The following is a 121896-nucleotide window of genomic DNA, read 5'->3' on the forward strand; positions in this document are numbered from 1 at the left end:
AGAGGTGGTGTGTGTCCTGAGCATGAAGCTTTGTATAAGACGGAATTAATCGTCTCCATCTGAGTAGGGGAAGCCGTCAGGAAGCAGGGAGCACCATGATACCATCCTGCCTTAGGGAGGCCACAGAGCATGCTGTCGACTACCAGCCAGGGTCCTGATCTGAGGATACCCAGAACCTGTTTCACAGGCTGAGTGAGCCACCTCCCTTTGATAAAGGTGTCCGACATCTTCGGCTGAAGCCAGGGACAGTGTGTGCTTGAAGTCCTGCACAGCGTGCAGAATGGTTCAAGGTTCCTGGCCCTGCTCCTCGGGATTCTAGGAGAACTAGCAGGTCACAATCTGTGCTTCTGCAGCAGAGAGGCCTAGTCTCAAGAGGAATGTGAAATGGCTTTCCCCTAGTTCCCATGAATGAGCCTGTCCAGAATGTGGCTCTAGGTCATCTCTATGAACACAGAGCCCTAGTTCCAGCTCAGCCCCATCCACACCAGCAGCCCCAGTGACTCATCAGCAGGCCTAAATCTCCACACTGTTAGAAACCATCCACTCTGAAAGAGACAGAAAATAATGGACGGGAGTAAGGGGCCTAATGCACATGCATATGGGAGTCCCAGAGGGACAGGAGAAAGACAGTAGAAAAAACTTAAATATGGCTGAGATAAAAGCATGCTTACAGACTCGAGAAGTCCAGCAAGCCTAAAGCAGAATCAACAATGAAATCACACCAAACCCTAGACGAGGGGAGTGTCCTTACAGCAGCCAGAGGAACAAGAACACTAGTTGGAGAATGGTGATTCCAGTGCTGGCGGACTTTGGGGAAACTGAGAGCAGAAAGAACACTTTAAACCCAGAATTCTGTGTCTACCGCACGTGTGATTTTTACTTGCAAATATTAAATACATCTTCGGATAAGAAAATGCTTTTGAAAATAGACACTGGATCTACAAAGTCAACCAGAAGCATTCCAGAGGCAACATGTATGTAATTAAATGTGAAGGGCTGTATTCTAAAAATGATGTGACTGTTTAACATAAAATAAAATAGAAGTTATAAGCCAGGCGGTGGTGGCTCACGCCTTTAATCCCAGCACTCGGGAGGCAGAGCCAGGCGGATCTCTGTGAGTTCGAGGCCAGCCTGGGGTACAGAGTGAGTTCCAGGAAAGGAGCAAAGCTACACAGAGAAACCCTGTCTCAAAAAACAAAAAAACAAAAAACAAAAAAAAGAAGTTATAAGTATTTCAAATTGATAGTGAACATTCAAAATCCTCTTATGTGTCATCTTACTTGGATAGTTTTAAAGAATAAAAATTCAAAACCAATTATTTTGGGCAAGGTGCTCCAGAGAAACCTGACCACTGGACAGATAGATGTATAGGTAGGTAGACTGATAGAAAATAGATATGCAGATATATAGGCAACTGATGATAGATAGAGAGACAGATAGATAGAGACAAACAGATAGATAGATGATAGATAGATAGATAGATAGATGATAAGTAGATAGACAATAGATAGATAAATAGATAGATGGACAAATAAATATATGATAGATAGACGATAGATAGGCAGGCAGGCAGATAGACAGACAGGCAGATGGATGGTAGATGGTTAGAGATGACAGGTAGATAGTTAGAGATAATAGATAGATAGGTAGATAGATAAATAAATAGATGATCGATAGATAGATGATAGAGATAGGTGAGACATACCAACAGGTAGAGAGTAGGCATAGGTGAAAGATAGGTGACAGACAGATGTTAGGTGATAGATTAAATAATAGAGAGGTAATGGATAAAAGATAAGTAGAGCAGATGGTAATTCAGTTCAAGTTCAAGGGGCTGAGGACCACAAGGGTTAATGTGCTCTGTGGTGTGGGTAGAGTGGATCTTCACTCAGCTCACTCATTCAATCGCTGCTCTCTTCCAGAAGCACCCTCACAGACACTCAAGGAATCCTGTGCGTTCTAGCTGTCTGTGTCGCATCACAGCCACAGTTGTAACCTCCTAGGAGTACATTTACACAAATGAGCAGAATTAAGGAATCCCTGGAAGTAAGACTAGAACTCAACAATTCTGATAACTGTACTTTGGTTATGAAAAAGTACGTCCGTGTTTGGATATGTAGCGATGAAATATTTAGCAACAAATTGGCATAGTGTGTTCAGTTACCAGCCTGATCTCTCTCTCTCTCTCTCTCTCTCTCTCTCTCTCTCTCTCTCTCTCTCTCTCTCTCTCTCTCACACACACACACACACACACACACACACACACACACACACACACACATGAGGTGGGTTGGGGGCGGACAAGTAAGCTATAAGAAGCCACCTCAGGAGCTCTTCCTGAACAGGATACTTTTGATTGGGCCTCGATGTCCTTTGTGCAACACTCTGTGAATCTGGAATCCCAGTCCCTGGCCTGTGTGAACAGCACCTGCCTCATCCCAGCCACTGCAGAATGGGGAAAGTGGGCTACACCCTCTGAGCCTTGGCTACACTAGGTCTCAAGCCAGGGTTGGCTTTAGGCTCTTTAGGGTGTAGTCTCACATATGATCACAATTAGCAACTACTTTTAATGTTTCATGTCCCTTTCTTGCTTCTTGTCAAATTGTCTCTCTACAGTTGTAGAAACTGGGAACAGCTGGTCAAGCCCTGATGCCATGCTTGTGGAGCTGGGTTACAGCTTAGGGTGAGATAGAAGGAGAGTGCAGGAAGATAATTATAAATATGGTGTAGAGGTGTTGCTTGCAGAACCTGAAGCTAGGACTCTTTCTGACTCTGTTGTGAGGAGTCCCTTCAACACAGACTCAGAGAGTGGAATAGTCATGGAGGGTTGGTTCCTGAGGCTGTGTGGTCCAAAGGCTGGAAGAGGCTATTCCCCTGCCGTCTCCCACCTGTGGCTTCAAGCCTAAATTTTTAGCGTCATTGGGAACCTGTTCCTACCAGCATCTGGTTTATATTTCTGTCCTCTTCCAGTCAGGTCCCCTTTTCATCAAAATCTTGAAATGAAGCCCAGATTAAGCCCTTGGCAGTTCTAAGTGTGAGATCACTGGAACGGGGAATTGTTCTATGCTGCAGGAGGTGGGTCTGAAGTTCTAGATCCCCCTATGTGTTATGACTTACTCAGAAAGGAGCTCAGGCAGGAGCAGCTTGCATTTAGGGTTGGTCCTCGGCGGAATGGCTGGTGTCTTTGTAAGAGGCATGTGAAACCCCAACAGACACACTGGAAAGATGGACTGAGGCATCAAGGGAGGGGCCACCTTTCCTGGAGCATTCCAATGGTGCAGCTCTGCTGATCTGTGATTTTGGCTTTAGGCACCTGGACTTGGGGGGAATAAATGTGTGCTGCTTTCAGCCCCCAACTCTGCCTTTGCTGCTGCAGCCCAGGAAACCAGAGCCCAGAGATTCCCATGGCTGCTTCCTCCTGACACTGGAGAGGCTATACAAGGAACTATGGGAGCTGTCCAACGCAGCTGGTTCAGGTGGTGCAGTGAGCTCCTCGGTCAGCCACCCCGGGGCCATGTCCATTCATCTATGAAAGCCTTCCTTGGGTCCACTGAAGGTGACAGAGCTGTCTCTCCCTACATGCACCCCACCAGACCAACAGAAAGGGATATACAATTAGCAGGCTTTGGGTGTCCCCTGGGAAGTGAAGATAAAATCCCAGATGTAAACCAGCTCCAGACTCAATCCTGGGTGTTAATGGGAATGGAATTTACCTTCATGAAATGAGTAGCCAGGCGCTCTCCTGCCTTCTGCTTCCAACCCGTCTGCATTTGTAAACATCTTTATTTTGTTTTCACATTGGACAGGGAGATCATTTACATTTTAATTTCAGTGGCTTGAGATACCAGCACTGTTCATCTTGCCCATTGTTTTCTTGGAAAAGATCAGGATCGCCTTGCCAAAAGGAAAAATAAGCTTAATAAATAATGAATACCGAACAAATTACTAATGCTTAAATTTTCATACTTCTATGAATATTTTAGCAAATAGTGAAAGGTTCTCCCATATCGCGATAATAAGGCTGCCAGGGAGACACTTTCTTCCCAAGACCCTCTTGATGTCATTGTTTAAAATGAACACAGGAACCACTTCCATTTTCCAGCTCGTTGGAGAGAAGATTCATATTCGCAGCATACCTCCAGGACCGCCCTAGGTACTTTCCAGAGGACTGCTGTCAGCTCCTCAGAAGGCCCTTTCCTGGCTCTGAGGTGATGTGCCAGGCACGTGTCTGTGACAGGGCCAACTCAAGTTACATTAACTAAGGAGGTGTGAGCACAGAGTATCTGCCTTGGTATGCATATATAAAGAAGTGGAAGCCTCACATGCACTGGAACACACATGTGCACACAAACACTCACACCTCCTCACTCATATTACATACTACATATTCACATGTACTCCACACTCATACCCCCTAAACCTACCTATGTTTATACACTCATATTCATGTACCCCAATGCACATACACTTACCCATACATATGTCACGTCCACATACTTACATATACTCATACACATGCTTATGCACACTAGTATCCAGCCACACCCTCACGTATGTACTTTCATACACTTGTATGCACCACCCGGCTACACAGCAAGCCGCAGAGTAAGAGTAAGATTTACAGAAGTAAGAGAACGAGAAAAGCCCAGAGGCAAAAGGTAGATGGGATAAAAGTTAAGTTCAGGAAAGCTAGCAAGAAATAAGCCAAGCTAAGGCTGGGCATTCGTAAGAATAAGCCTCCATGTGTGATTTATTTGGGAGCTGGGCGGTGGGCCCCCAAAAAAGAGTAAAACAACAACACCCCACCTCCCCCCACCTCTAACCTCCAGTTACGTTCTACCCATGCCCTCTTTATCTCACATAGCAGCCCTGTGGGAGGCCTAGATGGGCTGTGTAACTATTCCCTTAGGATACACATAGGCATCACGGCTACAGTCAGACTGTGCATTACCCAGTCCCTCCTGGGTTTGGGTCAAGACATGGCATCACCTGACCACATGATCACTAGGCAGGGAGATTCTGGCTCAGACTATTAACACTGTAACATAAGAAATATCTATTTCACTTGTCCTGGCCTGGAGAGGACACCGGCCCTTTCAGGAAGGGAGTCACCTTGATTTACTCTTCCAAGGAACCTAACTGATCCAGGCCTTGCCTGAGATGAGAGTCTGGGGCCACTGATGGGATCATCCCCTGGGAAGGGGACCTGTGTCTCGGTGAGTCTAGTGAGAAGCATCTTTCCAGAAGCAAGCCCCACAGAGAGCTTCATCTGGCGGGGCAGTAAGAGCATGCTGCCTGTCCACTGTGGGCATGTTGTCAAAGAGACCCAGGCCATGTGCATAGTATCCATCCACATCAGGACTCGTTAAGGGGATTTGGGTGACAGGAGCACACAGGGCATGAGGAGGCAGCACCAAGGCCCCAGAGCCTCGGCTGGCTTAGCTGGGAGCCCCAGTGACCAGTGTTGACAAAGGTGTTCTCAGAGGGTCACGGCAGCCCGGCTGCCACCTCCCGAGGCCTCCTGCACATCAGTGCTGCAGTCCTTGCCCATCCTGGCGTCACTGCTCCTAAGGTAGCACAGCCTCTCCCAGCAGCTGTCTGCTTATCCATTTCATCCTGCAGGGGATCCAGCAACGGCCCCAAGGCCAACCCAAGAGTCACTTGTCCATCCCGCCGTGCCCAGGTGCACCCTCCACACTCTAGAGTCCCAAAGGACGCATGATCGATCCCCACAGGATGTTCCCAGTCTTCATGGTAGCCACCACACACTTGACCATGATTCTTTGGAGGATCACCCTTAGTTCCATAGGAAGCCCCCTCTCCATGAGGTAGGTGACCCCTGATCTCACCACTTAAGCTTGGGTAGACCTCGGAGATAATATGATGGTGAGATACTTGTATATGAAGGATTGGATGATGTCAGCATACCTTTGCCAAATAACTAGAAGATTCAGAGGGGCAAGATTTCACTGAGGGCTGAGGATCCAGGGCGCACAAAGAAGGTGACTCTCCTCTGAAGAAACAAGCAGGCAAATGGTGTAGCTAACCAAGCTGCACAGCATACTTCACTGAAGGATTTAATTGCCCACTGCTGTTGGAACAGCTGTGCATTGCGAGTCCTAGTCCCAGGATGTCAGAGGCATGGCCAGGGCATCCCTTAGCCTAGGACATATAAGCTCCAAAGGCAGCCTTGCCTGTGCCTCCTCCAGGCTATGTATTCAAGTAGTACCCTGGGCCAGTCCTACAGGGACAGCTTGGCACCTTGCCCTCCTCCCCCTATGCCCAATTGAGGGCGCCTCCTCAAAAGAAGCCCCTGAGACCCCTTACATATTCTCTGGGTTTAAGGGGTTTGAGCACTACAGAATCCTTCCCATCACTCTCCAAGCGGCCCCGCTGAGGCTGATGGCAGCTAAGTGTCCAAGATCCACCGCCCCAAGCACAAAGGCTCAGCTTGGCCTTTGCTTGCTTGTCCCCAGACACTGAGGTTATGATCCATATCCCACTTTAGTCTCTTCCAGCTTGGGGAGTAGAATTGTGACATCTTCCTCTCAGATCAGTGCTTCCTGTCACAGCCAACTGGGCCTGCATTTAAACAGCTGTGTCCAGATGCTAGGAGAACAAGAGGTGCCCTCAGTTCCTAGGTTGTGAGTAAGGGTAGGGGTCCTGTGCCGGGGAGCCAAGAATGGCATAAAGCCCATGCCTCCCTGAATGGCCTGCAGAGGTGGATGGTAGTTAGTCAGGGTTCTTTCTTCCTGAAGGTTAGTCACCAAGAACACCCTGAGCATGGAGGTGACCCATGGAACCTCTGTAGTCAGAAGCTCTAGAGGCAAGGCCAGAGGCCCCAAAATACCCTAAGTCACTGGGTTCCATTATCTGAGCATCATTTGGCATTAACCCCCATCTCCCACTCATTCAGACCCCGCATATGCCTCATAAACCCAACAAAAATGTTTCCAATGCTAAAAAGACCCTGAAGGGATGACCCAGCTCCCTGCTCTAATGGAAGAGCCCCTTTGCTATTGTCTCAGAAAAGTCTCCCATGGCCACAACTGGATCCCACTCTTTCCCTGTAGCTTTCAGTCACTTTTGATAGTGGAGTCAAACCGTCAGGTTATGAGCACATTTATGTATGTTCCCTGCAGGAAGCAGGCTACAGTAAGGGGCCAGTAGCCAGAGAGGAGCACAGGGAACGGGAAACAGGGCTCCATTGGCATCACCCCCATTCCCCATGATGGGAGTTGGGTGCAGTCTTAAGTGACCTGCACAGACACTGACTAGCTCTCTCGCCTGGCTGCTTCCCCAGGGTTAAAGGGCTACCCTGACGATGACCCCCCACAGCTACAGATACACACACTTGTGCGTACGCACATAGATATGCACACACCTTTATGCATACACACCCAAGCATTCACACATACACACACTTGAGTCACATGAGACTGAAAAGCAGCAGCCCCACCTAGGAGAATCCAGGAAACCTCTAAGGAAACCCAGTCATGGCCTCTGAACCCAGCACAGCAGCACAGAAGCACAGAAACAGCACGCTTCAAAAGTGATGCTTGAGGAGAAATGGAGGAATGCGCCTATGTATCAGATCAAGCCTCAGAGTCCATGGAAGATCAGCAAACTGCATGGCCAGCAGGCAAATGGAACACCACACTGGGTCCTGGAGCAGGAGTCCCCACCTAAGGGGTGTCAGTCAATTCACACTTGAGTAGCTAGCATCCTAAAGGAAATGTCACGGAGTGTTTTCAGTTTTGTGTTTTCTATAGATATATTTTAACTAGACCAGATGACTCAGCATTTACATAAACATGCAAATATGGGCTTGAAAGATGCTAAGAACAGAGACAGGACAGGCTCAGCCTGGCAAAGCAGATGCAGAAACATATTGGAGATGGGAACAACAAAGCAGTGTGTGTGAGCCCCACACAGAGATGCAGGAAGAAATCAGACCAGAATACACGAGACAGAGTGTGTGAGTACCGCACAGAGACCCAGGAAGAAATCAGACCAGAATACACAAGACAGAGTGTGTGAGCCCCACACAGAGATGCAGGAAGAAATCAGACCAGAATACACAAGACAGAGTGTGTGAGCCCTGCACAGAGACCCAGGAAGGAAGCAAACCAGCGTGTATAAGCCCTGCACAAAGAGCAAGGAAGAAACAAGACCAGGATACACAAGACAGCGCGGATGAACCCTACACAGAAACCCAGGAAGAAATGAGATCACAATACATCAAGACAGCGTGTGTGAGCCCCATATAGAGACCTGAGAAGAAATCAGGGCCCACTACAGCATGATAGTGTGTCTTACACAGAGACCTGGGAAGAAACCAGAGCAGAACGCACCAGGACAGTGTGTGTGGAAGAGGGGCTCCTGGCTTACTCCTCACGTCCAAATCAACTGGTTTGTCAAAGACCTAAGAATCCCTGAACTACGGGAGGGCAGCAGGAGTTCCTTGGAAGGCTGAAACCAGGCATGTCTTCTTGGGGAGACAGAAACAGACAGATTAACTCAGCTACATTTAATTTTTAAAATTCTGGCTGACAAGAATCAAAGTAAGCAAAATCAAAGACCGTAACAACAAAGCAGGAAACATACTTTGAATTAGTATCACTAAGTGGTGATTTCCTTAGCTTTTGAAGTTCCTGACAGTCGTCTAAACTTGCCAGGAGCCTAAAAGAAAACCGGTAGACTACAGTGCCCAGCTGACAGCAAAGACAACATCCGACACGTACAGAAAGACACTGCGATTAGTGCAAACAGATGCAAGTTGGAACTCAGGCAGAAAACATGTTCCCCATCACACTGGTGATACTCAGTGAATTTGACAGCAACCTGTGTAGACTGGGTGTGAGGAAACAGCCACATTGTTCCTTGTCGGAGGAAACAGAAATCAGTTCATCATGGTGGCGGGGCCGGGGAGGGGAAGCAGTTAAGCCTTGTTGACAAAGTTTTAGATGCACAAGGGGGGGGGGGGGCTGTGACCTGTAACTCTGGTGCAAACTCTGACAGACAGACTGACAGATAGACAAGGTAACTAGAGGATTAAGGTGCACAAAAGGAAGCCAGGAAATGGGTGGAAGGAAAGCCCCGCCCACTCCTCTCACCCTGATGCACAGCAGACTGTCTTAAATAAGCCCCGCCCCTCACGGGCGTACTCCTCAGGGCCCCTTTCCTGAGTCTCCTGTTTCCACACTTTACACTTTACATCTGTTGAGATGCTTGCAGGCACTAGGGCCTCCCCAGCTGCTGTCTCATGCTTCTTTTCCTTCTCTGGAGACCCTTAAGTACTCACAAAAAATAAAATATGAACATCAAATAAAATTAGTATCCCGTTACTCTGTTGTTTGTTGGTTTCATTTTCATTTAGGAAAGAGGAAAAGTTCTTACTCCCTCAAAATAGATGGAGACCAGAGGTGGAAGGTAAGTCCCTGTTGCTGGAGACAACAGGCACTTCAGACACACGCCCTGGAGGCCCCTGAGCTGGAACTGAACTCAGTGCCTCCTCTGTGAGGACTACCAGAAGGCACCATGCAAGCTTCCAAAGGAGGGAAGCAACTAACAGTTCTACCCAGCTGTGACACCTAGGAACCACAATGACCAGCACGCCATGATAACCCTAAAGGCAGTGATGGTATGTACACTTTCATGCTAACCAATGGTGCTCTAATTGGACTTAGGACCTGATCAACAGGAGGGAAATCATGCCTGGTACTGGAAACCTAGTTAACTACCCAGGGCTAGGAAAGTCATGGATCTTAGACACGAACCCCTAACTACTACTTTACTACCTACTTTCTAAATACTTGTTCTTATCCCCACAGATAAGTGGAGTCCTTACCCCTCATCAAGAAGACTTCTCTTTGTAACAGACAGAGAGCACTACAGAAAACCACAGCCAATTGAAACGCAGAGTTGTGGGGTCCAGTTCCAAGAGATACATCTACAGAATAACTCCCACAGCTAAGGCTCAGGGCACATTGTGTAAGAGGATCAGAAAGAGCATAAGAGTCAGATCGGGGAGTTTGTTGTGGATTGTGTCTTGTAGTAGTGTCGGAAGCTACACTCATGGTCTCACAAACATGACTGTATACACAGGAGCTGAGCAAGGACAGCATCAACAGACGTGGTACTTGGACAAGGGTGGGGTGGGGTAGCTCATCAAACCTCAACTCTACACAAGAACTACAGGCAATTGAGGAATGCTGAGAACAGGAGAATGAGTCTTCTCCAGGAAGAGTCTACCACTTGGGTATCCAATACCAAGTGGTCAGCTCTGAAAACATATAAGTAACATCATAAAACTGAGCAGGTTGTATTTATGAATATATATGTGTGTATACATATATGCATGTAACAATAATTACTGGTGGGGGGAGGCCATGAATGTGATAAGAGCAAGGAGGGGTCAATGGGAGGGTCTGGAGGTAAGGAAGGGAAAGGGGAAATGATGTAATTATATTATAACTTTTAAAATAGGAGAAGTTAAAAATGGTTTGGAACAAGCAAACAAAAATAGATGAGAGATATGGAGACAACCTGAGGGTCTCTGTTGCAATTCTGCCCCAAGGGATGCATGCTTGCAAACATTTTGGGTTGCGTAACCCAGGTGGGAGGACAGCACTCGTGACAGCTAATTCCATTCAACATCCTGTTATGCGCATGGCAATTCCCCAAAGAGCTGTGTGGCCCAGAGTGTCTCCGTGCTGAGGCTAAGGAGCCCTGATCCGAAGTGATCATCACTGCAGTGGCTGTAGCTGCTCCATGGATCCTGGGTAAATGATGGTGAGGAAATGGATGGCACTTAGAGGAAGAAAGTGTGGAAAATGGGCTGCGGTGCATTGCCATTTCCGTGACCAAGAACAGAATGGATGTGCGCATGTCACCTGAGCCATCCTGTGACTGTGGGATGTAGAGATGAAGCAAGAAGCACCGAATGACAGTTGCACACTATCAAATGAAAACACAGGAAGCCAAGTAAAGTCTAAATGTCAGATAAATAATGAAGAAGCTTTTTAGCATTTCCATAAAATCTTCGCATATGCTTGCACAGTACTAAAATATCATCCGTTATGGGAGACCATGTTTAACGGGTGCCCCGTGTGTCACCTGGCTAACCTAGGAAAGGTAGTGGGCCCCACTGGAATGGAGGAGAGAGGAAAGTTTCTGTGGTCTGTTTGAGCATATTCCTTTGTGAAAGGTGTACAGATAAATCAGAGATGAAAGGGACAAGTTTGATCAATGAAGAAAGACCCAGGTTGAAATGCAGGAAGTGGCAGAAGCCATAGAGCATTTCCTGGAGATTCTGAGGAGTTTGCAGTGCTAGAGACACCCCAGGTATTCAGGATGCTGGGATGCCAGGTGTTGGGGGCCTGGGGATACTGAATATCAGGGATGTTGTGTGCTGAAATGGAGACATTTGTGGATACTGGAGACACTGAGATGTTGGAGATGTTGAAAACTGAGAAAGGGTTGCTGAGATCCTGGAAATATTGGGATGCTGGGGATATTTGGCATGCTGAAGAAGTTTAGGTGTTAGGGTTTCAGGGAAGCTGGGGTGTTGGTTTGCTAGGATGTTGTGATGCTTCACTCTGTGTTTACAAGGTGGGGGTATAGAGCCCTCCCATGGCCCACTAGGGAAGTGCAGGAACCCATCTGCCCAGGGAAGCAGTGTCCTTTCTGTTCTGCGGTTGTTCTTTGAGAAAGGTGAAGATGGAAGCTAAGTTGTCATCTCCTCCTGCTCTATGTTCCCCTGGCATTTCCTAAAGTCATCAAGCTCCTCCTCCTGGTGAGGAACCAGGCAGTAGAGCCTTGGTCTGAGGGGAGAGCCAAGCCTTTTGTACCTGTTCTCTGGCCAGTACCTAGGGTCTGGTCCCACACACATGCTCTGGTAATACCTGAAGGTAGAGGGACTATACCTTGGCTTCCTGGGCCAGCAGTAGGTCATATGCATATTCTCATAGTCACACTCATGAACACTTACATCGCATGCTGTATACATTCACATACTTGTGTTCATACACATTACTTGCTCTACATTCATATACAACTCACATATCTACAGTCACACATATCAACACAATCACACTCATGCACACATATAACTTGCAGTCATGTTCCCACACTCACACATGCACCTTGCACTCACTCACATATACATGTGCACTCAGCACACACAGGAAAAGACTTGGAGGACCCACTGACTGGCTGAGCATCCCCTCCATGCCCATCATGACCTCCATAAGACCTCCTCTGATGCAGGCCATGGATCCTACCTCCACATCTCCTGATATCCTCTGATCAGACTGTCCCCACTGAATGTCACTCCAGCCTTATGTTCTGTCCACACTTGATGTTTGAATTCTCACATCACCATCAAAGCAGACTCAATGTTTCTCAAAGTGAATACACAGCCATGAAAAGCTGCCATGGGCTGCTGACTACAGTGAATAGAGGGCACACTCCCCACAGCTGTTCCTTCCTAGGGTGGGAGCTGCAGACCAGCAGCCCACTGACTTCTTCCAGGGGACATCCAGCCAGTGATAGGCTCCAGCCCACCAGCAGAGGCGTGTGCAGGAGGTGGTAAGCTAGGTAAACCTTAGGCAGTTTGGATGGGCTATGTCAGGATATAAAGAGCCAATGCTCTGGGTCAGGGTGCCATCTTTGTGTCTCCCTGGGAGAGCCACTTGTCCCTGTAGATCCTCCCTCCCCAACTTTGGAAACCCCTTAGGTGACAGTGGCACCACATTCTTCTGAGAGTGGCCAGTGTCACCTCCTACCCTTTCTTGCCATTGCTAGGATTCCAGGTGCACTTTGGGTGTCCACCTTCTGGAGTTTTGCTCACCAGCTGGCATGGGCGGGAGTGTTTTTGTGTCTGTTCCCTCGGACGTATTGAGCTCTGGCAAAATACTGAACCTTCAAGGAGTCAGGGAGCCATAACCACGTTAGATGGATAGGTAGGGGCTCGTGGGGCTCACTCTTTATAACTGGCGCTCAAAGTAGAGTGCCTTGTGACACTGCCATAGCCCATGGCCCCCATGCTAACTCAACACTGCCCAAGGTGAGCTAGTTTATGGGATACCCAGTGGTGTCTAGAGAGGGTGGGAATGTCCCCTCAGTAGAGGAAAACTCACATTTCACACCAGGAATGCTGGTGACTGTCCTCCTGTTAGATACTGACCTCAGCACTGCCTGGGAGGGTGTTAAAGAGTTCCTGCTGTGGGAGAGTGCCAGTGACATCTGGGCATCTGAGAGCCAGAGAGAAGTGTGAGGAACAACTTGAATGAAAGCCTGCAAACCCCAATCCAAGTGGCCCCGCCTCAGAAGAGCCTGACACCAGGGTCTCTGCTGGCAGCCAGGAGTCCCTCTCTGTCTCCAGCACTTCTGCAGACAAAGGACAGTGGGTGGCATCTGTAAGAAGGGGAAGTGAGTTTCAGGGATAATATAAAGAACCCCACAATCTCACACTCTTGGAGTCAATGGCTGACCTGAGTGGTCCATGGAAAAACGAAACATGTCTGGAGAGAAAAAAGATTTTGTGTCACATTCTTCTTATTTATAGCTACTATATAACCAGGAAAATGAGTTTTAATATTTGATGTGCTTGGATTTGAAAACCGAGATCTACTACATAAAGTTTGAGCAATGCTTCCTTGGTGGGAGTAAATATCTTTGTATTTACTGCTGTATACACACTATGGAGACTCTTTATGAACCAACAAAGACCCACAACAGTGCTGTCTTAGGACTGGAGAGATAGTTAACTTAGAGGGACTTGAGGCTTCACCTCTAGGGTGGAACACTGCTCTGGGACCCTTGGGAAAATGTGACATTTAAGTTTCAAAATTATATCAGGCAAACCCAACTTTATTATACACCCACACACAGATGGTCCATGAGGTTTTCCCACCTCATGAAGGTGCAAAAGAGAGCCATATTCAACAGAACTCACACTTCAGTATTGAATTCCAATCTCCTCCCTGGCTGCCTATATGAAATACAAGCTCCAATGACTCAGGGCAGTAGCTGGAGCCATAACCCCGCCCCTCCCATAATCATGTATGTATCCTCCACTCTTCAGTGGCCACCCCACAACAGACCTTCACCTCAGCATGCCCAAGTTCTAGAAAGTAAGAAAGTACCTCAGAGATGCCCCAGCTTCCCAGTGCAAAACCCCTGTGGTAGACATCTTGCTCCTTGACCTGCCCAGGGCCCAGGGGGAGCTCCAGGCCCATCGCGCCTCCTCCCAGGTGGGGTCCCTGACTGGAGCTCTCAGGCTCTGGGCTTCCTTTGGTTCCTTCATGGAGGGAAAATGAACATAAACCAAGATCCCCCCAGCTACAAGACCAACTTCTGAGGTCTGGCGACCTTGTCCTACGTGTGTCCACCACCAAGAACATCACCACCCATCCTAGCTTACAGTAAGTCTGAATGTAACACCCCAGCCTCTCAGTGAGAAACCTTCACAGCTCACCGACATACACACACACACACACACACACACACACACACACACACACACACCAGATCCTGCAGGGTTGGGCCCACTGCTCCACATTGCCAGAACTCACTATGGTATTGCTGCCTGCCAAGGTTCATTTTTTATTTAACTTTTATTCTTCTCTCATACACTACATCCCTACTGCAGTTTCTCCTCCCCCTCTCCTCCCTGTCTCCCTCCCTGCTTCTCCCCCAGATCAACTCCTCCTCTGTTTCCCTTATTGCTAATGCAGCGGCCCATTGTGTAACTGACCATCCTTAGCGAGGCTTTTGTTGGCTATTTGGGTCATTTCCACCCTCAGGCCATCGTGAGTAAAGCAGCCACGAAACACTCTCTACAGGACTTCAAAGGAGAGAGGCATCCATCCCTTGGGGCAAGCACCTATGAGGAGAATTTCTGGGTCATGAGGCAAGTACATGCCTCAGTTTACTTGGAGCTAACAGTTTTCCAGAGTTTACATTCCCATCAACGGTGTGGCATATGCAGCTCTTTGTCCTCACCAGGCTTCCATCTCATCAGGCTTCTTGATTTTAGCTGCACTGATGGTTTGAATGTGGGAGACATCTCTCGGTTGTTTTTTGTTTGTTTGTTTGTTTTTTGATTACTGGCAGAGTCAGCACTCATTCAGTGCTTTCTGGATAGTCTCGGATCTCACAATTGTCACGTGTCTGTCCAAGCCTTTAGCATCTTAAACTTGTCTGTAATTTTTCTGTTGAACTCTTGGTCTTGTATCAGAGATTTTATTGTGAATATTTTCTCCCAACCTGTACTCTACCTTTTCATTTTCCTAACAACCTCTTTCAAAGATCAGAAGGCTTTACTTTTGAGGACAAATTTATCTGTTTCTCCCTTTGTGATTTTTCTGTTTATGCCTACTAAGGTCTCACGGGCTCATGTGCTGACTCATAGCCCCAGCAGGTGGCGCTATTTTGAGAGGTGGCTCTTTGCTAGAGGAAGTAGGTCACTGGAGGCGTGGCCTTGGGGATGCGGCTCCTTACTTAGCTCTTGGGTACATTTGTCCTTCTGCACTGCACTTCGTTCTAAATGCTCATTTGGGCTTTTAGAGCCAGGTTTGTCTTTGTCTATGCGCCTGCTCACCTGATGCTCCAGGGATCTCCATCGCTGCCCACCCACTATGGCTTCTCAGCTTCCGAAGTGCAGCCCCATCTGCAGCCTGGAGCTCAGCCCCAGCTAGGGCCTCCAGGACTACTGTGTCTTAGTGGGAGTCCTCTCCGAGAGTCATCCTCGCCCAAGGGCCCTAGAAGGCGTCTTTCCACCCTCCATGACCCCACGACTGCTCCAATTCCTTAGAATTGGAGCTTCTGGCCCAGACCGCAGCTACAGGCAGATCTGCCCAGTCTTCACTCCTCAGATCCCCAAAGGCTTAGTTAGATGTCACATGTAGACCTGCCACAGGTGGTACCTGGAGTTAGAAAGGGGGATTCTTTCTCAGGCTGGTGGTTTCCTTGTCCTCTGGTACCCAACAGCCCTCCTTCCTGCTCCTCTAGAAACCCCCTGTTAGATATTTGCGGACATGCGTCCAGCCCGCGCTCACCCAAAGCAGGGAGGTTCTGTGGAGTGCTCTTGTCTTTTCCCTGACTCAGCAAAGCGGGGGACACTGAAGAATGGGTGGATGGATGAGAGGTGAGCGCAGCCTGGCGAGGAAACTGAGGAAAGCCCGGCGTTGGTACCAATTCGACACTCAAGAGATCTTGACGTGGCTTCGCTTGGTGTCCGCCAGTCTCGCCCCGCCCCCTTCTTGCCTCCTTTTCTGCTCCCTTCCCCTCTGTACTACCGGCGTCACGCACCCCCTAAGTGTAGCCCCGCCCCGAGCTCCTGCGTCCTCAGTCTGGGTCCGTCTCTAGGCAACCGCTTACCGGTACAGCAGTGAAGCAGCTGTCTGACTGTGGGCCTCAGGCGCCATGGACCTGGTCATCACGCAGGAACTGGCCCGTGCCCAGAATCAACAAGGTGGGTCTCATCCTAGCTCTGCTGATGGGAACCCCCTCGCCCCAGTAGAGAGGCACAGAAGGCCTCCCATGATGCGGTGGCTACAGTTGTTGAGCCTGGCCTAACTGTAGAGTGGGGAGGGCTGTGGGCAGTCTGGCCAGGAATTCAGACTCCTGTTTCTGTGCCAGAGGAAGGCTCTCCTGGGGACTGAGTCTCTCTGATGCACCCACGCCGGGCCCCTCTGCTGATCCTCTGCCCCATAGACGCAGCTGCCCTGCAACGAGCTTATGAGCTGATCAAGTCAGCAAACCTGGGAAAGTCGGAGTTCGACCCCTCAGAGAGCTTCAGCCCGGACCTGTTCGTGCTGTGTGCAGAGCAGGCACTCAAGGTGGAGCCCCAAACCTGGCTGGCACTGGGACACAATGAACCTGCCCCCCCCTCACATTTTTATGTATAAATGGCACAGAGGAGGGAGGGGAGGACACTGATGAGTGTTGTGGGAATGGGAATGGCAAGCTAGTCTCACCAGCGACCTGAAGCCCCTTTATTCCGGGCATCTTCCCTCCTTTTCCTGGCTTCAATCTCCTACAGATGGGCGAGACTGAAATGAGTGATGACTGCATCCAGATGTACTTCAAAGTGAAGGGGCCAGTCACTCAGTTTCTGGGTCGAGCACACTTGTGCAGGGCCCAGCTTTGTGCCCCACAATCAGAGGAAAACCTGGTGAGAACATCCCCCTTCTTTTTTTTACCCCACCCCCAGGGATGGCAGTAAGGCAGGCCTTAAGAGTGGCTTTCCAGCAAGATGGAGTTGAGGAGCCAGAGGACATGTCCTCCACAGTGATGCAGAATGTTCACAGTTCCTGTTTGTGCTTTTCTCTCCACTCAGCACTTGCCAGTGCCTGGGATGAAGCCATCTGACCTCCCACCTCTGCGTGGCCGTGCTATGGCCTGTCTGTCTTTTCTCTACCACAGCCCTCCCTGAGCTGAGCAGAGGGGGGAGCTGGGAGAGTCTGGCACCCATGGGCACAGCCAGCCGTGGTTTCTCAAGAGTCTCCTGCTGTACCCCAACTGTGTAGAAGCTGGGGTGCCAAACAGTTTGCATTTGGTGACAGAAGTGGAGATGAGTGGTGATGGTCACTTGGGTGGCAAAGGTGCCTTCCTTACCTGTGCATCCATTGTGCTGTTCTAGGAGGAATTTGAAAATTGTGTGACTCAGTACATGAAGGCTATAAACTTCGCAAAAGGAGAGCCGAGGTAGGCATGCTGAGATGTCTGCTTCTACTTGACTGCGTAAGACTTTGGTACCCCAAAGTACCAAGGGATGCTATTGATTTATACTGTCAACCATCTCTTCCCCATTTTGTTTTGTGTTTGGAGTTAGGACACAGGCTTCTCTTGTTACCTGGGAGAATCAGCCATGTTCGTGCAGACTTCCCAAAAGCAGCATCCCTTGCTGTGCTCAGGACTTGTTGAGATTTGTAGATAGCTGTCAAAGTACTTTCTCTATGACCTCCTTCCCAACCCATCCCCCAGACCCCCTTGTTCCTGGCTTTTGGGGGTCAGTCTCTCTGAAGGGAGAAGGGCACACTCTGTGGTTCCTCCAGCTGGACTGTGGTCCTCTGCCCCTGCACCCTTTCCTGTCCCCTGCACCTCTTCCTGTCTCGGCAGCTGTGACTCTGTACAACTCTAGCCCAGCTTTCTATCTAGCATTTGTTTTTTTGTCCACCCCAAACTCAGATTCAATTATTGAAAAGTTAAGTTGGCATACACCAGCATTGGCACACATGCAGTGGGACCCAACGTTAGAAGGGGCTTCCATTCATTCTGCCCATGTCCACTGCTCATCTGTTGAAGGTCTTCTCAGGTCACACACTCATAGGTACAAGGGTCCAGGGTCTAGTCCCATAGACCTTCCCTACAGGGGTCAGGAGCCGACCCTGCACCAGAGAATTTAGCAGAGTGAATGTTTCCAAATACAGCCTTCAGCTCCTGGCCATGCTCCACTGCAAGGATCTTGGAAACAACTATAGATGGGCTGAGGGGTGACTGGGACTCACTGGTCTGGTTGCTGGCAACTTGGTTTCCCTTCCTCCTTCCTGGGTAATGAGCAACAATTGATAGGGGAATGTCTTCCTGTATGCTGTGAATATGTGTTGCTCTGACTGGTTGATAAATAAAGCAGTTTGACCTATGGCAAGGCAGCTTAGAAGCAGGCAGGAAATTCAAAGAGAGAGACAAGAAGAAGGCGGGGAGAGGGGAGTGAGCGGCCCAAGGAGCAACATGTAACGGCACACAGGTAAAGCCACAGAACATGTGGCGATACATAGATTGATAGTTATGGGCTAATTTAAGATGTAACAGCTAGCTAGCAAAAAGCTGGAGCCATAGGCCATGGCTATACAGTTTGTAATTAATATAAGCCTCTGTGTGTTTACGTGGGGGATGTGAATGGGAGAGATTTGTCCTGACCACCAGCAGGCCAGGACACAGGAAAATGTCTAGCTACAAACAATGTCCTGTCTGATGACCAATCAGTGGTAGAACATCAAGGCTGCCCACTCCAGACAGTGGCTTCCCAGTAAGAAGGTCCTGCAGCTCCCCATGTGACTCTCTCAGATGATGCCCTGCCACTCAGAGGGAGATGCCCGAGAAGAGTCTCTCCACACACCTTCAACATCTCCTCAAGGGTTTATGTCCAGACATGGAGTTTGTCCTTCAGCCCCTCACTTCCATCTGCAACACACTCTGTCTGGCCATCTTTTGTCCACTCGGCTCCTGGCTGATTCTTGGACTTCTTCCTGGTTACATTAGGATGCCACCTCCTCCAGGAAGCTTTCCATACTCTTTCCTTCCTTGCTTATGACTGTATTTTCATAGGGCATGGTTAGTTCATGGGATGACTAAATGAAAGGAACCTGCTCTAGACAGGTACCATGTCATCACCACTGTGAGACAGCCACTGCTCATGTGGAACAGGGCTGTCAGGGGATGGCTCTGCATCCTGGTGCTGATGCAGAGGTGCCTGTATCTGATGGTGATGGGACACACCTCCACTTCCCTCCTGAATGGGTCCAGGCATCAGGATCCCCCAGCCCTGTGACGCTAGCATTCTGACTTCCACTTCCTGCCTAGGTATTACTTCTTGGTGTTCAATGCTTCTGTTCTCTACTGGCACATGGTGCGACCATTCCTCAAGCCTGGATATCACCAGTATGTGATCCCCAGCCTCTCCCAAATCGTCAACGTATTAAATCAGACAGAAGAGGAGGACAAGGAGTGGCAGGCAGAACTGATGATGTGAGTGGGGGCAGTAGGCCTTAACAGCCCTAGGCCAGTCCTAAGCTTATTATGACTCAGGCTATATGTACCTCTCTTTCTCTTCCAAGGGAGGGGCTGGGTTCCTGAGTTGTCAGGATGTTCTTTCTAGCAATTGATGGATATTGCAACAGGCCGTAGAGATGCATCAGGATTCAAAGCAAAGGAAATGTGGCACAGTCCCGGCCCACACTTTTAAAGCCTTAGTGCAGTGGGGTTTTGTTGCTGCTGCTGTTGTTTCGGTTTGGGTGTTGGTAAGCACTTTGGCAAATAGCTTTGCCAATATGAGCATCACATCTGGGTTCCCAGGTGCCTGTGCGTGGGAGATCTGAGGTCACTGCTCTGAAGCCACAGACTATCAGCAAATGCCTGGTAACTGTGCCAGCTAGACAGAGAAGAGATCTTCCACAGGTTTTGTTAGATCTTGCCACAAGCAAGGGACCAGCTGATTTTGACAATGTAGATCCCAGCATCAAAGATGTCAGCTCAAGTCTAGACCAGTCTGCAGGCTTGGGGTACCTGTTTGTGGCCATTTGGGAACCTCTAAGAGAAAGTTGATGCAAATGAGATCTTCCTTCAAAGTGTCGTCTGGAAATGTTCTTGATAATTAAAATGGCAATAGTTCCCATGCTGTCTGCAGTAGCTTCTTCCAATCCTGGCCTTGCCATGGATCCTGGCGAGCGTCAGGCGCTTCCCTGGGAAACCTTTGAAAGTTTGTGAAACACAGAGTTTGCAAAAGCCTGAGAATCTGGCTCCTAGAGGTTTGCAGCCGAAGACAGTCAAGCAGGCTAATGTCTGCTGTTTGCTGTTGTCCAGGGAACTTCTTGAATGCTACCTGCAAGCCGGAAGAGACGAGGATGCTGCCAAGTTCTGCACGACGGCCGCACCATTCGTCAAAGCCAACGTGCCGCACAAGTACCGGCACATGTTCTCAGTCATGGTAAGAGGAGACTTCACAAGGCAAGGCAAGAGGCAGTGTTGTTCAGGGTCATTGTGCAGAGACTATGCACAAAACCACAATGAGCCTATTTGTTGAAGAATATAAAAACATACACATGAGAACAAAACAAGAAAAAATAATGAAAAGAGCAGGCAGTTCATCCTATATGAAAAAGCAAAGCCCTTTTATTACTATTGTTTAAACATTTCTTTTGTAACAGCATCAAATTTTTAAAAGATTAACAGAAAATTTGTGAAATATAAGTAATTACTATAGCACCATGTCCCCAAAGTGTCTACAACCTGTTAATTTTGATGTATAAGAATCAGCTTAAGGGGGTGGAGATTTAGCTCAGTGGTAGAGCGCTTGCCTAGCAAGCACAAGGCCCTGGGTTCAGTCCTCAGCTCTGAAACAAAATAAAAGAATCAGCTTAAATTATATATAAAATGTATAAAACTGAATTAGTAATCATTTGTCTTAATTACAAATATTAATTTTATAGGCAGAATAAAATAATATCTAGACACAAAATCTGAATAAATCTCTAGTTCATCATTTGAATGCAAAGTAACATTTGCTTGCATTCCCGGACAGGTTCGTCATGAACTAATGGATGACCGTCAGTTAAGGGAAGAGAAAAAGCATTCCACAAGTCTCTCCATCACTTACCACATCAATTCGCTAAAAGCGTAAGTAGTTTGGGAAGGTTGACCTTCTCAGGCTGAGATCAGGACACTGTCCCTTCCCTTGGGACACCCTTTGTCAGTGACAGGAAGTTTTAGGGCTTAGGGCTGGCTGTAGGAGCTACCCTAGGGGAGGTGGTACTAGAGTTTTGTGGGGAGGACCTAAAGTAACCCCCACTTACTATGTACATTACTGAGAAGCAAGGGGTAGTGAAGCCACCAACAGAGTAATCGGAGTCCCAGCAAGTAAAGAAAGTCCCCAACCAAGTCAGATGCTTCTCACAAGTCCTGCCAGATGAGGCTTGAGGGAGACCATGTGTGTTTCAGGCTAAGGAGAGTGAGATTACAGTATGTTTGGTCCTGAGGAGTGTGAGGAGATTACAGTATGCTTGGTCCTGAGGAGAAGTGAGGAGATTACAGTATGTTAGTCCTGAGGAGAGTGAGGAGATTACAGTATGTTTGGTCCTGAGGAGAAGTGAGGAGATTACAGTATGTTAGTCCTGAGGAGAGTGAGGAGATTACAGTATGTTTGGTCCTGAGGAGAAGTGAGGAGATTACAGTATGTTAGTCCTGAGGAGAGTGAGGAGATTACAGTATGTTTGGTCCTGAGGAGTGTGAGGAGATTACAGTATGCTTGGTCCTGAGGTGAGTGTGGAGACCAGAGCTTGTTTGAAGCTGAGGGAGACTGCTTATTTCAGAGTGTTTTTGACCTCCTGGCAATAATGCAGAGCTACAGAGAGACTGCTAAGGGCCAAAGTGCCCCAGGGCAGGGGGTCCTAGACCGTGCTGGCTCAGCAGACAGGCCCTTGCACACTTTCCTGGAGTTTCCCTATGGGGATATAAGAAAAGGAATAATATTACCTGCAAAGAAAAAGATAAAGAGGCATGACAATTTGCCTGGGAAATTGGGCACGAAGAGAGAAGAAGGGATGTTTTAAGACCTCCATTCTGTGAGAAGCATGGGTTCATTGATTTAAGAGTTTCCCCGAGAATAATTTTTTAACAATATGACAGGATGATTTGACAACATAGTGTTTAAATCAATTCTAGGAAATTGGATAAAAATAATTTGCCAGAAGACATCAACCAAATTCTGAAAAAAGCCTATAAACACTTAAGTCATTACAGTCACCATCGCTCCCCTGACATCAGAGAAGAAAAGTAAGTGTGAACCTTCCTTTGTGTGCATACACATATACCTACACGGCCACCGCACAGTATTCAGAAAGTACCAGAAAATGTGAAAAAATACAAAAACAAGAACTAGAACCATGCAAGCACCAGCCCCACACCAGGGGAGGATTTCCCACCCCCACCCCCACCCACAGCACGACATTGTCCTGACGTTTACACTGTCTGTGTACCGCAGTTGTGGTGCGGACCTTCATGTCTAAGCACACTCACTTTTAGCTCGTCACAGTGCCTCGAAACTTCTTAGCAGCTACACTTAGAAGAATGCATTGAGTCCTGCCCAGGAGCTCATCTTAATTCTGAGGTTTCTGGAATTTCTGAATACTGGTGGAGTTGGGAGGAGTTCTGGGCTGGCTCCTAGATGAAGAAGCAGATGGTGCTGATGCAGAGGTAAAGATCTGGAATGTTCTTTCACAGAGGTGGCGGGGGTTTGTTCCTCGCCTCAGTGGCTGTCTATCACACCCTCGTGAGCACTTTGCATCCGTTTGAGATGATGGGCTCATAATTGCTCCCACGCGTTGGCTTTTGATTTCCAAGTCTCTGATCACTAGTGGGGTGTTCACCTATGTTTGGGGCTTTCGGACTGCCTCCCCTGAGAATTTATCTTCTGAATTCTCAACGATTTTCTCACTAACTTCCGTTCTCTCCTAATGTAAGAGACCTTGGCTATGATAGTTGTGTTAGCCACAGGGCCTCTCCGTACGATAGCCACTGTCACCAGAGGCAGGGCACCGCCTGGCCTCGGGGATCATTTGGCCACCGACATGGGCTGAAGTGTGTCGATTTTGTATACAAGAGGCTGTACCATTAATGAGAGAGGTGTCAGCGTCAGACTGCAGACGTGATGCAGAAGCGGGCCTTTGTAGCTCCAAGTCCAGATGTGTCATACCAAATAAAGGTGGCCTCCGACTCCCAGGACAGATGTCCTTTAAGAAAAGGGAAATTCAGGCACAGAGACACACATGGGAACAGAGGGTACCAACAATTACTGGCCACAACCTGGGGAAGCGAGGAGGGATCCTCTACTGAATCTTCAAATGGAATGTGGCTTGGGGGAACACTTTTATTTGAAGTCTGGCCTGAGAACTGTGCGACAACCATGTCTGTTGTTTTCTGCTACTTGGTCTATAGTGCTGTGCTGTGGGAGCCCAGAAAGCTGGCTGAGAGCATGCGTTAGTTATCTGTGTCACAAGATGAAGCTTAACCCAGGGCACATTTGTGTCTCTCTGGTTGTGTCTGTGGGCAGGGTCCACTTACCAACAAGATGCCTCCCTTGGGTCTCTCTGGCAGCTAAGCAGGGAGAGAGTTTCCCTACTCACATTGCTGCTGGCACCATTAGTTCTTATGGCCCATGGGGTAACTCCAGAGGGGATGGCCTGCTTGCCTTATCAGAACAGCCAGGGAAAGCACCAGCTGTCTACAGGCAGGGCTAAGTGTGGTTCAGGGCTGGGGGAGACTCTGCTTGCACACAGGGGCTGTGTAGTGCTTGACACATACTCCTCAGGGGGAGGAGCATGCAGAGGGCCACACTTGGGGTCCTAAGGGCCCCAAAGTCTAAGTGAGAACCAGAGGCTCTCCACACCGGCTTTCAGACCCTCTTGTCAGGTTAATAACAGCTCTCTGAGAAGAGTGAGTGCTCATATACATTTGAATGTGTATGTGTGCTTGCTCCTGGAAGGAAGGCCACATCTGCCATCAGATTCTCTAAGTTATTTTGACTGAAGTCAGACCCCAGCAGTCCTGTCCATGGCAGGGTATTCTACCAGGGGCTTGGTGATGGTGAAATCCCTTCATGCGAACATGCTCATTGCTCTCTAAGGTAAATTCCTAGACATAGGCTTGTAAGGTGCTGCACAGGACATGCACACAGGGAGCTTGCTTTCTAATCTCTTGATGACTTCTCTGAGGCTGTAAGGCAGAAGGAAGCCAGACATTTACTCATACATGCGTGAGTACTGTTTTCTTTGTTGCCTCCACATTCCTTTCTTTTACCTGACTTTAAAAATACGGTATATGTACCCATTGTACAGTTGACTGTAAGAGCTTGCCTGTATTGAGATCTTCAGCTTTGTTGTGGTTACAAGTTATCCAGGTGATCAGTTAAGCTTTTTTAAGTTTTGATATACAGAAATGTTGTACTTAATCTAAAAGTAATGTGAGCTAACATTCACCCCCACCAATCCTGGGCCAGACACCATCTTTGGTCCTTTACATGTGTGAACTCAGCTACTTAGTGGAACCTGGGAGTGGATGTGAGGATGCTCTGAGGAACTCACTGGCCCCCAGCCTCCTCAGATAGCATTCCCTACAGCAAGCTGCTGGGGAGCTATTCTCCGAGGCTCCACTTGTGTGTGAACCTCCAGCTGAAGTGCACAGGGACCCCCAGAACCCATTGTGTCTAGAAGGACCCCAGAACTGTTTCAGGTTCACAGCTCTTTGTGCAATCCACACTCTACTCCTGGGGAGCGGCTGTGTAGCTCCCGACTTGCCCAGGATACATCATAAGCAGCCCGAGCTGCCCTTTAATGGAGGTGGGACCCTTCCCCACAACCCAGAGAGCCTTGGAGCTCCCTGGCACTGCAGGGCCAGACTGCAATAGCTTCATTTGGGCTTCTGTGTCTAGAATTCTGACTAGGGAAAAAAACGTAATATTTGTTTAAAACCAAAATGATCTAGGAACCAGCTATTTACCCTCTTCTTAGTTCCTCCTTTTTGACCTGCCTGTCAGGCCCAGAGCTCAGGTGAAGCATGGAAGCAGAAGCCCTAGGCCCATGCCTTGGATACGCGGAGCCTGAGAAGAGAAGGGTGGGCAGCAAAAAGATCCTCCCTTCCTAAAGCCGCCTCCCACCTGGAACAGCTCAAGACCAAAGAAACGGAAGACACTGCCACCACATGTAGTCGCCGTAACTCGGTCTGGGTGTGTCTCTAACATCACAAAGGCAGAGAGATACTGCATCTGTTCCCCCAGAATGGCTGCCAGTCTCTGGAGATACTCAGTGGTCACCGCTGGGGATGCTGCTGGAGTCCAGTGGGAGGAAAGCAGGGATGCAGCGGCAGGCCAGGGGATGAGGAGATGCAGAAGGCCCAAGGTTGAGGTTAGGAAGCGCTGGCCAGTCTCCTGAAGGACCATAGGCTAGCCTAAGTCTCAAAAATGGGCGATTTCCTCTACCAGTTTGTTGTTTTTCAATGCTGTTTGTCCATCACAGGTTCCTGCACTTTAACATACATGTAAGTGTCACCCGCTGAGACTTAGATTGGTGATGGTGGCTGTATTGATGACATCCCATGTACCAGTCTCAGGGGGAAGAACCTGTGCTGTGTCTCTCCCCACATGACCTTCTTCCAAACTGTGTCCTCGACAGAGACAACTGTGCAAGGAGTTTGTGACGATCCAGTGTTTCCCTGGCCTCGTGGCACCTGGGCCATGGCCTGGAATCCTGGCCGGGGACTGCTCCATGATGTTTTGCTTGTGTTCTGACAAATAAAGTTTGCCTGGAGATCGGAGTGGGGAGGCCAGGCAGTGGTGGCTCACACCTTTAATCTCAGCACTCAGGAGAAAGGAAGCAGGAAGATCGGGAGTTCAAGGCCACCCTGGGCTGCATGAGATTGAACCAGTCTAAAAGAGAAACAGAGCCAGGCGGTGGTGGTGCACACCTTTAGTCCAGCACTTGGGAGGATCATGCCTTTGATCCCAGCACATGGGAGGATTATGCCTTTAATCCCAGCATTAGGGAGGTGGAGACAGGATTTTGTCCCCCATTCAGTCTGAGGATTCATAGAGACAGAATCTCCCCATTCTGTCTGAGGTTTCGTAGAGATAAGAGTCTCTAGTGGCTGGCGGCTCTGCTTCTCTGATCTTCCAGCTTTCATCCTCCATATCTGACCTCCAGTTTTTATTTAATAAGACTAATTAGGACTGCACTTCAGGGGACAGTGTGTCCAGTGGGGACAGATGCAGCGTTGTGGAGAGCTCTGGGTCCTGCAACAGCCGGGAGGCGGGGCCAGTACAGCAGGTCTGTAACTTGTTCTGTCTTACTTCACTGTAGCTCCTGCCATTGTCACACCACGGTCACAGTGGAGCGAGACTGACGTTGTCACCGCCACACACGTGAACTTACGCCCTATGCTGAGCCAGGGCCTGTTTGTTTCTTTATTTCCAGAATGCTTCTGCTCTTTGAGTTGGGCCGCCTGTCCCTGACCTTGAAAAATGAGCCCATTGCCTGCGACTGCCTCTCAGATCTGAAGAAAATTCAAACCAAAGTAAGTGATGTAAGGTTAACGCTGGGTGGTGGCCACAGAGGGTGGCTCAGAGGACAGTGAAAAGGGTTGGTGGGAAGGCCTTCTGTCCTCGGCGGCGGCGGCACGTCCCCTGCAGGGGTGTGCTGGCAGTGTCTCCTGGTCGGCACTCGGGTCGCGCGTCTTTCCTTTCACCTTTATCACTGGCTCTGGCCTGTGTCGCCACCACTGTTCAGGGAAGGGCTGCGTAATGCTCACACTAGTAATGATCTGACCCCTGGACATTTAAATCATACTTAATTTTTGCTCATTTCTCAAAGGACCACAATTGAAATTCTCTGCCTAAACCAATGCTTTAGCAATTAGGGATTCCTCAGTGACATGGATTGCCAAGTGAATTTTTTTATGCTTATGACAATATTGCCATCCAGGGGAAGTTTAGGAGTACACACCGTAGTAGATGGTAACCCTCTTATCTTCCGAAGGCGCATGAGGCATTTCCAGAGCGGAGAGTGCTTTTCCCAGGAGTGCTGCTGCATTCAGGAATGAGGTTAGATGGTGGTTGTGCTGGACAACCTGGTCCCTGTCCCGACCACCACTTCCTGCTGTCTTAGTTGAACACTTGCTGTCTGTTCGGTCTTGGGTGCCTGTAAGGGTGAGCCTCTGTGGCCTTCTGGTATTGGTTAGCTGGAGTCACAGGGCCAGAGCAGACAAGCAGGAGCAGTTCACACAGCAAAGGTGAAATGGGTGCACATGGAGTGGCAGTATAGGACTGCTTTCAATGGAAATAAGACTCCATCTGGACCTTGACCATCAGGTGAGGAGAAAGCGGCTGAGGCTGGGGACACATGGAGTGTGGAAGTAGCATATGATAGAATTATATTACAGCACTTAACCGAATTCTTTTGCGGTCCGTTTTCCTCTTCTAGGTGACTTTGACACCGGCACCCAAACCCGGTACTGCTCCCTCTTCACCAAGCAATAGCTTCCTTCTCTCCCTGAACCCTGGGTTTTGTCTCTAAGATAGCAATGCAAACAGACACATCTCAAAATGGCATCTGTTCTTGGTGAGCGGAGAGGTGTGAGGAGAGCCCCACCTTGCCAGGGAGACTTTCACAAGACCAAAGAGCTTTCAACTCCACCCCCAGAGCAGTGCCCAGCTGCAGCCCCCCGCCCCCCCTAACATTCCAAGGAGGCCATTGGGCTTCCTGGTTCTGCCTTTCCTAACTGAAGCTGTGGCCTGTGTGGTAGAACACCTGGGCCACTTGCTCTGGGTATCTTTAATTCGGGGGCAGGGGAAGATTGAGGGTTCTGTGCCTCTGATTCCACACACACCCTCCCTTCTCCTCACTGGTCTGTTCCAGGCCTCCATCTCAATGTGTCCAAGGTGGGTCATTCTCATTCATGCATACCTGAGAGAAATAAATTTATATTTTTGGTTAAGGATTCTGAAGGTAGGCAACAGTACATCAGTGTCAGTAAGAGTACATCGGTTCCAGCTTTTTATATCCTGTTTTCTGTTTGATGTTTTTATTTCCTGTGAAAAACACTTCGGTTCTTTATCTCTGAGAAAGGATGTCTCAATCTGGCAAAGAACATCTGTCATTTGTTGTGTTCCTTGGTACGAGTTCAGGGAAGACCAGACGTTCTTCACCAGTGAAGTCTCCTGGGTCTTCCTGAGAAGTATGCTTCATTGTGTGTTCATTGTCCATCTTCTCTGCTGGGATGCAGCCTTCTTGAGAATGGGGCACATCTGACTTACTCCCTACCACACCTCTACCTTCTGGTATGGAAGCTGGAGCCTAAGAGGTACTCAGGAAATTTCTCCATCTTGCTGAAGATGGCAAGCTTTCAGGCCTGTCGCCCCTTGTATGACCTGCAGGAACCTATGGCTGAAAGTCTAAGAACCAGGCCACTTCCAAGGTCAGTATGGAGACACACCCCAGGAGGAAGAAGCATGGAGCCCACACATCTGGTACTTTGGCAAAACGAAAGCAAAAACACAGTTCTACGTGACTGTCCAGAAACAAGCGAGCCTTTTGCTGCATAAAGTGGTGCAGGGAGACAGTGATGGAGTTTACCTTGCAGTTCAAAGAGCAGAGACACAGGGACATTGTCCTCAAGTCAGAAGTACCTAAAAACCAAACAACATACAAGAAACCACAACCTTCAAGGTGCTGGACAGCAGATAATGAGGGAAAGTCCTATGCTATTTAACCACATGTAAGGGACCTCAGGAGAAGCCTATGGCATTGACTTGTTGGTGGTAGGGTCACAGAACAGAGGAGCAGGAGTGACGGGCACACAGAAAAGCTGTCCTTGACCCTTTTAGCTGAATGCTGATGAGCTCGTTCACACTAAGGCAGCATTCATGTTGGGGAAGCAGTTTACCTGGAGAAGTAAAACAGCAGAGCTCTGCAGACAACCTGGGTGTAGCTCCTGTCCTCTTCAGCCAGAGAACCAAACTCTGGATTCTCAAGTTGAATGCTCTGGAGTATAGTGAAAAGCCATCCCCACTTTACTGTGCTCTGATTGTGTATAACAAAGCTTAAGAACAGGAATAAAGAATCGAACTATGAGGGGACGAATGTAGGTATGAACTCACAATGGCTGTGACTGCACAAGATCAAGCCAGCCAAAAGTCCCCATGTAGAAGATGGAGGGGGTCTCAAAGTGCCACCCTAGTTGGGGAATTATTGTCAGTTGATATCTGTTGGGAAGAGAGTCAGTTTTCTTCAGGGATGCAGTCCCTAAGGGGTTAACTCATTCTCCAGTAGAGTGCCCTGCACCCATGAACAGTCTAAAGAACTAACTAGACACACTGTGTTAAAAAAGAGAGAACAAGAAGTTGGGAGGGAATATTAGTGAGAGGGATATGGAAAGGTTTGGAGGCAGATCAAAATACATTATACACATTGTGAAGTTCTCAAACATTAAAGGAATCTACATTTTCCAACAAAGTAGAATGGACAATCTGTAGTGCCTGCTGAAAAATTACCAGACATGGAAAGAGAGAAAAAAAAATGATCCATGAAAAAAAATGAGAGAGAAAAGCAATCAAAATCAACCAGTAAATGATATAAACAACAGTATAGGTTGACACAAGTGCTATTAACTCTATTATAATTCATTCCAGACTTTTTAAAAGGTTGAAAAAAAGATTGAATGTTCATGTAAAATAGAAACAAAATGCATGAAACACCCAAGCTTAATTTGAACTTGTAGAGTTGAAAACCGTACTGGCTCTGATGTAACAACATTGGACAGACTCCAGAGCAGGTTAGACACCAGATGAAATGCAGAGAAGAAGCACTGTGAGGAAATTCAGAGTGTCTGCAAGCCTGAGGCAGCTTCAAGTGGACCAACAGAGATGCTAAGAATCTCGGAGGACAGCAGAGAAGAGAAGGATACCAGAAGACATAATGACCCAAATGCTATAGTTAACAACCTTGGAGAAGGAGGAGCAAGGGATGTTAGAAAGTAGTTAGGAGTGGCAGCATACTGCTTGCTGGAGACAATAAAAGCAAAAGATAAGGATGGTCATTAAGATTCTAAAGTCTAGTTGGCCTAAAATCTACATCCTGAGACCATATCTTCTAAAACAAAAAGGTTTTCTTTGACCTCCTCCTCTTCCCGTGAGCATAAAGGAAACTCTGAGGGAGAAAAAAATGGTGCTTGATGGAGAACTAGATCTGCATAGGACAGTAATTGTGGCAAAGATAACCAGGGTATACTGTGGGGATGTTGATAAGTAGAAGGAGAGGTGAGACTTCACAGCAGAATGGTAGGAAAGATGTGATGTGTGTGCTGGTGTGAAGCCGCTAATGTGAAGTTACCATGGTGAGAAGACTGCAGGAGGCACAGTCTGATAAACAGATGACACCTGCCATGTGTCCCTTGAGAGTAACTCCAAAGTAGTAGTAGTAGGATAGGGAGCTAGTGAACTCTCCAAATAGACAGAAGAACTGAGGATATAGCCCCGCTGGTAGAGTGCTTACCTATTAGATATGAATCCTAGATTCCATCCCTAGTACTGAGGGAGAGAAAGAGGAAGAAGGGAAAGGAGGAGGAGGAGAGAAAACTGAAGAAACAATAGAATAAGGAAAATATGGGACAGATAGAAACAAAGGGCGAAATGATGTAATTAATCTGATCTATTATGCTGTAATCACAATAAATGTAAATGGCCTAGTTATCACAATTAAAAGACATGCTGTCCCAATGAGAAAAGGCCAGGTCTTAAACTCATGCTGCCTGTGAGACACCCACATTCAGCGTGAAATGTTTGAGACCTAAAGCTACAGGGTGGTGAAGCATGCAGCCGTGCTCACACTGACAAATGGCAGCTGCTGACACTAGTGAGGGAGAAGCTGGAGGCTGCATTTCTGCTGTTCGGTGTCTGGTTTTAACATTGCTAGTTGTAGAGAGGTCACTTCACAAGGTGAATGGGCTCAGCTAGTAGGGAAAGGATGCCAGTTGTCAGGGGCACCTACCACAGTACTTTAAAATGAAGGAATTGAGTTGTTATAACTGGGGACAAACAAAGTCCAAAAGCAAAGCCAGACATTTCGAGGTGACACTCTGAGTGATGGATAGGATGGGAGATATAAAGACTGGGGCTGGAGAGGTGGCCAGGTTCCATTCCCAACACTCACATGGTGGCTCACAACCAGCTATAACTCTTCTGACTTGTGTACCAGGCATGCGCTTGGAGTGCAGACACACATTCAGGCAAAACATTCATACACATGAAATGAAAATAAATTTAAATTTTTTTAAATTGTCTGTAAAAATATAAAAGGCTAAGATAAGGCAACCTATTTGTTTTGTGACGGCTATAAATCATACCCCATTCTACCCTGACCTGCCTCCCCCCAAGCATCAGAATGCACCATCTTCTTGGGTCACAAATTATTTGCCACAATAGGTTATATTTTAGACTTAAAAATACATAAATTTTAAAGACGTTCAATTCTTATGAAGTGTTGACTGACTAGTATGGAATTACATTTGAAGTCACATTTCTACATAACTCATGAGTCCAATAAAACTTCAAAATGGAATTAGAAGGTATTTTGAGCTGAGTAAAAATGTAAAAAACACCTATCAAAGTTTGTGAGTTATAAAGAGGTCATTTTTTTAAATATGTGGCATGTGTGCATGCATGTGGAGACCAGAGATTGATGTTGGGTATCCTTTTCTATCATTCTCTGCCTTATTTTTTGAGACAGAACCTCTCACTGAACCTGGAGCTTCCTGTTTTGGCTAGACTAGCTGGCTAAGGAGACGCAGTACCTGCCTGTCTGCCCTGCCCGATCAGGGGTTACACGCAAGCGCTGCTGTGACAGCCTTTTACATGAGAGCTGGGGATCCGAACTCAGGTCCCTGTGCTTGCACAGCAGACACTTTCCCCATTGGCCATCTAAGCCCTGTGGGGTGTTTCTTAAAGCAGAGAGACTGCATTTGGCCAAGTTAACAAGGCCTGCATCCATTGAGAACACTTGCACGCAACATTCAGCTTTGTAATAGCAGAAAATGGGTAGGAGCCAAGGTGGGCACTAACAGGCAGATGAATGAGTTGTGGTGTCCTGATGGAGAAGGAACAGAGCCAAGCTGTTGGTAAAGATGTGGCTGGGTAGATGAAGCTTCAAATTACTGTGGGACTTGGAGCAAGAGTCAGGGGACACCATGTGATTCCTTCACTTGTTCTAAGAAAGTGGAGATGTTTGGAAAGTAAATGAGATGCTTGGGTGGCCAGTGGGCAGGGGCACAGGCACAGGAAATGGGCGGGTCAATGTTGTGTCTTCAGCTGGTGAGGCTTCCCTGGGTTTGTATAGGCATAAGTCAAAGCTTACCAAATTGTACACCTCAAATATTTGTAGCTGACTATATGACCTTTATGCTCTAAGAAAGCTTTTTAAAAAGAGACTAACAGGAAAATCAGTAAATTAAAATTGCTGTTGGAACACAAAGATGAGTTTCATTCATGCAGAAGCCTCCTCTATCTCCAGAAGCTTGGGCCTTTGGCACAGAGATCATGTGTTCTCTGAAAATACTTTGTCATCAAGACTTGAACAGTGCAAGTGTGTAACTCTGAAAAACTCAGAAATTCTGGCTGTGCCCCTCTCCATAAACTGCCTCTTTAAACCTCAGATTTCCAGCTGTGGAATTTCAAGATCCTGATGAGGTCCTTGAACAAGGTTCACTCAAAGAGCCCGCACCGGCCATAGTGATGGCAGGGACAGGGCTTTTGTATGCCCTCCCACAAGGGCAGGGTACCTCATACCAAAATCAGAAGCTTTTGCTGCTTGATGCCAGGACCCCAGGCAGGAATGCAATAAAACACAGTTGCTAAATTTCATAGAGGTTGGAAGCTAGTTTCATTATTTAAAAATTTAAGCCAGGGTCTTAAACAAACCACCCCACCCCAACATCACAGAATATTGCTATTGAGCTTCCAAAACTTGATGGTAAGACTCTATTGCTGAATTCACCACATACTTTAGTCACAGAATGTAGCGAAGTCAGCTGGTACGTGGAAGCTTCATACCCTACTCTAGCTTTCAGAGTACCGGTTCTAAACACACTACCAAGGGAGAAAAGTTGTCATTAGTCTTACTAGTTGCGAGTCACGTGACCTACAGTAACAAAAGGCCTAACATGATATGCCCACTGGTACAATAGCGGCGCATATGTTAGGGGAGAAACCAGCCACTTTCTGATCAGCTTTAAGGCCACTCCACATGGTAGAACTCATGCCTGGCACCCTTAATGTGGCCAAGAATCCAAGGCCAGGCAGGTTGTAGGCTCTAGGGGAGAAGCTGCCGTTATTATTCTGCTGAATAGATAAATCAATAGACTGACTCCTAAAGTCCTATCATAGTCACAGATAAGTGCATCACTTAATCTTGTGAGAGAAGTTTCTTATAATAGAAGATTAACACAACTGGTCAACATGCAGAGAATAAGAAATTGCAGAGTGCTCAGCCCTAAATGGGACATCTGTATCATACCCTACCTCCCGAAGCTCAGAATTATTGCAGAAGTGTGAGTGGGAAGAGTGTAAGAGCCAGACACGTGAATGGCAACCGGGAAACAGTGTCTCCTGGGACGTTGCCCACGTGGACTGACTGTATCTGTGACAAGATAAAGTCACACACAAATCTCAGCATGCAGTGAAGTCAGAAAGTCCCACAACTAGCTGAGAAACTATTGGCAACTGATGACTGCTCAGGGAAGGAGGGGCCATTTTCATCAGGGATGTCACCCCGGGGAGGCTGCCCATACTCTGCTGGATGGCTCTGTACCAATGCACATGCTGACAGCAATAGGTAGACTCTGTAGTTTTTTTTTTTAAGTCAACACATGAAATTTGGAGGGAATAGAGGTGGTAAAGATTAGAGCTAGAGGGGAGTGAGTGGGAGTGAGTTTGATCAAAACACATAATATGCACATATGTAATTCTCAATAAAAAAGAGAAGAATTTAAACCAGAGGCTGATGAGAGGACTCAGTGTGTAGAGGTACTTGCCCCCGAACCTAAGGACCTGAGTTTGATCCTTAGAATCCACATTTCAAAAGGAGAGTGCTAATATTCTTGCAAGTTGCCCTCTGATTCCCATATTTAAACACATATATTTACATGATTTTTTTTAAAATTTAGGTCAGGTGTGGTGGCTTACTTCTATAATCCCAACACTCAGGAAACTGAGGCAGGACTGGTGTGAGTTCAAAGCCTTCCTGAGCTATAGAATGAGTTCCAGGGAAGTCTTGGCTATAATGTGAGACCCTGCATTTTTTTTTCAAAAGAGAGAGAGAGAGAGAGAGAGAGAGAGAGAGAGAGAGAGAGAGAGAGAGAGAGAGAGAGAGAAATGAAAAAAATAAAGAAAAGTGCAAGGTCCTCTAAAATCAGTGAGGTTTTTTATTCCCCCTGTTAAAAGGTTTCAGAAAGTCTCTCTCCCTTTGTATCTTTTGACACACGTTCCATTTTTCTCCCGTGACTTGGCACTGTTCTCTGATTGTCCATTTTCTGGTTTCTGTTTCTTCTGGGAATTCAAGGCATTTCAAGGTCTTTAAGGCTGATGAATGTGCGTGATTGCTGTCATTTATGTCTTTGTGCTCCAAGTTCCAATCTGCATCCGCAGGATCCTGGCATGCTGCTGGAAATTGAAGGCCTGGAGTGTGAATTAGAAGCTTTGAGACTGGAGAGCAAACTTAAAATATATCTTCGAGGAGCCGTGGAGGTAAAGCCTTAAGCCCAAGTCAGAGTTCCCCTGGACCCAGGATCACGGGGGTCAGGCTAGCTTTGAGAGCACTGGTAGGTGGCCCTGAGGTGCCTGGGGGCAGGAAGCCAGAGGCCTCGGGGGATGCGGCTGAGAATAGAATGGGTGTGGGGTTTGATGAAGGCTCAGGGCATGGTGAGTGTGTTCCATGGATTCTGAAGTTCCAACCTGGAGCGTTCTTGCTGGAAAGGACACACAACACAAACCAGAGGTGAGTCTTCTTGGGTAGTGAATGAAAGACACAGGTCCTGATGAGTACACTCCAATAAGAAACAAATGGACTCTAACCCCATTTGGGGGTCAAGAAACACAATGAACCAGAGCTGTATCTAAGCCTTTTGGCTGAGTGTCTCATCATAAAGTGCCCACCACAGAATAGGTCTGTGGCATTCTCAGAGGGATTAGGGCCCTGGTCTGATGACCTGGAGATACCGTATGCCTGACCCCCTAATCTGCCGTCTACCCCAGTTGCCATCCCCAGCACTGGCTTTTCCGTGACCATAACAAGTTTCCCATCCTAGTCTCACAACCCTCAGCCAGCCACCCAACATGCCCCCTACAGAACCAGCTGGACATCATTAAGAGACTGGACATCACACTGCAGCGGGCCATCCGTTTGGGTGACCCCAAGACCATCCACGTGCTGTGCACCGCCCAGTGGAACATCTGCCTGCCCCTCCTGCAGCGCAACCTGAGGTGCTACCTCCGAAAGCCACTGACCACCATCGCCGAGATTCTGGAAAAGGTTGATAGGTGGGCACCATTTCTCCTGTGTTATCCCCTGGGGCTCTTAGTGGGGGGAGAACCGGGATAGGGATTTTTAGTATTACAGACAGAGTCCAGGGTGTGTGCATCCTGTTCTCGGCATCATCTGTGGGGTGCACAGGTACAAGAGGCCGGCTTCACTTGTTCAGCTGATGCTTTTCAGTCACCCAGGCAACCTAGATCAAGACGCCTCATGGTGTAAACAGTCCTCAAGCTATCTGCCTGTCAGTGTATGGTGGTGGTGATTATCTGGAGAGAGACTTGTAAGTGTATCCTCAGTAGCCATTATGGGCATGTTGTGGACAGGCTATCATCATACCCAAAGACTCCTTCTAAGTGCACCTCCCTTTGCTCACACCATACTGCAGGGTCCCTGTCATCCCACATCCTCACAGTTTTATGTATCCCTAGACTTCAGCTGTACTGTGGATGTGTACTTGTATTCAACAGTAGATGCTTTTTATTTCCCTGTGTGAGCAAGTGTCTTTCCTGTGCTGTTGACATACAACTGTCTGTTTTGGTGACCTGCTTGAGCAGACCTTATGTCTCTGCCAGTTTAACATCAAGGTCATGCTGGCTTTATACGATGACTTGTGAGGTGCCATTCTAAAATCTCTTTCCAGAGGAGCCAATACAACTACTTGTCATGTTTCCCATAATCAACAGTGAAATCATCCATGCCCAGGGTGTGCTTGTCTGGTTGTCTATATCCTGGGAAGGTCTTCAGTCTTAAACAGTTTATTGTGTCCCCCAATATATTGTGCACCCTAATAAACTTATCTGGTGTTAGAGAACAGAACAGCCACTAGACAGACATAGAGGCCAGAAAATGGTGGCACTCACACCTTTAATCCTATCACTAGGGAGGCAGAGATCCATCTGGATCCCTGTGACTTCAAGGCCACACTGGAAACAGAGCCAGGCATGGTGGTACACACCAGACTTGAGATCTCATGTCTTGCTTGAGAAAGACACATACATGCTTTTAATCCCAGGAGGTGATGGCAGGAAGCATAAAAGTCTATAAGGCGTGAGGACCAGGAACTAGAGGCTTTTAAGCTTTCAGACTTTGAGCAGCAGTTCAGCTGAGATCCATTCGGATGAGGACTTAGAGGCTTCCAGTGTGAGGAAACAGGATCAGCTGATGATTGGCGAGGTGAGGTTAGCGGTGGCTTGTTCTGTCTCTCTGATCTTTCAGAATTTACCCCAATAGCTGGCACTGAGTTGTTTTTCTTTTTTTTTTTATTAATAAGACCATTTAAGATTCATCTTACAGACAGTCTCTAAGTCTGGACCGAAATGAGTAAGCCCTTCCCCAGAGCACTGTGTCCCCATGCATGGGGTGGTCACATGGCTCATGCTCAGCATCCTGGCTTTTGTTACTTGTGAAGATCCCAGGGAAGGGACCATTGCATGTCCTAGCCAGGGTGTGATGCCACCGCCCTCCCTCTGCTCTGGCAGATGCACTCTCCATTAAAGCTGTGTGCATGCCTAGCCTGGCATTCTGTGTCATTTGATGCAGACTCCAACATGCCGGTTCCCCATGCCCATTGTGGCACAGCTTGTCTACCAGACATTGCTTTGAGGTGAGCAGCCTCATCATACGCTCATCAGTATGCCTTTCCTCTCTTCATCCTGCCAATGCTCCATCCCCAGGAGCTCGCTGAATGTTCTAGAATTCCTTCTTCCTTCTGTTGGCTTCCTTGCTTTTATGTATCTCTTAGGAGATAGGCTCCTCCAAGGTCACGACTGGGCTCCCTTTACCTAGCACAGCCTGTATAAGGCATTCAGTTCCCACCATCCCTCTCTCCAACCACAGAGATGACAGCCTCGTGCAAACCATGGGGCCACACCACAGTTAATCTGTGCCTGCTGCTGGCATTCTTTTCATTCTGGGAAAACGTGGCCTCTTACGTTCACCTCATCATTGCAAATTCCAGGATCATCTCCTTCTTCCACAGAGCAGATTTCTCCAGCTGGCGGGCACCCATCCCAGAGCGCAGGGCATGACTGGTGTACACCCTCAGCCCTGCTGATCTGAACGAATCCCACACCCTCAGTTTCAGAAACTGTTGCTTGTTACTGGCTGCAGGATTGGTTCTTTAAACACCTTGCAGAGGGTTTTTCTTCCCTCTCCGTCATCTGACCGATGGTTCAGTGCAGTGTTGATCTCTGTGTGCACTGTTCCCCCTCCTGTTTTTAAGCCTGTCTCTTTAACCTTTCAGCGTGTTGATTAGAATATCCCCAGGAGCCCTTTAAAACTTTAATATAATTCAAGTATATTAAATGACACTTTTATAAGATTTGGAGAGTTATGAGCTATTGTTTCTTTGAGTACATTCCAGAAATGGGATGCTGGCTATACACATGCAGAATGTGGGATGTTCCTCACAGTTCCTGGACACTGCTTGGTTTTTTAATTCTTTTTATCTCCAGTCTTCTGATCAGGCCATTTCTGTTTCCAGGCTCACGATCTTCCTGGCTGTCCACTCTGCCATCATACAAGTCTAGAATGGTTCTTCTTTCCCTTACTACAGCTTTTGGGTCTCACATTTACTTGTTAACACTGTTTTCACTTTTTGTGAGCAGATTCATGACATGTATATTGTGATGTCTACTTTAAAAAACTTATCTGCAAAACCCAACAGCCAGCCTATCTGTGTCTTGACCCTGTGTCCTGACCCTTCCATCTCCTGGCATTACTAATGACTAGTGATTCTATGTTAAGCATTGCAGGTAGTATCCTATGGAGTCTTTGCATTTTTGTTTGTTTAAGACAGGCTCCTACGTAGCTTGTAGACAATGTGTCCCTGACTAGCCTTCAATTTGTTATATAAATCAGGTTGGCCTCCAGCTTGCAATGATCCTCCTGCCTCTGCTTCCCAAGTACTATGAATGGACCACCATGATTGCTGCCATTTTAAAAGAAGTGTTGTTTTATTTTTTAAGGGCAATTTAATGTTGGCTGATGGTCTTAAAATCACATTGGCTGGTCCACCTCGCTCTAATGTACCTCTGGGGGTCCAGGTGTTTCCTATACCCATTTCAGAGAGAATTTACCTATGACACAGGCTTTCTTCAGGCTAAGCTTTGTGTTTTGGCTGGAGGAAGAGGACCAGAGATCCCTGCTGTTCAGCAAGTCCATGCTCTAACTGCTGCCTGTTCAGTCAGTGGCCACCTGCTCTGCCTCTCAGGAGCCCATGGCTACTTCCTTCATGAGTCTCCTTCCAAGGGACCCTGATTTTATGCTATCCAGCATCAGTACCTAGAAACAGCTGCCCTCTTATTAGATCTTTTTTCAGATGGTATGGGTGACTGAGTGACTTTATGCTAGTTGGAAGCAGAAGCAGCTGGAGCCTTGGGCCAGCTATCTGGCTTGTTTTCAGGCTGTGAACTCTGGTTTTACATCTGCTGATTGTGGTTTTCATTTCTGGTCCCCTGTGGGCTTCTCTTTATGAATGACTCCTGATGTCAGTTCCTGACAAGTTTCACATGGGCCTCTCTTATTCCATCCACAGTAGGCGCCATGGTGCCCCAGATCCCTGATCCTTTGGGTTAGCAGAGCGCTAATACCTGTTACCACAGGGTCTTTACACTTCTCTGCAAAGCCTCATAGTATTTCTATTACCCTGTGGTCAGGGGAACATTACTATCACTTTTCTTTCTCCATCTTGGTAGAAAGTCAATGAACCTATGGGTCCTAGAACATCACCATCCCGTAGCCCGTAGGTTGTTAGCTCTGTGTCCTGTGGCACTGCTTAAGGTGCCTCCCCCCCATCACTACTGCATAAAGCTTTTACTCGGGTGCAGGGGCTTCTCTAAGCCTGGCTGAGCTCCAGCCAGAGTGTGGCTAAGCCTCCTGGGCAGACGTCCAGCGTATCCATCAGAGTAAAGACAATGGACTGCAGCATTGACACCAAATATATTCCAGGGGACAGAGGAGCATCACAGTAGAGAGTGGGGTGGCAGTGATATCTGGGTGGCCATGGGAAGGCTGAGTTTGCCCTTGTGCTCATGTCACAGCAGGAAGCACCACACTAAACTTTTCTCTGTCTGCTTCTTCTCAGCCTGGGCCCAAGGCTCAGTGAGCATGTCTCCAGTGGCCTGTAACAACCACTGCAGATTTTCTCTCCCTTTGTGAGGTTTCTAGACAAGACAGGAAGGAGGCTGGAGAGCAGGGCTCTGGGCAGCCATGTCATGCCATGCCTCTTGCTGGTGACTGGACAAAAGCCCCACAGGCACACTAGCAGCCCACCATGGCTTCCTCACATGTGCTGTTCTCTCTAGCCTCATGACCATGATGCGCTGCCAAGTCCACATGGAGTTGGCATATATTGAGCAGGATGAGGACCGGCTGGAGCCCGCCATGGAGCACCTGCAGAAGGCCATGCGCCTGGACAGCCTAGGCCTCTACCAGGACAAGATGAAGATAGCTTACAACCGGCTGCAGTTGTGTACCATGCTCTACCAGTCCCCTGACCGCCCCGAGGACAAGGCCACCATGGCCATTGAACAGGTACAGCCCCAACCTGTTGTGGGGCCAGCCTTCAAATGAAGAGGCTAAGGGGGAACCCTGGGACAGAGAGAGCCTTAGGGACCATGCAGACCCAATCATGAGGCCCAAGCTTAGCTACCCAAGGTCTGTCTGGCATCCAGAAGGCCTGTGGGAGCTCTGTTGCCTGAGGGTGGAACCATAGGATACCTTGAGAGTCTCAGGTGTCCCAGGGGAGGGGCTACCTCAGACATCGTGCATATCATACTGTCCGCAGGCAAAGAAAGCCACCCTGAAAGACAGTGCCCGGAAGAAGCGTGCACTCCTGGTGAATGCAGGCCTGGCCCTCGCACCTGACACCTTCCAGATCGTGCTGGACAGCGAAAATGAGGCCAAAGGTTAAGTGCTGCCCTTGACCTCACTGCCCTTGACCTTGTGATACACCATATTAGTCTCCGGAAGTACTAGAGAAGGATTGTGTCTACAGGTGGCTATTAGTAGCAGTGTACCACAGCCAGAACTTAACATCACTGTTCTAGATGCTGGACATCTGTGACGGGGATGTGATGGGCTGGTCTTTCTTGGTGCCATCTCCCATGGCTTGTAGATAGTCATCTTTGCTTTTTGTCTTCACTGGCTGTCATATATGTCTACCCCAATACCCTCTTTGTACAAGACTCAGCCATAGAGTGAGCATAGGGCCTCCTGATGGTCTCTTCAACCTTATCACCTATTCAGACCCCCATCTCTTGAAAACAAGGCTTTCTTTTGGCGTCCCAAGGGCAGAGCTTGGAAGCAGCCTGTCTGGGGGACACAATTCAGCCCACAGTACCATCTGAGGACCAAAGATGGCAGCTCTGGGTGCTCTTTGTATCAAAGCCGAGTAGATTTCACTTACCTGGGCCACTTACTTTGTCCCCAGGGTAGAAACAGGGTTGTGCTATACCCTAGTCGTGGCTGCTGGGCCCAGCTCTCAGGGACAACCAGCAACTCTGGCCAGATAGGCAGCGCCATTGTCGCTGGAGCCGCAGACAGGTCTTAGTTGGTGGGGGCACTCTCCTGGAGCTTCCTCCAGCACAGCTCTGATGAAGTGTTAGAGGGATGTGAGCCCTGGAGATGACAGTTGCGTTGGCTGTAGTCCACGTTGTGGGCCCAAGACAAGGGGTGAGAAAGGGAGGCTGGAGTCATGGCCCTGTGCTGGGATGAAGTCTCTGAAAATAAAGCCCTTCTGGCCCAGGAGCTACCTTTCTGGCTCCACTGTATCCTTGGGCCTTGTTGTGGCTCTGGTTTGGTTTTGACCCTCTGTCTGAGCAGCTGTAGGTCTGTTGACATGACATGGCTGGGCCCATCCCACTTGGTTGGTTCGTTTCATTAGATAACCATACACAGCTGACCTAGAGTCTCCATTTTCACCGGGGGACATAGTGCCAAGCTGGCACCTGTAGGAGACGCCGAGGACTTAGCAAGGCGGGGGACTCAGGGGGGAGGGTACCCCAGGAAGTCAATATCTATGTTATAGATGGCAGCACAAAGGATGCAGGAGATCACCTGAGAAGAGATGCTTCTCCCCTCTTCTCCCCCCGCCCCCCCGTCCCCGCAAAGCCCCAGTTTCCTATCTGGTGTCTCCTGAGCCTGGCTCTGCACTGGACAGCTGGTTCTCACTGTGAAGTTGAGCTCTGGGTGGGCGCTCATCTTAGATCTGGAAGAAGGGCAGTGGTTCAGAACCTTTACGTCAAGCAGACATAACCGTTGAGCTTGGAAATGAATAGTGGGTGCTGCCTGAGAGCTCAGGATGTGGGGGGACAGGTCAGAGGCCTGGTGTTTCTGAGCTAACGTAGGCTGTCTCTGAGGGCTGGAAGCTACACACACTCCATAATAGCTCAATGTCATTGCTGGTCCAAAAGCACTAAAGATGCCCTGGTGTTGGGGCCTCTTCATAACCCTAGAATGAGCTCAGATGTCAAAACCTCATTGCAGACCTTGGTCCCACTTGTCTGGGTCAGCGGCGCTATCCCGCGCCCAACCCTGGCCCACCTCCTCAGCTTGGATGTTGCCTGCTTTCAGTTTCCACTGGGAAAACCAGGGGTCGCTTCACCTACCTCTGTGCCAAAGCTCGACATCACATCCTCAGTGTGGATAAAGCCGCTGGACACCTGCGGCGTCTGGGCAATGAGAACGACAAGGAGAGGTGAGCCAGGAAGGAGGGACAGAGGCACACCTGCATCGAGGCTGTCCAGGAGGGTCTGTCTGCTGAGACCTGGGACCAGGTCTACCTGGGACCCTGTGAGAGCTGGCAAGCCGTGGACATTCCATGTGCAGCCTCTGTGCTGAGGGTGTGGCTTTTTCCTGTGCAACAACTGAGCTACTTATTAGTGTGTGCTGGCCATGGCTTCCACAGGAGTCCCCAACCCAGGGAGACCCATCCACACTGTATGCAGGAAAATGAATTCTGGGGCGGGGGGATTTATCATTGTTAAATGACCAGAAGAGTCACTGACCCTGGGGAGAGGACAGCCAGAGAGCTGCACATGACCTTGGGGACAGCCCTACCTCTGACTTCTGGGCCTTGACCCTATGAATTGCTCCAGCTATGACCCCTGAATTATGACCCCACTATCCAGGACTGTCTTTCCGTTCACACGCTCAGTCCGTTGCACTTCTGTGTCTCAAGCCAGTACTCGGCACCTGGATGCTGTAATGCTGTAGGGTGGCTCTCCCCTGGAACAGTCCTCCAGGTGTTCCTAATCTCACCCGTGCTTCCTTTTTACCACCTGGATCTTGATGAGCAGGATTGCAATTTGGGCTGAGCTGGCCAAGGTTGCCTGGAAGCAAGACGTATGCGATGTCTGTCGCACAGCAACCCGCTTCTGCCTTCTGTATGACAATATCAAGTCAAAGAAGACCTCAAAGCTAAGACGAGGTGTGTGTCCCCTTGGCATGTGGGTGGACTGGGCTTTAGGGCTTCATCCACCTCTGGTGCCTGTGGCAGCCACAGCACCTCCGAACCAGTCGATCCCACCAAGGGACACCAAGCAAAGGATGCAACCCAGAGCCAGTTGGCCACTTCCTGGCTTTATATCCACAAGGTCAACCACAAAGGCTTGAAAATATTGGCAAGAAAACAAACATCTATGCTGAGCATACACATGCTGGTTCCTGGCCATTAACCTTGACCATTGCCCTTTAACAGTGATCCACACAGTGCGTACATTGCAAATGGTATCACCGTCCACTACAGCTGATATATAGTTCAAAGGAGGATTGTATAGGTTCCATGTGTACATGACACCATTTTATAAAAAGACTGTGCCTCAGTACCCCTGGGGGTCCCAGCAATACTGAGTGGCAGCTGTACTTAAAACTGACCGATAGTAACAGTGAGGGTTACATGCTGTCCTTCTTGAAGGACTCGTCCCACAAAGAGCTGGGCAGAGATTTGGGCAACAGGTGGGTGGGGAAGGAACTGCTATGTCTTTGCTTGTTCAAAGAGAGCCTATCTTTCCCTGCTGCTCTTCCCTCAGGGAAGAAGAAAAAAGGCGTGGACGGCTCCATGCCTGACGGGGGGACATCTGAGGTGGTCCTGCAAAAGCGTATGTCCCCTGACCTGCTGAGGAAGATCGCGGAGGTGTCATTCCTCAGTGCTGAGGTGCGTCATGAAGGTCTTGGCCATTGTAGCTGCTGGTGGTGATGTGGCCATTAACACACCAGAGAGACTTGTCATACGGGCTGGGCTCCCCTCGGCATACACATCCCTAAACAAAACTATACATTAGGGAGACAAAATTAATTCAGTTCTTGGAAGACTGCGTGAGAAAAGTGTGAATTGAGATGCCTTGTGGTGTGTGTTGGTGTCAATTTTTTTTTTGTGGGAAATAATTTCTGCATTCTGGGTGTGAAGTTGTATTTGGGGATTGAACTTGGAGATGACTTAGGAAGCTCTTGAAGGAGATGTGATCTCTGCCGTATGACTCTGCAGGCTCAGCAGAGGCTTGGGCTGGATCTTGGTTCCCCAGAACCAATAGTCCTTTACAGACGGGGTACCGAGACCCAAAGCTAACCACATGTATTGTGACCTAGCTGTACCCAAAGCCCTCGATGTGAGCTCTCAGCTTCCCACACCTGTGCCCATGTCAGAGGCAACCTTGGCCATCTGTTTCGCCCTCACAGTGGTACAGCATTTCCTTTGGTTTCACTCAGTGTGCACAAAGCAGAGGCTGGGGACACTCAGTGGTTTATTCCATCAGAGTCCGGTGACACGGCGGTGTGACCCAAGACAGCCCCTGTGCTCAGGTAGCAAACTGCCAGGCCGCAGTGCTGAGAGCGGACATGCAAGGAGACCAGCGGCTGGGATTGACTAACTGGTCTGCCAGCAAGGGTTGGCCCGACCCATGTCCTCCCACCCCACCTACCTGCCGGCTGGGCTTTGCAAAAGCCTTTGATGTTGCAGAGCAAGTTTGGGAGGCTTCAGAGAAACAGTCGGCCAGCTGCCATAGGAGAACAGGAAGACTGTTCGGCCTACTTGCCAGAGTGTGATGATGGATGTAGGCTGTGCTTCTGAAAGAAGCCCCCTCTCCTTGGGATGCACGAATTGGCAGGCTGTTGAGGCAGATGGGGTGTGGAGGTCCATGATGCACTCTTCATTTGTGTCTGACTTTTTCAAAAGAAGAGTGTTCTGTGTGTTCCCCCAGTGCGGTGGTCTGCCTTGCTGTGACTTCTGTGACTGTAATTATTTCCTCACAGGCCACTGTCCACTTGCTGCGCTTGGAAGGTGTGGAACTGAATGACCGGGCCATCCCGCCTGAGGACTTGAGCCAACACCCAGCTGGCTATGTGCCTGAGCCACCAGATAGCAATCCAGAGTGGATCACATACAGGTGGGTCGGAGTCCCAGCCACCCTGTAGACCAGCGGTTCTCAGCCTGTAGGTCGAAACCCCTTTGGGGTCACGTATCAGATATCCTGCATATCAGTTGTTTTTATATACAGTTCACAACAGTAGCAAAATCAGTTATGAAGTAGCAATGAAATAATTTTATGGTTGAAGGTCACCACAACATGAGGGACTGTGTTAAAGGGTCACGGCATTTGGAGAGTTGAGGACCACTGCTCTGGACCAAGGGTTGAAGAACTGCTTCATTTGCCCAGACCCAGTTGTGGATGAAGCAGCATATACATGTTAGAGCCTAGGCTGTTTGTAAGCCACAGCTACGAGTGGCTTGGACAAATCAAATGACTGTAAAACAAAATAGAAGTCGCATGAGGGGAGCAGCACCAGCAATCTCTCTAGATCCTGGGTCCCTGGCCTAGACAGACAGCCTGAAACGCCCTCCAGACCCAAGTGGAGATGACCCAGAGAGCCCTCACTCACTTCTGCAGTGGTGTTTGGGATGGGGAAGGCGGAGGCCGGATGTGGAGCTGACTGCTGCCCCGGGTGTTGTTTCAGAACCTGGATAGAAAGCCTGTCACAGTATGCCATGAGCAACTGGCTGCGTGCTGCAGAGATTGGGCAGGAGATAGGGGAGTCCTGGATTGTGCAGAACGCCGTGGTCTATGTTTTGAATCACAACCGTCATCTCATCTTGGCCGGGAGGCAGAAGGAGCTGGTGGATTCCCTGTGCCACCTCCTCAATACCCTCAAGGCCACTGACTACAAAGGGTGGGTGCGGGCACCACACCTGTTTCTGTTTGGGAGTCATAGCTGTGGGCTCAGGCATGACCATTGTAGGGGCAATGAGTTGAGAGACCAGTAGGCGTGGTTAAGACCTGTCCATGGAGGAGGCATTCAGCCTGCACTTGGATGACACGGCCTCCATGACCCACGATTCTCACAGCAGCTTCACTGCCCTCTGCCGGCTCTGCTCCAACACTACTCTTTGATGGCTCTGCTCCACGCCATTGCAGAGCTCAGCAGAGGCCCAGGCACTCTGTGAAGTAGCTCAGTGGTCATCCCACCTTGGGCTGGGGGCGGGGAGAGGGTGGGACTCCATGACTGTGTGTTTCTTATCCAGGTGAACAAGAACTTAGATTAACGTTTCCCCAGCAGACATTAGAAGTCTGAAAGCGTCATGTTAGGTTGGATTTGAGGCTTGCCTGGTCTACAAAGTGAGTTCCAGGCCAACCAGGGCAACATAGTGAGAACCTGTCAAGAAGGAAAGAAAAAAAGAAAGGAAGGGAGGGAGGGGAAATGAGCTGGTGCTCCGGGGCACTCACCCACGGTCTATGTTAAACCTCAACCATCCTCTCACCTTGACTGGGAGGCGGAAGGAGCGGGGGTGGTGCTGTGCGGTTCTGCATGGGGCTAAGCTCTGCACTGCCCTGGCTGTCACAGTTCTCATGCTACACCCTCCAGGGACTCAGTTATGCTCGTCATGCTCTGTGACGCCCTGGCTCGAGGCCTGATCATCAGCTGGATTCCCATCCAGACACCCGAAAAGTCGAAGAGGAGCATGCGCCCTAACTTTGTTCATGTTCCGCCCGAGTCATCGGCCTCACCTGAGATCAGAGCGGCACTGGAGGTACTCCAGCTTGCAGTCCAGGGATGGGCCATCGGGTGGGCCATGGGCGAACTTGATGCCTGGGCATGGAGAGCCATGGGAAGGCCAGAGGGAGGAGGGCTCAAGGACCCCTCTCAGATTTGCCTCATGATGAAGACACCCTTGTTTTAGGTCTGTGAGTTTGCACTGAACCTCACTAACGGGAACGTGCCTGAGGATGTCGTCCCCACCAGTGTGCGGCAGCATCTCATCTCCACCTGGGTGAAGGCCAAGCAGCTACTGCAGCAGCAGATTGGGCAGCGACTGGGCACTGATGAACAGGTGGGTGCTGAGGGCACCCTGGGGGGTTAGGACGCACAGACTGCCTTTCCCTGGTGTTCTCATTATGGTCTTAAATGTGGCCATAGTGGCTGGAAAGGGGGTGTAGGTTGTTCTCTACCGTTACCAAAACTGCCGCTTTTGAGAGCCAAGGCAAAAGGTCTCCACTAGGTCTGAGCTCTGGACCTCTGGGGGTGCTGCCCGTTCTCACTGCCACTCATTGACAGAGTCGTCGCTTTGACAGGGCACCAGTCCGCCCCAGCACAAATCCTACCGGATCAGGGTCTGGGAAGGAGACAGGAACGGCATGAACTTAAGAACTCCCGCCATGACCCTGACCCTGCAGCAAGTCCATCACTGCGCAGAGCTAGAGGGAGGGAGCAGGGGAGAGCCCAGGCAGGGATCTTTGTACTGGGCCAGACAGAAGGGGTTAATGGGCCATTCCCATACCAGTAACCTTACCAGGGCTCAGCAGCCTTCTCCCTCTAGAAAGCCCTCCTTAGAGGTCAGACAACACTGTCTTCAAGGCTCAGGAATTTACAGACTTCATACCTTGTTGCCTAAGAAGGTGGTGTAGGTAGTGTTGATTCTTACCAAAACAGCCTAAGACATCAACACTCCATATACTGTGGTCTGGCTGTCCCCTAACTCTGCACTTTAGTTATCTCAAAAATGGTTCAGATAGCCACAGCTTTCCTTCCCTGGCTCCTGGGCAGCTGGACACTCTAGGCCTTCTCTCCCTGCAGAGTACCAATGAGGACATCAACGCTGTCACCAGAGTCCTTGTTGCCCTCGAGATGTACTCATGCAATGGACTGGGCCTCATGGACTTCAGTCTTCCCCCGCTAGCGCAGGTGGGTTTCCCCAGGTATCCCAAGAGGTAAGTCAACAGCCCCCATCCAGGAAAGATGAGGAAGCTGAGGCCTAGGGTCCTGCCCGAGGCAGTCAGAACTCAAACCCACATCCACACCACAGCTCCCTCTGCCTCCTGTCTGACTTTTGTATGGAACAGTCCTTTGTACCAGTATGAGGAAGATGCTTCCCTGGGTGGCCTTCCTGTGTCCTACTTCATCCCAAGACCTCAGCATAGGCAGAGGCATAGAAGAGGACAAGCATGCCATGTGTGGTGGCAAAGTCATGAGATAAGTGACAGATTTTACGCTGCAGCCAGGCTTCACAGATTGGTGGTCTGTCTGGAACTGCGTCTGCGTAGAAATCCATGACTGCATACATCACGCAGGATGGATGAAACTCAGCAAGCTGGCAGCATGGTCATTGTTGAGGGCCACAGACGACTAGAAAGTCATTGTTACTAATGTGATGTCCTTCTCCCCTTCCTCACATGCTGGGAAGGTGATGAAAATGGCTTCTGAGTGCAAATGGTCAGAACCCCTGGTGGAGCTGCAGACCCTGACCCGCCTTACCCACTTCGCCTACGTGGCTCACGACCACGAGATCACCATGGCATGTTCTCAGAACGCCACACAGATGGGCCTCAAGCACCTGAGGTCATTTGGCAAGTAAGTGACCTCCACGATGGCCTCCTAGAGGCACACAGTGATGTAAGCAGAGTGAGCAGTGTGTGCCCCGTGCCCCAGGGCAGGGGCCGGAGATGCAGGCCTGCTGTGCAAGGAATAGTTGGCAGGAATTTGACTGCCATGACCCTTCATCTGCTGGCTGTGTATGCTACAGGACAGCACAGTGAACAGCCCACGAAGTTGGGTATTAATGAGGACACAGAAGACACATGGGCCTGTTAGGAGGTCTGTGCAACAGCTATCTGTGTGTGATAGATAGACAGGAGTGGATGGTTCTCTTAGGTGAGGCAGCTGTGATAGAATACCACAGCTGGGGAGGCCTAAGAAATAGGGATTTGTTGTTCATGGCATAGAAGCTGGATGTTCAGGTTCAGGGCATGGCAGTTGGTGTCTGGTGAACTGTCACTGCCTAGTTCAAAGATGGCCACTTCACAGGTGGAAGAGGAAAGACGCACTTTTATCTTCCTTTACGGAGCAGGATTCCATCCTGGGGCTCCAACCCCTACACTTCACTGCCTTCATCTTCCAACAGCCTTTCTACTAACGCCGTTACCCGGGGAATCAGATGTCGGCATGTGACTTTAGGGAACATACGTGGTTCTCAGATCAACCATGTTCCAATCCTGACGCAGACAGCTTTGTCCAAGTGATCCGGGGAGAAACAAGATGCATGAAATATAATCTCAATGCCCCTGGACAGGCCATCACCTGGCTTGTTGGATGGGAGACGGTTGCTCTGTCGGGTCTCCCATGGCAACTGCTGGAGATGGCCAGTCACCAGCTGCATTAGTCACTTTTCTCATTGCTGTGAACTGATGAGAAGCAGTCCACGGGAGGAAAGGGTTCTTCTGGTTCACGGTTTCCGGGTACAGTCCATTACGAAGGGAAGGCATGGCGGCAAGCTGCTGGAAGGCAGCTGAAGTGTGCGGCTGGGATCCCTCACCACGTGTTTTATTTGGCAGAACAGGAAGCAGGGAGCAGACAGGGAGTAAGGCCAGGCCACAAAAACCTCATGGCCTGTCCTTAATGGCTGGCTTCCTCTAGCGAGGAAGTGCCACCTCTTAAAGGTCCCACAACCTCCCACAACAGTGCCTCCAGCTAGAAACCAGTGTTCAAACACATGAGCCAGCAAGGGACACTTCTTGTTCTACCTACAACACCAGTGTACAAGCACCAGAACACGTCCGTCTTCCTTCATGGTTTCTACAATGTTCCACTATGTTGATCCCTGATCAGAAAACTTAAGTCTTTCCTTCTCCCTGAATATGGGGCTGTTGTAAAAGGCAATATTGTAACAAATGGCCATGCAGCCAGTATTTTCCTCAGGGCTTTTCTTTTCCTGAGCTCAATTATCCTGCAGCCAGTATTTTCCTCAGGGCTTTTCTTTTCCTGAGCTCAATTATCCTGAAAGATAAAGTCATAACCCAGGGTTATGAAAGGTGCCTCCTTTGCCCAGCGGCCAGTTTGGTCAATGGTTACCAAATCCATAGAGTTCTTCCCCATGCCCATGTCTCCAGTCTTGGGCTGTGTCTACCAGCATTGCTTTATGAGCCCTTGATGCGCTCCTGGTGTGTTGGCAGTATTTATGGGGCATGTAACATACGCCTCCTAGTTGGTCGGACCCATATGAGGACAAGGCCAAGCATGTGTCTTGTTCACAGTGACAGCTCCAAGGCTATGTTCACACAACTGCTGAGAGTCTGAGAGTCAGCAGAGCCCCATGACCTGCAATGTCTGTAACAGAAGCATTCACATGTCCAGACCCTCCTGCACATGCAGGGGCAAGGACAGAGCATTAGTATTGAGGAGTAGGGTGCTGTTCCTATGACAAACCTGATCATGTGGTTCAGGGGCCTTTAGAACTGTTTGTAGGAGGAATGTGGAAGAGTTCATAGCTGTAGGACTGAGAATGCCTAGAAATGCTATAAGCAGAACTTAATGGACCATTTCGGTCAGAGTGTAGAAGAATAGATGCTGACAGGGATGGACAGGGGAGCCCCAGCTCATGAGCTTTTCAAGACGAAGAAGGGCTCTGGGGGACCTGGCCGCATTCCTGTCCTATTCCGGCAGAGAATCTGGCTGCTTTCCCCCTGTGTCCTGATCATTTTAGTAAGGCTGAATTCAAAAGTAATAGAAAGTCCGTGATAGCACAAAGACCAAGCTGTGGCATGGTTACTGGTCATTGTTCTTAGCCAGAACTATAGTGAGAAGGAGCAACAAGGTAAGAAAAGTGTGCAGTTTGGTGAGGAAAGGAGAGGCGGGCAGCAGGTTCCGAACTTGTAGATATGGTGGTCCAAGCAAAGCAGACCTGTTCTTAATGAGATTGGTGCCATTGGAGAGAAACCTGAAGTTCTGCACTGAGATCGCAGGAAAGGTGTCTCTGGAAGTGCAAATTCACTTGAAAAGAGAAAGAAAGTGACACACAAAGTTTTCTCTGCTCAAAAACAGCTGCCTAGGGAAATCTTTTCCCAGACTCAGCCAGGGTACAGAGACCACCACAGCTATGGTACAAGGGGACCTAACTACATCTCAGGCTAACATCCGAACTTGGCGATGTCCACGTGATGCTGATTTTGTAGGCAGGCAAAATGCAAGAGTGAGAGATTTACAGAGCCTTACGTCCAAGTTCTGGAATGCCGTTAGGGCCACACCATGTGTGACAGAGTCGTGTCTCCTCAAGGGAAATGCTGAGAGGCCATCCCATGGAATGTGAAAGTGTTGCTTCAGTTGCAGTAGGGACCCTAGGATGTTGGAGTTGCCAGGATCACAGGAACCTACCGAGGAACGCTGTAGCACAGAGTGGAGCTAGCCTGAGAGAGAAGCTACATGTATTGCAGGTGGCAGAATTGGAGGTTTGGGCTCCTTGGTGCTGCTGAGCCCGTATGATTCCGTTACGATGATAATTCCAGACGCTGAGTGTGAGCTGCAGGGTTCAGCGGTGCTCCGCTGAGTCTGTCTTTCTCTGCCTGTGTTTCTTTGGGAATGTTTGCTCTGTCTCATTGTCTATGGGAAGTTTGTAACCTTTAGATTGTATTTTATAGGGACTCGTGAGAGATTGCCCGAGTCTCAGAAGAGATTTGGGGCTTTTGAAGCATTGATCTGGTTAAAACTATGAGGACTTTGGAAGTTAGAATGGCTTCATTTTCCGTCATGAGATGGCCAGAAGACTGGGGGGCCAATGATGTGCTAACACAAGGGGAATAGCTTTATTCTGAGCCCCATGTGAGTGGCCACGGCCTAGGAACAGGGCTCCAGGTCAAATCGCTCTGAATGATATGTTCTTCATTGAAAGCACTTGCACTGTGTTAGTCACAGAACAAAAGCAAATCCTAAATCAATGTATTGGCTGAACACACTGGTGGGGACATCAGGAAAGAGGTTACAGCAAAGCAAGGAACTCTGTTCTCTGAAGACGTTCTTCACATTTGGGTTGGCAGAATCCAGTGTCTTTTATATTAGTGCATTTCAAAGGTTCACCTAGAGTTAGGAGCGTGCTAAGTCAAGTACTGAGATGGCAAATGAATGGCTATTAAGAATACTAAAGATAGCCCAGGATGATTTTGACTTTGGATCTGCAGCATTCCAAGTCTCTACAAGCATGATGTTCTAACCAGTCAGTCCTATAGAATCTTTAACGTTTTTTCCCCCTTGAACAGGTAGGATATTATGGCTTAAAGTGATGTGTTTGGGTGTCAAGTTGACAATAGGTAGGATTGTCATGGTTAATTTATTTCAATTGCCAGCTTGATTGTATTAAGAGGCACCTAAGGCATTAATGAGGCAGACCTCCGGGGATGTCCTGGAGGGTATTCTCAAACAGGTTGAACAGGAGAGGAAGACTCATTTTGAATGTGCATGGCATCACTCCATTGGCTGGGGACACAGAACTACAGTGGAGGGTAGGGGAGGAAGCCAGTGGTGCACCAGTATTCATCTCTCTCAGTCTTCCGGTTGTGGGTCAGATCCATGTGGCCAGCTGCCTCCTCCTCCTGCCTTCCCTGCCACTGCACGGGTTATACACAGTAGTGATAAACTGAGTCACCAACTCTGAGGCATCAGTATCACATTAAAGGAAGAAGGAAAAGCACCTCCCCTTGGGATCATTTAACCAAGAGCGAATCCAGATCTGAGTTCTCTGTTTCGTGCTCCCTGTGTCTTCTGCCCTCTGTCTGTCTGGTGCACGAGTCTGAATCTGTGGCTGCCTGAAGACTGTGTCTGTCTCCCGGTATCCATCTGTTCTGTCTGGCTTCCCTCTGTCTTTATTGAACAGCACAGAGAGCGCCACCTTGGGAAAGAATAGGATGCTTTACAGAAATCTTTAACAGAGTTTTACAAGGGATCAGGTGTTACTTGAATGTTAAAGGGTCTTTTAATAAAAATCCAGAGCCAGATATTGGGGTAAATACTGAAAGATCAGAGAAAACAAAGGAACAAGCCACCTCTTGCCTCTAGGACTCCTCAGCCTGAAAAGCCTCTAGCTGAAAGGGAGGCTTCTGCTGAAAAGCCTTTAGTTCCTGTCTCCTCACGCCTCATATACTCCGCCCAGCCAGCAATCACTTCCTGGGATTAAAGGCATGTGTGCTTCCCAGTACTGGGATTAAAGGTGTGTACCACCACAGCCTGGCTCTGTTTTCTCTCCTAGACTGAATCAATCTCATGTAGTCCAGGGTGGCTTTGAACTCACAGAGATCCAGATCGAACTTTGCCTCGCAAGCGCTAGGGAGGTGTGTGCCACCAATGCCTGGCCTCTATGTTTAATCTAGTGGCTTGTTCTATTCTCTGATCTTCAGGCAAATTTTATTAGGATACACAATATATCACCACAATCAGGGCTCTGGTTCCAACTGGCCCAGACAACAGACATCATTGTTTATCAATTAATATCCACAAATGGTGGCTTTCGGCCTTTATCATAGATTTTAGGGAGTGGCTTTCAACCTCTGTATTTGCTACTTTCAGCAAATGATACACATGCTTTGTCTGGGTCAGGGACATGGAAGAGTACATAACTTAAGAATACAGTTATGCATTAACTTAGGTTGGAAAAGTTGATTTCATGAAAAATCCAAGGCAAGTAAGGTTGATTGTTACATTGTTCTCTTAAAAGCAGGTAAAAAAAAAAAAGTGGGACAGCAGTCTTAAATCTTTAGTGACCTCACAGTGGTCAAGACTGCCTGTGAGGTCCAGCAAAAGTCCCAGTCTCTTAGAATGGAAGAGATACGTTCATAAGATTGTGTCGCCACCCACCATATTCCCTCAACTGTAAACCAAAATAAGCCCCTCCCTCCTTAAATTGTTCTTATCAGCAATTTGGTTACAGCCACAAGAAAAGCGACTAAAAACAATGTCTTCTGGTACCCTGGCCTTAGCAGGCAGGACCTTTACCATTGGACCATCTCACCCACAATAATCTCGCTCTGACTTAGATCCAATAGTGAGTTGGAAGGGGAGGTCGGAGGGCAGAGTAGCTGAAGTCCACTTACCATAGGCTCTTCGGGCAAGACTGGCAAAGCCCCAAGGTAGGGGCCAGGAACATGAGGTGACTACAGATTAGAAGTCACACCCTGTGGGGTCAGGCAAGAGCTGGCAGAGGTAGTCATATTCAACCCCGTGCAAGATCCCTGTCAGTCACTCAAACATTATCCTTAGAAGAAGTAAACAAAGTGGGCATCTTTGCAGAAAGGGTTGCTGTGTGCTGTTTGTGCTACTGTGCACAGCCATTCCCTGCTTGGGCATAAGAAGAGAGCTGTGCACAGCACCAGGCCAGACTAGCATACTCTTCCATCTGTGATCATAAATCAAATCCAGTTTATAAAGGAAACCCCTGTAATAAATGAAGCGAAGATGCCCATGCATACAAACAGCAATAGGAAACGTAGAGGCTGTAACGTTCCTCATTAGGGCGTCTGAAGATCTTTTGTAGACCGATGTTGCCCCCTCCTGGTGACTGCTGTCACTGCACCCTGCTGGCTGCAAGGGTCAAAATTTCCAACTGTCACTCCCCAGGCTAGTGTCACATCCTTCTTTACACCAGCCTACCACCTAAGAAGACGGGTTTAATTACCACCCAGCCTCCATTTACCTTCAGACCACAATTCCCATTGTACAGCAGGTCCTGGCAGGCTAAGGGTCAGATGCACCTTCCTCCACTGGCTCCTTGGAACATATTTGGCTGTTTGCTCCAGCAAGCAGGTGCCTGTCTTCTAGAGCCCTGGGACCCAAAGGAAATGTTCCCAGAACAAGTATGTCACTCAAAGAATAAAATCTGTGCTGCTGAGCTGAGCAGCTGGAGCATGCCCTCTCCTTCCACCTCACCCCACCCCACCCCCACTCTGCACGCGCCCAGACCACAGCTGCACCAGGTTTGGGAACCAGGAGAGTGTCCGGGGAGCTACAGTGCTGCTCTGATATGGTGCTGCAGGCCGATGTGCCCCTCTGAGTGAAGAGGGCAGAGTGCCTGGGACAAGACTTTCTGCCCAGGAAACAGAGTCTAGCTGAAGACAGAACCCAACAGATAGTTCTACTGGCCCAGGGATGGATGGGAACCCACCCCAGACAAGTGGCTAAGAGCCAGTTAAGGAGTCTGTCTCATGGTTCTGTGGGTTCACTGGACTCTGACGATTAGTTCTGGTTTGGGGTCTCTCATAAGGGTACTAGAGTGCCCATCAGTCAGGCACCCACAGAGCTGGTTCCCACATCCCCAGAAGTTCTCTGTGGGTGGGCATCTCCAGGAACTGCCATGGGCCTTACTGTGTAGTGTCTCTGTGAATGCAAGCACTGAGAGACTATCCCCTCAATGAATGTCCAAGATACCCAGGCCAGATGTGGGCATCTTAGTTCCCTGGCAAAGAAGGCCTCAGAAGGTGGAATCACTTGCCCTGTATCATCTATCAGTTGGGCAGGTCCCTAAGGCACAGGGTGGGGTGGTAACACACCTCCGTCTTTGGAAGCACTTGCAGGGCCGTGGGTGAAGAGACAGCATTCGCAGTGAGTAGAGCCCAGCATACACCACTTCCCACCTCTCCCCTACACCACTCTGTGCCCTCTCCAGGACCGATGCCAAGCTGGCAGCAGAAATGCTGTGTACTGTGTCCTGCATCCAGGGCCGTAGCATCATGGAAAACTTGAAGGGCAGGAAGCAGCTACGGCTAGCAGCAGCCAAGGCCTTTATAGAGAGTGCCAGGTACACAACTGGAGCATGCGCTGGCAATGTGGGTATGGGGGGGGCGTGGCCAGAAACTGGTGTGGTGCCACAGTGATGCTGTGGGGGCATTCCTGAGTCCCAGGGAAGAAACTGGGTGGTACCAGTTGCATCCTGCCATGCAGCCAAGCTCACAGACACCAGGGCATCCAAGGGCAGTACTGGGAGAAGTCCCATTGAGCTGTGAGCTAAGTGGATGTCGAGGCTGTCTGGAGGGTCCCTAAGCATACAGGGGCCTAAGCAGCAAGGGCAGGTAGACACAGCAAGGGCCAGGCCAGAAGTGCTGATCATTGATATGGGCAGCACCTGGCCCAAGCAGTTTGCCAAGGGGGAGGTATGGCAGGCTTACTCTTCCATGGTGCCTGCCATACAGTACCAGGGCTGTACCACCCTGATTGCACTCCTTCTCTACAAAGTCCAGAAGCTTCGGGACTGGATGTCCCCAGGGAAAGGTGTAGCTGAGCAGCCTGAGCAGCCTACATAACTTTGGATGAGGCATGTCCTTTCAGGTTCGGGGGCCTGGCAGACAGCAGTTCCCTGGTGATGATGGCCGCCCGGCACTACTGGAACACATGGCTCCCGCTTCTGTCCTCACCAAGCAACAGGAAAAAGGCCAAGGGATCCCTCCAGCGAATCATCAGCATCATCAACAAGACAGACACCAAGAAGCAGGTGCCAGAGGGACACCGGCTAGGGTCCTAGGAGCCCTTACCCTCCGGCCCGGCCAGACGCACAGGAAAAGACAGCCTCACAGGGCTCCCACAGAGTTGGACTGCCTTGGGGGCTGCCTTGATTGGGATATGGCCCCTGTGGGACACGCCTCTCACTGAACACGGCCCCCATGGGACATGGCTTCCATAGGCTATGACCCCCAACAAGACATGAGCCACATTGGGCATGACCTCTACCAGACAGCACCTTCACAGCTTCTCCTGCTGGGCAGCACAGCATTCTCCAGATCCCAGAGAGGATTGGTTGGAGGTTCCTGGCCAACCTCAGTCTCCCGGTCCAGAATCCTCTCCCATTCCCTTTTCATTTTAAACGGCTTTGAAACAGAAGGTTTCCCCTGTTCTGAGTTAATCTCTTCCCTCCCTGGTTTAGAGTTTTGTTTGTTCTTTTTCTGATGTCTGGAGAACGAAAGGCAGATTACTGATTTGAGATCTTTCTTCTGTATTGGCAGTGTTCACAGCTGTTAGCTGGCCTTTTGGCATTGCTTTCACTATGTCCCAATGTTTGTTTCTAATTTTTTATTCCACTGATTGAACGTCATTGGAAAAACTAGATTATGTTGAGGAAGTAGTCTGTGTGCTGTATATGTGTGTATAATGTGGGCTGTGTGAGATACGTGATGTGTGTGTGTGTGTGTTGTGCTGTGATGTGGTATGTGGATGGTATGTGTTGTATGGTATGTAGTGTGTATTGTATGAAGTGTAGGTGGCATGGTGGAGTGTGTTTGTATGTATGGTATAGTGTTTGATGTATACATATGGTGTGGTATATGTTAGATATAATATATGTATGTGTGTGCGTGCGTGCGCGTGGTGTGTTGGTTACAATTTGGTATTGTGGTGTGGTATATGTATGATATCATATGTGTGTGGTTATGTAGTATTGTACTGTGGTGTGTATGGAATGTGGTGTCTTGTGTATAGTATGAGAGTGTGTGGTATGGTGTGGTGTGCTGTGGAATTATGTATGTATGGTATGGAAGGTTTTGGTTTGTATAGTATATGTATAGTATATGTGTGATATGATCTATGCGTGGTATGGTATGTGTATAATATGACACGCAGTGTGTTATGCATGTGTGGTATTGTGTGCATGTGGCATGTATGGTGTATGTGCTTAACATTTTGTGACTTGATAGTTCTGAAAATTTGCTGCGACTTCTGTCTTTCATTCATTTGTTTTTACTGATACTAACGAGAAACAAGATGGAGGAACAGTCAGTTCCCTCCAACATGTGCCGTTTGTGTGTTTCACTTCAGGAGACAGAGAAAACCCTGCTTCTGCACCAGTGGCCAACAGCTGATTTCCAGGGCGGAGGGACATCACCTGAAGGCCAGTTCCTTCCAGGTTGGTAGCTGTGGGCCAATGGGAAAGAGAGTTCTGGAAATTAGAGTACTTCATGTTTTACATGCTGTGTCCTTACATGAGGCACCGCACTCATGACTATGCCCACAAGTCCATTTGCTTCTCGCTTGATGTTTTCCCTTAAGAGCCTACGGAAGCCTGCTCTGCAGAGAGAGCACCCAGGGTCCTCCATCCTGCCAGTGTGGAGAGCCTTCATAGTCTACCCTTGGCTGTGCTGATAAATGAGTGGCCTCTTCCTCCCCTTCTTCCTCCTCCTCTTCTTTTCGGTTTTTCTGTCTAGCCCTGGCTCTCTTGGACCGTCGTAGACCAGACTGTTCTCAAACTCACAGAGATCTGTCTGCCTCTGCCTCCCAAGTGCCAGAATTAAAGGTGTATGTCACCAACACCCAGCTTCATGTCATCTTAATTACATTTTCTACCATAAAACATTTGGAGATGCACTCCTCAGCAGAATGATGAAGGGAAACACTCTAACCATAGACCAGCAGAACTACGTTCAGTACCGTTTCAAGTTTTCGAAAAGGATACATTTTCTCTCATGATAAGATTCTCTGTCACTGGGTGATGGTGCATGCCTTTAATCCTAGCCCTCAGGAGGCAGAGGCAGGCAGATCTTTGAGTTCGAGGCCAACCTGGTCTACAGAGCGAGTTCCAGGACAGTCAGGGCTATACAGAGAAACCCTAGCTGGAAACAAACAAAACAAAATAAAACAAAACAAAAATCAAGAGCCCTGTGTGTATTTGGCAGCTCTTCAGCACTGTGAGATAGAATAGTGGACCCTGCCTTGAGCATGTTAGAGTCTACTAACAGGTAAAATTTATTTAAAATTAACAAAAGTATGGCCATGTGCAAACAATGTGTAAGCATGTGTAAACAAATAGCGTACTGAACCCCCAGAGTTTAGAACATTGACAAACATTTCAAGAAAAACAATACAGATAACATAGTCTACAAAGCAGGGATGCCTCAGACTCCAGGGGGATGTGGGGACTAGTTGAGATAGTTTGTTAACTATGGTGCCAGACAGAAGCTGGAAGTCAAACTACTATCACCCAGGAAACCATTGTAAGCTAGGTCAGGAATTCCATGGCTTTAAAATTTTCCATTCTGTTGCTGGAGGGATAGCTCAGCTGTCAAGAACACTTGATGTTCTTCCAGAGGACCCAGGTTCGATCCCCAGTACCCACCTGGTGGTTCACAACCATCTGTAACTCCAGGGCATCTGATGCCCTCTTCTGGCCTCCATGGGCACGGTCATACATGTGCAAGTGAAAAACCCATACATATAAACAAAACAAAACATCACCACCACCAACAAAAAAACAGCCCTCTCATTCTGGGCCAGGTGTGGTGTCATATACCTTTAATTCCAGCCCTTGGGAGATAGAAGCAGGCAAATTGCTGTGAGTTAGAAGCCAGCCTGGTCTCCATAGTGAGTTCTAGGCCAGCCAAAGCTACATAGTAAAACTTTCAAACAAGCAACAACAAAACCACCTTCTACTCCAGATACACAACACCAGGTATTGTTGAAGGTAGAATCAGGCAAACAGAAATTCTGTAGAAAGAGGCACATTTTCAAACAGACAAAAAAAAAAAACTTTACAACTGGTAAGAAAATTAAGGAATAACGATGTGGGAAATCCTCATATCCAGTGTGTCAGCTGTAGGAGGTCAAAGACCCATCAACTATTAGTGCTAGTCAGATGGTGCTTTGACTCAGGGCTCGGCTCTCCCAGGCCTTGCTGCCTTTCCCCAGCATGCACTCTGAGCTTGGAACCGAGTCTCCATGTAAGGACAGTACTGAAAGGAAGTCCCCTGTCCCTGCTGCTGGATGGCTGGGAGGTTTGGCAAGCAGGGTCTCTGCCCTAAGTCTTTTACCCATTGGTTGGTGAAGCATCAGATGGACAGGGGTATGTACATGGTACACTTCAATACACTCAACAAGGAACCAAGATGTGGAGTCCGGGCTATGTAGGATTAGGAATGAGCATGCACATAAGCATCCCTTCCGTTCCAGTGCAGCTGGCAGGTTCAGCGAACAAGATCAAATAATAAAGGAACTATCAGGTCCCCAAGCACCCGAGGTTAGCCAGGGTACTTGGGTTAGGGGGTGGAGCTGCAGTCAGGGGCCACCCTGATCTACCCACAGCACTACAGGGCAGCTTCTAGCCTTCTGATATATACCTGCATATGAATGGAAGACTGTGACACGGGGTGTGAGGGAGTAAGGGTGTGGAGTGGGAGGTCAGAGGGCATCGAGTCCGTTGGCAAGGAGCTGGCTGCCCAGTCCCCTTGAGACGACTCCATCTCTTCTTTACCCCAGGGTCTGAGGATGACCTCACACTCCGCGCTGCACTCTATAGCCTGCTCTTCCACAGCCATGCTGACCAGAATGACTGGGAGATGGGCCTCAAGGTGCTGGATGAGGCTGTCCAAGTGCTGCCGAGAACAGCCCACCGCCTGTGAGTGCCCTTACCCTGAGCGCCCCGGGATACCCTCTGCGCTCCTCAGCTGGGCTTCCCCGTGGTCCCTTCCCACTAACGGGCTTCAGCTCCCCAGGAGGAACCAAATACATAGCACAAAACCCCAGCTACGTCCCTATCTGGTCCCATCCCTGCCAACAGGAACGTAGGCAGCAGTAGTTCTGCGCGTCCTGTGTATGCTTAATGTTTTAATATCTCAGCGGACCCGTCCTTCCCTATTCTTTAGCTTGATTTTCAAACATATGGTCATTGTGAAGGCCAAACTTGGCCAGAACTTTACCATGGAAATCCAGAAGTTCAAGGATGAGAGCGAAGATTATCTGGCACACATGTGGTACCGTCTGGCTCAGAACTCGAGGAACATCTGTGGGGAGCTCGCCTGTTATCAAAATGCTATCCAGGCGCTGCAGGTGTGTGTGGTGCTCATGTTGGCGATGGTGGGGTGGATCTGTCTCTTGGTTACAGAGATAATCGTATGAAAAGCTTCAGAATTAGGGACTTACTGGGTCAGCTCAGAGGAAGCCACTGTGTAGTAAGCCCTGGCTGAGGCTGGAGACTCCCTTCTGCTGATTCGTCCCTTAGTCACCCATCTTGGAAAGGAGAGAGTGGGGAGAGCCCTGAGGCAAATGCCTGGGCTCCCTGGATTGCTGAGCGAGCAGGGCTCTGCATGCAGCAGGCTGGGACAGGCAGGTCTTGTCCCCACTACCAAAATGCCAAAACAGACATCCCATTCTGAGCACTTTAGTGGGAGGGCGCTCTCATTTCTGAGTCCATGACAGTGGTTCTTAGGAGTGAGGCCCACACAGGGCGCCCTGGAGTCCTGAATGTGGGACCAATGGTGTCCTTGGCCTCAGAATTGAAAGGTCTGAACTGTGAAGAACCACCTTGGAAGGCTGGTCTGTTTCCCAGGCACTAGCGTATTCCTGTCATGAGGACCTGGGCGCTGCACAGACCAGCTCTCAACAAGGGACCAAGGTCCGTCTCAGGGCATGGGCTGCGGCTGCAGAGGCCTGACACTAATGAATGCGTTTTGCTTGGCCTGGAGACCAAGTAACTGGTCATTCTCAAGCTTCTCTGCTGGGTTTCAGAGTCAGGCAATATGTGGGCATCTCGATGAGGGCGCTGGAAGGGCAGCCCCCTGAGAAGGGGAAGCGGCCAGGCTGGCCTCGAGGAAGAGCAGAGAGCTCAACACGTTCAGCTGGACACTGAAGGAATAGCTGTCTTCCGTGACCTTGAGTCTCATCTTTGAAATTTGTTTTTATGTACTTATTATTTCAATGTACTTGTGCATAAAATATGTGTGTGGTGTGTGTATATATGCATGTGTGCTCATGTGTGCAAACGTGAGCGTGCACATGCCATGGCACGCCTGTGGAGGTCAGAGGACAACCTCATGTACCAGTCCTCCCCCTGTACCTTGTTTGAGGCAGGATCTGTGCTCTGCCGTGTGTACCAAGGTCGCTGACCCACAAGCTTCTGGACCTTCTCCTGTCTTGGCCTCCCGTCTTGCTGTAGGCAGGCTGGTATTACAGATGCACACTGTCACATGTGGGTTCTGGGCACTCAGACTCTGGTCCTTACATGTGTACAACAAGCACTTTATCCACTGAGCCATTTCCCCAGCCCCTTGAATTCTCTCTCTCTCTCTTTCTTTCCTTCCTTCCCTCCTTCCCTCTCTTTTTCTCCCTCCCTCCCTCCCTCCCTCCCTCCCTCCCTCCCTCCCTCCCTCCCTCCCTCCTTCTCTTCCTTCCCTTCCCTCCTTCCTTCTTTCCTTTGGCACAATACAGTCTGTAGTTTATTCTCAAGGCTATCACCACAATCTGTTGTGGACTATTCCATCACCCTGCCCCACTCCCACATGGTTTCTGTTAGCACTCACTCTCCTCTCCAACTCCTCCTGCAGCCAGGTATCACTGACCCAGGGTGCTGCTCCGGACTGTTCACAGAATTAAATCAGGCACACCATGTGGCTGTCATATCATGATCTCATCCTGTTACAGTCACACTGTATTGTATGACTGTCCTAACTCTTTCTTGTGACTAAGCAACACGCCATAGGTAGACGTGCACTTGGCTCGTTAGCTGTTTGTCAGGCTCTTACATTGTTTCTCATGTCATTAGTCTCCGGTGAGTTGGGCTTCCGTGAACTTGCATGCACAGTATTTTGTGAACCTATGTTCTTCGTTCCCTTGAGAATGTACTTAGGAGTGGAATTGAGTCACACGGTGACTCCGTGTTTAGCTAAAGAAGAGCCACCAGGCTGTGCCCTCATGGACTGAACTTTTTTCTTAGTATTGCTCGTAGCACAAAGTTTTTAATTGTGATGAGGTCGATGTCTATTTTGTCACTTATGTGTATGATATTATATCAGAGAGATCATTTTCCTCCAAGGTCCGGAAGGTGCATTCTTTATTTTCTTCAGAGAACTCTGTGATTACAGACCTTCTATCCAGGGGGCCTGTCCATTCTTAGTTAGTTAGTGTATGGGAGGCAGGTCCAGCCTCATTCTTTAGCTGTAGACTCTCTACTCAGCCTTACACCATATGATGAGAGGATTATCCTTCCCTCCTTAGCCCCTCTATGAGGCACCCATGCTTCCTCAGGCTTGCACAGCTTCTGTCTAAATCACGGCTCCCATGGCACATTCGGACTCCCTCTTACCTCCAGAAGATGCCTTCTCCATCCTCCACTGGGATTCAGGTACCACTGGGCTGCCTTAGGCCCTGCACCCTGCCAGGGGTTCACACCCCACCTGTCCCTCAGGACGCTGTAGCACTTTCTCCTCCCAGAAGCTTTGCTCCTGCTTCCTCATGAGGCCTGTTCCCACTGCCGACAGCATCCCTGTCCGGATTGCTATGCCCCACCTGGGACCATCCCTGCAGCACTTTTTTATGTTTGATTTTCTTGCTTTGAGCCTCATGCAGGGGTGAGCACGGACTAGCCTGTCACGGACACTCTTTTCACAGTGAATGAGAAAGTACAGGCAAGCACTCAGGAAAGCTACAGAGTTAGCTCTAGAGGCGAGAGGGCCATGACTCTAGGTCCTGAAAAGTGTGGGGGTGATGCCTTGAGGTTGGGCCAAGGAAGAGGCCTGGAAAGGAAGGGAGTGTGCAGCAGGTCAGCACACTAAAGCTCGGGACTGTACATGGGCCAAGTGTGTGCCATGCCGCATCTTTGGCTGTAGTTTCCCTGACACACCCTCCCACAGGCCCACATCGAGCCATGGAAGCTGTTGATAGTTTAGGCAAAAGCTGTGCCTGCATGGGGAAGAAGATATGGGGCCCTCAATAGAGGCCCTAACCCAAGAACCACCCAGTCAAGGCTTCAGATTAGCCAGACTGCCTTGCAGTGAGCCCTGCTCAGCACCTTCTGTGTTGTGATGGAGACCTGGAGTAGTGTGAGGAAATACCAGGGCCAGTGGGACAGGTAGGGCACCCTTGCAAAGGATGCAGAAGACCTGGGGGACTTTACCAAATTCTTGTTTTTCTATCATACTTCTGTCCACAGCTGGAGCCCTCAGGGAACCTTGTTCCCATCTTCCTGGAGGGGGACCCCATGGTAATTCTAGGGTGACATGAATCATCAAGTCTTTCGCTGCTATAGGTGGCTTCCCCGTGCTAACTAATGGCACATTGACCTGATTAGTTCTTTTCTGTCTTGTCCCAAAGAAGCCAGAGAGCAACTGGCAGAAGGTAGATTACATCGTGGAGTTCAGTGAATGGCTGTATTACAAGCAGTTCCCTATGGAAGAGGTGGTTGCCCAACTTGAGTGGGCAATCGAGATTCTGCTATCCATGAAACCCACTGAAGATGCCCCTGAGCAAGAGCCCAAGGAAGGTGAGGATGATCATGCTGGCTTGTCCTGACCCACACACTGTAGGCCCCATCTGGGCCCAGGACAACAGGACATAGTGGGACTGTTGCTGGGCCGCCATGCCCTCTGGGATAGACATGCTATATTGGTACAGCAGTTAGGAGTGGGGGAAAGATACAGAGTGGAAAGGTCCCAGAACTTGTGTGAAGGAATAGCTGTAACCCTGTCCACTCAGCATTTAACCCATAAAGCTGAATACAGCAGATCAAACTAGCTAGGAACAAAACAGAGCAGGCCAGCCTATGGCCTATTCTGACTGGTGTAAGGCTTCAGGACACTAGCTGGGCACCTGCACGGGTACCAAGCACAAGGCCAGCAGCTCTTGGCTTCCCAGAAAATGGATCTCCCAGAAAATGACTCCCAGACTCAGAGACAGAAGTCTGGGTCACAGGAAAGGCTGAGTAGAAGGTATCCCTGCTGGAGAAACTCCAGTCTAGGGCAGGTAGCAGTACACTACTAGGACCTGGGGACAGACAGGTTGTTGGGTCACTATCACAGGTCAGGAGGGGAGATACCCCAGGGCCTGCAGGAGCCTAAACCTGTTCATGGCCCCAGACTCACTCCCACCATGATGTGCAGGGCAGGCCTCTCCTGCTCAGTCTCCTATAAAGAGTGCAGTGTCCTTGAATCTGGAGACAGTCTCCTTGGACCAGTTTCGAAGTGTGAGGCAGTTGGAGGCCCTGGCCCGTGTGCACATCCTTCGGGCCTTGATGGTGTCCCCAAGCTCTTCTTCCTATGAAGATGACTGCTTCATGGCCTACAGCTTCCTCAGGCGCATCTGGCAGGTAAGGGCGGGCTGGAGATGTGATGCCAATCAGTGAAGGTCTCCACCAACCCCATCCTCCACCCCCGGGAGGAGATTCTGAAGGGCTTATTGCTGCCGATTCGCCCCTTTGTAAAGGCCTTTGAGAAGCACACAGACTTTTTTTTCCTGCACCATCCACCTCTTCCTCTGTGCAGAAAGATGCATCAGCCTCTCTCTTGGCCCTGCCACACTCATGTTTTTGAGGCTCCTTGAAGAGGGTGCTTCCCAAACTCACCCCAGCTCTGCTGTCCATCCACCACAAAAACTTGTAGGTCCGGGTCACTGATCAGACTTGCTCTGTGCTGTGGAGGCTCCCGGGTTTGACCCATGACTGAGCAACAACACCCTCAGATCTAAGAGCTACCCCCAGCCAGGTGCAGAAATGGGAGATACAGGCCTTACTTTTCATGCTCCCCACTTATATTTCCTCCCCTCCCCCAGATTTCCTTGGTATCAGGAGGAGAACTAATTATAGAAAAAACTTTACAAGTAGTTAGTTCACAATTGTTACTGACAAAAAAGGAGAAGGAAAAGGAGAAGGACAAGGACAAGGAGAAGGACAAGGAGAAGAAGAAGGACAAGAAGAAGGACAAGGAAAAGGACAAGGAGAAAGAGAAGGAGAAGGAAAAGGAGAAGGAGAAGGAGAAGAAGAAGGAGAAGGAGAAGGAAAAGGAGAAGGGGAAAGAGAAGGAGAAGGAGAAGGAGAAGATCAAGGACATGAAACAGGTGAGTGGTCCACATAGTGTGTCCTCACCTGAGGTGGATGGTAACAGTCATGGAGCCTGAACCCCAACTCCACTGTTGGGGGTCTTATGATCATCCCATGCCTCAGTTTCCCCTTCTGGAAGACATGCTGTCCCCACTCTGGGCCACAGCTTCCAAACACCGTGCCAGAGGCTAGCAGCCCTGTCCTCTCCATATTGCGCCCCAGGAGCATCCATTTCAGAACTCCATGTTTTACAGTAAACCTTGCTTTCTCCCATTCACAGATTTCAACCCCAGCTTCCAACAAGCCACTTGATTATATCCCCACCAGCATAGAAGATTGGGCCTCCTACTCCTGCCCTGAGGATCTGTTGTCTGTGTTCAAGCAAGACAGGAGTGACACTACCGTTAACTCATCAAGTTTCCAGAAGCCGGTGAGCGGATCTGAGCAGCCAGCCAGAGCTTTGCCACAGGCCTGACAAACCCAGCCTCTCTCCTTTAAAGCCACACCTAGCATTTCTATTGCAGATATTTCCAAAGAGGGACCTTTGAGACAGGGGTTTCACAGAGTGTTAAAAAGGAGCAGCTTTCCACCTTTAGCTACAAAGCTCCCTCTCATCTACACCCTCTTTCTTCCAAATAGCTGCCAACATCTGTGAGAAGCCCCGTCGCGCTGCGTCCACACCCAAGTACACATATGTAGTCTTGGTACTGCTTCTGCCTGCTGTCATATTTCCACAAACTAGGCAACTATGACCACAAGAATCACAGTATCAGCAGAATCACGTGGTCCCTCTGGATGCTTCATCCCACCCTATCTCTATCACCAAGGCCACATAATCTCTCCTTTCTAGCAAATCCAGCACTTGTAGAGACCTCCAAGATTCTATACTCAGGGCTATACCTTGAACAGAGCCTCACCCTAGTCATAGATTACAATCCCTTTAGATGTAAAGTCACACTCAGACGTTCCATGTATTAAGAGTCCATGCTCTTGGGGGGTCCATGGTCCAGACACCTTCTGCCTGGTTGGGGCTTCACAGGGATGGAATTGTTCAGCATATTCTTCTTGGTCAGTAGGTTGGTGGGGTTTGCCCATGCTGTTTGGGGATGACTATTTTAGTTCCTCTCAATGCCACAGTGTGTATGTACTGCAGTGAACAGGCCTTGGTGTGCCTGCCCACTCACCTGCTAATGGACATTGTGTTCATGGTTCTTACAAATGAAGCATCTGTGAACACTGGTGCCCACATTGCTGGACCACAGTGTGGGAAGCTTTCCAGTGATGATGAACATTGCTAGTCGGCAAATCGCATCCCAGGGATGCTATGCTGACTTCCATCCCTGTCCTTGTGGGGGAGTTCCTGCTGCCCACATCCTTGGCAGCCTGTGCTAGTGGGCATGTGATGGCATCTCCCATGGCTACAGTGATGCTGGCTGCCCTGTCAGCCTGTCCTAGTCCTTCCTCTTCTGTGATGTGTCTGCCCAGCACACCGCCATAATTTAGCAAATTTTCTTTTTTTCTTATAGAATTGAAAAAATACCACAGGCCTGTTCTGAGAGGGATACTCTGCCAGTCCTGTACACAGCAAGTCACAAGTGACTTGCCTTTCCTCCCATGATAGGGTCTTCTGTGTAGAAATATTAACCTTAGTGTTATGAAAATTAGGAATCTTTTCCTCTGTGACTGGTGCTTCCCTCAGTCCTTTTTTAAAGAACAACAACAACAACACTGTTTCCTTTTCTTAGGTCAGATATAGCATCCTCCAGTATTCTCCCTCAAGGTACAGATATTCTTCACTTGTATAGCCTAGTGTCAGATTTGGATCTAGTCTACCTTACATGATCTGTGTGTACAGGGGCCAGGAACCAGCCAGCCTTGACACTAATCCTGGGCAATGGGCCAGGCCACGTCTCTGACTCACATCTCCCTCCTGATCTTAGTTCTGTGCTTTTCTATGCCCTGTCCTCTATCCAGTTACCAGAAAATCATGTTCAATATCTCATCTAATGTCTCCAGCACCCCATATACCAAGCCCGACACCATAAGAGGCACTAGCTCTTTTTTTTTTCTAGATACCCAGTTGTATACATACACCAAGGAATTCTGCATTTGGTAGATCATTGGTTTTAATTAGAAAAGAACCAAATGGAATATGAAATTAATGAATTAATGGAGGTGTCTCTTGTGTGGATCTTTAACAATACTCTGGTGCTAACAACCAAAGCATTGCATATGACAAAACAAAACCTGTAATAACAGATAGGCAAGAAGGCACCCCACAAACTTGTTTAACACTTGCTGAGTGCTGGGCATTGTGTTAGCAATGTGCATTAGCTAACATTCCTTGCTGTTGTGACCAAAATACCAAAGCAACTTGAAGGAGAAAGCATTTCTTTTGGCCTGCAGTTTGAGGGTACAGTCTATCCTGGTGAGGAAGTCCCAGCAGCAGGAACTTGAGGCAGCTCATCATAGTCCATCAGCATTCAGGAAGCAAAGAGTAATGATTGGTCATGCCAAGCTAGCCTCCTCCTTGTTCTGCAGTCCAGGGTCCTACTCCATGGAATGGCCCTGCCCACACTTAGTGTGGGTCTCCTCGCCTCAATTAACTGAATCAAGATAACCCTCTACAAAAGAAATGCAGAGTCTCTAACCTGCTCCAGCTCACAGGCATGCCAAGACTCGTCTCCTAGGTGATTCTAATCACGTCAAGTTGACAGTCAGTGTTAACCGTCACTCTAGGGGACTAGTGTGCTACCCCTGCCTGTGACCACCCCTGTTTGCTATGTGTTTATGCAGACGTACAGTTTGTACTACATAGACCACTTGGCCAAAGCCTTGCAAAAGATGTACCTTCACGAGCTCAGCATCCCCGTCCTGCAGCTGGCTGTACTGATTGCAGATGTGGTGGTGGAGAGCAAGAGCCTTGCGGACCTCTACCACCTGCGGTTGGTACCTCTCCTTTACCTGAAGTGCTGAGAGCGACGGGTTGTCCAAAACAACATAAAAACAAACAGCGCCCTAGATATTCATTCTGTAGCTGGCTGTGTGAATAATAAATCCCTAAGACAGCCAGATAATGGAATGGTATCTTCATCGAAGAACTTTGCCTGATCCTTAGAGAATACCTTGTTTCAAGGATATGCATACGGAGGTGTTTAAGGATCAAGGGGTATTACACTTCCCACCAAGGGTCTAGAAGGAGAAATGGGGAGGGAGTGGTGAGGAGGGCATGGTGACGGGGCTCACTCAGGGGAGGAGGGGCACACACAATGCTTGAGTAGGTTTGCTTTAAACAAAACCTCAGTTGAATTTCCTGCTGGAGGCAACGGCAGGGTTTGGCAGAGCCCATCTGGGCACCTGACTATTAACCTCTGGCTATGCCCCCAAATGCAGATGTAGTGAGTAAAATAAGTGAGTGAATGACAGAGAAAATTGCCACCTGAAGTTTCATAGAATCACCTAGCACATTTAGCTTTAAAAAAGAAATTGAAACACTAAAGTGCATTTTTTTTTTTTGGTTTACCAACTCTAATTAAGTACCCCAAATCCAGCACCACTTCCTTTGGAGGTGACAGCACCCTGTGTGATGGTGGCTCTTCCCTCCCTGCCTTTCCCCTCAGACTTTTACAGGTGTGTTCCGACCTGAGGCTGCACTACGCAGCGGCTTATCATGAAGAGGTGATTGGACAGGCGTACATTGGGGACATGGAGCAGGCCAGGTGTGTACAGTGCTTGCCCCTGCATGTGGTTCTCCTCTTTCTAGCCATATGCAATCCAGTCTCTCTCTTTTTTAAAAAAAAAAATATTTATTTATTTATTTATTTATTTATTTATTTATTTATTTATTTATTTATTTATTATGTATATAATGTTCTGCCTGCATGTATACCTGCAGGCCAGAAGAGGGCACCAGATCTCATTACAGATGGTTGTGAGCCACCATGTGGTTGCTGGGAATTGAACTCAGGACCTCTGCAAGAGCAGCCAGTGCTCTTAACCATCTCTCCAGCCCCCGCAATCCAGTCTCTTAAGGACAGTGCTGAGGAAACCCTAGCTAGCCCTGGCCTGTGGCTCCTCTCAGTACCAGGCCCATTATGGCTACTGGCTCCTCAGTCTGGACTTGGAGGTCCTGGGGGCAATTTCTAGGTAGCTGTACCTGGGAGGGCAGTGCATAGAGAAATGTGTGAGTCTCCTCTACAGCTTTTGTGACAGGTTTTGGGGACTGCTGAGCTGTGGGTGCTCAGCAGAGGAAAGGGATGAAGGGTCGGCAGGACAGGATGGGGAAAGACTGTCTGTCCTTCACCAGTCCCAGGCTCCTCCCAGGGCGTGCCAGGAGTGATGGCGCTAAGTGATGGTTCTGGTTCTTTGGGTTACTCTGCAGCACTTGTGGTTGACTAATAGTAGGCTGTCCAATAGTTAAATCAGCCAATTACAGATTCTGTGGCAATCCTTTTCAGACTTAGAGACCACCTAAGAATATGTAAGAAGGTATATATAGTCATATTATTGTTAATTGTTGCAACATGGCTTCCCCCCCCCATATAAATTATATGATCATTGTTCAAATTTTAGAAAACAGGTAAGGAAGAGAATAAACATCACTATGGGCCCCATCCCTTGGCAGTAATCCCTTCTGGGGCTTTGCCGTTGTATACCGGATCAGTTATGAAAATGTAATTCTGCTGCATACACTTTTTCACCCTGCAGCCTTTGGCAACAAATGTCTGTCTACAAAATCATTTCCATGCTGTTAGCACAGTCATTTATCTGTCCATCCCTGGACTGACTGGGAGAGTGTTTGCTGAGTCCTCCCTGCCCTCAGATGGGGTCCAGAAATGCAGCTGTCAAGCCTGGGAGAGATGCCTGCCTCTTCCTGCTCTTGGGTTCACTGGAGCACTCGCTGTGCAGTGTGGGAGGCACAGCAGGTGGGCTGCAGAGGAAGGAGGAGGACTGAGACTGACGGGACGGGCTGGTGCCCATGGTGATACCAGGGCTGGGGATACACAGAGGCCTCAGTTCCAAATGCATGCAGTTGGGGAGTCCGGGACAGTTGGATGAGAAAGACTTTTGGGGATCTGTGAAGTGACATCATTGGGGTGCAAGTGTTGGATGCCCTGACGGGAAGAACCCGTGTGTGACGTGGTCAGACTGGGTTGAATGCTGTGATGCACTGGCCCGCCTCCCAATGGACAACTCTGGATGTAGTGTGGTGGGTGACTCCTGTTTCGGGTAAGTGGCAAGGGAGAAGGGGCCACCCTGCTGCTCTGTAGGAAATCCTGAGTACTAAGTGGTTTTGTCTTTTTGGAGGGGTTCCAGAGGCAGGTCTGCTCTACATACATTAAGCTTGAGAAGCTCACTAACCTACACATCAGCTTGTCAGACAGTTGCAGAGAGAACAGGGCTGGTGTGGTTGTGGAAACCACACAGCTGGCCAACTGGAGACTGTCCCGGCTTTCGTAGACGTGTGTTGTCTTAGTTAGGGTTTCTATTGCTGTGAGGAGACACCATGACCATGGCCACTCTTATAAAGGAAATGTTTCATTGAGACGGCAGCTTACAGTTCCAGAGGCTTAGTCCATAATCATCATGGCAGGGAGCATGGTGGCGCGCAGGCAGACATGGTGCTGGAGAAATAGCCGAGTGTCCTACATCTTGCAGGCAACCAGAAGTCAACTACAGTCACACTGAGGGACGCCCCCGCAGTGGCACATTTCTTCCAACAAGGCCACCCCGCCTAATAGTGCCACTCCCTTTGGGGGCCGTTTTCCTTCAAACCACTGCATATGTGAATCGTGGCTTCTCCCGGCTGTGTTAGCTTGTGCTTCTTTGACTGTAAATGAAACTGACCGTTGTCACCAGCCATTGCAATTCTTCTGATGCATGGTGCTATTTCGCTTCAATTAGCTGCAGAAAAGAGATCACATTTAAAAAAGAGAAGAACAAGGAGCCCGTGATAGAAGACAGCCCGCTAACGCTGCACGAGCAGCTGGCTCCATCCCGCTCTATGGAGGTGAAGCCACTGATAGCTCAAGACAAGGTAGGCTGGCACTGCCATGGTGGGGTCCAGAACCCAGGGCTAACACTGACTTAGCCTGGCTTTGCCACAGTGGAATCTGAAACCCAGAGATGACATTGACTTGGTTGTCGTGTAGGGTTGCCCTAAGAGTCAGCAAGCCGCTGCTGATTTCTGGAGTGCCTACTGAATACGCTCCTAGGTATGGTTTCATGGGAAACTTGGAGAGACCTGACCAAGTTTGTCCTACCCTGGGGCCCCGAATTTCCTCAAGGAAGGCAAAAATTATATGTAAAACAGATCACCTGGGGCCTGAGCAGCAGCTTAAATCATCAGCAGGCTAGAGATACAGTGTAGTTGCTTATCTAAAATGTTTAAGGCCCTGGGCTCAGGCAAGGGGAAGTAAAATAAGGGAGGCTCCCTGTGGAGCCGAGCACATCTAAGGGGGTCTTGGCTAGACTCTTGAAGCTCCTGCTGTCCCTATCACCGACTGGCTGCCCCCTTCAGTCCATGTACAGGGGAAAAAGCCATCCCAAAGAACCTTGGTTCCTCAGAGCGCCAACTCTGTGAGCCTGTTAAAGTCAGCACTTGGGGCATGGTGGAAAGTGCCCAACACTTGGGGTTTGTTTGGGGACCTGAACTCAGAAAAATTAGGGTCAAGGACTCAGTAACCCATCCACAATGGGGCTAGGGGATGCTGACGGGTACACAGGAAAAAGAGAACAGCACAGCTATGGACTAGGCAGCCCTGTAGGCCTCACAACTGCTTCCCAGCTAGGCTCACAGAGCGGGAAGCGAGCCTGCCAAGCCAGACAGCTCAGCAGTGGCTGTAACCAGTAGTGGGAGAGCAGAAGGGGTAAATAAGGAGAGACAAGGGTCCCCAAAGCCTGGGGTGTCGGGAAGCCTTACTGGTCAGAGGTTGCAGTCTCTCCTGGCCTGGTAGCTCTCTCCAAGCTCAGAAGCATGGAGGGCCCCCCACCCCCACCCCAGCGAGACTTCCTGCTCTCTGCCTGCTCTTATTTGGAGAAGGTCTCTTGGTCCAGAAGCCTGACCTTATATGAAAGCTGTCCCTCAGCTTGGATGCCTGACTTGTCTCTAGTGTGACCTTTGGCATAGTTGCCGGCTAGAGCTCTCCCTATGGTAATTAGACATCGTGCTAGGGGCTTTACAAGAGGACCATGCTTCCACAGATGATAACTAAGGCTTGTTCTAGGAGCTTTATGATAGGAACATGCTGTTTAATGCAAATGAGGTGATTCCTTAGCTACCATTCCCAATCCTATATATTCCCTATACTCTGGAATAAAACTGAGTTGACTCACTAAAGCTGACTCCCAGAGAGCTATCTCCATTGATCCACAAGCCTTCCGACCCTGCTCACTGGCTTCTGCTCCCTCCCCCCTCACAGCTGATGATCCCTGAGGTGTATCAGAAACTAGACAAGCAGAAGCCAAAGGCCTGAGGTTCTGAGTAGGGCACGCTGGGGACGTCCCTGTGGCAGTGCATCCTGCGGCACACTGGCTTCACAGAGTGTTTCTGCTTCTAAGCCAGAGCACATCACGGGACACAGACTGGGGGGGGGGGCGGGGGGAGTGTCTTAGGGCCATGGTGTCTTGCAGATTTTGAAGATAAATGGAGAGACTGGCAAGGGCCTGGATGGGACGTCCTACCCCCAGCTGTGGATGCTCAAAGGGGAGGTCTTACTGGAGTTGGAGCTGTACCAACCAGCACGGCTGCTCCTGTCAGAGGCCCATCAGACTTTCCAGGTAATACACCTTACCTATCTCCACTGTAGCCATCTTCACCGAGGCCTGAACTCTTCAGATGTATTCTTACTCCTCATCGAAGGACTTCAGGGACACCTGGCTTCTCAGAGTCTCCACTGAGTCCCCCAAAAGGCTTGAGTTAGCATCTTTCCACAGAGCACTGGCTTGGGAGCATTGGTTGTTCTTCTCTGAGGAGCTGCCTACTAGAGGCACTTGTGTCCAGACCAGTGCCCATTCACTCCCTAGATTGGCCTTTTGGGTGTCAAGTCCCAAACTACACTTGGCAGGGCTTTTCTCTTCTGGACTCTGTCCCCGGTGAACAGCTGACCTTGAACAGTCTGGATTGAAGAGGCTGTTTGTGTTGTCTGCTCTAATGATGCCATTCTCCCAAGTTACAATCCCCATAACTCCTCCAAATCCCTATGGACATTCTTAGAATTGCTTTCAGTTGGAGGGTTAGGCCAAGAATCTGACACAACCCGCCTGTGGCGTGTTCTGAAGAATTCAAGGAAAAGATGAAGATTCAACAATGATGGAAAAATTCAGTGTCACCAGAAAGCTGTAAGCTCAGGCCTTGGTCCATACAGTGAGAGCAGGGATGCAGGTACCAGAGAGGGAACAGGTATGTAAGTAGCAGGGTTAGGACAGATGTGCAGGTGCTGGGGTAGAGGAACAGCTGTACAGATGTCAGGGTTAAGACAGATGTGCAGGTGCCAGAGATGAGGCAGATGTACAGGTATAGAGAAGAGGACAAGGGTGAAGGTACTGGAAAGGGAAGAGATGTGCAGGTATCAAAGAAGGGGCAGGCAAGGAGACATGAGGGAAGGAAAAGATGTCGATGAACAAGGAGGGAGCAAGTAGACGGTTGTAGTGAGCAGACAGATGTTCAAGTACCAGGGAAGGACTGTCCTAGTTAGGGTTTCTACTGCTTCAATGAAACACCACGACCAAAACACAATGACCAAAATGCAGGTTGGGGAGGAAAAGCTTTATTTGACTTATACTTCCATATTGCTGTTCATCGTAGAAGGAAGTCGAGACAGGAGCTCACACATAGCAGGAACCTGGAGGCAGAAGCTGATGCAGAGGCCGTGGAGGGGTGCTGCTTACTGGCTTGCTCCCCCATTGCTTGCTCAGCCTGCTTTCTTATAAAACTCAGGACCACCAGCCCAAGGATGCCAGTACCCACCATGGGCTGGGCCCTCGCTGGGCCCTCCCCCATCAGTCAGTAATTAAGAAAGTTGCCTTACAGCCAGATCTTATGGAGGCATTTTCTCAATTGAGGTTCCCTCCTTTCAGATAATTCTATTTTGTATGTCAAGTTGACATAAAATTAGCCGCACAGGACAGGTGTACCAACTTCAGAAAGGACATGTGCTGTGTTTGTATATCAGGGAGGGGACAGGTATGTACACAGAGTTGAAATAACCTGTCCCAGAAGTGACTGAGCTGACAGCTGTAGGCCTGTGAGCTGACAGGCAGGCTGTACTCTGTTTGCTCAGTACTCTGCCATCAACTGTGGTTGCCCTGGCTACATCTGTACCTGGCTTCCTCCTCCTCCTCTTCACCTCTCCTGTAACTCACTGCAGCTAGGCATAGATAACATGACTAATGTCCCAGCTCAGGGGCAGGGCTAATGTGGACATGCAGCTCTGCTTCTTCTGGTACCTTCCCTTCTTTGTGGCATGCTCAGACTCTCCCCATCACCCCAGCTCCATCTGTTGTGGGGTTATGTCCTTTATCCTCATCACCTGAGGCTTACTTGTCATCTGAGGGTGACTCTTCTAGGGCATCTAAAGGGATGCCCAGTGCTGTGGGAGTCTGCTCCTTCCCTTGATGTTTAACATAAATCGCATTACTTGCCCTGGCATTTGCTACATGGCTGCCCAGGATAGGTGAGGATGGATGCTGTGAGCTGCTGGGACCCTCTGGGCACTAAGTAATATCTTCGTGTAGACTTGCCCTTGGGGCTCGACGCCAGGAAGTCCTCTGCAAAGAGAGAGATCAGTCCCAGCAAGAACCTGGGAGGACTAAGGGGCTGGCCTTGTACTGCCTAGACAGGTCACCAAATACCCTCCTCCAAAGAACATCCTCTGGCCCACATTCAGGCCTGAATTTCCTCAGGCAGAACTATCACGAGTTGTCTGTTGATTACCTGACCCAGCTGACAGAACTACAGTGTGATAAGTCCATGCATGCTGTCTTAGTTAGGGCTTCTATTGCTGTAATGAGACACCATGACCAAACCAACTTGAGGAGGAAAGGGTTTATTTGGCTGATATTTCTATATCATTGTTCATCAAAGGAAGTCAGGACAGGAACTCAAAACAGGCAGGAACATGGAGGCAAGAACTGCCGCAGAGGCCTCAGAGGGATGCTGCTTACTGGCTTGCTCAGCCTGCTTTCTTATAGAACCCTGGACCACCAGCCCAGGGGCAGCCCCATCCACAGTGGACTGGGCGCTCCCACATCAGTCACTAATTAAGAATAAATACATAGCCAGGTGTGGTGGGGCACATCTTTAATCCCAGCACTCAGGAGGCAGAGGCAGGCAGATCTCAGTGAGTTCAAGGCCAGCCTGAACTACAAAGGGAGTTCCAGGATAGCTAGGGCTGTTATAAAGAGAAATCCTGTCTCGAAAAACAAAAACAAAAGAAAAAGAAAAAAAGAAAAAGAAAATGTCCTACAGGCTTGCACACAGCCTCATGTTATGGAGACATTTTCTCAGCTGAGGCTCCCTCCCGTCAGATGCCTTTAGCTTGTGTCAAGTTGACATACAACTATCATACACGGCAAAGCTGATTCAGACAGTAGCCTCCATAGGGAAAAGGCTGCCAACCTCAGGCAGCAGGGCAGAAAGACGCTGCCAGTACGACCAAAATCCTGCACAGGCTGGCTCCTGTGGCTCCCAGGGCACACTTTCCACTCCTGAGGACTATCACTCCCAACTCGTGGCTATGCCAACCTGAGCGGAGCTGCCCATCTGTCTATCGAGTATTGTCTGTTCCTGTTTTTAGGAGCTAGGAGATATCTGCTCAGAAGCACAGTGCCTGTTGCTTCTAGCACAGTTGGCCAATAAGGAAAAGAACCATGGACAAGCTGTACTCATGATTGAGAGGGCCCAGCAGCTAGGCGGAGCTGAGGAGTTCTGGTACAATTCAACCTTGGCTCTGGCTGAGGCCATCTTATCCTCTGAAGATGATGGAAAAGAAGTTAAAGTGAGTTGGGGTGGCCAGTGGACAATGTGGGGTGCATGGAAGAGGGTATGTGCTGAGGTCTTGTCCCCAGGCCCTGCGGTGACCTGCGACCATCATGTTTAGGTTTTCAAACTGTTTCGGAAACTCATAGATACATTCAAGGTTCTCCAGAATGAAAGACCAAACCGAGTATCCCTACTGAAATACCTCATCATGGAGCTAGAGGCCAGGTAATGATGCCTAGTCTACCAAAAGCTGTGGCTACTTCCCCACCCCACCCCCACATTCCCTTTCATGCTATATGTGCCTGCTCTGCTCTGTGTGCCCCATGGGCCCTCAGGTTCCTCTGAGGAGTGGGCCTGCCTTCTACTGTGTGCCTCAGAGGAGTCATGGCTCCCTCCCAGATAGCCCAGATTTCCACCGTGCCTTTCCTATGGCTCCTGGAGCCTTTGGACTCTGCCCTTTATGGGGGGCTGTCAGAGGACCTCTCTTCTTCCATACATGCCAGTACAGACTTCAAGTCACATCACAGGTCCTTTTCCAGGACTCCTCTGAGCTCATTGACCACAGATGCAGGGATCCTTGCCTTGTTTCTGCTCTGATTCCTCTCTGGAAAGTGCTGTGAGCGAGCACTGCATCCCACGAGCTGGTCCTGATGTGAGTCTGTAAGCAGTCTCATATCAGCACGGTTTTCTGTTTTCCAGGGGTGAATCTGGTGCCTAGGTAGGATTATTAGATTCTAACTACACTGATCCAGGGCCAGGGGTGCATGATGTCCATCTTGGCGGGAAAAGGCTCATTGGTATTTGATTCAGTGTCCCTGGGTAGACACTGGACAGAAAGAGGGTTGCTGTGGTCTTGGGCTTCTGAATATGGAGGGGAAACTTCAGTCCCCACCATCTTGAGGAGATTTCTGTCCAGCAGGTGGGTGACACTTCAAATCCAGCTTGCCTGCAACTTTGTTGACGGAGAACTTCTTGAGTACCCACTTTTGCTGATGGACCTAGAAAAGCACCTGTTGAAAGTTGAAGAAAACTTCATACGCAGTGGCTACAAGAAAAAATGTGTCGACTTAAAACTAGAGCACGCAAGGATAAAGAAGTAAGGATGTCACCACACACTCGATCGCCACAGACTCCACCCATGCCACTAGAGCTGCCTTCTGAACAGGGTCCTGTAGCTAGAGTTTTCCTGCCTGGCCCACGGTCAGGGCAAATCTCTCTCACCTGCCAGTCCCACAGCCGCTCAGACCCAACCAAGTAAACACAGAGACTTATATTGCTTACAAACTGTATGGCCGTGGCAGGCTTCTTGCTAACTGTTCTTACAGCTTAAATTAATCCATTTCCATTAATTTATACCTTGCCACATGGCTCATGGCTTACCGGCATCTACACATGCTGTTTGTCATCATGGCGGCTGGCAGTGTCTCTCTCTGCCTTCCTGTTCTTTCTTTTCTCCTCTCTGTTAGTCCCGCCTATACTTCCTGCCTAGCCACTGGCCAATCAGTGATTTATTTATTGACCAATGAGCAACACATGTGACATACAGAACATCCCACAGCAGGGTCCACCTTTGAGCTCCCCCAGACAACCCCTGCTCCTCCCCAGCCTCAGACGTGACTAGAGCCAGCTCCCTCCCCAACTTCCTCCCTGCCAACCCACCACTGCAGTCCTGCAGGGTCCCCAGCAGCTGTTCCTACTGTCGCCACCGCTGTGCATTCTGATGGGCGTGTACCTCTCCTCCCACTGCAGCGCCCAGTGCTTCTCACGGTGTCTCTGCCTGCCCTGGGTACCCACAAGCCTTTTACACATGAGCAAATCCTGTGTAGGTGTGACCCTGCCTTCAGGAGCCACGATCAGCCAACACCCACGTCACATCCATTACCACAGGTGTGCTGCGGCACCATTGTGGGCCACCAGGAAGGCAGGGAAGTGGGTGACTGAGCCAGCAGGTGGAAATTGGTGTGTTGCCACATCCCTGTGTCACTGTTCAACATCTTGTTCTAAAATGTATGTAGAGGGCTGGGGAGATGGCTCAGCTGGTAAGCCCCTTGCCTTGCAAACACAAGGACTTGAGTTCCTTCCCCCAGAATCCATATAAAGAAGCCGAGAATGGCGGTGGACATTTGTAATGCCAGCTCTGAGGAGACAGACAAGTGGATCCTCGGGGATTGCTGGCTAGTAGTCTAGCCTACTTGGTGAATTCTAGGCCAGTGTGATGCCCTGTCTTCAAAGAAAGGTGGACAGCATCTGAGGAACAAGGCTCTTTGACCTCCACAGGCACATACATGTACCTGCACACATAAATGAACATATCTACATACACACTGAAAATAAATAATTAAAATATACTGAAAATACCTTTATGTGTAAAACATTTAACTGCAAAACTTTTAGGCACTGATATTGTATACCATAATTATGTAGAAATTATATATTATATATTACTCAGTGTAACATGTACTGATATAATATATTAATTAGCTTTAACATCTTTATTCTAAATTCCACTCTTATATTGTATAAAGGTTATGCGCTCAAAAGGAGAAAGATGGAGAAGAAAAAACTGCCTATTGGCTGGAAGTGTATAACTTGTCCCAGGAAGCTATAGATGAGGAAGAAGAACTATTTCACAGAATCCAGGGGATACTGTCCCTTCAAGATGTAAGTATGGAGCCTGCATGTCCCAGTCATTTCTGTGTACAGGACAGCACTGCCTGACAGATCTGATTTTAAAGCAAAACCAGCCAGGTGCAGTGGGGCATGCCTGAAATCCTGCTACTTGGGAAGCTGAGGCAGGAGAATGGGGAGTTCCAGGCCAACTTAGGCTACCCAGTGAGGCCCAGTCCTATAAAAACCACACACACACACACACACACACACACACACACACACACACACACACAGAGAGAGAGAGAGAGAGAGAGAGAGAGAGAGAGAGAGAGACAGAGAGAGACAGAGAGAGACAGAGAGACAGAGAGACAGAGAGACAGAGACAGAGAAAGAGACAGAGAGACAGAGACAGAGACAAAGACAGAGATGCGAGGGGGAGAGACCCCAGTATATATTTTCACAAAAGACACATATAGGGCCTGGGTCCATAGTTCAGTCAAGAAAGTTGTGTATATTCTCTGGGCCTCTGGATCTCTGCCTCCCCCGCCTTCGACCTCAGCATCTTCTGCAAGATCCAGTCTAGAAGCTGGAAATTCGTATAGCAGAGAAACTCGCCTTCTACCCCTAGACCCTTCCAACCCATATTGCCGAAGAAGTAGACGTGATGGCTTGCACTTGTAATTGCAGTACTGGAGAGGAGATGGTGGATTCCTGGACTCCCTGGTCAGGCATCCTGGTACACTTGGCGAGGTCCAAACCAGCAAGAGACTAGGTCTCAAAAAACCGGATAGATGGTTCCTGAAGGACAATACCTGAGCTGTCCACTGGCCTCCACATGAATGTCTGCACACATGCCCACACATTTGTACTGAGCATGCACACCTATACAAGCACATACATGCATATATATGTATACACACACACACACACACACACACACACACACACACACACACATATATATATCACAAAGCACCTGATTTTTACTAAGGTAGAGTAACAATAACCAGACTCATGCACCCATACAAAACAATTAAAAAAAGAAAACAGACAAACTACCCAAAACAAGGATTTTCCAAACCCCATACATCAACCATGCCAGTTAGTGATCCCTGTGCTTAAGTCCCAGCTAACTGCAACTACAGAGATGGAACTAGGGAGAGCCTAGGTGAAGATATGAGTCAAGGTGATTAAATCCTGAGAGTCTAGGGAGAAGGAGGCAAAATAGAGACCATGGAAGAAGAGCACTGCTCACAGATGTCTAGGGGATACCCCAAAATATCTCTCTAAAGAATGATCACCCAGGATGAAGTGCCCAAGGCTGAGAAAGAACCACCTGGAAGGATTACAGGGAGTGCACTGGTGCTGATTGGGGGGTCCTGGGAATGGGATGAGAGAGGTTCCAAGACCTCAAGATAGTGGGCAGAGAGCACAGAGGGCCTGACCTCAGAATTTAGCAGTAAGTAAGTAAGTGAACCCAACTATGTGGTGCCTACAAGAAAGCCATTATGAACACAAAGACAAAGACAAATAGAAGAAAATTAAAATGCTGGGAGGAATATCCCTGACTAATATTGATCAAAAGACAGCTGGAACATTACCAGGAATGAGACTATTTATCTCATAGTGTAAACTAACCAAGAAGAAAGTTAACCTAAACACGATGACCATAAGAGAGCTTTAAAATATATAAGAAAACATTGATCTTTTTAAAAAAAATTGCTAAATCTATTAGAGCCAAAAATTTCAGTGTCCTTCTCTTCAACTATTAGTAGAACAAGGAAACATGAAATCAAAAAAGAATGAAAAGATTAAAATATTGTCAACCAACATGACCCAATAGACATTTTTTTTAATGTTTCACCCAACAATAGTGGGATACACTCTCACACAGATGTGGACTGTCTTCCTACATAGGCTATTCTATGAACCGTAAGATGAATCTCATTAAATGTGAATTATACAGAGGATTGTATGGAATTAAATTGAACATCAAAACCAGGAAGTAGGGGCTGGAGAGATGGCTCAGAGGTTAATAACGCTGACTGCTCTTCCAGAGGTTCTGAGTTCAATTCCCAGCAACCACATGGCAGCTCACAACTATCTAAAATGAGATCTGACACCCTCCTCTGACATGTAGGCATACATGCAGACAGAACATTGCATACATAATAAATAAATAAATCTTTTTAAAAAATCAGGAAATAGAGTATAGACACAGAAAATGGACTAGTGGCTTCTGGGGAGCAAGGACAGGAATAAGGGGTGACTACCAGCATTTGGGTTTCCTTGTAGAATGAGGGCAATGTTTGGGAACTGAACTAGCAATGAGTGTGCAACATTGTGGAATCATTATGTGCTACTGAACTGCATACTTTAAGTTTTAGATTTACTTTAGTGTTTTGCCTGAGAGTATATGTGTGCTCTACATGCATGCCTGATGCCCATAGAGATCCAAAGAGGGTATCATATCCCTTGGAACTGGAGTTACAGATGGTTGTGCACTGCCACATGGGTGCTGAGAATCAAACCTGGGTCCTCTGCAAGAGTAGCAAGTGCTCTTAACCATTGAGTCATCTCTCCAGCCTTCATTCTTCAAATTTGTTGATTCTGTTATGTTGCTTTACCTCAAATTAAAACCAAAACAAAACAAAACATTGTGTTGATGGAAAACCCCAAATGTTTGGAATGCAAGTAGGATACAGCTAACAACTCTAGGCCACAGAAGAAGCCAAAGATAAAGTGTTTTGAAATGGAGGGAGGAGAGGACACCAAGGAGTTTAAGATGTCGTCCGTGTAGTACTTAGGGGGAATGTGGAGCACTAAACACCTGAGTAATAACGATAACATAAGGGTGATGGGCCAGAAGTCAATGAGCTCAGCCTTTACCTTAAAAATAAAGAGAAAACTGAATCCAAAACAAGTAGTAGAATAGGAATTAAAGATGGAGTGAAACATTCAATAAAAGAGATTCACCCTCTCATCCAAAACAAATCAATGAAACAAAGATTTTCAAGACCTTGGATATCCGATGGTAGTCTCTGAGCTGAGGTTCAAGCTCACTGCAGCTTTTTAAAGGAGAAGGTCACAGCTGGTGGTGCACACCTTTGTTCTCAGCACTTGGTTAGGCAGAGGCAGACAGATCTCTGTGAGTTTGAGGCCAGCCTGGTCTACAAAGTGAGTTCTAGGACAGCCAGGGTAGTTACACAGAGAAACCCTGTCTCAAAAAAACAAACAAAAAAAAAATGGAGAAAGTCACTAAAGCCAAAGCTGGTTCTTTGGTATAGATCAGTTGGTAAACTGAGTCAGACTGATCAGACAGTCTATAAAGGATTTAAGTACCAAATACCAGAAATGAGGGACCTAGCCCTGACTGCCTATATTCAAAGGATAGTGAAGAGACATGGGACTTTTATAGTTGAGGTGAAATAGACCCACACTGTCAATACCCACTCAGAAAGAAATGACTCTATAGCAACTCTGTGAATGAGGGGAATTGAGTCTGTAATTGAAAACCTTATCACAAAGCAAATGTAAAGCCCAGGCAGATCTACCGCTGACTCCACCAAATAATTTTTCTAAATATCACTTCTGAGCAGATTACTTTAGAAGGTTGAAAGGGAAAAAATCTATGGGAAGTTTTCAAGTCTAACTCCAAAATAAGATACGGGAGGGTGTAGTGGAATGCACCTTTCTTTAATCCCAGAATTCAGGAGGCAGAGGCAGAAGGAGCTCCGTGAGTTCCAGGCCAGCCTGGTCTATAGAGTGAGCTCCAAAACAGCTAGGGCTACACAGAGAGACTCTGTCTCAATTTTTTAAAAAAGGTTAAAGAGTTAAAGATGTTAAAGACATTACAAACAGACAAAAAACAACAGAGCAGTGTTGCACATGAACGTGGCTAACATAACAACATCACACCATGCTCACTGGTGAAAGATGTCTGATTCTTCCATAGCTAAGGACTAAGACAATGATATCTTATCACGTTTATTCAGCATTGTTGTGGAGGTGCTAGCCAATGCAATACCGCTACCATCCAGATTGATAGAAGGAACATGTAAGTAAAATACTTTTTCACAGATAACAGATTTTATAGAAAAGCATGTAATATACCAAAATTAAAAACTACAAGTAGGCTAAATTAAAGTTAATGAGCAAGTTTGGTTGAGTTTCAGGGTTATATAGTATATACATTATATTTCTTTTTTTTTTCCTTTGGTTTCTCTGTGTAGTTTTGGTGCCTGTCCTGGATCTCACTCTGTAGACCAGGCTGGCCTCGAACTCACAGAGATCCTCCTGGCTCTGCCTCATGAGTGCTGGGATTAAAGGCGTGTGCCACCACCACCCGCTACATTATATTTCTATGCAAAGAAAGATTAATTGTATATTAAAAATGAAAGCAGTATCATTTATGACTACTTAAAAATGAAACTTGACCAGAGTATAGGCAAAATGTGAATGCCTACACTCTGAAAACAATAAAACATTGCCAAGAGTAGTTAAAGATGATTTAAAGAAATGGCAGCAAAAATCATGTTCCTACATCAGACGACTCAATATTGTTAAGATATCAGTTCAGTTCTTCCTTAACTATAACTAAGATTCCTACGGAATATATATATATATATATATATATATATATATATATATATATATATATATATATATATGGTTTTTCGAGACAGGGTTTCTCTGTGTAGCTTTGTGCCTTTCCTGGAACTCACTCTGTAGCCCAGGCTGGCCTCGAACTCACAGAGATCTGCCTGCCTCTGCCTCCTGAGTGCTGGGATTAAAGGCGTGCGCCACCACTGCCCGGGCAGATACTTTTTAATATATACTGACAATGTGATTTTAAAATATGGAAAGTCTAAAATAGCCAAGACAATTTCAAAAAAAGAATAAGATTAGGAGCCAATGGTACCTGACTTTAAATTTTATTACAGAGCTACAGCAATCAAGACAGTGTGTGTTCAGTGGAAACATGAACAAACAGACCAATGGGACTAACCTGAGAATCCAGAAATAGAGACACACATAGCGTCATTAACAGAGGCACAACTCCATGGACAAAAGACAGTCTTTAGATGATGCTAGAACAACAGGAAATGCACATTCAAAAACCTGGACTTCCACTCACACCTCAGACTGATGTGGGGAAATACCTCAAATGGGTCATAAACCTGAACCGAAAGCCTAGAACCCACAGCAAAGTCCGTTGGTGATGACATGATTGACAAAGAAATGTACCTAACACATGATCCAATAAAAGGAAAAATTGATAAACTGGTCTTCTCTTTAAAATACACTATTGCTAGGTGTGGTGGCGCACGCCTTTAATCCCAGCACTTGGGAGGCAGAGGCAGGCGGATCTCTGTGAGTTCGAGGCCAGCCTGGTGTACAGAGAGAGTTCCAGGACAGCCAGAACTGTTACACAGAGAAACCCTGTCTTTAAAACAAACAAACAATAAAATATACTATCAAGAGAACAGTGAAAACAACACAGACTTGGAGAAAACATTTGCCAATTTTATTCCTCGATAGCAATAACATATCAGTAATGCATTAAGAGCTCTCAAAATTTTAAAATATTAAAAACGAGCAAATTATTTGAAGAGACATTTCCTCAAATGTATGGAAAGCAAGCATGTGAAAAGATAAACATCATCTTTGTGGCATATGAATGAATCTCAAAACACCCATACTGAGGCCAAGTGAACAAAAGGCTCACATACTATAGGATGCCGTTTCTATGAAGCTGATTTGTTGCACCACAGAATAGCTGTTACTGGGAAGAGGGGAAGGCTGTCTGAGTATGCTATGCCAGAAACAGAGACAAACACATCTGTGTCTTTTTACAGCATGAGGATTTATTGAATAAAAATAAATTCACAAGGTTTAGGAGTGTTAATGGCAGCAATTTGCCAGATTAGATCTAGTAATCTGGCTGAGGCAAATGCAGGTTCTTATTCTCCAATCTTTTTTTTTTAATAAATTTTTAATCCAAATGAGACAAGACACAAATTCTTCAGTGATTTATGCTCATTCTTTTTTTTTTTTAAGATTTATTTATTTATGTATACAGTATTCTTCTTGCATGTATGCCTATAGGCCAGAAGAGGGCACCAGATCTCATTACAGATGGTTGTGAGCCACCATGTGGTTGCTGGGAATTGAACTCAGGACCTTTGGAAGAACAGCCAGTGCTCTTAACCTCTGAGCCATCTCTCCAGCCCTTATTCTCCAATCTTAATTATAAGTATTAACTCTCATACCACACAGCACACAGTAGATACATCTATATATGCATATGTGTGGGTTACAGAATGAATACAAGTTAGCGAGGCTGCCGAAGGGTTCAAGAGGTTTCTGAGGTGAACTGAGAAAAATTCAAGGGAGGTCTGAACTGAAAAGGAATCCAGAAAAGAAGAAGCTGTTGCCATAGAGACTGAGCTGAAGAAGAGTCAGGTTTGAGAACAAAAACCTAGTCAACTGTAGAGACGACAGGGCAGAACCAGGGCAGAGCAGGTTTAGGTCTGGATGGGCAAGCATGTAGACAATCAGAGACATCTGGGTGCCCAAGCAGAGCAGAAGCCCCAAGGACAGTTGGAGAGTCTCTGCCTGTGAGTCCTTGAGGCACACACACCAGGTATCAGGTGATAAAATGGCTTGGGGCTATGCCACCACAGAGGTAGGTGTCCATAGCTTTATGGGGGGCAGGTGAGGGAGTCATGTCCTTTCCCTGTTTTCACGTCCTGTTAAGTTCTTGGGTCTAGTTTCCCTAATATGATTTGAATACACCTGTATATTCCTACAGTTTCCATTCACCTCAGTAACTGTATAGAGTGGCTTCTTTCTCCCAGGAATATTCCAGTTATCAGTCTAAGCTGCATGGGTGGTGCCAGAAAGATGGTGGTGTTTGTGGGTCCAGCCAGGAGTTCAGTTATTGTGATGATATTTTATTTGTGCTCTAACAAATAAAGCTTGCCTGGGGATCAAAGGAAAAAGCCAGCTACTATATTAAATATAGAGGTCAGGCAGTGGTAGCACAGGACTTTAATCCCAGCATTCGGGAGGCAGAAATTCATCCGGTTTTCTGTGAACTCAAGGCCACACTGGGAACAGAGCCAGGCATGGTGGCGCATGATTTTAATCCCCGCACTAGTTAACCATAGAGGTCTGGAGGTCTGTACAGACAGACAGGAAGTGATAGAGCTGGGTGGAAAGAGGAAGTGATGTAGCTGAGCAGAGAGAGGAAGTAAGATGGCAGGGCACAGAAAGGCATATAGTTGTGAGTACACAGGAAGTAGCTCTCTCTTGGGCTGAGGATTTCCCAGTGGTAAGAACTGGTGGCTGGCTTGTTCTATCCCTCTGATCTTTCAGCTTTCACTTCAATATCTGGCTCCAGGTTTTTTTTATTAATAAGACCATTTAGCAATTCGTGTTACAAATTATCCTCCACCCTCAAAGCTGCTTGTGAAATGGAGTCTCTCAGGGCAAAGGCCCAGCCTGAGAAACCACTGCTTATACAATACGGAGTAACTTAGAGCAGGGAACAGCCTGATGTCAACACAGGCCCAAGAAAGCACATGGAGAAACCCAGAGTGTGAAGACCGTGTTCCTTTTCTTGGGTGGGCGGTAGTTTAGCATCTATCGCCGTGTCAAAATATATCCATTTCACACTTCAGTTTATACTTCAAATGTGTGCTGTCTATGACGCGTCAGCTCTGCCTTGTCAGAGTACTTACCAGGGATTGGGCCCCTGGGGAAGAGTGCCCTGCTTGACCCACCTCCCAACCATCTCAGTTACAGAACATCAATTCCCCACTGATGAGAAGGCTGTCCCGCCTCAAACTCCGCCTGGCAGAGACATGCCTGGACATGCAGCAGCTGATCTGCAAGGAGGCCTTGGAGCTGCAGCTGGAGCAGGGTTCCTTCGAGAGGCTGCTTGCAGACTTCCTTCTGAACATCAGCGACTACTCGTCCATCGACTTGGTGACAGCAGGCAGCCTTAGCTCATCTTCTCCCCTGGGGGCCTGCCAATCTGAGGGACCCCAGTCTCTACCCACCCTGCCCCCTGCCACGGCAGCTCTTGACCACCCCCACACCTTGGTGTGCAGCGAGGCATTGTCTGATCACCGAGAGGACTTAACTAATAGCGAAGAGCTTATGGGAAGGGGTTTCCTGTGTAGGCTTACAGTTTTCACTCCGGGGCCTGGGGGCTAACACCCTGCCCCGTTCCTCCCAGCACCGCAAACAGAGCAAACTGAATAAGTGAATACCTATTTGGAAGAAAACCCTTCTTCCACTTCCTTCTCCTTCCTTCCTCCCTCCCTTCCTCCCTTTCTTCCTTCCTTCCTCCCTTCCTTTCCTTCCTTCCTTCCTTCCTTCCTTCCTTCCTCCCTCCCTCCCTTCCTTCTTTCCTCCCTCCCTTCCTTTCTTCCTTCTTTCTTTCCTTCCTTCCTTCCTTCCTTCCTTCCTTCCTTCCTTCCTTCCTTCCTTCTTTCCTCCCTCCCTCCCTTCCTTCCTTCTTTCCTTCCTTCCTTCCTTCCTTCCTTCCTTCCTTCCTTCCTTCCTTTCCTTCCTTCCTTTCCTTCCTTCCTCCCTTCCTTCCTTCCTTCCTTCCTTCCTTCCTTCCTTCCTTCCTTCCTCCCTTCCTATTTAGGCAATCCTAGCAATAGAACCCAGGGCCCTGCACATGCTAGGCAAGCATTCTATCAACTCAGCTGTAGTTCCAGCACTTTCTATTCTCTTAAATGCCATGAAATGAGTCAGGTTAATTTAGGGTGAACATAAATGAATCCTATAGTTAACCTCTATCTATAATGAGTTCTGCTTTATATTAATAGTTGTCTTTTATGATACTTCCAATATCTAAGTCCTAGAGACCCCCTCCCCTGCCCCCATGCTACCACACAGGACTACACAGAGCAAAGACATCAAGTATCCAGATGTTCCCTGCTAAGCAGTCCTAGAAGGCAGCTATCTGAGCTCTCTGGGTGGCTAGGTGGAGGTCACACGACAGCCATTGGTAGTGACAGCACCTTCTTGTCTTCCTGAAGCAATGGTTCATGCTAAAGCGGACCCTGCCTCACACAGTGCTGGCGCAGCTCGAGAGTCTGCAGCCACTGTCCGTGGGCTGCATGGACATCCGTGCTCAGCTTCTGGTCCTGGCCGGGAAGGCCCTCCACCTGCTGTCTGTGCAGACAGACCCTGTGTACCCTTCCTTCTGCTGGGAGGAAGACCTCTTGGTAGGTGTCCCTTCCTCCCCCTGAAGTCTAGTCCCTGATGGCTCCACATCGACTGTAGAATTGAGATGGAAGAGGTGTTCCACCAACTCAACTAGGAAGGGTCTGGCCCTGGCATCTCTCTGTCTTAGTGACTTGTGTCTGGTTGTACACAGGCCCCTAGGAGCTTCAGAAAGCTCATGCACTCCCTGAGGTACACCTATGCCCTGGGTGTTGACCTCCATGCTGAGATGCACCAGGATGGATGGTGTCTGCCTCTATGGCCCTCTATATACCACAGAATCTGAGAATCTCCAAGAAGGGCCGATGCCACCTGTTCCTCAGCTCCTCCCAGGGCCCACCCTCTTTTAAGGCTAGGTTCTCTGACAGAAGCACCTGCCCAATTCAGAACCCTGGTAACAGCTCTTGCAAGCCTGCCTGTCCCTGGTCCCCTTCCTAAGAGCCTGCACAGAGGCACTTCTGCCCCACGATGGCACCAGCCTCGATGGACAAGACAGAATGCTTAGTAGACAAGTTCCCGTAGGAGCCCTCACAACCCAGTGTAGCAAGCCATGCCCCAGGACTCAACACACAGAGAAGCTCCCGGCCAGCTAGCTCTGAAGCCCTTGGCTTAGTACTCGGGGTTGTTTGTCCTGAGTCTTCACGGTGTAGACAGCATGAGACCAGTAAGCCCCAGGCTGGGTGAGCCTATGTTTGTAGCTCCTGCCCAGGTCACAAAGTCAAGGGCTTGAGATGCAGAAGCATCAGCCCCACACCTGTCTGTCCTGAGTCAGGGTCTTCGTCTGTAAGACGGTGAGGAACACTGTCTCTAAATGCGCCATGACCGCTGTGTGGAGTTCAGAAGGCTCCAGGAAACACAGCTGCTTCCTCCCAGGCCCCGGAGTTCCTGCCACCTCTGCGTGGCATTTGTTCCTTTTCCTCCTCCGTAGGGATGGCTTGTTGTTGCTGACCAGTTTCCTGACACCAAAGCCCACCTTCCTTCTTCCAGTCTTCCTTCTTGTCTTCCAGGCCGGATCTTTCCTCTAAACCCGTTTCCATGAAGCCTCCTAAATTTGATGTGTAGAACTTTCATTCTCTGAGTTTGTTTCCCAAATGCCACTGTGGTTTCTTCCTTGATCGGCTTGATGGCTCTAAGTAGCTTGTCTCATTTTGAGGCTGCTGTCCTGTCACAGGCGTCTATTCCTGATTGCTAGCCTGATCTCACTGATGATCTCTGTCCTTGGGGATCTGTTAAGGCTGCCGGTGGCCAGGGCCCGGTGGATTTTGGCAGCATTTTGACACAACTTGGGCAAAGTATGAGAGGTGGCACCCACAGATGCCAGCTGGGCCAGGGCCTGGCTCTTCTTCCACTCTGTGTGTGGGCCATTGAGAGATTACCTCTCCCTTTCCCTCCAAATTGATAACACCTTTGACCCCACAAACGCATGGCTCCTGATCACTTCCAGGGCCTACTACTGATCCCTATCATCTTCCCCTTCCCTGGCCTCTGTGTTTTCCCTGCCAAGCAAGCAGGCATCCACAAACCCCTCTCACCACACGGTGTACACTGTAGGTAGGCACTAAGCAGAGCAGCCTGAGATCGCTGGAGCTAGAGACCGATACAGAGGACAAGAGTGTGGAGACCTCTTCCAGGGACTCGACAACCTTGAAGGAAGCCCCCAAGGAACAAAACCGGAAGGGAGAGGGTCTGAAGGTACGCAGCACTCCCTGTCTGTCTCCTGGTGGCCTCTGCCTGAGGAGCCCCCCTTGGTTTGAACTTGGCACTGTCTGCAGAAGAGGGCGGCGCTGGCCCAGAGGTTCCTGGCGCAGACATCAGAGGTACTGCTGCAGTGTCTGCAGGCTGCCCTGAGCATCAGCCTTCTGGACATCGCAGCCACCGCCAGCTTGGAGATGGTGGAGTGTATTGGCGTCCTGGATCCCACAACCACATGCCAGTTCCTGGCACTATCGCAGGTATGGACCTCCTCTGCCCATCTCCAAAAGGGCCCTTGTCTGTCACCTTGTCTCTAAGTCCCAGGCAGCCACACTGCTCTCCATTAGACAGGACCAGGGTGGCCCTGTGGCTGAAAGAAGAGACCCTCCCCCCACACACACACACCCATTCTCTGAGCCTCAGGTCATGCTAGTCCTCAAGTTATGGAAGCCAGCCAAGTACCTGTTCTTGTAGCTCAGTGAACACATGCTGTGCTCACCCCATACCCCAAGCCTCCATGGTGGCATAGTCCACTTACATGGTGGACAGAGGTCCCGCAGAGGGTGGGACAGACTCCCAGATGGCCCACTCAAGGCTCAGTCACCCTCTGCCCTTTCACACTGCACATACCACCCTTCTCTGCTCTGTTTCAGAGCTGTTCAACCTCAGAGATGATGCGGAATGTTTTGCTCACCGCCACGAACAATACCAGCAGCTCACAGCTGGCAGCCCTGCTGCAGCTCCACAAGCGACTGAGGCAGCAGGACATGGCCTCCACCAGTCTGTTTGCCAGTGTAGAGCAGAGGCTGGCCACCACTTCCAGGGTAATGGGCAAAGGAGCCTTCATACCTGCTCCTATGGTCTGTAGGCCTCTATGTCCACTCATTAACCGCTAAGAGAACAGCTTCCAAGTGACGCGTGCCTTAACCCTTTTAGCTGTGTGGGTCTGGAGACCACTCAACCTCTCTGAGCCCCATGTGCTATAGGTAACAAAGATAAGAAAGCTAAGAGAATTGTAGTTCCTTCCCCTCACTTGCCCTGGGGAGCCAAGGTGTAGTCAGACTTTTTCATCATGACCATCAGCTCACAAATAATGACACAGAGACTTATCAGTAATTATGAAAGCTCGGCTGGTAGCTTAGGCTTGTTTCTAATTAGCTTTTATAACTTAAATTAACCCATTTCTATTCGTCTATGTGTTGCCACATGACTCATGGCTTATTTTCTCATCTCAAGTCATCTCATAGCACCCAAAACTAGTACTGAGGTGAGGCCAGAACCCTACATCCATCCTGTTTGGCTTGAGTCAAATCATGGTGCTAAAGGAAGTGCAAGGAGCAGGAGGAAGGAGGAAAATTTAAGATTCCAAGGTCCTGTGGCCACCAGAGAAGTGGTGTGATTCACAAGTCTGCGGTGACTGCCATAGTCCCTAAGCAGAGCCACTAAAGCAATATGTATCAAAATAACAGTAAAGAGCAGAAATCAATTCAAAAGAAAGCAAGTGGACTATAAAAACCGATGGTTCTGTATGTAAAAAGCAGTACAGCAGTAGCTACACATCCAATATATTGGTAATGACAGTAAGTGCATGTTGAATGACACTATGCCAGAGACTAAGAATGAGACGAGATAAGAAGGACCACAGACTCCCGATGCAACTACTTAGAGGAAGCACTTTACACATGAGGACAGAGAGGTTAAAAGTCAAAGGTCAGATGAGCAGACATGGTACACTGTGTTACTAGAGATGGAAGGATACCTCATAATGACACAGGGGACAGCTTAGCAAGAAGTCACTTTCTACCCAGTGACACACATACCCTCAACAGATACAAAAGGAGCAGCAGGCCAAACTATAGTTCTTGAAGGGAATGGTAGGCACTCTCTCCGTCATCCACACAGCAAGTGTGATGCAAGCCAGCTCTACACAAACAACCTGGAGGCCCTGTCCCCACTGACATCCAGAGGGGACATCCCTCATATTCTGCCCAAGTGTGTCAGTGTAATGAAAACCAACCAGGTCCTGGACACCAGCAGCCTGTCTTAGTTACTTTCCTATTGCCATGACAAGAGCACCATGACCAAAGCAACTCATAAAAGAAAGCATTGCATTTGAGGATCCCGGTTCCAGAGGGTTAGACTCCATGACCATCACAGCAGGAACATGGTGGCAACCAGACACAACAGAACAGTAGCTGGGAGCTCACTGGGAATGTTGGGTACTTTCGAAACCTCAAAGCCCACACCCAGTGACACGACCTCCAACAAGGCCACATCTCCTAATCCTATCTACTGGGACCAAGTATTCAAATATATAAGCCTGTGGGGGCCAATCTTACTCAAAGCACTACAAGTGGGTACCCACCCAACAGAATGCCCTGCAGCAAGGAGAGCGTGAACCTGCACGACAAGGCTACCCACACTCCTGAGGTGGTCAACAGCCAGGCAGAAAAGCAAACCACTAGCAATAGATGTCTCTTCACTGCCTCTGTGTGGAGAAGCTAGGGCAACAACTCTGCCCATCTCTTCACCTGCTGTGTGGGTACAGGCACTGTGAAAAATCCACCAGGTGCTTCATGTAGGGTTTACGCGGCTCCCTGTTGCTTAATCTTTGACAAAAGTTTTCTAAGAAGTGATTGTGGTTTTGCAAACCCAAAGCTCTGTCTTGAAGCCATGAGCATTAGCAGCTCACACAGGAGATCCCAGGATACTCCCCAGGGCCCATGCTGGCTGCCTGCCATGGGCAGTGGAGACCCTGAAGTATGCAATGTCTAGGATTACTCAGATTATCCGTGTACAATACTCACAGGAAGCAGAACTGGGGTTCTGGAGTAAACCGACCCCTACCTAGGTCAGCAGCCTGAAGACTCAGCACTAAGCAGAGGCCCTCAGCTAGGCTTCAGGAAGCAGTAAGAACCTTATTTTTGTTTTGTTTTGTTTTGTTTTTCGAGACAGGGCTTCTAGGTGTAGCGCTGGCTGTCCTGAAACTAGCTCTGTAGACCAGGCTGGCCTCGAACTTGCAAAGATTCCCCTGCCTCTGCATCCCTAGTGCTGGGATTAAAGGTGTACCGCCCCGCAGTAAAGACCTTATTGAAGAGATGCTGTTTAAGGTCTCTGAAAACTGCCTCAGCAAGTGGTCAGAGTTGGATAGTTTAGAGGAGCCAGTGAATGTCTCATGCCTCTGCTGCCCTCTTGTGGTAGTAATGCATCCCACAGCCCAAACAAGCTCAGGGAGAGCAGTGGCCCTGCGTCCTGAGTGATTTCTCCCCCCATCACACACAGGCATGGCAGAGCCTCTGTGTCACAGAGCAGCATTTCACCTTCCTGAATGAGATTCCACCCATGTTCCGGATCCTCTTTCTGCAGCACTCGAGAGACAGGTGAGGTCTCCCCCTCCCATCCTTGTTAATCTCTGCTCTATTGAGAAGCCCAGCAAGAAGACATGGGCATAGCAAGCTTACCACACCTCAGCTCCTATCCTGAGGCAGACTGGGCCATCTAGAAAGCATGCTAGACAGACTCAGCTAGCCCACTGACAGGCATGGGCACTTGTTGAATCCGGAGACATGGGAAGTCTGGAAAAGGCCAGGATGAATTTTCATGATGATGGGGACTATATAGGGATGGAGGCACTCTGTGATCTGTGCCCACACAGGGTCTTTCTGTTAGGTCTGTGTAGGCCTACATTGCTGTGTCTTTTGTAATTTCAAGTCTTACTTGGGTTATATAGACTGATTCATGGGCCTCTGCCTGGCAAAGTAAACAAGGAAAGGTACCTATTGGGTGCCAGCTGCAGATAGTCTCAATAGGCTCCTGAGACCCATGTGCCTTGCTGTTTTACTTCCTCTGAGAATGGGCTTGTGACCTTCACTCTACCTGCAGGTCCTATCTGTATGGTGCTGCCTTTGAGAGACCAAAGTCCATGCCTGCACCCAAGGGGAAAATGGTCCCAGTGGGCGGTAAGCTTGGGCATACGCAGGGTTCCTCTCATTGACTCTAGATGGGTTGCAGTGGGTGTAAGAAATCCCAACCACACAGCAGGACCTCTCACTTCCAGATGCAGGGGTGAGGGGAGGCTGAGCCCAGGATAGAAGAGAAAATAGAATTATCACCATGTTTCTAAGGGATCTAGATGATCCATGCCTCCCAAGAACTCCCCTGTCAGTCACCACTGTGTTTCGCCTCTGCCTGAACTTTCTGGGTACCAGCCCTTGTACTGCCCAGAGAGGAATGGGGAACTCCATGTGAAAACCTTCCCATCACATGCCTCACCTCTGAGACATCAAAGTTGAATATGTCCACATCACCACCTGGTCACACACTCCTAGTAACTCTGCTCTGAGCCCTGTAAAGGCCATGAGTGTGTCTCTACAGGTCACTGCAAGGTAATGCGGGTGACTATGAGTCCAACTGCCTTCTCAGACCTGTTGACGAGGGTCCATTGGTTCCGGAAGCAGACACAGATCCAGGTACACAGCTAAGATATGACCCTGAACCCAAGCACTTGGGGCCTAAGGCTCCAAGTCATGTTGCATACTGCAGTCTATCTCAGGGAAAGCCAGGATTCCAAGATTGGGTTGGGCCAGGTTCTGGGCCCAGATCTCAAGAGGATGAGGTAAAGCCCTGGGAAAGGCGGGGAGCTCTCCTGAGTCCTTGAGTTGAGTCTAGCCCCAGCAAAGGTATCCGGTTACCTCTTCTCTACAGAGCATAGGGTTAGCTGTCCTGGCCTATCCCTACCAGCAGGATACTCCATAGTGTCAGCAGAGGACAGGGACAGGGCTGAGATGTCAGAATGGCCTCCAGAAAACTACTGGGCACATTGTGCTGGGAAGGACTAGAGCATGCCAATGCTCTATGTGGAAGGCTTGGAGTTCAGTTCTTTCCCTAGGAGTCTTCTCAATCGGTGGGAAGTCTTGATTGGGTGGAAGTCATGTCTAGACACCCCTGGACAATAGGCTGTGGTTTGGGTTGGGACAGAAATCGGACACCTTGCATGATGAGGAGCGAGACCTGTGCATGCAGAGGCTCAACAGCATCCTGGAGCACTTGGAAGAGTATATGAAGCCCATCACTCCCCTGTTCACCTTCCCAGAAGTCAGGTATCAGCAAGTCATTTCCTCTGAAAGTCCCCAGGGGCAGCCAGCTTCCTGATGCTAGGTGATAGGCAGTTGTCTCTAGCTGAAGCAGAAGGAGCTAGAGACTGTTGTGCATGGGCTACAAGTCCCACAGTAACCAGAATCTTCCCGGAGTCTACAGGAAAAGTCGGCCGGGTGTAGCTGAAGGCCAGCTTCAACCCCAGATCTGGACAGCATAAGTACCTATGTGAGCTGGGTAGCCAGTTGTGATGGGCAGAAAGCCAGAGCTGGTTTCTGTGATCTCCCTGCACGGGGAAATTGGTCTCTGAGTGTCCTGTTCCTACTAAAGACAAACATGAGAGCCTGGCTATCTGGTGTGTTTTGTAGGCAGGAATCCAGCTGCTCCAGCTGCTGCAGCTGCTGCTGCTGTCCCTGCCCCAGTGACCCCCTGGTCTGAGTCTGGTGTGGGACAACTAGCAAGTCCCCAGGACTCAGCCTCTGGCATTCATTTTGGAAGAAAAGAAGGGTGGATGGAAGGTGGAGGTGGCATTCTTCTCCAGCAGCATGAGGCCATCCCGAGGGCCCTATCTGTTGACACTCTGCAAAATTCCCCTGGTACAGAGATGGCCCTCAATGATTGCTGGGTGTGCTAGCACGTATCTTTAACCCCAGCACTTGGGAGGCAGAGGCAGGAGGATCTCTGTGAGTTTGAGGCCAGCCTGATTTACATAGAGAGTTGTGGGCCAGCGAGAGCTACATAGTGAGACTATGTCTTTAAAAAACAAAACAAAGCAGCCATCATTGGCCGAGGGACAGGCTGAGTGGTACTTCTCATCGTCTTTGAGTATCTTCCTATGCTTCCTAAAGTCTGAACACAGTCACTCTGAATTTCAGGACACAGATGCCAGTGGCTATGGCTGATACAGGGAAACACAAAGGCAAAGAGAAGGAAAGGAAGCCGTCTCTCCCTTTAGGTGAGTGGCAGGAATGGACCCGCAGGGCACTGCTGGTACCTCAGGAGCTTGCGCGAGGACTCACCCTCCCACCAGGAAAAACCTGGGTCAGGACTTGTTCCATCTCCAAACAAGTCCCACACCCGAGTGCTGCACAGGATCCCTTGAGGTCCCCAGTACACAATCACACCAGGCTAGATGAAAGGCCCTAGATCTCAACCTTCCCAGTGCTGTGACCTCATGTTATGGTGACCCCCAACCATAAAATTATTTTCATTGCTACTTCATAACTATAATTTTGCTACTGTTACGAATTATAATGTAAATATCTGTGTTTTCCAATGGTCTTAGGTGACCCCCGTGAAAGACTCGTTGGGTGCCCAGAGGGCTTGTGAGTCACAGGTTGAGAACCTGCCTAGAAGGTTCTGGGCACTGAGACTGACAGTTCACTGAAAGGTGTTATCAAACAGCAGAGCCATCCCACCCTTTCTGGGCAAATTGTCAGTTCTTGACCCACGCAGTGCCCATAAGCAAGAGCAGTGGTGCTGTACCCAGCTCTCCCTACCCTGGCCAGGTGGGAGGAGGAGGCCCTGGGGACAGTCTGCTGATGTTTCTAGGAAAGATGGGCATTGTCGCCCTGCCTTAGGGAGCTCACCAGAGGGAGCCACAGGAAGGGACTCCATTGCATCCACGTGGTACCCATGTGTGGTCTCTGCTAGTGGCATTGTCTGTGGGTACTTTTAGCACCAGCCTGCAGCTTTTATTCCCATTGGCATGGATGGGAGGATGCTCTTGATGCATGACTCCTGGCAGGGAGGTCAGGTGGTGCCCTCTTGGCTACTTCTTTGATTTTGCTAACCTCTCCTTTAAAATGCAATTTCTTGTCTTAAGTGTTGTCTGCTCTTCTGTCCCCATAAGGAATTATTGACAGATGGCCAAGGGGATGGCTGCTTCCCCTGCGCCCCTCCCTCCGAAACCCCACAAACCTTCTCCCAAGTCAAGCTGGCCATATTGCCATGACCCAGACATAACCAGCACCATAAGACCTGCGAATTGCAGATGGGTCAGGCCTAAGCTGGAGGGAGGGGAGGCTGTTCAGAATTACTGCAGAGACTAGGGAAGTGAGTGCCGGTCTCACACTCTTGGGCAGGCTGCTCACCCCTGAGAGAGACCTCTCTCCTGAGCTGAGTCCCCGCCCTGCGTTAAACTCCCAGGATTAAAAATAGAAAAGAAGAGTCACTGCTGGTTTTCAGGCAAGCCTGTTCCGGTTTTGAAAATTAAGAAAATACAGTCGCAGTGTCTGTGGCCTCGTCTCTGGGTACCAACCAGCATAACTGCAGGCAGAATGGCAGTACCTCATCAGTCAGTGGCCCACATCTATGGGCAGAGAGAGGCTACCAGTCGGGTCGTGAGAGCGAGCCTTCCTCCCAGGGTTCTCTGAAGGACCCACTGGTTTGGGGAGGGGGAGTTTTCATTTTCATCGGCCTGGTTAGTATACAGCCTGCATTGGGAGTCAGGTGTCTTGAGATGTAGCATCCTGTAAGGTGTACCAGTAAGTATAGGTCCCGGTCTCTGTCCAGGTCCACGTCACGAGCGTGATCTCACCATCAAAATCAGTGGCTTCCTCGGGGACTCTACCATGTTATCAGTGTAGCTCTGTCTCTGCAAGCTGAGCGGGGGGCCACACTTTTCCCTCCTATCTCCATGCCAGGGACAGCTGCCCCCAGGCCAGTCACCTAGCCACAGACTCAGGGCTTGGAGTGATGAAGCCCAAGCTCCAGGGTTTGTCCTGTCCCCAGAGCTGGTCTCTCCTTGTGTTTAAGCCACTGCTATTCCCATTCCACAGCGCAGCCTGACCCTGAGTACATGATCCTGATAGCAGACAGGCTCCTACTAGAGTTGCCCCTGGAGGGGCTCTCTGCGTTTGACCAGGTCACCTCCCTGTCAAGAGAGTTTTCCCTCCAGATGCTGTGGAATCGTCTCCATAAGGAGGAGCTAGGTGAGTAGTGCCTTGGCCACAGTAATGCTCAATTTTAAAATAGGAGTTTTTAGACCGAGCAGCAGTGGCGCATGCCTTTAATCCCAGCACTCGGGAGGCAGAGCCAGGAGGATCTCTGTGAGTTCGAGGCCAGCCTGGTCTACAGAGCGAGATCCAGGACAGGCACTAAAATGACACAGAGAAGCCCTGTCTCGAAAAACCAAAATAAATAAATAAATAAATAAATAAATAAATAAAATGGGAATTTTAAAATTACATTTCAGAGAAAACATTGTTAACTCCTGCCAAAGGGTGAGGAGCAAGGTACTAGGGATGCGGCCCAGTGTGCGATGCTTGGCTAGCGTGTACCCTTGTTCCATGGCCCTGAGTTCCATAGCCAGCACTGAAAACAACTACCAACTGTTTTAACATTTTCCTTGGCCCTTATTCATTCAAAACCATTTCCAGAATAGATAGTTGAATCTGTGTTTCATGAGTGTTGACACCACAGCAAAGAATAACCCTGCTGATTGAAAAACCTGACAGCCAGAGTCATTTGGCTAGATGTTGAGGGGCAGGGAGGGAAGGCAGACTCTCAGTCAGGCCTGGGCAAGATAAAACAAGGACTTGGGGACCATCGCCTGTGACATTGCAAGATACTCCAGTCTGTGAAAGTCCTCCAAACCGTTCCTAGGGCACACTGCTACTTTGTAGTACATGTTGATCATCAATATATACCATGAAGTTGAAAATACAGCTCAGTGACAGAGCGTTCACCCAGCCTGAACAAGGCCCTTGGTTATAAACCCAGGACTGCAAAAAGAGAAAAGTGTTGAGTGATCAATAAACACCAAATTAAGTTAAAAATCAATTAGACTTCTGCTGCTGCTCCAGATAAAATAATACGAGCCACATTCTTCCAACCAAGATGACAAGAAACAGGAAAAGAGGAAGCAAGGTACCAGTCAACCCAAGACACGCCCCCCCTCAAGAGAGGGGAGATACATGGTGTCTTAGTTAAGGTTTCTATTGCTGTGTAGAGACACCATGACCATGGCAACTCTTATAAAGGAAAAAAAAAAAAAACATTTAACGGGGGTGACTTACATTTCCAGAGGTTTAATCCATTATCATTATGATACGAAATGGTAATGTGCAGGCAGACATGGTGCTGGAGAAGCAGCTTAGATTCCTACATCTTAACCAGTAGGCAACAGAAAGTGGTCTGAGACATTGGGTGGTATCTTGAGCATATATGAGACCTCAAAGCCCCCCTCCACAGTGACACACTTCCCCAAACAAGACCACACCTACTCCACAAGGCCACAGTTCTTAATAGTGCCACTCCTTTGGGGGCCATTTTCTTCCAAACCACCACACGTGACCCAGGTGCTTCTTAGAGTCTTGTAGCTCAAACACAGGCAAGAACAGCCCAGGAGGCTCCTGGACTCAAGACATGGAGCTTGGAGCATGGAGAGAAAGCTGAGAAACTTGGGGACAACATAGCAAGAAGTAACAACTGCCGGGCGGTGGTGGCGCATGCCTTTAATTCCAGCACTCGGGAGGCAGAGCCAGGCGGATCTCTGTGAGTTCGAGGCCAGCCTGGGCTACCAAGTGAGTTCCAGGAAAGGCGCAAAGCTACACAGAGAAACCCTGTCTCGAAAAACAAAAAAACAAAAAAACAAAAAAAAAAAGAAGAAGTAACAACTGCTTAAAAAGGCCTACAGAGGACCCCATGGAGGCCAGTAGAAGCGAGGCCAGCAATGGTGAACCCAGAGATCAGGGAAAGAAATAAGCAGCTGTGGAACAAGGGGGTGATAACTTTTTTTTTAATTTTAAAAAAATCTATTTAAAATATTTTTGAGCAAATATGTAAGTGAAAGAAAATCATAGCAATATGTGTGGGATTTTATAACATGTATGACAAGACCAGAGCAAGAGCCGGGGGGCAGGGATGATGCGGGCTGTGCAAGGGCCCTGCGCCATAGCTGATGCAGGGTAGTGTTACTTAAAGGGAGACTGTGATAAAATGTGAAATAAGCCCTCAAGCAAGCACTAAAAACAACCCAAGCCCCAGAGTTTACTCTAGATCAGCGCTGGTGGAGGGTGGGGAGATGAAGCTGACTGCGGGAGGCAAACACCGAATCTCCACACACGTCTACAGCTAGCAGGATGGCTGCCGTTGAACAGGTTGGTGTGGATAGGTGAGGACTAGAGGCCTCCACGGATCAATGGATGAGCAATTTTGGGCTGATGGCTATATGCAGTGGGTGTCCATCAGAGGAAATGGAATCAGCCGGGTGAAGGAACATCTGTTCTCCCATGTTTGTGGCATCCCCATTCACAGCAGCCTAAGTGCCCATCACTGGGTGGATGGTTACAGAGGATGGACCATATTTACACAAGAGAGCACTATTCAGCCACGGAAGAGAAGGAGGTCTTGCTTTAAGCCAACATGAAGGAGCCTGGAGGACATTGTGCCAGGCACAGGCAACAAGCTTACACTATGTCACTCACACCGGGGAGCCTATAAGGTTCAAGTCCAAAGCAGAGAGAAAAGCGTAGGTGGGGGCTGGCAGCAGGGAGCTGCTGGCCAAGGGCACAGAACCCCAGTCGGAGGAAAAAGATTGAGAGCTTGGTTGAGTGATGTGGTGATGGTGGCCAGTACAATGCCTTGTTTTTCTCTCTCTCTCTCTCTCTTTTTTTTTTTTTTGAAAGTGGCGAAGAGTAGAGTTTAGGTGATTTTGCCAAGCAGCAGCAATGGGAGCGTGTAGTGACTCTTTGGCAGGCTCGGCTCCACTAGTCCACAGTGCATGCACGCTTCAGAGTCGCCTACCACATGCCAAGTGTGTTTGCTAATTCAAGTAAAAGACGAACGATTCAATTAAATGTTTTAAATAAATAATTCAATTAAAAGGTCCACCATTCCAAACAGTAGGGAAGATGTAGAGGAGCATGCTTGCCCACCATTGATGGGAGTGCTGCTGTTGGTGGGGATGGCACACAGGAGAACCACCCCTGGGAAAGGGTTGGGGGGGTCATAAAAAGTTACACACTGCTCCACGGGTGACCCATGCACCCTCTCCTAGGTCTTTATACAAGAGATGAGAAGGCATGCTTAGACATAAAAACATTTAGATTGTACAACTCCCTGTGACAGCCCAAACCTGGAAGCCCCTGAACTAAAACACTCAGTGTCATGTCCTTGCAGTTTTAAGGATTTCATTTGGCTGGGACTGGTGAGGGAATGATGATATGACCACACACACACACACACACACACACACACACACACACACACACACACACAGAGAGAGAGAGAGAGAGAGAGAGAGAGAGAGAGAGAGAGAGAGAGAGAGAGAGAAGCTGAGATTGGGTGGTCTGGGCTCCCTAATGGAGAAGCCACAGGAGCATACTGGAAGCTCAGCAAGGTTATTGCATACAGCTGGACAAGGAGGTATGGTTATTACAGATAGATAAACAAGGAGGCAAAATTATTATATAGAGCTAAACAAATTAGCTAATCTCGGTAGGAGTAGTAGTAGGGGAGCAGTCCTCAGACTGTGAATTCCTGGAGGGGAGAAAGCCATGGTGGACATTTTCTTAACACACTACCGACATCCACAATGGAGCAGGGGAAGGATTAGTCATTTCCTTCTGAGCCTTACCTTGGGTTATGGGGCATTTGCCATTTTCCCATGGCCATGCCCATGTCAACAGCACACATTCGTTAAGGTCTTCCTCTGCTCCCCACAACTGAGCAGCCACTTGACGGTCATTTGAACACCCTCTTGAATGGATGGCACATGGGAACATATCATCAGTGAGGAGATTGTGCCCAGGGAAAGACTCAAAAGAGGGCACACAGCAGATGCCTTCATTTTTGAAAAATTCTGCAAAGTGCCAATTGGTTTCCACTCAGAATGCCAATAAGTAGCTACTTGGTAAGAATAAATGCCTCAGGAAACGCAAGCCTGAGATGTATCTGAGGGCCTGTGCGAAGGCCGGGTCTGACTCTGATAGAAGATCCATCAGCTCCAAGTACCCTCTTAGTGTGTCCCTGAGAAAAACGAGGGTGGCAGAGAGCCATGTCTATGCCTCATCCCCACTCCGTATGGAAGTCCCACCCTGGAAGGCAGAGAGAAGAGTGGAAGGAACAGGGTGGAAAAGGGAGAAGATGGTCACAGTGGGGTACGGAGCCAGACACATGAAGCCTCCAGAAAAGACCTGCTCACTGGGGAGAGCGAACACAGAAAAGACACAGGCTATAAGTCTGTATGCAGAGCCCCTGGGACCACCAGGGGCCCAAACACTACAGGCATTCTGCTGGTGCCTCGAAGCCTGGGGGACTGGTCATTCCTGGAGATTTTCTTGGGCCTATGAAGCTTTGTGTTTCGACACGGCAAAAATTAAAATCCCATTGTTCTCACCACTAGCAGATTCACAAAACTCGAAATTGACCAGAGTAGCACCCAGCACCTTCACGGTGCTGTGTGCCCACTGACACATCACACCTGTCACACTTGTCACACCTGTCATTGTCCCCCACAGAAGGCAGTGTGAAAAAAGAGGTCAAAAGCAAGGATATCAAGAAGAAAGGTCCGGGAAAGAAAGGCCCGAAGGTAGGTGGGTGGAGCCCAGGGGCCCCTTGCTCCTCTCGCTTGAGCTCGGTAAGGCTCAGCATGTCTGCCGAGGCCCAGCTGCTGGCCCCAGGTGTTGACACCCCTGTCTGTGTGGCAGAGCACCGTGATCAGGGTCGTCCCACCCGAATGCATCCTCATAGACTCGGACACTTTCAAGTGTATCCTTTGAGGGGTGGGTGCTCACGGCCCCCAGGACTCTGCTTTGGTTCTTGTTTGCCCTTGACTCAGACCCAGTTGTTGTGGACCCTTATGAGGAGGCCGAGAACAAAGGTGAGAACATCACGTGGGATCTTGGCATATAGGCCAAGGCCACGCAGGCCTTGCGCCAGCTGCTCTCATGGGTGTGTGGAAATTGCCTCAAGTAGCCTTGGAGTCTTGGGTCTGAACACAAGCTGACCACCTTGCCATTCTCAATACTTTGGGGCCGCCTCCCTCCTCCTCCTCCTCCTCCTCCTCCTCCTCCTCCTCCTCCTCCTCCTCCTCTTCCCTCCCCCTGCCTTCTCTTCCTAATGCTTATCCTCCTCGGCCAATTCCTCCACCTAAAGAGGAAAGGAAAGGCACTAGCGTTCCCACCTGTGCTCAAACCTCACTCCTCCCCAGCCTCTGTCCCATCCCAGTGTCACAGGGCCCCGCCCCTCATGCTCCCATGAGGAAGCAGCAGCCGGTCTCTTCTCAATTCTTCCTGCAGAGGTGTTGAATCCTGTCTCCATAACCCAGGAGATCTTGGATAAGTTCCGAGACTCATACACTGCACGTTGGACGGGGCATCTGGGAAGCTACCACTTTCCAAGGTTGGGACCTGGGTCTCCAAAAGCTGGCTAGAGAGGCTGGTGCCCTTATGTGGCACCTTCCCTGCTGAATGGATCTGTATGTCCTGTAGAGCCCCCAGGCACAGCACTAGGCAAGGGAAGCTGTTATGATCCCAGGGTCACTCACCCACACATGATCTACCCCAGGTGACCTCAGGTACCCTTCAGGCCAGACCACCCAAAGAAGGTATACTACTAGCATAGGGTCAGGTAGTTCCATGTCACTGGCCCCCGCGAGCAGGCATTCTGTCGTGCCTGTCCCTTAATGTGTATGCTACTAGGGCGGGGGGAGCCAAGCTAGTTGGGTATAGGGGTACAGGAGTAAGCCTGTGCAGGGCTGGGGTGGATCACAGAGAGCAGAGCTGGTGGAGGTAGGACATGGAGGGTGACAAACGCTCTACCTAGTTCCATTCTCCCATATTAGAGGTACTATAGTACTTCCCAGAGCCAGCTCTACTGGCTGGAGATGTGTGATTGTCCCTAGAATACCACTCTTTGTGGAGAAGTCCATCTGAGGCCAGCTATACACTAGAAAAACAAAAATAATGTGGGCCCCACAGCCATATAAAGGGTCTTGTGTGGGTGGCAGAGGGCATTCCCTGCTGGGCAAACAGATCTGGAGGAGGGGGTTGCAGATGCACGTGCCTAGCCTGGATGTGTGATCCCACCCACCGACGTTTTCACCCCGTGCAGCCAGACTGACTGGGAGCAGATACTGGACAGCTGCAGAGGCTTTTTCTTCTACGGGATGGAGGGCTTCCTGTCCCACCTGGTAGTGGAAAGACTGGTAGCCATGGATCTACAAGGTAAGGCCCCTCCCCCGTCAACAGCCTCAGCCAGGGCCTGCAGACACACGTGAAGCCACAGGGAGAAGGGCTTGGGCTGCTGCTGCTTGATCCAGAGTCCAAGGCTGGTGATGCTTCAGGAAGGCGTAGAACCCCGCCCTAGTCTGTCCTCTACCTACCCGAAAACTGTCCCTGCACTCTTTCCAACAGTGGTCTGGCAGCCACAGGGCCACTAGCCCTCCTGGTTGCCCTCAGCACCTCCTTACATGCAGGGGACCCCTGTCCAGATCTCCAGACCCCCACAAACGAGAGCCAGGTGTGGAGTGTCACCTCCTACGGCTGGGCTGAGAGGTCCCAGAACCCCTCCAGTCTGAACATGGGTGTTTGGGGAGCCTTGTTCTCTCTGTGTGTCTGTTAACAACAGGCCCAGGAGGCCAGTGAGCCTGGGAAGTGCTGTACCCAGACATCCAGGGACTGAAGGGGTCCAGAGGCCAGGTAGAGGACGCAGTACCAGGACTGTGCCGAGTACAGTGTGCTTACAGGCTCCTTGCCGGGAGGTCCGTGCTAACACGGCCCTGACAACACACAGCACTGCAGGACTGCAGGCTTGATGCTCAGACATAGGGAGAATGTGTGGCAATGAGCTGGTCTTTGTGGTCCACGGCTGTCTCAGCAACATGTCCATAGACCCCTCTGGTGTGTCCACATTCCTTCCAGATGCCCCAGGGTCTTTTTCCCACTCATAGGAGGCCGCTTTTGTTGGGCTGCTCAGGGCCAGCCATCATGAACAGCCAATGGGTAAGCCTTTTCAGGGCCTCAGAGACGGCCCTTCCTCCCTCATGAGGCATATGGCCCCTTTCAGGGTTATATAGCAACTGCCTGGATGCTCCTTCCACACCAGGGCACCCGTGTCCACCATGGCCACATGCTGACCAGGTCTACTTCCAACTCTTGGCAGCCTTGGGCATGTACCAGTCTTACATGAGTGGAGTGAGCAGGACTTCCATCATCAGAAACACCCAGAAAAACGTTCCTTGTCCCAGTGATGGAAAAAGCCCTCTTAGAAGAACTAATTCTCGGTGACATGTCACATAAACCAGGAGACACATGAGTCATGTGCAAAAGTGGCCACCCTTCCTGGTGTCCACTGTCCCCAGGAGGCCATGTCCCCTCACAGATGGACATTTTTCCTGCGGGAACAGTTGCCAAAGCCCATCTCAGGGCTCAGGGACAAGAACAACCTTCACCTCTGTGTCCATGTCAGTCCTGTAGATAGTCACACGAAGGCCACACTCTGCCCCCTGTTGCAATGAGCATGCCTGTCTAGGGTGGCCCACTCACACCCAAGTACTCGTGACCATCTCACGTCCCAGATATCCTCACAAACTGAGCGTTAGTAAGCTTGGTCAGCACCCAAAGCCCTCTATTAGTGCACATGGTACCTTTGCCAGCCCCTCTTTGGGGCCAGCTTCTCATACCACACCATACCCCAGGTTAGCACTGAAGTTCTCTCTGTGTCTGTCTCTGTCTCTGTCTATGTCTCTGTGTCTCTGTCTCTGTCTCTCTCTCTCTCTGTCTGTCTGTCTCTCTGTCTCTGTCTCTCTCTCTCTCTCCCAGCACCAGTATGGAATGTCAGAAGCTTCCGTAAGTGATGAGGGAGCAGAGCCACCCATGCTAGGAAGAATTAGAGGTGGCCCTGAGTAGGCTTGTTCCCCATTTCCAGTGTATACACTGGGTAACTGAAAAGAACCTGTTGAAAGTCCAAGCCTCAGGCTGATTAGTCAGAGTGCAGCTCCCATGGGGATCTGGTAATGGTGTGGATGACCACTGAGGAGCCTCACTGTGTCCTGCAGAATGCCAGATGATGGTCCTGCTGGACTTGACAAGATCCCCTGAGAGCAGGAAGCGGAAGGTAGAGTCTACAGAGAACAAGAGGTACCTAGTGTCCTTGTGTCATCAGTGGGGGGTGGGGAAGGGGGTATAATGAGGAAGTGCTGGTACGGCTCACCCCAGATGGGCTACCAGAGCTGGCTGGCCAGCACCTTCTACCTCATGGTACCAACTCCCACTGCTGGCAGGCTCCAAGCTAGGGCTGGGAGCTGCCACCAGATGGATTTGACAATACTCAAAAAATGCTATTTTCTGTTAAATGACATGTAACTCTTGTGGGTGGGATTCAGAACTATAAAAGCCCTGGTCCACACATGCGTTCTGACAGCTGGTGTAGGGAAGGACAGAGTGAGGGCCACCAGCCCCTTGGTGCCAGTCCATGTGTCCCCACAGTGCATCACAGCGGTCCTTGGAGAAGCCCATCAAGACTGCCATCCTTCTGAGCCTGGTGGGGGTTGAGAGCATCGTGGCTAACCAGTGGCCCACGCTGCTGCAGGACAATGCGCTGAGGGCCACCATCCTATGGGAGAGTGAGTGGGCATGCTGGCTATCCCAGTCTCCTTGGGCTTCTGCAAGAAGCCTGCCAAGGATGTCCACAGCCCACCTGAAGGGACTTTTTTTCCCCCCTTAGACCTGTTAGCATTTGGCAAGCCACTTGGGAAAACTGTTCGTCTCATTCAGAGGATAGGCAACGAAACAGGTAACCCAGGTAAGGTAGAGACTGCCCAACCATTTGCTTGTCTGTGTAAGTCACCCTAGGTTACATTGCACCCCGTTGCCCTCAGGGAAAAGATGTTCCCCACTTCAAGAGAGAAAAGAAGAGGGAGAAGGGAGGGAAGGAGGGAGAGTGCCTGAGTCAATACGCATTGCCCTTGTGGAGAAGTCAACCTAGTCTGCTCAGCCTCTGGGTGAGCTGGAGCTGAACAGGAGCATGGAGGAGCCCAGCCTCTAGCGCACCGTATAGAGAAAGAGAGACGGAGGAAGGGGCGGGGGCGGACAGGAGAGTAAGCAAAAGAGCTCAGCTGTGCTCGCTATGAAAAGATGAGGAGATCTGCGTGGTCCCTGCACTTTCCCTCTGCCCAGAGAGAGGACTTTGGGGAGTCGACTACCTAGACTTCCCAGTCCATGGGCCCCATGCAGCCACCTGGTCTTCCTAAGCCAAGACAAGAAAACGTCCAGGAAGAGGAACTCCCGGACTGGGGGGTGTGGCTTGCTAGAGCCAGGAGGATTACCCTACTGCATCTCCTGATCCGGGAGAATTTCCGACAGCCTCTGACCTAGAGAGTAAAGCTTCAGGGAGGGCTGCAGGGTGTTGCTGTTCTAGATGAGACAAACTCCACCCACCCATCCTTCAAACAAACCTCGTGCCAAGATGTGCCAGCTGCAGTGAAAGAATCTGCAGATAAATTTCACATGTGGATACTAGAGTAAAAAAAAAAAAGAACAGATAAAACTCTAGCTAATTGCATTTAGCAATACACTAAAGTGAAAATGTACCATAACTCATGAAGATTTATCCCGGGAGAGTTTAAAATGGAGAAATCTGAAATACATTCAATACAACTCAGCAGGAGATTAACTTTTGAAAAATCTTGCACTCCCCAGTGCCTGGGATGTAGTTGCCAGGGAAAAGAGAGGAGTTGGATGTGTAAATGTATTTGAGTGGGTGAATGAATGAGGAGTGAATAAGTGGGTGAGCAAATGAACAAATGAATGAGGAGTGAATGTGTGAACTTGTGCGTGTATTAGTGAGTACATTAGTAAGTTGAGGGGTGAATTAAGTGGGTGAATAAGTGAGTGAGTAAATGAGTGAGTGAGTCAGGAATGAATGAATGAAGTTGTCTGATAGTAATTGAAAGAATGAATTTGTGAGAATAAGTGAGAACAGTGACTGAGCAGTCAAGAAAAGGAAGAGGGCAGAGAGGTGGACAAGGGTGGTAAAATCTGCCACTTCTTCCTAACAAACCAGAAACAGGACTGGGCATGACTCTGCCCACTCGGTCTGCGCTACAGAGTGGCCAGCATGTCGCTTTGCCGTAAATGGGGAAAGAGCAAACTGTGCAGGTCTCATGACCGCCGCTGTCAGCATTGGTCCCCTTGTTCCTGTCATCACAGAGGGCCCAACTTGAAGTAGGTAGCATGTGTTTGGAAGGAAGGGACCAACTGATGCTTATACCTGTGAGTCATCCTGTCTAGGGTAGGGGTGCCTCGAGGCATCACAGAGGAAGCTATGAGGCCAGTCTCCAGGTTTAAGGTGTTCCAGGGTTCCAGGGGAGATGGACAGGGGGCTTGGGGTCAGGCCTGATCACATTCTGGTGCTGTCATTAACAACCACATAGCCAGACCTCCATAGCTTAAAAACTCGGCAGCACCGAGGAGCAGGAGGTGGCCGGGCTTCTGTGGTCAGGCTGCAGGGAGAACTCATGGTCCCCTGCAGCCAGAAGCACCAACCTGCTCCCTGATGCTCCCCTCTCTGTGGTATCACGCCCTTGGTGAGAGGCTGGGTATCTGGCAGGACTCAGGCTGCTGCCCGAGAGCTCTGGGGCAGCTTACGTCTTATGCTCCACAGACGAGGCTCCCCACACCTCCAAGGAAGAGATGTTCTCTGAGCTGCAGCCTCAGCACCTGGAGTCGCACCCCACTGCTCTGGGCTTGGTTCTGTACGGACTGCCTCACCAAGCCATCGTGTGAGCTAAACCCTGGAGTCTGGAGCCGCTACCCCCAGCTCTACCCCTCTGAGGCTCCTCTCCACTCAGGGCTCTTTCCCCACTTCCTGGAGCTCACCCCAGCCTTGACACAGCCTGGGGTCTGTCCTTCTGTCCACCATACACAGTCCCGAGAAGACGGCTGTTGCCGGGTGTACCACCTAAGCTCCTGCTCGTCAGCCCCCAGCTTTGTTCTCGGTTTCAGCGTCTTAGTAAACAACTAAAGTTTACCAACAGCTAAGTGTGTGGCGTGTTTCTGGAAGTCCAGGACAGGAGCTGGGGCATCTGGTTATGATCACCAGCACATTCCGGCACCATCAAGGCTTACAGGAGACGGTATCCTTGTGTGAACTGAGACCCACCATACCCACCCCACAGCTCGGGAGATGTGTGTGGTCCTCTGCCCCCTACTCTCCTGGCTGCTGTGGCAGGGCTCTTGGGAAAATACCCATCTTATATATGATCCTTCTGCAGTTCCAAACAGGCTTTTCCTGACATGGTACTCAAGGGTGGTCCATGAGGTCCTGGAGGGCCCTTTTAGCCATGGACTGCAAAGTCCAGCTGTGGATCTTCTTTGCCCATTCTGGCTCTCTGGCTAGGAAAGGGGGGAAGCAAAGAGCAGTCCACAGGGCAGGAGCTTGAAGTCCCGGTGTGGTCCATTAACTTCCCTGACTGCTACCTCTGCTAAGGGGTCAGGATGGGGCTGTTTCCCACTTTCTCTGCTAATGACGCAATGCTACAGAAAGAGCAGAGGGTCATTTCGCCTACTGGTTCTGGTAGCCCAGGGGACTGTATCCAGCAATGGCCTTCTTGCTGATAAGAGTTCTGTGTCCCAAAGGTGCTGCACACATCTGACAGTGAAAAGCAGGGAGTATGCCTTCCCTGGTTTCTGTCCTTCCTCTCCCAAAGCCACTAGGAGCCAGTCATACGGTCTACACCATGACCTTGTTAAGTCTCAGTCACTTCCCAAGCTGGGCCCCAAACACCCACTTTTTCACACCTCACATCAGGCGGTGACTTCTGGATACCAACTCTTTTGGGGGGGGCACACACAAACCATCTCAGAAGTGGGACTTGTTCTTTGTTCTGAACTAGAATTGTGAAAGCAAGGGATCCAGAGCCACTGACAGGTGTTCCTTGTCCTAAGCCTTGTGGGGCCCAGAGCTGTCTCCCCAGAACTGGTGTCAGATGGGTATCCCTGGGGGAAATGTCACCCAAGGAAAGGGTGGTCTGAAGGAGGCATTCTTGACCTCTGAGTGCGTCTCCAGAGTGCCAAGCCTGCTCAGTGGCCCCTGTATCTTGCTACTCTGTGCTCATCTTTCCCTGCCTCTGGCTGTGGATAGAGGGACTGATGCCAGGGCTTCCTGGATCAGGACACACGTGGTCAAAAATTGTTTTTTTATAAAGCACAAATGAATACCTACTAAAACAGCTGCAGTCACTGTCACACAGCACTGCACAAGCCAGAAGAGATCCATACAAAACATACAAAACAAACCCTGCAAATCCCTCCTCCACCCCGAGTGTAGCCTTGGATAACTCTGTATCTCAGAGAAGTAGTGTTTCATCCCCCACCCCACCCCCATACATATACCTGAGTGTAGCATGAATCTTAAAAGTTCTTATTAATAAAAACAAACCTGGAGCCAGGTATTGGGGTGAACGCTGGAAGATCAGAGAAACAGAACAGGCCACAGCCACCTCACCTTGCCAATTCCTCAGCTGGTCCTGTTTCCTCAGACTGGAAGCTTCTGAGTCCTCATCCAAATGGATCTCAGCTGAACTGTGCTGCTCAAAGCCTGAAAGCTTAACCAGCCTAGTTCCTGGTTTTCACGCCTTATATACCTTTCTGCTTTCTGCCCTCACTTCCTGGGATTAAAGTCATGAGTCACCATGCCTGGCTGTTTCCAGGGTGGCTTTAAACTCACAGAGATCCGGATGGATCTCTGCCTCCCAAGTGATAGGATTAAAGGCATGTGCGCCACCATTTTCTGGCCTCTATATCTAGTGGCTGTTTTGTTCTCTGACCCCAGATAAGTTTATTAGGGTACACAATATTTTGGGGAACACAATACCACACCTGAGTGTTTAGATCAGCCTTGCTCATGATTACCAAACACCAGAAATTGCACAAATATCCTTCAGTGAGCAGAAGACAACATCCATGTCACGTCACAGTGTGGACCAGTGTCCCTTCACCATGATGAAGAGTGTAGCCTGATTCTGGCTCACAGTCTTGCACTGAGCCTGTGAAGAGGCAGCACAACACGGTGGCGACTGTGGTAAGCAGAGCTGCCTACTTTATAGCCGGGAGGCAAAAGGGAATGAGGCTGGAGGCTCACAAACCTTTTCAAGGTCCTACACCCAAAGGCCTAAAGAATCCCTCCCTAACTGGGCGCTGTCTCCCATAGCACCACCCTGGGAACCAAGGTTTTGACATATGGGCCTTGGGGAATACTCCAGAGCTGAACCATAGCATTCAGTCTTATAATATTAAAAACAAAAACAAAAATCAAGTCATCAATAGAGTCACCTAGATGGACCTGGAGGGTCCTTGCTGAGAAATGAAAGCCCCTGTAAAAGTTACAAGATTTCATTATATAATATCAAATAGCAAAGCATAGAGACAAGCAAATCAGTATTGCCAGAGCATAGGGACAGAGCTGGGAACAGCGGCAGGGGGCCTGGTGGCAGCCCCATTTGGGTCTCGACTGTGGCAGTGATACCCGCCTGCACAGGAGACAGTATTGCAGAGCTACTACACATAGGCAGAAGCACGATGCCCTCACTAACACCTGGGACCCACATCACCATCTCTGTTCTGCTGTCCCTGACAGTTATGCAAAATGTCGCCACTGGGGAAGGAGGGGGAGGGACTGAAGGCCCTTTATCCTGAAGGTTGGGATTCAAAGAAAACCAGAGACAGCACCAAACCCCGGAGGGGAATGCGCGAGGACACAAGAAGGGCTGCCAGAGAATACCAAAGTCAGTGTTGGCCGGAGATGGGTTCTCTTTTACGCCCCACCCCCTCTTCTGTGCCACAGTCCTGTGCTTTGTTCCATGAGCTGGTAGAACAAGGGTCATGCGAACGCTGAGATTCTAGGACAGTGAATCGGACACCTGGGATGGTGGCCCAAGCCTAGCAGGCAGGGAGCACGTGGCATGATCCACCTTCATTGGATGATGTGACACCACACATCAGACAGTGGCCACATTCACAAGCAACACAGAACTGCGTGCAGCTTGTTAAAAGTTGTTGGATTGTGGAATTTTTCTCTTTTTTCCAACCTCACTTGAAGTCAGGTGCCTGAAACCACAAACAGTGCAGGCCTGGATAGGGGAGACGCACACTGTTTTTCTGACTAAAGAGAATCTAAACCCACCTGACATACAAATATGTCAAACGTCTTAGACAGTGTTGGAAGAGTTATGTGTGATTCTCCTCTATTTTGTTTCATGTTTTTCCTTTTTAAAACATGTATGCATACTTGTTCCAGAATTTAAAACACACACACACACACACACACACACACACACACACACAAAGCTAACTAATGACCAGGGGATAAATTCAAATCTGAGCAGTACTGGAAATATGAGCTTTCTTCTACAAAGATGTTGGCACGCACCCAAACAACAAGAATAAAAGCTTCTAGAAATATTTCATCTGCCATATCACATTCTTCACCTCACACCGTGTCTGCTCATGTGAGAAATATTAAACAGTGAGTGCTATTCCATGTATCAAAGGCGTTAAAATAACTTTCTGAATTATGTCCCGGCAACATAACAAATCACATTATCAATTAGCTCCTGCGGCAGAAGTGGCATTCTGTAATATATTCAAGCATGAAAAAAAATTTCATAGGTGAAATTTATGTAACCCTAAAAACTATGAGGAGGAAAAAGATTGCTTGGGATTTATTGGTCATAATGGGAGACAGGATGTAATTCCAGCGGTGGATGGCCTCCGAGTAAGGCACCCGGCCCTGCCTCTGAAGATGCCTCTCCTGGAGGCAGTAGACGGGAAGTTAGGCAGGGGCATCAGACACAAGGGTGATGGCTACTGTCCACATCTAGCCTGGACTTCCCTGATGTCAGACGCCCCTGCACAGGTGGGTAAGGTGGGGATGGGGCCCTCTGCAGGTTGCTGTCACCTCTGAGCCAGCACAGTGAGAAGGGGCCATGCTGCATGATCTTCACATCAACCTTAAGCAGGTCACTCAATAGCCCCACCTTCTCCTCTGGGACATTCCCAGGGGAAGCAGGGGCCAGGAGTTAGTGTAGGGCTAGGAGGAGTGGGAGGCCAAAGGTCTGACCCTATCCAGCCCCCTGACAGTAATAAAGGAAGCTAGCTGTCTGCATATCCTCCAGCCCACAACCCACTACAGATGCTCTATAAGGGTCTATTTCAGGCCAGCCATCTCCACTATAGCTGGTCAATTAGCTTCTTAAATGCCACTCTATTCTCTTTATGTGGAGAAACTTTCCAATTTTTAAAATGAAGATTTATGTTAACTGTTTATAGAAGAAATTTTGGAAAATAAGAAAAGCATGTAGGGAGATAAAACCTCTCTTCAGTCCATATCAAAGCTGCATCAAGGCTTGGTGGGCGTTTCTCCCTAGCATTGTCTCACTTCCCCCAGAGTCTTCACTTTGGGAGGTGAAGTATATTGTATCTCACAGTTTTTAACCAAAATCCCATTTAAAATATCCTTTCTTTCCAATTGGTGTCAGCTAAAGCTAGGAAAAGGCCAGAGGTCCCTGGAAAAGCCCCTCTGCTGATCCTGTAGCCCTTATCCCAGTACCTAGGGCTCTCTAGGCACAGAGCTTTGGGCTGTCTGGTGGGCCACATAAGACAGGGACAAGGGAACATGGGGGACAGTGGGGACTACCGTCAAGTGGCCTGCAGCCCTGGGCAGAAACACAGGTGGCCACAACAATCCAGCAGCCATCTGCTTTGTGCCAGGTGCCCCTTGCTTACACTCCTTGTCCATTGCCTCCAGCCAAGAAATTCTGAAAGGCAGAGCTGGGCATCTTCTTCTGGGAAGTTTTAATCTAGCATGAGAGCCAGGCCTTTGAAGATCAGGCCCCATTCTGCTTCTATCCACTCAAGAGTCACCCCTGGTTTCTGGAGGGGAATCACGAAAGCTGAGGTCCACATACTGCACTGACACTTCCCATCCACTTCTCATGAAGCTCTCCAGAACATCATTCTTGGGGGTCACCCTGCTTAGGGTAGCACTCAGATGGTGGCCCCGGCCCCCTGTTCTGTTACCTGCCCAGCCTTAGGCCACCATCTGCCCCACAGGAAACCATAACCTCGTGTGCCCAGATCTGTGCCCAGGTTCCCCCAGGGCCATTGCATGTAACACAGAGTTGCTGCTGGAACTTTTGGGGCTCCCTGAATTACCCCTGGAGTTCCAAGGTAAAATTCCCCTACTTCCCCATTCGCAGACTGCCCATCCACCAGTGCCCATCCACTTCCCAGAAGCCTGCCTGCCCCTGCCCTGCTTATCCTGCCTGCCCTGCCCAGCCTCCTCCTGTCCAGTCAATTCAAGCAGTGAAGTCACAGCCATAGCTAAGGTAGCCTCTGGCTGATTTGGATTAAGGAATTAGGCAGGTTAATAAAACTAAAATGTTCATAGACGCTCGTATATAAATTTCTACTAAGTTGCCTTGTCCAGCATTGGTCTGTAATAGTTTAATTTCTGTATTAAATAATTAAAACCCTATTTTCAATTGCTGTGAACAATTGTTTTCCTTAATGATCTTCCTAGAGCAGCCAGTAATTTTATATCTTGTAAAAATGATTAAATGGCATCATTATCCCATATCTCTGAAATATAACTCAGCAACTCCCAGAAAGGCCATTTGTATTCAATTAATGCTCCCTCACATTAAGCCAGCACAATATTACTTCACGCCACACATAACCCCCACTGTCCTCTCGTTTTATTATGACGATGATGAAGAGAGAAACAACCGGTTTAATTATCCCATTTCCAACAGAGAAATCAATTTCAATACGTCTTCACCCCTTATAAAAGAGGCTGCCCGGTCCCTGGGAAGGGCAGGGCAGGTGGGTGTGTTCAGGTGGCTGCTGCAAGCTTGACCACGGACACAGGGAGCTGACCCCAGGAGAGCCTAGAAAAGCAGATCCAAGGCTACCCTCCTCGGTGACCTTGGAGACTACCCTCCTCTGTGGGCAAGGTCGGCAGCCTCTCCATTGTATGTTATCTCTGGTTTCCTGGCTCTCTTCCACCTGTACCACCCCAGGGCCAGCCCCACTCATTCCCTCGCTGGGATAGACACCACCCTCACTTCTCAGATCAAGGTCCTGTGGGGGTTTACCACTACACAAAGCCTGGCTCCCTCAGCCATGGTGATGAAGGGATGCTCCCTGCCTCGCCATTCAATCACTATAGTGCTGTGGCCAGTGTAGTCCAATCATCAGGGTGTTTTTTAATCACAATTCACAGAGGCCCATGCAATGACTAGATTAATACCCTGGTGCCATCGGCTAATGGCCCAGATAGAGCTGATGACCAAATTACAGGGAGTTCTTAAATATCCTTATTATAGATTTTAATCTTTGTGACGAGAGGTGAGAGACAGTGTCACTGTGACAAGGAGGAAGCAGTCGCCCCCGCTGTCTTTGCTTTGAACCAGGTTGATGAGGGGGATGGAAAGACCTGGTGACTGAGCAGCCAGGCGGAGTCCAGGGATGACCCTGCCTGAGTTCTACAGCCTGAGCTCAAAGCAGAGCCTGCTGGGGCTGGCTGCAAGTCTGACCCAGTAGAAAACTGTGCAGGGCAGGTGGGTTTATGTGGGTGTTTTCAATGGTGTTAGTTGAGGACTTTTCCTGAGCAGCCCAATCTCTGAATGTCCTGCCCATTGGTGAGCTTGGAGATCCCAGACCATAATGATGGACAGTATGCAGAGAGGCAGCTCAACCCTAGCACCTGGATGCCCATTTTCTGTCAAACTCAGTGTTTCAGGGAAGTCAGGTATTCACTGCGCTAGCTGTGGCAGAGACAACGCACAGGCACTTCAGGGTCCCTAGGTTGCAATCTTGCTTTGCAGATTGTAGGAATTAATGAGACTCAGAGCCCTTCATGCTTAGAGAGAGCATAGTCACACTCCTGCTTGACAACGTGTGGCCGTTTTACCAAGTTCCCTGCAGAGGAACGCCCCTTTCTACAGGCTGAAGTGAAACCTGATGACTGGCACTTGGCAGCTTCTTCATGCAATGAGACAGAATTTACATGCTGAGGATAACAGGGTCACAAAGAGGGACCTGGGTATCTGAGGCCCTTAGGATTACCTGCCCATCCTGAGCATCTCACTCAGGATGACAGAGAGACAGTATTCTACCTCAGTGTGTCACTAACTAGAACTCTGAAGGCTGTGCCCAAGAGTAGAGCCTCGCCTTCCTTTCTATTTGTCCAGATCCAAAGTCACTTGAGAGCAGGGTATGTATCTGGCTTCAGCCAAGGACTCTACCCAGATGAGAGCAGGGAGGGGTGGATAGGGTGTATGAGCTGGCTGGGCTGTGGAGAAGGTCTAAGGCCAGGGAAGGCTGTCTCTGCTCCATTGTTTTGGTGTTCTACTCTAGCAGTTATTCAACTCCTGACTCCCCGATTCCCAGAGTGGAAAACCAGGAGAGATGCTGAGTATGAGCAGTGTTGCACGAATCTTAATTGGTCTTATAATAAAAACCCAGAGCCAGATATTGGGGTAAATGCTGAAAAATCAGAGAGACAAAGGAACAAGCCACTAGAGAAACTTCTTACCACTACAAAATCCTCAGGCCGAATGGAAGGCGAGATCCTGTCTCCATGAATCCTCTGACCGAATGCCTCTGAGTCCTCAGCTGAAAGGCCTTAGTTCCTGTCTCCTCGCACCTTATATACCTTTCTCTGTCCAGCTACATCACTTCCTTCCTAGTGCTGGGATTAGTGGTGTGTGCTTCCCAAATACTGGTAGCAAAGGCATGAGATCTCAGGTGCTGGGATTAAAGGAGTGTGTGGTTCCCAAGCACTGGGATTAAAGGTGTGTGCCACCTCTGCCTGGCTCTGTTTCTATCTTAGACTGAATCAATCTCATGTGGACCAGGGTGGCTTTGAACTCACAGAGATCCAGACGGATCTCTGCCTCATGAGTGCTAGGGTTAAAGGTGTGTGCCTGGTCTCTATGTTTAATCTAGTGGCTGGCTTTGTCCTCTGATCCTCAGGCAAGCTTTATTTGATACACAATATATCACCACAGAGCAGCCAGGAAGAAATGCCCTCAAGTCCTGCAGAGCCCAGGCTCAAGCCATCAGGGACCCCAGAGCATCCCTTCTCCCCAGTCTAGTGCCTCTGTTTTCAGGGGTCAGCTGCGGCTCCTCCCCCTCTTCTGTCTCCATGTCTGGTTCTTGGCTTCTAAATCAGTCAAGTAGATCTTGCCCCACAGGCTCATGCACACAGCAGGCTGCCCTCTGTGTGGAGCACTGTTGATCCCAAAGAAGGGCTGAGGGTGGGTAGTGAGGTGCCTTCCAGCAACACAGGTCATGTTCATTAGACACACAGAACAGGCCTGAGTGGATCCTGGGAGCATTCTTTGCTATTTCCTAGTGGTTTCATGGTTTTTGCAATTATTATAAGTAATGGTTTCTATTACATCTCTTAGTGGCATTACCATTATAAAGAAATGTTGATTTTTTTCCTCCAACCCATTTACTCAGAAACTTGATGGAATGTCATATCAGTTGCAACTAAAAGCTAACTAACATCACTAGCAAGTAATGACAATATATGTCTTCCCTTTGGTCCCATGCATCTCATTTTCTTCTCTGGTTCTATTGGGATGACCAAGATGTCCGTGATCACATTAGACAGCATCAATGTCAGCAAGCACTTAAGTCTCCCCCAAGCCCTAAAATTCCCTTATTAAAGTGTGGTTTCCTGGGGATTTGGCGGGTAGGGAGTGGAGAGGGTTGAGATAGGGTCTGTGATGTATCCCAGGTGACTTTCAACTCACAATCCTCCTGCCTCTACTTCCTGAGTTCTGGGCATATTTGTGTCACCATACTTGGCTTACCTTGGGGTGGGAGTTAAAATGTGCTTGCTCTATCAATTTAAGGAGGTTCCTTTCTGCTCCTACTTTTAAAAAGAATATAGAAGTTTTACATAGGCTACTCCATCCTCAACTGCCTTTTGGGGAGTATGTTTAAAGGATTGTACAGGTCTTTCTTCCTTTTAGTCCATTAATGTGGCAAATTCATCGAACGGTTTCTGTTGCTGAGTCATGTTGGTGTTCCTGGGTTGAGCTGACTAGATTATTGTGAGATGTTGGTCCCATTAGTACTGTTTTACAATTATCAAACAACCCTACAATTTGCTTTCCTGACTTTATAATACTCCTGTTCCCCATCACTCACCAGACAGCTACCTCAGATTTCTGATCCCTTCTCCCCCTCCCTGTCTTCTCCTCCCCTTCTCCCCCCTTCCCTTCTCACATCTTCTCCTCTTTCCTTTCCTTTCCTCATCGTTTCTGCCTCTATCTAGCAAAGGGACGGGGGCAGTTCCCATGTCCCTCAGCAGGAGGGTGCTTAGATAAAGACTGAAATTTGACAGTGGGCTGTGGCCTGAGACCCAGAAGCACACAGCAGGCTGCCCTCTGTGTGGAGCACTGTTGATCTTAGGCCACACCGATGTTTGCTTGTATCCCTGTGTGAAAACTCCACAGTGTCCCTGAGACCCCCTTGAACCCTTCAGAGCAGGGGTAGGGCAAAGCTGGGAGGAAACATCTCACCTTTTGGTCACAAAAATTGGAATCAACTACAATTATCGGACTTCTCTACAACTTGGTTTTCTCACTCTACAATGCAGCCACCCCCCCCCCCCCAAAGATCTGGTTGAGCTGCAAACTTATATTGGAAAATGTAGGCAGAAACATGCCTATAATTTATTTCACTTTCTCTCTGCATCTGGATTGAGCTCTTACATCGGAGCAGGGCTCCGTTGCCCAGGAGAGTTTCCAGTAACCTCCTCTCAATCCCTCAGGTGGTTGCCCTGATGTTATCTGCTGCTGCCTACCTCCTCTCGTGGCTCTATAGGAATAGCCTGCTGTGCTGTCCCCATGGGCCCTTAGGCCTGAATGAACTGTGCAGAGGTGCCCCGGTGATGCGCTTAGTTTTGTAGGACCCATGGAAGCTTAGGTCCACTATAAACCCACCGATGAAGAATATCAGGGGAAGATTAAGTAGTATCTGGAGCAACATCAAGGTCTTCCCACAGTACTTTGGTCAACCTTCACGGGCACTCCTCTTGCCTGGAGGACCAGGACACCTGCCTCTTACTTCCTGTGTCTTGTGCCACTGGCTTCTGTGCCTTATCCTGCTGTCAACAGCCAGGCAGTCCAGCATGCAGGGCAGCACACAGGAGGAAAACTGCTTCCCTGGCACCTGGTTGCCTATGAAAGAGCCAAAGTTTCCTAAGTGAAGAAGCCAGGTGACAATGTCACCAGGTGTTAGGTTGACAATGGGGTTTGGCTGCTCTGAAATGCTGTTTCTTTCTGTTCCGTGCATTTCAGGTGTGAAGGGCTGGTCACATTGTCAGGCTGGCTCTTCACTGCCACCTGGAGGCCACATTTGGAATGGCTTCTGGACTTAACTGCTGTGGTGGGCCATACTGAGCTGTGATGTGAAACCTCCAAGTGATGATGATAATAAGCTCAAAGAATTTGGGAAGTGAGGACAGACCTGGCCAGAGAAGCAGTGTGGCAACAGGTGCTACCAGCCACCAAGTCATACATCAGGCTAAACACTGGGTCCCCTAGTTCAGACTGCCTGCTTCCAGGAGCTCTGCTTGGTGCCTGGTTATCACCTTCTTCTCCAAGGTCAGTGGTTCTGAGTGCCGACAGTAGTGTCTGAACTGAAGCCTCGTCACCTAACTGCAAAGCATAGACAGAATCATCTGCTGCTGCCAGCTTATGGTCATCAGGCCTGGGCATTGAGAACAGCTAACTGCCCCAGACAGACTTCCGCTAGAGCAGCTGCTAGTAGAGACCGGTATGTCAATATTCCCTGCCACATAGCCTCTCCATTCTGTTCACTGATTGTTAAGATTGCTATAAAGTAATCTATAGATCTATCGACCTCTGGACCTGGTTTTGATTTGCAATTAGAGGTTTCAATGGGGCTCAAGTCAGGGGGCCAAGCCTGGCTGGTTCAAACCTAGGATTTGGCTCCCAAAGGGCATGAAGGGATGTCCTGATGGATCCTTTCTACCCCTCTTGCTTGTCTCCCGGCCTCCCCATCTCCTGGCAGCTCCCTTTCCCTGGAGTCTAGAAGAGAGCTTTGGATATCTGCAGCTGTGTGGTCAAATGTACACGTGATTCCTCAATTTCAGACACACAGGACATTGCCCAGAGAAGCTTCTTCCAACCCATCATCCCCCCATGGTCATAAACAATGTTGGCTGGCAGCTTAGGGGCCTTTGAAAAGGGCCTCAGGCTTCTCCCAGAGCATCATACTACAGGACTCCTGGGGTAAGCACTCAATATGGGACTCGAAGGGTAAGTCCCATGGTGCTCCTAGGGTAAGTGCTCAAGAGTATAACCCCACCCAGTGAAGCTCACTCACACCCAAACTTGCAACTCACAACAGACCCAGGCACCGTGAGTGCTCACCACACTTTCCTACAGATGATAATCTGGGTTAAGTCCTCTGCTAAAGGCCAAAGCTATTTTGGGAAAATGCAGATGTAATGAACAGCTTTCTTCACCCCCTTCCCCATGAATTGAGAAAATTGTCAAAAATATAGAGCCCAGTTAACTCTATAGGGTGAAACCACAGCTCTGCAGACTGGTCAGGATCATCAGGAGTATGGGGATATGCCAGGGACCCCTTGAGGTTAACCTGCCATAGGCTAGGGTTAGAGGTGTAAAGCATTCCCCAGGCTAACTTCATTCTAAACACAGCTTCTTAGGCCTGCATCTGGCCACTGCACCCCTATCCCTCTCAAAGACACCCCTGCAGGGCCCCAGGGATTGGATCTGATTTCATAATTTGTTCTTTCTCCTTCTGATTATGCTCTTATGAACAGGCCAGAAATATTTTATGTGTTCTTCATTTCATGTGTGTATTTCCTTCTTGTGTGTGTGTGTGTGTGTGTGTGTGTGTGTGTGTGTGTGTGTGTGTGCGCGCGCGCGCGCGCGCGCGCGCGCTCAAGTGCATAGAGAAATCTATGGCTACAGCAATTGGGTCTGTCTGAACTTAACCTCACTCAAATCAGTCTGTGAGCTTAAACAAACGCAACGCTTCCAGGAACACTCAGAGCCTGATCCGTCATGGAGAATGAGCCACCTGTCTTGCACTCATTTCTAAAGACTTGAACTCTCTCTCTCTCTCTCTCTCTCTCTCTCTCTCTCTCTCTCTCTCTGTGTGTGTGTGTGTGTGTGTGTGAGTGTGTGTGTGTGTGTGTGTGTGTGTGTGTTAATAGGAATGATACGTGCTCCCAAGAGGAAGCCCTGTGCCGAGCAGCAAAGGAAGCATTGGGCTGTCTGTCCACCAGTCCTGCGTGGTACCTGCCTGAGTGTGTGGTGCCCTCCGGGGCTTCCAGGCCAAACCAGAATAAATGCTGTTTATTTCGCAATGAAGTAT

At 49.0% G+C, this 121896-nt stretch overlaps 1 protein-coding gene across 1 annotated transcript; it reads left to right on the forward strand.

The window, feature by feature from the left end:
• The first annotated feature begins 16366 nt into the window (after nucleotides 1–16366).
• Cfap46 (cilia and flagella associated protein 46) lies at nucleotides 16367–109483 on the forward strand. Its single transcript, XM_059256328.1, has 59 exons — nucleotides 16367–16480; nucleotides 16723–16847; nucleotides 17051–17182; nucleotides 17651–17715; nucleotides 19594–19758; nucleotides 20593–20716; nucleotides 21311–21405; nucleotides 22450–22560; nucleotides 26751–26850; nucleotides 34970–35068; nucleotides 35670–35860; nucleotides 40160–40388; nucleotides 40642–40762; nucleotides 42429–42552; nucleotides 43154–43284; nucleotides 43886–44010; nucleotides 45105–45238; nucleotides 45807–46019; nucleotides 46713–46878; nucleotides 47029–47178; nucleotides 47922–48029; nucleotides 48529–48695; nucleotides 55765–55896; nucleotides 56424–56586; nucleotides 57903–57990; nucleotides 60333–60471; nucleotides 60719–60902; nucleotides 64161–64329; nucleotides 64946–65151; nucleotides 65613–65897; nucleotides 66161–66310; nucleotides 68677–68825; nucleotides 69501–69599; nucleotides 71785–71917; nucleotides 73513–73659; nucleotides 76677–76877; nucleotides 76980–77086; nucleotides 77781–77957; nucleotides 79387–79522; nucleotides 87275–87463; nucleotides 88531–88719; nucleotides 90269–90409; nucleotides 90490–90669; nucleotides 91063–91233; nucleotides 93692–93789; nucleotides 94292–94368; nucleotides 94784–94878; nucleotides 95387–95508; nucleotides 96379–96458; nucleotides 98284–98436; nucleotides 102967–103037; nucleotides 103156–103216; nucleotides 103293–103328; nucleotides 103747–103849; nucleotides 104561–104673; nucleotides 106506–106587; nucleotides 106936–107072; nucleotides 107174–107287; nucleotides 109159–109483. The coding sequence occupies exons 1-59, from the start codon at nucleotides 16432–16434 to the stop codon at nucleotides 109236–109238; spliced, it is 7881 nt and encodes a 2626-aa protein (XP_059112311.1). The 5' UTR covers nucleotides 16367–16431; the 3' UTR covers nucleotides 109239–109483.
• Nucleotides 109484–121896: the final 12413 nt, after the last annotated feature.

The sequence above is a fragment of the Peromyscus eremicus genome, chromosome 1 (genome assembly GCF_949786415.1).
Source record: "Peromyscus eremicus chromosome 1, PerEre_H2_v1, whole genome shotgun sequence".
NCBI classification, from domain to species: domain Eukaryota; kingdom Metazoa; phylum Chordata; class Mammalia; order Rodentia; family Cricetidae; genus Peromyscus; species Peromyscus eremicus.

Bases quoted from the DNA above. Each gene is read 5' to 3' on its own strand.
- Cfap46 (XM_059256328.1), top strand. From the start codon at position 16,432: ATGGACCTGGTCATCACGCAGGAACTGGCCCGTGCCCAGAATCAACAA. The intron at 57,991-60,332 runs GTTGGTAGCTGT...TCTTTACCCCAG, and splicing joins TGAAGGCCAGTTCCTTCCAG to GGTCTGAGGATGACCTCACA. The intron at 98,437-102,966 runs GTGAGTAGTGCC...TGTCCCCCACAG, and splicing joins TCTCCATAAGGAGGAGCTAG to AAGGCAGTGTGAAAAAAGAG.